This window comes from Symphalangus syndactylus, chromosome 9, assembly GCF_028878055.3.
Source record: "Symphalangus syndactylus isolate Jambi chromosome 9, NHGRI_mSymSyn1-v2.1_pri, whole genome shotgun sequence".
Taxonomy (NCBI): Eukaryota; Metazoa; Chordata; class Mammalia; order Primates; family Hylobatidae; genus Symphalangus; species Symphalangus syndactylus.
This window is the reverse complement of record NC_072431.2, coordinates 37,413,685-37,557,863: the sequence shown is the minus strand read 5'-3', so window position 1 is coordinate 37,557,863 and position 144,179 is coordinate 37,413,685. Positions and strand designations below refer to the sequence as shown.

The following is a 144,179-nucleotide window of genomic DNA, read 5'->3' as shown; positions in this document are numbered from 1 at the left end:
TTATACCTTAATATAGATACAATATTTTTATTTATCAATCAATAAAGCTGAAAAAACATTTTAAAAGATGTTGGTATATAGATCTGATATATCCTGTTCCATGCGTGAGGAGAGGGTGACCACTGTTGTCACATATATAAATTCCATATAATCCCTTCAAGTCTTTGCAGCTTTCTTTGGTTGATATTTCTTCTATCTAATAACACTCTGAGGGTAAAACAAAATGTAAAAGCATCTATGAAGTAAACTTGGACCAATCCTCTTTTACTTTTTCTTAGTATGACTGACAATTTCGGTATAATGAACCTCTTTCATTCAACCTTCTCCTCATTTCATCACCGTATACTGGGAAGGGTGGTTTTGGCACTATGGATTGGATATGGAGTGAGGTGGGAAGAAATGAGATAGTTTTGATTAAAAGTGAAATAATACGACTTATTCTTTATCCTCATGTGAGATACGTGACTCCACAACTACTAGACTTTCTTTTGTGAAGAAATGCACAGAAATAAATTCTGTCTATGTGTCTCTTGAAAAGTAAGGTCTATATATGTTTCTTACAGTTTTTGCTGCAGAGTAACCATTAACTTCTATTATATTACTGAGGAATAGAATTGTGGCAAAGGGATGGGAGCAGCTGTTAAAAGATTTTTACTTTTTACTTTGAACTGTGCAACAAAAAATGTTAAAGTAACATAAGCTCAATTTTTAGTTCATAAAAAGCTAATTTGGAAAAAATCCATATGTTCCGTTAAAGCATATTCTGTACGAGTAACAGTGCTGAGGCCATTGACTTTGCTCAATAAATATTTGCTTGATTGAGTAAATAAATGCATAAATGACTTTTTAATTCCTACAAATTATAAAGGAAAGGAACAAAAATGAAACTGTTCCATGGAATTCTGAAAAAGATTACAGTAGCTGAAAACAAAGAACGTGGCCTAGGTAAAGTGTCCCAGAGATCAGAGAAAGCCTGGACTCCTTCCAAAGTCAGACCAGGAATGCCAAAACACCTGCAGGGCAAGAACAGGTCAGAGTTTAGGCTTCAAGCCAAGAGGCTCTAGGCAGGAGCAGAGCCTTAGTTGGGCAGTGGCCATAGGCAAGACCCTGGGGCTTACAGGTAAAGTTGGAAGACCTAAGCCGGGTAGGGGCCATCAATCAAGCCTCACATATAAAAACTGGTGGCAGAATAAAGGAAAAGTGTGAAATTCCTGGATTCAAGATCTGATTATATTTAATCACTGTGGTAATTTTGAGATGAGGTATACCAAAGAATCCCTTTGTGATATTTTGGGGAATGTGTAAACTTTTAGGAAAATGTACTTTGTTGTTACTTCCAGTGTAGACTTTCTCTGCCTCAGTTAAAATCAACAAATATTTAGCCATCTGCCATATAAACATCTTTGTATTCACTGTCTTCCATTGATATAATATTACTTTTCTAGTCAACATTTCGTCATTAAAACCAGGGTGTAGATGGTGTGAGACAGCAGAGAGTCCCTTTACCTCCTGACAGTAACACACAGTAAGCTGTGCTCATAGCTTTTCATGAGGTTGTGGAAGTTCCAAAATGCCATTGAGAGCATTGCTCTTCTCTCTCATCGGGTTGACTATGAACTTCATCTTTGATTGGATGTGTAAATACCTGGGCAATCCATAAGGCAATGCTAGAGATTTTTGCTACATAGTAGCATGAAGCTCTAGCTGCTGATGCCCTGTTAGTGTTGGTGTGTTTTAGTGTGCATATGAGCGTGTATTTGTGGTAGGAATGTGGTAAGACTAATCAAGAAAACTTTCAGTTCAAACATTTGTCTTGTGGCCAATTACAGTGCAAGAAAAGGCAAAGGAATGGAATTGTTCAAACATGTAGAATTCTAGAATGATAAGAGAAATCTACCAATTAAACTAGTATTATCTCTAGTAGGTTTCCTTAGCAGGTAGAGTTTCTTGGACAGGCAGGAAAATACGGGGATGTTTCTTTTGTTTCTCCATGCCTGTAATGCTCTGTAGATCCTGTGTCATTTATGCTGTGTCTTAGGAAAGATGTTTCAGATAGTTATATAAATGGGTTTACTTGTTTGTGTGACATATGAAGAAGTCTTTTGGGAATCTGAGCAGGATTTGTTCCTAAAGCAAGACTCCTATATCCTAGAATCTCCATTTTCAACTTTGCAACTGTTTTCTACTAACTAGTTCATTCCTTGTATGTTCCAACTTCCTCACATAGACAGAACTAAGGGTCTCGCAAATGCTCAGAATCCAATGGCATCATATATAACTCGGACTAGATGATGGTACATTTAGGTGGATTTGTACAAATGGAATGCTTAAAGGATGAGAATTAATGGATTGATAACACTTATTGGAAAGATCTTGTGGTACACCATGATGACTTTTGGCAGATTTTCAGATACCATAAAGCAGAGTGAGAGCAAATATACTTCACATCAAATCAGAAACATCTCAAATCAGAGAGTCTAATATAATACATTTGAATTTATAAGGTTACATAATGCCATACATAGAAAATACAGGGACATTAAAACACCTCACAAATACAACTGTGTGTATTTATCGAAGATATATACCTATCCAAGAATTTATATCAAATAAATGTGAGTGGGTGCCTGTAGGAAAGAATGTGAATGGGAATCCCGAGATAAATGAACATTAATACAATAAACTAAACCAAAAGAATGGCATTGTAGGGTTTAATGAAGAATATAAACATCAAAACTTTTTGCACATGTGTTCCCAAGGGAAAAGAGATAGAAAAAGAAAAATAAGTGAATTTACTAGTACTTAATATTAAGCCCAAAAGGATGTCCCCTCTCATCATTCATTTTCTTCATCGTACTGGGAATTATAACTAAGATAAGACAAAAATATAGTATAAAAATAAATTGATTGGGAAGGAAGATTTAAAACTGTGTTTGTTCACAGACGACATGATTTCTATGTAGAAACTGAATATTCCTTCTTATTTCTTTTATCATTGTTGTCATTCATTTCACATACATATAAGCATATATAAGTATGTATATATATGCGTAATTTAATATATATTTTCTATTATTATTTAGCTTGGATCAATAATAGGAAAAGTAAAATTCTAATTTTATCTTTAAAAAAATCTAGCTAGTAAGTCATTCTTTTTTGGTTATGCAAATGAAAATCACTTTGGAGTTTTAGTTGTTTGTAGCTTGGGCTATCAGTGTGTGTGGCTGCCAAAAAATGCTATCTCTTGCACATGAAAGGAAGCATAATGACCAGAAGAGGAGAGACGGTAGGATACGATACTCATAAATCACAACCTGGTAATAATCATCAGTCTGGTTGCCCAAGTTTAAGGATGTTGACGGTACTTCTTCAATGAAGAAAACCATGTCACAGGAGGAAGCACAATATAACCAAAAAGACTATGAATCAATCCACAACTCAGGTGGACCAACAAAAGTACTTTCTTTTTTTTTGTTAATTTTTAATTTATGTGGGTATACAGTAGGTATATATATTTATAGGGTGCATGAGATATTTTGATCCAGGCACACAATGCATATTAATTACATCAGGGTAAATCAGGTACCTATCACCTCAAGCATTTATCCTTTCATTGTGTTACAAACAATCCAATTGTAATCTTTTAGTTATTTTAAAAGATACAATAAATTGTTGTTGAGTGTAGTCACCCCATTGTGCTATCAAATACTAGATCTTATTCATTCTATCTAACTATATTTTTGTACCCATTAACCATCTCCACCCCCCGCACTATTCTTCTGGTAACCATTGTTCTACTCTCTATCTCCAGTACTTTCTTAACCACCTGTAATAACATAATTTCTGCCTTTTAGCCTCTGCTCTATTGAGTTTCTGAAAAAAAAAAATCCAGCCCAACTAAGGATGCTGCCTCCTCCTCAAGTTATCATTCAATTCTGGAATCTTGTGCATTGCCTTTGTATTGAGGATGGGGTCTGCAGTTTTCAGTCATCAATCCCACAGGTAACTGATGACACAATCATTGTATACATGTGCTCTTTCAGCTAGGCTACACTCCATGGGGTAAGGAAACCGTGGGTGAAGCTGATCCTGGGCTTAACTCCCTGATGAACCACTCAAATATCTCTGTTTGGCATTTGGCTGCCTCACATTCAGTCTTAGTAGGAAGTGGAGTAGAGGTCCCCTCTGCTATTGGAAGCCATGAAGTTGTTGCTCTCTCTTTCTTCTTCTCCCCCAGGGTCTGGGAAATATTTTCTTACTATGGAGAAAATCTTTTTTCTCTTGTATTCTTCAATACCTTAACTTAAATTCCTCTGAAGCCTTAGACTTTTGAAAAACAAAGCCACCATGATTTCTAAGTTCTATTTTGCCATATCCCCTTCCCAAATCGATACAAATATTTCCTTGAATGAGAAAGGGAAAGACAAGAAATATAAGCCAAAACAAAGCAAAAATGACAAAACCAAAAAAAAAAAAAAAAAAGGAGAGATTTTATTTTCCAGCCAGATAGGAAAGAACTTTTTAATCACAAACCTATTCAATTATATAGTGGACTGCTGTGGGTATGAATTTATCATCAGCAGTTATGTTTCCCAGGATTCATTTTAGTGATGTTGTAGAGTTGTTTTAAGTATTAGATGGGAGATTGAATGAGATGACCTCAATGTTCCTTCTCCATGCAAGAGCCTTGGAAATGATAATCTCACATTCTACCTCTTTAAGTGTTAAAATGGTGGAACATGATAACTGAGAGGTTATAAAGTAACCAATAAAAGAAGGAAATATTTACATTCAAAATATGAAAGGTGACAGGAAAGCCTGGCACATGGTAGGTGATCAACAGATTAAGATTTACTATTTTTTTAAAAAACAATTTATCTCATTGAAAAAAATAAAATCATGTATTATCACAAATACAGATAAGTACAAAGCATGACCTCCCAAACCATAGCCTACTTTTAGGACAATGAAATTTGATGACTCCTCAACTATTCGTGTCAGATTGTAAGCTAGAAAATGAAAACCTACTACCTCTTAAAATAAAAATAAAATTTCTATCACAAATATCTTGATACATAAAATATATTAACTTTTTTTTGCTTTCTTTTCATTTTTAGCTGATATCCTTCAAAATAACCACAAATATTTTTCTCCAGATTCTTTAAATAATACATATGTGCCTATGATTCAATGCACTTTGTAAAAATAAAAAGTATACAATTGATAGCTATAATTTTTCAGTGACTACCAATTTAAGATCACCCCCAAATATGAATCCGATCTAGTTTTTCTGTTCCACCCCACTCTGCAAGGAGTGTTACTTGCCATACAGAAAAAGTAAGACAGCAAGCCAGCATGCTTGATGCTCTAACAAAAAATTTGTAAATGGCCTAATGTTTCATTTTTGAATATTATATTTGTTGCTGTTAATAGGACCCAGAGGGCAAAAGGAAAATAACTGAGGTGGTGATTGAGTGTCCAGATATCATATTTTCCAAAACTGGTAGACAATGATGGGCGTGATGCTTATTTTTTATTTATTTATTTTTTTTGAGATGAAGTCTTGCTCTTATTGCCCAGGCTGGAGTGCAAAGGCGCAATCTCAGCTCACTGCAAGCTCTGCCTCCCAGGTTCAAGCAATTCTCCTGCCTCAGCCTCCCGAGTAGCTGGGATTATAGGCACCTTCCACCACGCCTGGCTAATTTTTGTATTTTTGTAGAGATGCACCATGTTGGCCAGGCTGGTCTCGAACTCCTGACCTCAGGTGATCTGCCCACCTTGGCTTCCCTTAGTTTTGGGATTACAGGTCTGAGGCACAGCACCTGGCCTGTGATGGTTACTTTTATGTGTCAGCTTGACTGTGCCATGGGATGGCTATATATTTGGTCAAACATGATTCTGAATGTTTATGTGAGGGTGTGTTTTGATGAGATAAACTCAAGTGAGTAGACTGAGTACAGCAGATTACCCTCCCTAGTGTGGGTGGGCCTCATCCAATCAGTTGAAGGCTTGAATGGAACAAAAAAGCTGAGCCTCTCGGGAGGAAGGCTGAATTTTTTTGTGACCACCTTCAAACTAGGACATTGTTTTTTTCTGCCTTTGGACTCAATCTGAAACACAGCGCTTCTTAGGTCTTGAGCCTGTCAGCCTTTGGACTAGACCCACACCATCAGCTCTCCTGGTGCGTAGGCCTGTGGACTCTGACTAGATTTATACCATCACCATCCAGGGTCTCTAGTTTACTGACTGCAGATCTTGAGACTTGTCAGTATCCATAACCTCACAATCTAATCCCTCATAATAAACTTCTTCTGTCTATACATACTTTCTATTGGGTCTGTTTCTCTGCAGAATCCTGACTAATACAGGGAATGGGTCCCTAGGAGTCTGAACATTGCTTTATATTCTCTGAATAATAAGCTGATCATTAACTAGCTTTGTTACCCAAAGAGGTAAGCTACTGTATTTTCTCTTCAATCTTTTGTGTATGGTTTTACTTGCTGCTAAAAGAGTGATGATTTTCTCCACTGACTTCTTGTTAGAGTGGCACTAGTCTTAAGTGTGACTAGAAATGGCATTGCAGGGCATATCCAGTGTTCCTAACTTTGCCTTGCTAAGCTACATTGAATTAAGCTGTGTAAGAAAAATGAAATTAAAAAGATTTTTGAAATATCTTTTGATTGAGAAATATGAAAACCAACCTCGTAACTACTTTCTGTCATTTTTCCTCCCAAAATCTGTTCAGAAAAAACTTATGTTCTTTTCTGTTTGCTAGGGTTTTTTTTTTTTTTTTTTTTTTGAGATGGAGTCTTGCTCTGTTGCCCAGGCTGGAGTGCAGTGGAGTGATCTCGGCTCACTGCAACCTCCACTTCCCGCATTCAAGAAATTCTCCTGCTTCAGCCTCCTGGGTAGCTGAGATTACAGGCACGTGCCACCACGCACGGCTAATTTTTGTATTTTTAGTAGAGATGGGGTTTCACTATGTTGGTGAGGCTGGTCTTGAACTCCTGACCTCGTGACCCACTCACCTCGTCCTCCCAAAGTGCTGGCATTATAGGTGTGAGCCACCCGCCCGGCCCTACTGAGATAGGCTTTTCTTACAGGTCTTTTGCATCCAGAGAGTTCTTGTGAGGCAGAAAAGCTAAGGGATGTGAGTGAAATGTGCTTTGAATAACTTTATCCTGATGACAAAGGGAATACAAGATGAAGCATTACCTTTTTAAAAAGTCACTTTCCTAAATTCGTTTATTTATTCATTCATCTAACAAATATATATTGAGGACCTACTGTGTGCCAGGCAGTATTCTTAGCACGAGGGACACAACAGTGAAGAAAAAATGGCAATAATGTCTGCCCTGTGGAGCTTACATTACTGTGGGGCAAAAATGACAATTAAAAAAATCAGTTAGTTAAATATACAGTATTGAGATACAACCATCTTTACGATTGGAACATTTTCCCTTAAATTTAGCCTTGTTAGTTATTATGCATAATTTTAGCATAGCTATTTATTACAAACTTTCTTTTTCTTTCTGTCCTTAAATAATCTTGCCACTCAATTCTATTCCATCCTATTTAAACTCGCAAGAATCCATTGACTTCTCAGAGAGTTAGGTGCCATAATAGGTGTTATGAGATTTAGGAAAAAACAGAGAAAGTGATATGTTCTCTGCCTTCAGAGAATTTTCAATCAATGGGAAGTTAGGCTTTGCAGAATAGCATGTACACCAGACAAAATATTCTGAAGTAATAGGAGCTCAGAGGAGCTTGAAAGGATGAACACAAATGCCTACCATGTAAAGGAAGGTGCCATCAAAGTTTACATTGATCAGCCTTAAAATTCTAGAATGAAAGATTCTGGAATAAAGAAAGGAGACTATATCAAGCTATAAGTAAAAGAAACAACAAATGGTGTGAATTACTGATGAGCCTTAAAGTTCTAGAATGAAAGATTCTGGAATAAAGAAAGGAGACTATACCAAGATGTAAGTAAAAGAAACAACAAAAGGTGTGAATGACTATTGTATATTGGGGAGGAGGGAGAAATCTAACTAGTAATTTATAGTGCATTATCGGGGTAAGCCTGGACTAAGGAGAAATTGAACTTCTGAGAGTTTTGAATTCAAGCTGAACATGTTGAGTTTGACTCAACATATTTCCAAGAATTTATTTTGACAAAACCCTTGTGGCTCCTCTAATTGTGTGTGTGTTCACAGTGGTGTAAGTGGAAAAGACAACTTGCACACAGACTCAAAGGGCTTTTTCTATTCTCTCACTCAACAACAATCAACACAGAAGATGTCTGTGGCCAAATGCGTGGGGGTTCCTCCCCACACACCAAGCAAGCAATCAGTTCTGCAGTGGACACCAGCTGGTATCCTCCAATTCAGTTAAACTCCGAGGCTATCTACCTGAAGATCTAGCAACAGAAACCACAGGTAGAGGGCCAGTTCCGCAAGACTGGCCCCTCCTTCCTGTGCATCGCAAGTCTGGGCCTCCAGAACTTCTTACCAAATGGCTACAAGTTGGGATTCTCATGATCCCCTCTTTCGGGTTTGATTAATTTGCTATATAGGCTCATAGAACTCAGGGAAACCCTTACTTAGGTCCACCCATTTATTACCAAGATTATTTTAAAGGATATAAATAAACAGCCAGGTGAAGAGATACATAGGGCCACATTTGGAAGTATTCCTAGCACAGGAGCTTCTGTGCCCAAGGAGCTGGGATGTGCCACTCTCCTGATACGTGGATAAATTATTGTTCACCTTCCAGTAGCCTCCACGTGTTCAGCTATCCAGAGGCTCTCCAAACCCTTTTGAATTTTTATGGAGGCTTCATTACTAGGCATGATTGATGAAATAATTGGTTACTGGTGATAAATTTAACTTTAGACCCTCTACCCTCCCTAGAGGTTGGGTCATGGGGCTGAGTCCCAAGCCTCTAATCCTGCCTTGGTCATTCAGGTGACAAGCCCCAACCCGATGCCACCTAGGGGCTGCCAGCTGTCAGTCAATCATGATCATACACAAAGACATTGCTATGGAGGTTCTAAGGATTTTAGGAGTTATATGCCAGGAAATAGGGTGATAGACCAACTATATATTTCAAAATGTCACAAATGGGGAGTAAGTTGAAGGGTTCCATTAAATGTTTGTCAAGGAAAGAAAATTAGCATAAAAATTGTCTTAGAATTGGACTTCAGTTTCAAGTGAGAAAACTGATATTTATGAATTAATATGGCTTTCCCAGGTCCTCCAGACAAATTTTGAATTCAAGATCTTAATAGCAGTTCAATGGAATTGACCTAAGGGAGCAGCCTAAGGGTTCAAAGAGAATAATTCAAGGAATATGGTTTGCTCAACCAAATTTACATTCAATTCAGCAAGTATTTGTTGAGCACCTCTTCTATACTTACATTTCACTGAGTGCTATGAGATAAAAAAGATAAAATGTAACAATTGGCTCTTGCTTCATTCATTATTCAACACATATTTACTGAGCAACTTCTATGTGCTAAAGACTACTACTTTATTAGGCCTTGAAAGTATCTTGCGATATTTCCTTAATAAGTATCCTTTGCAGATAATCATACTCTGACTTCCCATTCCTATTTCAGAATTTTAGGTACCATATGAAACAGAATCAGATTTTGCCATTTATATTTATGTTGAACAAATAACATCAGAAACCAGTGCTTCTGCCAATGAAGCCAAAAGAAACTTATCTCCACTACAAATCATACCAAACTACTCCTGAGGGTCTTGCTTTGGAGAGTGATACGTCTCTGCCTTTTTCCTGAGAGGTTACTTTTCTGGCATCTCACCACTGTTCACTTTAAGTTTATTCATTGTGGACACAGAGACAGTTAAATGAATTTCACAATTCTTCCAAAAGCTGAAAAGATGTCAAATCTTAGCTTTTATGTTTAATGTTTTCCGTAAGAAATAAGGGATGTGAAGGACCTCTTCAAGGAGAACTACAAACCACTGCTCAATGAAATAAAACAGGATACAAACAAATGGAAGAACATTCCATGCTCATGGATAGGGGGAATCAATATCATGAAAATGGCCATACTGCCCAAGGTAATTTATAGATTCAATGCCATCCCCATCAAGCTACCAATGACTTTCTTCACAGAATTGGAAAAAACTACTTTAAAGTTCATATGGAACCAAAAAAGAGCCCGCATCGCCAAGATAATCCTAAGTCAAAAGAACAAAGCCAGAGGCATCATGCTACCTGACTTCAAACTATACTACAAGGCTACAGTAACCAAAACAGCATGGTACTGGTACCAAAACAGAGATATAGACCAATGAAACAGAACAGAGCCCTCAGAAATAATACCACACATCTACAACCATCTGTTCTTTGACAAACCTGACAAAAACAAGAAATGGGGAAAGGATTCCCTATTTAATAAATGGTGCTGGAAAAGCTGGCTAGCTGCACGTGGAAAGCTGAAACTGGACCCCTTCCTTACACCTAATACAAAAATTAATTCAAGATGGATTAAAGACCTAAATGTTAGACCTAAAACCATAAAAACCCTAGAAGAAAACCTAGGCAATACCATCCAGGACATAGGCATGGGCAAGGACTTCATGACTAAAACACCAAAAGCAATGGCAACAAAAGCCAAAATAGACAAATGGGATCTAATTAAACTAAAGAGCTTCTGCAGGGCAAAAGAAACTGCCATCAGAGTGAACAGGCAACCTACAGAATGGGAGAAAATTTTTGCAATCTACCCATTTGACAAAGGGATAATATCCAGAATCTACAAAGAACTTAAACAAATTTACAAGAAAAAAATCAAACAACCTCATCAAAAAGTGGGTGAAGGATATGAACAGACACTTCTCAAAAGAAGACATTTTTTCAGCCAAAAGACACATGAAAAAATGCTCATAATCACTGGCCATCAGAGAAATGCAAATCAAAACCACAATGAGATACCATCTCACACCAGTTAGAAATGGTGATCATTAAAAAGTCAGGAAAGAACAGGTGCTGGAGAGGATGTGGAGAAATAGGAACACTTTTACACTGTTGGTGGGACTGTTAACTAGTTCAACCATTGTGGAAGACAGTGTGGCGATTCCTCAAGGATCCAGGACTAGAAATACCATTTGACCCAGCCATCCCATTACTGGGTATATACCCAAAGGATTATAAATCATGCTGCTATAAAGACACATGCACACATATGTTTATTGTGGCACTACTCACAATAGCAAAGACTTGGAACCAACCCAAATGTCTATCAATGATAGTCTGGATTAAGAAAATGTGGCACATATACACCATGGAATACTATGCAGCCATAAAAAAGGATGAGTTCATGTCCTTTGTAGGGACATGGATGAAGCTGGAAACCATCATTCTGAGCAAACTATTGCAGGGACAGAAAACCAAACACTGCATGTTCTCACTCATAGGTGGGAACTGAACAATGAGAACACTTGGACACAGGGTGGGGAACATCACACACCGGGGCCAGTCATGGGGTGGGGGTAGGGGGTAGGGATAGCATTAGGAGATATACCTAATGTAAATGACAAGTTAATGGGTGCATCTCATCAACATGGCACATGTATACACATGTAACAAACCTGCACGTTGTGCACATGTACCCTAGAACTTAAAGTATAAAAAAAGAGAAAAGAAATGTCATCTTATGTATGTCAAAATTGTAATGAATATACAACCAAAGGGACAAAGGAAAGCGTTGAGAGAATCGTAGAAGACTTACAAATGCTAATTGTGAAGGTGAAAGGTAGTGGAATTGGAGAAGGAATAAGATGAATTTGACTGGTAGGTTTTCTCTATACATATTGAATATATGCTGAATTAAAACTTAATCAATGTCTACTACACTTACCATCTACTGACCATCATGTGTTAGGTACTTTCTTACATATTATCTTGTTAAATTCTTCCAGGAAACTTGTGAAGTAATTTAGTACTATATTTATTTTGTAGTTGCAGAGAAATATACATTTAAAAAGTTAACTGAGTCATACAACTAGTTACTGGCAGTAGTTTGGTGGAAAGAACACAGCTGTCCTATCACAATGATTGTAGAATGAAAATTTTAAGAAAGTAAAAACAAACCTGAGATTTCAGTATACTTCGTTATAATAAAGAAGGAATTCACAGCTGCACAAACTGTCTGAACACATTGTTTTACTGTTACCATGTATTTTAATTGAAGCTATACTGCATTAATTGAAAATTGATTCTGTGAAAACCATACGATTGATCTGCATCACCCTAAACCTAAGTGAAAAAGCCAAATAAAGCGGAATTAGCTATGTAAAATATTTATGTTGTCATAAAGAGCATTTAACATATCTGGCCCAGTACTCTGTTTCAGTTAGAGGCTGTCAAAGTATTTGCTAATGATTGACTTTGTATCAGGTAAAATAATATGGCAAGTCTCCTACTATAAAAAAAAAAATCTTGAGGCAACAGTAATTCAGTGTTTTCTTGGACTCCTTATTATTGATTGTGCAACAGTGAAAATACTTTTCTTTGCCATTCTTAGGCAGATGAGGTAAAGGTAAAAGAATTTTAAGGCTAAAACTGACTACATATGGCAAGAGCTGCTTAGCCAAATAATTTATAGGGAACATGTGATGGTTTCCAGGAGTGACATGCGTCATCTTCCCACATGAAACTATGTAGAATGTAATTTTACAGTTGGGTAAATTCTCAAGGCAGGGCACAAAGATCTGGCTGTGGGATGCCCATTAATGTCAGAAGGAGTCAAGGGGCTCTATTCCTCATGCCCCTCTTAGAGAATGCACCTGTGTCAGCCTGCTGTGAGAGGAGTCTATTCCTTTTCTGGAAATTCTGAAGGCCAGTGTTAACCAATATCATGTTGTGGATGTTTATATGACTTTACATTGGTTCTTAGGATTCTCTATGGATAATCACAATGTGAAAATGAGGAAGTCATGCATTTTCATTTAAATTTTTACATTTTTAAATTTAAATTTTAGATTTTTGTGGGTACATAGTAGTTGTATATATTTTGGGTATAGTTGTATATATTTTTGGGGTACATCATACATTTTTACTCAATATAATTCTAGACTTTTTTATTATGAAAAGGCCACTGTGAACAAATGCAATATTATGTGAAATAGAAGTCATATAATAGAAAATCTTTGCAAATCAAGAAAAAATATTACAATGTCGTGATATGTAATTATAATACTTACAAAATCACGATCAATATGGTTTCAGTCCTATAAGAGCATTATATTAATAGTTAAGAAAGCAAAGTCCATGTGATCATGGACAATCCCAGTATCTCAAGTCTTTACTTCTATCTCTTCCACGTGAGGAAAGTGGCATATAAGTACTTGCAATATTTATTAAAATGCCTAGTTTTCTTTTCTTAAAATTTATTATCCTTACATTCTTAAGCAAGCTCTAAACTGCTGCTCTCTAAATGTTCCCCACCTACTCTTGAATATTTTGTGTTGTATTTACTTTCTTTCTTTCCATTCTCCTTCAAAAAGTCTTAGAAACAGCCTGGTGAGGCTAAATCTGCATTGGAGAGATGTGTTGAGCAGGTAACTGAGGAGGCTGTGCCGTGATCCTCTTCAGAAGAAGGTATTGACTCAGAATCAATAGTGCATAATATCAGATTTTAAGAAGCACCTTTTGGATATCCATTCATTTGCTTACTTCTACAATACGTACTTTTTAATTTTTTTGTCATTATACTCTAAGTTGTAGGTTACATGTCCAACAATATGTACTTTTTAAAGTGCCCACCAAGCACAATGGATAACAGAGGATAAAAAAATAAATAATATACAGAGATACGGTTTCAGCCATCACAGAGGAGTTAAACATCTAGATGACAGAAATGTTCTATATTTCTCTGTAACATTCATTAGTATACTGTGTTATAGTAGCCACTAGCCACATGTAGTTATTGAGCACCTGAAATGTGGCCAGTGTAACTGAATAATTTAGTTTCAAATAAAGTTTAATTTTAGTTAATTTACATTTACATTTGAATAGTCATAAATTTAAATTTGAATAGCTACCATATTGGGCAGAGCAAATTTGAAAAATCCAAAAAATTCAGCTTGTGATGTTAAGTACCAAGAATTTCAAAATGGAGTGAATGCTATGAGTGCAAACAATATTCTTTAAGGCTCAGTGAGGTGAAATATCTCCACTGAGAAAAATTTAAAACACATATTTAATGTAGATTTGAAAGATGTAGGCAGTGTCATTTACGTAGAACAATTAATTTTATGGAGAAGTTTAAGGCAAACACCTGCTACATATCAGATATTTCAGACACGTGCTTTTATTTAATTCCCATAGCTGGGAAATGTTGTCACCACTGAATAATTGATGGATTTGGAGCTGCAATGTTAATGACCATACCCAGATTCACCTGGCTAGTAAATGGTGACTAGGTTTGAACCCAGGTCTTCCTGACTCCAGATCTCAGGTGTGTTCTACTTTGCTAGGCTGATGAGAGAGTGAGAAGAGAATCAAATGTGATTTAAGGGTACAAAACAGGATAACATGAAGAGTGGTGGTGCCATGAACAGAAGTGGGTTAGTCAGGCAGAGAGTTAGTTTGGAGTCGCTAAAGGGATATATAAACTAGTTAGAGGGGAAGAGAACAATGAAGACTTGAGATTTGGAAGCCAACTGCCAGCTCTGATAATTGCCATTGGAGTGGTGGTTGGGTCTTCAAAGGAGAGAATGTATCCACAAGGTAAGGGGCTTACAATAAAATTCTGGGAAACATGTCCTTTTTTCAGGCCTAGAAAGGGAAGAGGAGCCAATAAAAGGATCAGTGAAGTGGTTAGAGATGTAGGAAGAATTCTATCAAGGTGGTGGTCACTAGTGTCAAATACTACAGAAAGAACAAAGATGGTGATGAGGAAATCATTAGTTTCCTGATGGGAAGCTTAGTGACCTTGAAGAGAGACAGAACACGACAACTTAGGAACCCTCAACTTTCTTTAAAATTTGTACTTTTAAAGGCCCTTCTCTATGTTTCTGGGCCTTTGCTCTCATACATACCAGCTGTTTTTTCAAAATTCTTAGACAAGATCTGAGTCCTTTAAAAAGAAAACCTTACAGTTTTCATGAGGTTGTATAACTATTTTCCTCCTTATCTCTAAAACCCAGTTCTCTGCCTGGGACTTAGCATCCCTTAATATGCATTAGTAGGATGCATAATGAGACTAGAGATTTGGATATTTTTTCATGCCTATTTTAGTATTTTGGTTATTTTCATTAATATTAGATTAGTCATTAATTATTGAACTCCTAGGCACTAAGTATTATTGGTAATACAAAGCAAATCTAACAATGTGAGATCTTATCCTGTTCCCAAAGAATTTGTAGTCTATGTGGAGGAGAGGATGAGACAAACGCACCCAAGATTATTGAGTACTACATTGTATGAAACACAGCACTGAGAGCCATTCAGCATGCAGTGGCCAGCCAAACTAGTTTTTGAAGACATTGAGCACCTTTCCCCAATAGTGAACTTTCCTGGCACCTATCCTCTTTCTTGGGAGCCCAGGACATCCCCATATTCCAGCAATTGAATAAGAGCTGGCAAACAAGGGCCTGTAGAACCCTGTCCTTGCAGTACAGCCAGTGTTCATTCTTGATTATATGGGTTTCCTGCCATCTCAATTGCTGAATATTTTGAATATCACCCTTGGAAGTGCATATTATAAAGATTATCTGAATAAAGTCTTAGAAAATCAGGTAAAACAAATGACTCAGGAAGTAGTGGTGATGTTAATTTCTTTGGGTAAAAGTGATTATTAATTATAGATTAATGACATATTAATAACAGATATGTGAGTGCACCTAAATTTGATATTGTAATATTTGGAGTATAGCATGCAACTGCTCAGTACACAATGGATTGCTAGTCTAGCCCTGACTTTGCTGTTGTTGGGGCTCAGAAACCAATACCCCAAAATATGATGCTTTGCACATGCCAAACTGAAGAAGAGGCCTCAAGGTCTCTCTGTCGTCCCCTCTGCCCCATCACCATCTCTCCCTCAGCACAGGTAAAATTGTTCTCTGGAGTTCCCTTATCTGTCTAAAGTTCAGACTTCCCAAAGAAGAAAACAATTACCTCTGGTTTCTTCCCTGAGTTTCCATTGTTTGAACCCATATCCTAGGAAGGAAGACCGAAGTGTATCAACACACCTGGAGAGACTTTTGTCATAAACCATTACCCGCTCTATGGGCCCAACAGATATTGCTTCCGACCACTGACTTCCCTTAAACATCATTTATGATTTCCCTAAAATCATCCACACATCCCCATCTCCTCTTCCTCTAAGAAGTAGAGTATATGGGTCTCTGTACCGCACTGGAAACTGCGTAATGACTCTTTTTCTTCCTATGCACTTGGTAGTAATACATTTGCAAAGCCTTTTCTCTTACTAATCTGCCTTAGTGGGAGTCGATAATGCAGTTAACTTTCAGAGGGTGAAGGGGAAGTTCCTTTGGCCGCAACACTCTTAATTAGCTTTATGGCCTTGGTTAAGTCACTTTACCTCCTAGGTTTATTTTATTTGTTTGTGAAATAAATTGCCCGAAAAATTATATCAGTTAGAATGATTTTGGCTGCAGGTATCAGATGAATTTTATTCAACTGGCGCAGGAACTAATGGCTCATAGCATACAAAAAGAAGTCTACCGGCAGGGCACTCTTCTGGCAGGATAAATGAAGACCCTGGCTCCATTTCTTCAAAATTCTCTTGGCTCTACCCTCTCTAGGTGTGGACTTCATTCTCAGTGCTAGTGGAATAAGTGGGACATTGCTTTCTTGTGTCTTTTTCTTTTTTTTTTTGAGACGGAGTCTTGCTCTGTCGCCCAGGCTGGAGTGCAGTGGTGCCATCTCGGCTCACTGCAAGCTCCGCCTCCTGGGTTCACGCCATTCTCCTGCCTCAGCCTCCCGAGTAGCTGGGACTACAGGCACCCGCCACCACGCCCAGCTAATTTTTTGTATTTTTTTAGTAGAGACAGGGTTTCACCGTGTTAACCAGGATGATCTCCATCTCCTGACCTCGTGATCCACCATCATCGGCCTCCCAAAGTGCTGGGATTAGAGGCGTGAGCCACCGCGCCCGGCCTCTTATGTCTTTTTTAAGAATGAAGAGTACCCCTAATAGTACTAATAGTTCCAGGGATCATGAGAGCAACTTCCATATTAACTAAATTGCATTGTTCTGGTTTTTGTTTCATCAGCAACCTGCGGAGTGCTGAGAAGAGTCCCCGGTAGATAGAGCATTTAATGTGGCTGCCACCGAGGGGGTATGGTGCACATCGTGAGAAATTCAGCTGTTAGAATTCCAGACAGGTGGGCCTGTTGGCACGCACTGCAAAATAAGTGAGCTGTTCTCAGCCAGTCACACTGGCCCACTGTATTTCCAAAGAAAGACAAATTCAGAGAAGATTAGTGAAGGTGTTAAAGAAGTGAGGAAAAGAAATCAGCTGACAAGCCAATACTGTTTCCTTAGTTTCTTTCCCCTGGACATTGTGATTGTATTTGTTGGTTTGTGTCCTGACTCCTGCCTGATTTATTTCTGACCTTAACCTGTGTCTTATCATCTTAGATTTATGAAAAAGTTATCTCATTAACTCAAATACTGACTTTCCAATCAAGCATCAGATCCTCAATTATTATCTGCAGCTGGTAATGAATGCATAGGCCAGCTTAGGCTTAAATGAGCTCCTCTCATCCCTGCGGGATGAATTCAGCGGCAAGCACAAAGCAGTTGCTCAATAAAGGCTTCTTGAGCTAATACTCTCTCTCCTACCAGAATATGTCTACATCCTCTATCAGATGTGCACCCTTGTAAGTGCGCCCTGTATTCAGCTTGTTACAGACACATGGATATTTGAACAGTTTTTCACAGGATATATTTCAGTTTGAGAACAAATGTTTTACTATGCAGTAATTAAAGGTTCTTCCCATTTTTCATTATTGTCCTGAATATCTGATTATTGACTATTGACTTCACTATAGATCACAAATTTATAGTGGAAAAAAGAATTATTATATTGTAAAGTAAGGGAAAAGGGACTTCTAAACTATCCTGGAAAGAGCCAGCCTCAAATGGCCCTTGGATGGCTTTCAAATCTTGAAATATTTTTCCTCATTTTCTCCCTTGTTTTGGATTGAGGGCTTTGTTTGTTTGTTTGTTTTGTTATAATTTCATATATGTCTTGTGCTGGCTTATTAGCTATATTTCTTTTCTTTTTTTTTAAAGATTGCTTTAGTGTATATAGTATGCATCTTTAACTTATCACAATTTACCCTCAATTAATATGATACTGCGATTTCTCTCTTCCAAGGCTTTGTGCTATTGCCATACATTTTATTCCCACATATGTTATAAAAGCAAGAGTACATTGTTACTCATTTTGCTTTTAACGGTGAATTACTTTTTGTAATTTAAAAGTTAAGAAACAATCTCTTTCATATTTACCTACATATTAACCCTGTTTTTGCGCTTTCTATTTCTTAGTGCTTATCCAGATTTTCACCTGCTATCATTTTGACTCTGCCTAAGGGACTTTCTTCAATATTCCTGGTAATGCAGGCTTACTCATAATGAATTTTCTTGGCGTTCACTGTCAGAGAAAATTCCTTATTTCACCCTTATTTCTGAAAGATATTTTCATGGTATATAGAATTCTACACTGAAATGTGTCTTTTATTTTTTCAGTTCTTCAAATATACTCATTTGCTGTCTTCTGGATTGAATTGTTTTCAGCAAGAAATCTGCTGTCATTCTTATTTTTGTTCCTTTGTATATAATTTGTCTTTTTTCTTGGCGGCTTTTCAGAACTTTCTTTTTATTGCTTGTTATAAGCCATTTAATTGTGATATGTGTCAGTATAGTTTTGCCCCTGGTTCTTGTGCTTCAGGTTTGTAGAGCTTTGAGAGTCTGTAGGTCTTTACATTTTCTCAAAGTTGAAAAATTTTAGCCGTTACATTGTCAAATATTTTTTCTGTCCTCCCCTTTTGGTGGCTCCTGTTATATTTATGTCCCATGGCTCACTGCTGTTCTGTTGTTTCTCAGTATTTTATATTGAATAGTTGGTCATATGGAATAGTTTCTTTTGCCGCATGTTCATTTACTAATCTTTCCTCCTGCATTGTCTAATCTGTCGTTAATTATATCCAGTTAAATTTTTGCCAGGTATTGCATTTTCTGTCTCTAGAAATTTTGCCTTTTTGATACCATCAATATCTCTACTTAACATTCTCACTCTTTCCTCTATTATCTTGAATACATGGAATATAGTTATAATAACTGCTTTAATGTCCTTATATACGAAATGTATCATCTGTGTCATTTCTGGGTGTGTTCCTTTTGAGTGATTTTTCTCCTTACCATGAGTTGTATTTTCCTGTTTTTTTTTTTGTTTTTTTTGCATGTCAGGTCAGTTTTGATTGGATGACAGACATGAATTTTATCTTGTTGGGAGGTAGATATATTTTTATTGCTATAAATAATTGAGCTTTGCTCAGTACTTCAGTAAGTTACTTGGAAGCATCTTGATTCTTTTAAGGCTTACTTTTGAATCTTGCTAGGTGGGATCAGAGCTGCCTTTAGTCCAGGGCTAATTTTTCCCCAGTACCGGGGCTATGCCTTTCTATGTACCCCACTTATGAATTATGAGGCTTTTGCATTTTCTTCACGGGAATATGAACTAATTTCAGTCCTGTATGAATTCCAAGGATTTTCCCCTCTGCTACTTTTGCTTTGTTCCATTCCCTATGTTGGGCAGTTTCTTCACATGCCTGGGCTGATCAGTACCCAATTGAAGGCTGACGGAGGACCCTCTGCATCTCTCTCTCTCTCTCTCTCGCTCTCACTCTTTCCTTTCTGGTATTCTGTCCCGTGAACTCTAGCCTCTTTGGATTTCCATCTCCTCCATTCTGGATACTACTGGGCATCATCTGGCTCTCCTCTCTCTGTGCTGCAGCCTGCAAACTCTGTCAAGGCAGTGAACTAGAGCAATCACAGGGCTCACCTTGATTCCTGTCTCTTGGTGATCACTTTTCTGTGCTGCCTGATATCCAATGTCCCAAACTGTTGTTACCAAACAGCATCATACAGTATACCCAGGTAACAAACCTACACATGTACCCTCAAGTCTAAAATAAAAATGAAAAAAAAATCCCCAAACCAAAATCTATTGTTTCATATACATTGTTTGATTATTTTTTTTTTTTTCAGTTGGAGGGTAAATCTGGTGCCTGTACTCATCTTGGGAGAAGCATAAATTATTGAATTGTTTCTTGATATGTAAGGTCTGGCCGTAAACAGCTATTTGTTTCCATCGAAAAATCTAAATCCCAATCCCCTTGTATTCTGATAAGTGCTTCTGAATAATTTTTAAATATAAACTTGCCAAAACAGTTAGTACTTTCCATTTGCTGTTTCAAGCCTTCATGGCTCTATTCTTTTCCTCTTTATATGCTTTTTTCCTTGTTAATCGACACTGGCTAATCACACTTGGCTCTCCAGTTTAAAGCTATCTTGCTCCTTTGTGTATGTATGTGTTTTGGCTCAAGTGCTTTTTAACCACTTTCACCTCCTGCAAGTTCCTCAACAAAGCTCCACAGGCAAAGTGTTTTCAAACTTTATACCTACTACTTCCAAATGGCACTTGTCATCAGGTCATGCTTTCTTCCCACAAGATCATTTCTCTGTAAGTGTAGGTACACTCTTCCAGGAACTGTAATTTGCACATTACAATGCATTGAAACAATCCAGGACTCCTTTTCTGATTGCCTATTCAGAATTTCACTGGATCTGAGTGTGCTGTTAAGTGGGCCCCGCTATATTATGTAGCAAGTGACAAAATATCTTTAAAAATCTTCTCAGATTAATAAGCTTTCGTGGGGCAAACCCTCTTCATTATAAAGTCAGGCTTCTCTATCATAGACTAAGATTTCTTAGCAGTTTCCCTCTGATCTGAGAAGAAATAGTTCGATAAAAGTGGCATAAAATGCCACTTTTGACAAAATACATACTGCCTGTGCAATAATATTGTCCTATGTGGATCTGACTTGAGTAATCCCATTCCTTTCTATATTTCTGTCTCTTTAAAACTTGCTCTCCATGCCCCCCATTTGTCAGTTAAATTGGGTTAGGAACTTGTGCAGACTCTTCTATAGCTAGAGTAAGAAAAAAATATTTTGTTAAGATGTTAGGCAGTACTAAATATAGTTATCATTATTGTGGCCTTTATATATACATTACAATTTTGTCACAAGCTCAATGTAATATCTAGAAATTCCCTTAAAATAAAAACTAGTGAGTGTGTTATGAAATTACAGCCAGGACAGATGGCCAGATCCTGTCATTGGAAATAAAAGTAATGTTATAAGTGTATAACTCCATTGGGGAAATTGAGTACCATAATAAAGTAGACTTCCACTTTCTGCAATGAAATTCAATGACTGTTGAGGAGTTTAGGGTTTAGAAAATTGAAAAATGAAACCTTTGGTTTTTCGCCACTGTTTGATGATGTGTAGCAAGTCCCTTTATGGACTGAGGCTAACATCCAAATAGTAACAAGCTTGCAGTGAATAGAGCCCACAGAGGATAAGCTACTAAATCTTGCAATAAAAGCTGTGTGATTTACAGTAAATTCCAGAGGGCTGACAGCACCACAGCTGAGGGCATAAACACTTCTTTCATGGCTGAAGCTTCAGTCAGCTCTGTCTGCTGTGAAGTACAATCGAGCAGCGAGGCATGCTGCTTACCAGCAATGACTTTGATAAATAACTAGGAAGTCCCACTGTTGGCTTAAAACTAGAAGTTGTTCAGTTGCAATTCTGCATTTGTCCTGCTTTAATGGGTATGGAAGTGGCTTTAGCTGTAATCTGTCAGTGATTGATTAGGCCTTGCTGAATCCCCTCTGCACTCCGTTTTCAGCTCCCTGCTTTCCACAGTTAAAACAAAATTGGTACATATGTGACTGCCCTCTTATGAGGAAAGTAAACACTTTTAATTCTGCTCAAGTGAGTATGAATTAAATGGCCCCAACTGATAAATTGGTGACAGAACAACAAATCTTAACAGCCAAGAAATGGTATGCTACACGCAAAGACATTTGGGATCATATGTAGTTTTCATTTGCTGCTGGCAGAGTGGGTTGTAGTTAAAAGTTCCAATCACAGTCATTTATTTTATGCACACACAAAAAAGCCAAGGAGGAAGTAGGCCACTGTTCTAATCATAGAAGTATTGAGTTATCAGGCTTAATCCCAGACCCACTCATAATCACTCTGCCTGTCTAAATTAGGCGTGCTATTAAACAAGTGCATGAATTCCACAACACAGAAGAGAGAATATTGGAGCAGTGCTTGTAGCTATAATTAGGGCAGAGGTATTTACACATTTATTTTAGGAGGTTAATTTCCCATCACACCTGGCTGAAATATAATATGTGTGAGCCTACCAGATGAGAAGGGTGTTTTTTGTTGTTGTTTCAAATAACACTTTGAATCAATTGGTTAAGTTTTTACGTGAGCAAAGGTGCATAAAAGTGATTATAATTAAATTCAGAAATAATTCACATCATTTAATATTAGTAGGAAAAAACAAATTTCAATGCATACCAGTGTAAATCTCAGGTGCCACAGCCAAACTTCAAACTGAAACAATGTGGCCCACCATGAGATGCACAAAGTAAATGGAGGAGCAAACACCAATCAAAAGCAGACTGTGCAATACTTTCCAGGAGGTATGGAAAAGTAATACAAGTGGAAATTATTTATTTTAATTCCATGAGCTACAGGATCCTTGCAAAAATGGGCATTTCATGGAGAAGACAGCAAGAGGAGGAAGAGGAAAGGAGGATGATGTTTCTCTGTGTCATTCATTTCACAGATTTATAAGCAATTGATCAACAGTGGCTTTAGAAAGTGGCATTACTCATGGCAACCCAGTGACTTTCCATGTGCAGTAGTGCTAGGGAAGAACTCAGCAGCTCGATAGAGTCATATTGCCTAAAAACCAGAATGAACTGCATTTGTAGATGCAAATTTCTATCTCTAGTATGTTATTATTTGAACAATAGTGAGTCATGTCTAATAATAACTATAACAAGCCAGACGTACTGCAATAATGTAGCTTCCACCTTCACCAGATCCAGCAGGGGAAAAAATGGTTTGGAAATCAGGCTGCCCATCTATATATGTCATTTTATCTTTTCCTCAAGAACTGCTGAGGGCAGGAAACTTGCATTTTGACACAGGCACGTCAATGCTTACAGAAAGTGAACAACAGCTGAAAATGTATTTTTCCCTTTAACAGTTCACCTTGCATGAAGAGGAGCTTTGACTTTGTGGGGAAGTTCATGCCCTTTACTTTAGATTATTTATGGTGTCTCACTTCACTGGGTGATAATCAACATAAGGCATATTTCTCATGTTTGGAGCTCACACTCTTCAATGCAGTATGTGGGAAGATAACTTCAGACAAGAACAGTTTCCTTGTTTCCTTTTCCTGGCTGCAGTATATGACTTGATTTTAATTTAGCCATTTCAATCTTTTTAACCAATTAAGCCTGAGTCTTCATTCCAGAAACTGTCTGCTCCCTGTTGCATGCACTGAATAGTTCCAAAAGAATTATAAGGACAAATTATGGTTGCCATGAACTTCTCTTGCCATGTCAGAGAACTGAGAAATAAAGCGTGACAGAGGATAACATCAGATTAGCTTGAACATGCTGGAGAAATGATTGGTGTAAGTTTTACCCTAGATGTAGAAAGCACTATGCTTCAGCATCTAGTGAGATTTGCATACCTGAGGAACTGCAGTTCAAATAGCACAGCATGCGGTAAATCAGGAATAACTAGTTAAGAAATTCAGCTGGTAGCTATTTTCCTCATCCTTTTTTATACTTATAATTTCATCCCAGTTGATCTCAACTGCTGTTAGTAGGTACTGATATAATCAAAAGCTTAGGTCACATGTGCATATTATCCTGTTAAACACTGGTCTACTTCTTTAAGGTAAGTGTACTCATTTCTTTAAAGGGCGCAAAAGTCTTTTCTTTTCCCATTTAAAATGATAGTACAATTATTGGTTATTTATATCAGACTACATTCGAATATTTTCCACCAATCTTTATGTATAGTTACTGGGTAGCATACTATCTTGATGTTTTGCTCAATCTGTAAAAGGGTTGTTTCTGGCTCAAGGTTCTTGTCTCTAAAAGAGAATGCACAAGTAGAGATGAATGCAATGAAAACATTTTGACCTATTTGCTATTTCAGCAAGAAATAATTAATCTCTAATTCTAATACTTGCAGTTTTCTTTTTCTTTCTTCTCTTCTTTTTGTCCCTTCCGCTACCACCTCTTTTCTTCTCTTCCTTTTCCTCCTCCTCTTTATTTTCTTTTTTTTCTTTTTTTTTTTTAAACGTTTAATAGCATAACTGTGAGGTAGGGCTGCCAGCTCTGCCAGATATCAAGTCACATTTTAAAACAGTGATAATCAAAACAGCAATGGTTTTAAGTATCTCAGAAAGGACAAAGGCTTGATAGAAATCTTGTCTTTTCTCCTGATTCAAGAGAATCAGAATCTTACGGAAAATTGCCAAGTGCTATAGCCAGTGAGTAGATACTGTCCGGTATAATTCCAATCTCCACATTTTATCTCAAAGTGATCAGCTGGCAAAATTGGGAATCTGGAAACTGAAGAAAATTCTGGATATACCTAATTAGGCCGTCTAAAAAACTCATGCATTCAGACAAATGTAATTTATGTTTTTTAATTGTAACACAGGTAATTTTTCTTAAATTTACAGCCATTTTAACACACATAAGCATAGTCATGAATATAATTTTTCTTAATATTCCTTGAAGAAATTGTACATTGAGTGAACAAGTTTTTTTTTTTAATTTCATCTGTGGAAGAAGAAATAAAGTGATGCAAAAGTGAATATATTGACAGATAGCAACGCCCAACAATATTACTTATAAAGAATGTTGTAGTCAATGGCAAGATAATTGTGTTTTGGTTTGAAGTCTGTCACTAAGATTTAAAAACATTTAATTCTGGGCATCTCTAGACCTTGGGTTTCTTATCTGTAAAATGAATAAAGTGTAAATTATGAGATACATAAGATCTTCCTCACTTAAAAATTCTATGACTTCCTTGTTTGTAATTAGTAGTTTAAAAGCACATATAGTTTTGTAACATAGAAACTTTTAAATTTAAGACACTGCAATTTTAATTTTTGATCTAGAATTAGAGAAGGGTATCTGGTACTGAAAGAAAGCTTCGAGTCTCCCCTGAGATGCTTCTCCAAACACTTGATGAGCCTCATAAATGCCCCAGAACTCGACTGCCATCATTTCTCTTCTGGCTTCTGTAGCATTAAATACTCAGCTTTGTCTCATCGGGCTTAGAGAACTCTTTTAGGCCATGAAAAGGAAAAGTTTCAAGGACTCGTGATATCCTATATGACATCTTAGTATGTTTCACTTCACTCTAGGAAAAATGCAAGTTAAGCTACTGGAAATTTTGGGTTGGTGTGGCTGAAAAGTAATAACTCTCAGCACCTCAAATTATAGATGCTGAACAGTGCACAGAAATATATACCAAATGAGTGAAATAGAACATAGTATATTTAATTTACATCTGTCCAAACCCTGAGTCTGTTAGCTACCAACAGTAGTAGGTGGTAGGAAGATATCACCAATATATGGAATGACAGAACATAATTTTAATATCATATAGCAATTAAAAACATTTTTTTTTAAAAAAATGGATGACTATGACCCAATCCTGAAAAGTACTGGTGATAACTGGCACATTGTTTAATTGATTTTACTTTTCAAAAGTTAATTCCTTTACTTTTTATTATTAGTCATGTATTGCAGCATTAAAATTAACATAAAGGTGAGGATAACACATGATCTTTATATGTCATCTTATTAAAATGAAGCTATTTTTAACACTTTTGAGAGGCCTATCAGAAAACACAATTTATATCCTCAAAGTATATTTTGTCAGTTTCAAGTATAATTTTTGCATTCATATTCTTTTATGAATTTTAATGGAGACACTTAAATTGTAATTATTCCTCTCAGCTCAAATGCAGGTAACAAATGGAATTCAATCAGTGTTTGCGCATAATGACCATCATTAAGAGAGAAATAATAATGACATTCTCTCTGCATTAAACTTGCAGACTCTTTACACAATGATCTGAATCCCATTATTGATCTCCATGGAGATATGCAATTGTCACCTATTCTGCATAATATCTGAATGTTAAATACATTTGTTTGGAACAAATATTTTAATGAATACAGTCAGTTCCACTTAATTAACTATCTGGTAACTGAATATTTTTACTTAATAATTCAACTTGGAACATCAAAATTGTTCTATTTTTTATTCAAATGCACTTGAGATTAGTCAGAGATATTCATTTGAATGTTCATAAAATGTATGTGGAGTTTAAAATTCCCCTTGGCTTTCTTTAAAGTACATCCATTAGAGGGACAGTGGAGAGGTATTTTTCATCTGTTTGAAATAATTTTTCCCCTCACTGTTGTTTAAAATAACCCCTTAGAAGCTTCCTTGTAAAATGTGTTTTCTGACCAAAATCCTTCTGCCATCTAACTTCTTTTTATCGTAGGATTGCTCATAAGAATGCCACTATTCACATTTATATACATATATACATTTTTAATATGGTCATTTGGTTTAGGGAAAAATGTGAATACATTTTTAAAATGGGCATTTGGTTTAGGGAAAAATGTGAATCAAATATTGAATTCAATTATGCAGAAGCATCTAGGAAAGCCATAATTGGTGAACATCTGACCTATTGTCCTTCAAGAAAAAGAAACCACGGTAATCTTTGTAATAATAGTACTAATAAATACTACAGATGATTATTAGATTAATTTGGCCATGGGAGAAGTAACACAGGCCAGCACTGACACTGTGTCTTTAGGTACTGTTATGTCAATCAATTCCACAAATATATGCTGAGTGTCCACCCCAAGTCCAGCATTGCACTTGGCAGTGATGAAACCATAATGAGATACCAGGCCTGACCTCAAGAAGCTCACCATCTAGATGAGAAGTTACATACTTATGCAACAAGTTTTGACACAGGTGACAAATGCTAATGATTTGAAAAAAGTGCCATGGGAGCACAATTGTGGGAGTGAATAATCAGACCAAGAGAGATCATGCAGTTTTCAGAGAGATAGCAAATTTGAGCTGTGTCTTAAAAGATCAACAGAATTTTTCCAGGCTCAAAATATGGGTAAAAGGCTTCAGAATAAAGGAATTTGCATGAAAAAAATCTCAGAGTTGCATGAACAAAACATGAGATGTGGATCTTTTTGAGGACAGAAAGTGTCGGTTCAGTTCAGTCAGGAGTCTGGGTTGCATAGTAAACAGTGTGGGGCAATGAGACGACAAAGGTTACTCTGATAACTACAACTTATTAAGCATTTTCTAGGTGCTAGCAGCTTGGGGTACAACTCATGTTCTTGCTATAATCCTATACTGTATCATTTAGATAGATATTATACAAAAGTTATGTTTAGAGATCAGATAATTGCCTCACGTCAGTTAGCCAATATGTGGTGGAACTAGAATTTTAGACCAGATTTATTGATTTTTAAAGCTTGAACTCCGAGTGGAGTTGAAATGAGATTGGAAGATCCTTGAATTTCCTGCTAAGGAAATTGGAGAAACATTGAAGGATTTTCTGAAAGAGAATGGCATGATCAGATGAATAATTTAGAAAAAGAGTTTGGGTCATAATGTAGGAGGCAAATTAGAAGCAAGGAGATTTGAGGAAAACCTGCAATTATGAGGCTGTTTCACTAATTCAGGTGAATTCCTAAGTATTAATAGTAGCGTAACAATGAGAACAGAAAGAGGACACATTCAGCTGACTTCTTGGGGTAAGAGCACTAGGATTTGGTTGCAGTTTGGGTAACTGAGTAGAAAAAAACGTTGCTAGGGGAGAAAAGAAGAATTCTATCTTCTATATCCCAGGAGATGAAGTAAGGTTATACTAAAACAGTATTGGTTCCACAGATTGAAACTACGTTAATTAAAAAATACTTCAGTTTTATTTCTGGTAGGCCCTAGAACAATCCAGCAGGAGTATAGTTTTCCTTCATATTAGCTTCCATTCCGTGTTCCTTCTTTCTGGTTTCCCATTGCTCCTCAGTATCTAGACCACTCATGTGAAAGGAAGCAATCTGTTTACTTCATACATAAATACTAGTGACTCAAAGTGTTCTTCCAATGCTACTAAGAGGTTAGAAGATTGCTTCATGGAAGGCAATACTCAAAGCAAAGTTTTTTTAAAACTCACTTTTATATTAATTTCTTGAATGTCAAGAGTTCTCCAGATTCTTGGGATATAAAAATCTGTAGACACCGGGTATTTTGCGTGTGGGGCAGACTTGAATCCTTGCCAGCCAGAATGTTGACTGTGCTAGGCAGGGTAATTTTGTCCTCCTTCAAAGATGTCCATGCCTTAATCTCTGGATGCTGTGAATATGTTATGTTTAGTGGCAAAAAGAACTTTGCAGATGGAATTGAGGTTATGGACCTGAAAATGGGAAGATTATTCCGAATTGTCTGGGTGGAACTAATGTAATAACATGAGTCCTTGAAAGCGGAGAGGAAGGCAGAATAGTCAGTCAGACAGGGGCAGTGGCAAAATAGGCAGGAGAGATTCAAAACATGAGTGGGATTTAACCCACTGTTGCCAGCTTTGCATAGCGGGGAAGATGACTGGAGCCAAAGAATGAACGACCTCGATAAGCTGGCAACTGCCTTTATCCGACAGTTCAGGAAAGGGGGACCTTGGTCTTATAGCTGCAAGGAACTACTTTCTGCCAACTACGTGAATAAGCAGGGAAACAGATTCTCCCCTTCTCCATCTGACCTACAGACCTGCAACATCATGACCTTTAGTTAAGTGGATAAGCTTGTGGTAGTTTTTTATTGTAATAGTAGAAAATGAATACAAATGGGAATAAAAATAATGTTTACCTTATAAGGATATAGAGAGTACTACATACAGTCATGTGTCACTTAATGTCAGGCATACACTCTGAGAAATGTGTCCTTAGGTTATGATATGGTTTAGATCTGTGTCCTCGCTCAAATCTCATGTTGAACTGTAATCCCCAATGTTGGAGGAAGGGCCTGGAAGGAGGTGATTACATTATGAGCAGGTTTTTTTATGAATGGTTTAGTACCATCCCCTTGGTACTCTCCTTGCAATAGTGAGTGAGTTCTTGAGAGATCTGATCATTTAAAAGTCTGTGGCACCCCAAATACCCCCTTGCTCCTCCTCTGGCCATGTGATGTGCCTGCTACTCCTTTGCCTTCTGCCATGACTTTAAGTTTCCTAAGCCCTCCCCAGAAGCTGGGCAGCTGCCAGCAGCATGTTTCTTATAGAGCTCGTAGAACTGTGAACCAATTAAACCTCTTTCTCCATAAATTGCCCAGTCTCAGGTATTTCTTTAAAGCAATGTGAGAATGAACTAATACAGGGAATTTCACCCTTGTGTGAACATAATAGAGTGTACTTATAGAAACCCAGATGGTATAGCCTACTACACACCTGGGCTATATAGTATAGCCTATTGCTCACAGGCTACCAACCTGTACAACATGTTATATACCAAATACTGTAGGCAGTTGTAACACAATGACAAGTATTTGTGTATCTAAACATATCCAAATGTAAAAAAGTATAGTAAAAATATGGTGTTATAATCTTATGGGACGACATCGTATATGTGGTCCATCACTGAGAGAAACCTCGTAATGCAGTGCATGACTGTATGATAACATATGTACTTTGATGCTTAGAAAACACTAAAAACAATTAGCTATAACTTTTTTCATTAGAGGGCTGATTTTAAATTTAGTTCTTGGTCTGCAGAAGATTTTTCTATTCTACCAAGAGTGTCCTGGGGTATGCCAGTCCTCCTTTGTGTCCATGGCCTACTGCCATCAGTTTCAGAAAGATGACTCTGAACCCCAGCCTAATTTAAGGGCAGACTTTCAAGTTTTTATATCTTTTTGGGATTTACCTTCCCTATGACTAATACTGGGAATGCAATGAAGTCAAATTCCTTAAAGAAAAGGTACAAATTCTGCTCCTTACCACTCTTTCTCCCAATAAAATGCAACATCCTTAGAGATACCTCAAATATAACTCATGTCATTAAAGAGAACACTTCACACCTTAGCCAAAGAACATCTAAAGTCAGACCGATGATTCGCTCATCACTTCTCCCAAGGAAACACGGGGTTAACGTTTGCTTTATACTCTGACAAAAAAGGTCTAATTCTGGTGTTCAGAGGAGAGATGCCATGTGATTCCTCCCCTGTTATTTTGCTGCCCAGGCTTTATTCCTCTTACTGAGGCAATTACATCACATTTTTGCTTTGTAGAAGCCATCTGTGGTTGATGCGATTGGTGCCCAGCACATGACTGCTTGCATATTACCATTTCAGTGCAGGATGGCTCAACTTCTAACTGCCAGCATCTATATCTCTGCCTGAGGAGCTTCCTCTGGTTTCTAGAGTTTCTTCTGTCTGTGTATTGGTCACGGTGGAAGTGCTGAAGAATTAATTTCTTCAGGAATTTTTCTCAATCAACGACTGGTAGGAATTGGAGCATAATCTTTCAAGTTCTCTTACGTGAGATCATCAGTTTCCCCAGTAGGATTAGGTTCTAGTTAACAACAGTGGCAACTTGCTGAATTAGTTGCCACTTACTGACTGCCTTCCCTTCCTGTCTACTTTCTTCGCTCGCCCATTGGTGTTTCCTTAGATTCCCTTCCAAATTAGCTATTTGCATTTGAATCTTTGTCTCAGGATTAGCTTCCGGAGGAAACTCTAAAAAGATGCCAACCTTTCTTCACTTTTGGAAAATGTGCTTTGGTTGAAGATGACTGCATTTATGGGTCCAAGGATGGAGCATGTAACACACGTAAGACTGTCTGTGTATTCTATTCTCCATCCTCACCTGAACTCTGCCCTGTGATCGCTTTAAAGATAAGAACATGACCTTGTCAGAGCCAGTGGTTACAGACATGAATCTGTACTCCAGTGAATAAATATTTTGAAGTAGTGCTGTGTTCTAGATTCTTCAGAAATGTTAGATTGAAAACAAAATGATGTATGTAGCACTTCTTCTGCAGTCTTGCTATCCAGGAGAGAGATAGTGATTAAACCATTTCAAATAAAATATATAATTAGAATTGTGATAAGTACCCTTTCCGAAAAAGAGTACATTGTTATTTTTAAATAAGTGTATCTTTCAGCCTTTAGCAGTCTATTAAGACATTAAAAACTCGGAAGTTTTAGGTATGATAATTCATCTGGTTAATATATTATTGCTGTAATAATAAAAAAAGGATCTAGTACCAACATAATTTTCCACCATAGTTCTCATTTCTGACTGTGTAGACTAAGAAACACAGATCACAAAATATAATAGTCACATATAGTGGTAAAGTTGACTGTCAGTTATGTGAATATCCATCTGCTAAAAATTTCATTGTTAGGGCTGGGTGTGGTGGCTCACACCTGTAATCCCAGCACTTTGGGAGGCTGAGGCAGGTGGATCACGAAGTCAGGAAATCGAGACCATCTTGGCTAACACGATGAAACCCTGTCTCTACTAAAAATACAAAAAAATCAGCCAGGCATGGTGGCGGGTGCCTGTAGTCCCAGCTACTCGGGAGGCTGAGGCAGGAGAATGGCGTGAACCCGGGAGGCAGAGCTTGTAGTAAGCCGAGGTTGTGCCACTGCACTCCAGCATGGGCGACAGAGTGAGACTCCATCTCAAAAAACAAAAAATAAAAATAAAATAAAATAAATTTCATTGTCAGCCCATGCTAAGCATTGGTTATACCTGTCAGAAAACATAGGAAATGATGATGGAAACAGTTTTATTGAATATACTTTTAATCGATAATGAATAATTGATTAAATAAATGAAAATTATGAAAACTGAAGAGAAAAAGTGACCATGTCATCCTGTAGATATTGCTTTTTAAAAAAAAAAAATAAGGTGTACACATTGTCAGGTGACTATTCTAGGTTTAAGGAAGGCAGACTTTATCATTTCAGAGAAAAGGTCCCAAGACCAAAGCCTCTAAAGGGGGAGGTAATTCGGTCTGGTTGGGAAACACTCTCAAGAATAAAATTCTGACTTTATCTACAACACAAGTGGTCCCAGTGAGCAATAAACAGAGGGAACAATTGAAGAGACCAGTGGAGTCGCCTTGGGGAGTAGCTCCAAAGAACTCAGATTTTAAAAGCACATATAGAATAAGTGGAAGTTAAGACAGAGAATGAATATGAAAGAGTGGCACAAAACTGCCAGAGTAGAGTCTAGGAGGTTAAAGCCCAGAATAACTTCAAATTGTTAAAAATATTAAGAATAGCAAAACAGTTCTTTTTAAAAGTTGGTTTGGAATAAGCAAAACAAGAAACATGAGTGTATGTATTCATAGATCATTTACAATGCTTTTGCTAGGTGATGCTGCATAACAAATAATATGGTCCCCCCTCTCCCTTTTCCCAAAACATTTTATGTTGGTTGTGGATTGACTGGGGTTCTATGCCGCTCCGTATGTCTTGTCTTTGTTATCCCAGGGTCCAGGGTAAGGGAGCAGCTGCTATCCTAGTCTCCTTGCACAGCCAAAAAAAAAAAGCAAAACAAAAACATAAAACAAACAACATGCTGAATTATACTAGGATTCACCAAAAGCAGAGCTCAAGACAAATGCTTTCATGCAGGGAAATTATTTGATATCCATATCAATCCGAAATATGAAGTAAGAAATTTGATAACTAATCTCTACTCACATTTCCACACACTGTAATTAATGGCTGCTAATGCCAAAATTCTTACAAATGATACCACTTTTTCTTTCCAATACCTAAATGTTGCAGTTTCCTATCTGATTAGTCAATTTACAAACTGACCAACTTTTGTCTTGTGTCTGTGATGTTGTGCAGCATTTTACAAAAGTCTATGTCAGAAATACCTTCCGCCATAAATAATGACACGAAAATGAACAACAACCAGTATTAAAACATTTTTAAAACAATTTGTTACATATAAAGAGCTAATTAAAAGGGTACATGAAAAGGTAAATATTTACATTTTGATATTTTTTGATATTTAATATGTAAAATTATAGAGTTTCTTATTTGTTATTGTTTGTTTTTGTTTGTTTGTTTGTTGAGATGGGATCTTGCTTTGTTGCCCAGGCTGGAGTGCAATGGCATGATCATAGCTCACTGCAGCCTCAAACTCCTGGGCTCTTACCATCTTCCTGTCTCAGCCTACCGAGTACCTGGGACTTCAGGCATGTGTCCCCACACTCGGCCAATTAAAAACTTTTTTTTTTTGGTAGAGATGGCGTTTCCTGTATGTTGAGCAGGCCGCTCTTGCAATCTGCCTGCCTTAGTCTCCCAAAGTGCTGAGATTACAGACATGAACCACCATGCCTGGCCCCTAAAATAATAGTTTTTAACATTGTTTAGATTCTTTCTTTCACCTTTAATCCTTGTCATGTCGCCTCACAGCCTATGATACTACATTATCAATGTGAGACCTGATGACACTCTTTGAGAAATTTCCTTTCCTGTTGCATTCTCATTCTCTTTCTCTCTCTCTCTCTCTCTCTGTCTGTCTGATGCCTTCTGGGTTCCTTCTAACTTCTCTGGAAACTGGCTACATGAATAGGCAAGTATTTATCAGGAGCAAGTACATGCCACCAAGACCTGAACATTCCTGAACGCTTACTTATTGCTCAGGAGAAATGGGTAAATTCCCAAACCATGTTCTCAGCAGGCCAAGGCATTAGATTTGCTTAAAGTTCATTTCTATAGGTCTCTGAAGATGTTGTTTCATGCTGTCTTCTGTATGGTATTTTGAAGAAAAAAATCTAAGTCTCCTGGAAACCTAAACTTCATCAGAATATCTTAGTGTTAGTCACGTTTGCTAAATATTAGTTGGCTCCCAGAAAAGTGAACAGTCCACAAACTGAATTCCTTCAATTCAGGAATATTTTGTTGATTGTATCTTTGTATATTTGTTCCATAACAGGTGTTCTGTTATCTTTTTAAAAAATGCTTATATTTGTTTGATCTGCTTTGTGTATCCTACCATCTACTTTCTTTCTGATTGTTTATCTCTAGATTCTTTTTTCTTTTTTTTTTTTGCATTTCAGATAAACATGGGTTCAGGTTTCTGCTGTGTTTATCGTTTGTTACTACTTCTGATGTCCTTTGAAATCCTTACATTTTGACATTAGTTCTCTTTTCCTTTTAATGCATTTTCTTACCATCTCATATCCTATATATTATTTTGTAGAGTCCATATATTTTTTAAATCCTTCAAAGTGAAAAGTAGTTTCTGCTTACAATAATCTTCAATTTCAATGATGAATGATTAGAAATGACCCCAAATGAATACTATTCTATATTTTTATTGAAATATAAAACCCATACTTTATATTTTAATAAAAATTATTAAATATGTCCTTTATATCTATCTTTAGCTTATTATGTTACTCTAGTTACTTGGAAATTTTTTATTAGCCTCATACACTCCCCTCCCCTCCACTCCTCTTCCATCTTTCCTTTCCCATCTCATCCTTTAACCCAGGCTGAAGTGCAGTGGTGCAATCATGACTCAGTGCAGGCTCAACCACTTGGGCTCAAGCAATCCTCCCACCTTAGACTCCCAAGTAACTAGGACTACAGGTGTGCACCACTATGCCCAGCTAATTTTTTCCAAAAAATTTTTAATTTTTAGTAGAGATGGAGTCTCTCTATATTGTCCAGGCTGGTCTCAAACTCCTGGGCTCTAGCTATCCACTTGTCTCAGCCTCCTAAAGTGCTGGGATTATAGGTGTGAGCCATTGTGCCTTTTTTTTTGTTTTTGTTTTTTAAACTTTTCCTCTGTTCCTGTCATTGAATGCACATATATGCATGTATTATTATTATTATTTACTCAACAACTTAGTGAATCTTGTTTTTCCTCTGTCTTTAATTAACGGTGTGAACCTCCTCCTCCTTTACTGCTCTTGTATTTTAACCTGAAAGTATATTTATTCATTGAGTATCCTGAAGAAATTTCAACAATTCTGGAATAATACAAAATTAAAGTTTGAGAAATTTGTTTTAGTTTGATTATCTCTTAGAAAGCATATAGTAGAATATTGATTTAAAAATACATTTGACAATCTCTACTTTTTAATTTGAGTGGTTATGTCATTTACAATTAATGTAATTATTGATACATTGGTTTAAATTTATTTTCTTACCATTTGTTTCCTACTTCCCCCCAACTGTTTTTATTCCTTATCCCTCCTTTTCTGCCTTCTTTTGGAGTAGTATGTTTTATGATTCCATTTTTTATTTCTATTATTGGCTGGTTGTCTATGCCATTTGGACTTTGTAGGTGCTTTCTCTAGAGTTTAACTCATCACAGTCTACATTCAAGCAGTATTATTGAATGTATACTGTAAGAATTTTATAGTTGTATTATTCAATATCTGTCTCCCATCTTTTGTACTACTATTCTACATTTTACTTCTTCAAATATTAGAATCCTCAATGTGCACTGTTACTATTATCCTTTAAACATCAGGTAACTTTAAAGAAATTAAAAATTAAGATAAATTCTATTTACCCACATATTTACCATTTCTAATTTCTTTTCTGATATCATCATATTTCTGCTTAAAGAATTCCTTTTAACGTTTCCTATAGAACAGTTCATTTGGCAATGAATCTATCAGCTTTTGTTTGCCTGGAAAAAAAATCCTTTTATTTTTCCTTCATTGTTGAGAGATGTTTTTATTGAGCCTAGAATTCTGGGTTGGCATATTTTTTCATTTGACACTTTATATTTAAAGTGCCATTCCATTGTCTTCTTTCCTGTATGTTTTCTATTAAGAAGTATGCTATAATTCTTATTTTTGTTATTTATGTAATGTGCATTATTTTCCTCTGGCTGCCTTTAAGATTTTCTCTTTATCACTGATTTTCATCATGTTGATCATAACATACATTAGTGTGGGTCTATCTATCTATCTATCTATCATCATCATCATCATCCATTTACTTATTTTTCTTGGGGTTGGCTGAGAATCTTATATCTGTAGGCTTATAGTATTTGTCAAATTTGAAAAAAAAAAACTTTAGCTATTTCCTGAAAGTTTGAGCTTCATCTCTGTCCTCTGTTCTTGAGAGGTCCAATTATATATATGCTAGAGTCCTTGATATTATCACAAAACTTGTTAATGCTTTATTTTTGGCTATGTTTTTGTGCTTTTTAATTTTAATTTTAATTTTTCTATTTTTAAGAACAAGGTTTCGCTATGTTGCCCAGGCAGGTCTCAAACCTGAGCTCATGCTTTCCTCTTGTCTCTGCCTCCCTGAGAGCGAGCTGGGATTACAGGCATGAGCCGCCACGCCCGGCTACTTTTTTAGTGCTTTTTTTAAAAAATAGTTTTATTTCTATGTCTTCCAATTCACTGACCTTTTCTTTTCTAGTATCTAACCTACTCTGAAACCCATTCAGTGTATTTTTCACTTCAGATATTAATTTTTTTTCTATCTAGAGGTTACATATACTTTCCATTTTCCTTCTCAGTATGTTTATGTTGGTTTTCATGCCTTAGAGCATATTTGTAAGATGTGTAAGAGCTGTTTTCTACTATGGTCTCTTAATTCCATCATGGCTATTATTTGTAATCGGTTTGCAGTTTTTTTTTCTCCTAGTCATATTTTTCTGCTTCTTTGTATACCTAGTAATTTTGGTTTCTATGCTAAAAATGACAAAGTTTACATTGTCGTGCACTGTATCTTAAGAGTGTTGTCTTTTGTTCTGGCATACAGATAAGTAACTCTTGATTAAATCTTTATCCCTTTGAAGTTTACTTTTAAGCTTTGTTACGGCAGGTTTAGAAGAGCTTTTTGTAGAGAGCTTATTTAGCTCTACTACTTAAATGTGATCTTTCTGAAAACTACAATTTGCCTTTTGTTTTGTTCTGTTTTCAGTTTACATTTTGTATTTTAAGATTTTTCTGCTCTGGCTGTTTGGAACAAAACAATTCCTACATATGTTTGAACTCTGGAAATTGTTCATCCTACTACTTTTTACCAGTTTTCATTGGTCTCTTCCCAGACTCAGGAAATTTTTTTTCCCAAAAAATTGATAGGTCAACTAAAGCCTCAAGGAGATTTTCCTGCAGTTCTCCCAGGTTTTTTTTTGTTTATTTCCTAATGCTTTACTACTCTTCCCTATAAAATTTCAATGTCTTGAGCTCCCCGAACTCAGACTACTATCTTCCCAACTTCCTGCCTTTTCACTTTTCAGGCTTTATTTCAGTTTATTTTGGTTTTTTTCCCCCTGTGCTATAGCATGAAACCTGGCTCCAGGAAGTAAGCTGGGGCAATCATAAAGATTGTCTAATTTGTTTTCCTTCTTTAAGGAATCTCAACCCTGTGCTGCCTATTGCTTTCTGTCTCGAAGTTATACACCTATGTCTATCTATTTATCTATCTATATGTTTTCTAGTTATTTGTGGGATGGAGAAAGTGGAAGTGTGTTTATTCTCTATGTTTGTTACAACTTCTGTTCAGCAGTAATCCATGGAGTTTTTCTGTGTGTTCTAATCATATTCTTGATGTATCATGTGACTCTACCTAATCTTTTTCCTGAAATGTTTACCTTTGTTTTTATCATGGTGAACTCTTCCCACTGGCAAGAAGTCCCTTCATTCCTAGATGGCGTCTCTACTTTGGAGTGAACTGATAAAAGGTACTATTAGAGAAAATAAAAATCAAGCAAACATGAAGTTCATGGACATTTGTTTGATGGGACATATATCTCATCTCATTGTTTTTTACAACACCTGTATATACTATCACTAGGCACACAACCAGGCACTGCATACACATGGGCCACGAAGCTCTAGGTCCATACTACAAAAGGTGCTTCCAGTATATTTATGTCGTTCTTTCCTGCATTATCTCCTTACCTCTAATATTTATCCTCTGATCTCTCACCTGGTCAGATGAATAGATTTCTTCTAGCCTAGTATTAAGCCTTTGAAATTATGTAGCTTCACAAGTGTCACAGTCCTTGTTTGTCCTTGGGACATTTTGTGCCTCCAACCTTCGTTTTGCCAAGAAAACCCATTTTAGTTAATACGAACAATTTGCCAGAATCTTCTTTAGTAACTTGCATTTAAAGTACATTGCTCTTTTGTGGAACTGAGGTTGTGTCTGTTTCTAGTATAGTCCTACAGCTTGGTACAACAGTATGTTATGTGCCAAAATTTTAGATAGTCTTCGAAATTGAGTTTGCCCTCTTTACTAATATCAGAGCTAAAATTAATGGTAATTTTGTTTTTATTTCTGAGAAGTTTGCTAATTTTCTAGGAGAAATGTTACAGAGTTACTTTTGAAGATATTAAAATAACTTGCAAATGAGCTGACTAAACACCTACTCCTTAACTTCAATGGAAACTGAAAAATGTCAGAAAACTAAATAAGAGCAAAGGTTATTTTTGTTTTAAAAATTCCTGACAAAATGTTAGGTAAAGAGAAAAAGTACACTGACATTACTAAGAAAAGTTTTAGTAGAGTTGATCAAATATATTTTTATAGATGATTAGACCAATGTAAGAATTCTTACAAGAAACAATGGCTTTAAAAATGTAATTCGTGCTATCCTCATAAATTTTCTTTAAAAAGTTTATTAAATTAGAAAGCCAAGCAAATATTAAAGTGTAACACATCTAGATCAAATTTAGCAAATCTTATGATATTCCCATGGAAAAAAAAGAAAAATATGGATTTAAAATAACATATAAAGACTCATAGTGGTTTGAATGACTGTACTCAAAATTTAATGACTAAAGAGTAAATGTCAACATAGAGGAAGATAAAAAATGACATATTATAGCATTCTGTACAGGGCTTTGGTGTGTCAGTGAATTATATGAGAACATATGTAGCATATTTATTATATTTCTAGATTTTAAAAAGTTGAATATAATGGTAAATATTTTTTTGTGTCAGAATCATGGTCTATAAACATCTTGGGAACCTGGAACAACAGACTGCAAAATACAACATTCAGCAATGGAAGTGCCAGATGTGGCTACATAGCAACACACCTAATTAATGGTGTTATAGGTGACTATTAGTTCAATATTAGATAATAGTGTGAATGTTCAAAAACTTATTGTAGTTATAAATACCACTGTTTTGATAGATGTATAACAACACACAGCCTCTGAGCGTATGTCAACTGATAGTACTGCTTTGTTTTATGAAGGCATGAAGTGTTTTAGAGTACTATAGAGGTTTGAAGGATTTGGCAATGAGGGATCTGGCCAATCAAGAACAGCACAGAATGAGCAAAAAGATGAGTGGATGGAAATCTTACAAGCAACAGCTAATTAAGTAAAGAAGAAGAGAAAAACTGATCATTGAAAACCTGGCAAGGAGAAGACTCATGTATCTTCAAATTCTTAAAGAGCTATTACATAGATGGGTACTCTATGAAGATCAAGATAACAGAACTAATAATATCAAAGAGAAGTTAGACACCAAGTCTTAGGGAAAAGCTTATAAGCTTATAAACTGAGAACTTAAAAGTTTACAAACTGAGATGCTCAATGAGAGTGAATCCTGGTTCTTTCTTGTTTATTCCTGTAAACTCCTGAGCACTGGGGAATGGTGAGCTTCTACAGTGTCTCACTCCTGTAGATAGTTCAGGAATTTTAAAGTTGTATCAGATGAACTATGAGATTCCTTCAACTAAATATCCTTTTAGGGAATCTAAACTCAAAACATTTCTTCCTGCAAGACATCTCCTCACATGGCCTTTACATACTGCTCCTGTACTTAATATGATCCACACAAGGGTGTGACTCTTGAAATCTCTTATCCATTTTCTTCTATGTGTATTTTGCTTATTTTTCAAATTCAAACTCTAAATCTTCTTCCTTTATAAAGGATTCCTTTACTACTTGAGCCCCTACTGAATTCTCTTAGTCTGCCACTCTTACTGGGTGTAGCACTCCACTACTAATGACTTTCATTAACTATGCCTCTTTTCTAGGATATTTAGCTCCACAGCAATTATCACCATCCAACATACTATAGATTTTAGATATTTATTTTGCTTATTATACAGTTACACTATAATTATTTATTTATTTTAATTTTGTGGGTATATAGTGGGTATATATATTTATGGGGTACATGAGATATTTTGATACAGGCATACAGTGTGAAATAGGTACATTGTGGAGAATGGGGTTATCATCCTTCTATTCTTTCTGTCCATGAACTCAATTGTTTTGATTTTTAAAACTCACAAATAAGTGAGAACATGCAATGTTTGTCTTTCTGTATCTGGCTTATTTCACTTAACATAATGATCTCTAGTTCCATCCATGTTGTTGCAAATGAATGGATCTAATTTTTATGGCTGAGTAATACCCCATTGTGTATATATACCACATTTTCTTTATCCATTTATTTGTCTGTTGATGGACACTTAGGTTGCTTCCAAATCTTAGCTATTGTGAACAGTGCTGCAACAAACAGGATTGCAGATACCTGTTCAATATACTGATTTCCTTTCTTTTGGGTATGTACCCAAGGGTATGACTGTTGGGTCATATGGTAGCTCAAGTTTTAGTTTTTGAGGAAACTCCAAACTGTTCTTCATAGTGGTTGTACTAATTTACATTTCCACCAACAGCATACAAGAGTTCGCTTTTCCAATGGGGAAAGGACTCCCTATTTAATAAATGGTGCTGGGAAAACTGGCTAGCCATATGTAGAAAGCTGAAAGTGGATCCCTTCCTTACACCTTATACAAAAATTAATTCAAGATGGATTAAAGACTTACATGTTAGACCTAAAACCATAAAAACCCTAGAAGAAAGCCTAGGCAATACCATTCAGGACATAGGCGTGGGCAAGGACTTCATGCCTAAAACACCAAAAGCAATGGCAATAAAAGCCAAAATTGACAAATGGGATCTAATTAAACTAAAGAGCTTCTGCACAGCAAAAGAAACTACCATCAGAGTGAACAGGCAACCTACAGAATGGGAGAAAATTTTTGCAACCTACTCATCTGACAAAGGGCTAATATCCAGAATCTACAATAAACTCAAACAAATTTACAAGAAAAAAACAAACAACCCCATCAAAAAGTGGGCGAAGGACATGAACAGACACTTCTCAAAAGAAGACATTTATGCAGCCAAAAAACACATGAAAAAATGCTCATCATCACTAGCCATCAGAGAAATGCAAATCAAAACCACAGTGAGATACCATCTCACACCAGTTAGAATGGCCATCATTACAAAGTCAGGAAACAACAGGTGCTGGAGAGGATGTGGAGAAATAGGAACACTTTTACACTGTTGGTGGGACTGTAAACTGGTTCAACCATTGTGGAAGTCAGTGTGGCGATTCCTCAGGGATCTAGAACTAGAAATACCATTTGACCCAGCCATCCCATTACTGGGTATATACCCAAAGGACTATAAATCATGCTGCTATAAAGACACATGCACATGTATGTTTGTTGCGGCACTATTCACAATAGCAAAGACTTGGAACCAACCCAAATGTCCAACAACGATAGACTGGATTAAGAAAATGTGGCTCATATACACCATGGAATACTATGCAGCCATAAAAAATGATGAGTTCATGCCCTTTGTAGGGACATGGATGAAACTGGAAAACATCATTCTCAGTAAACTATCGCAAGGACAAAAAACCAAACACTGCATGTTCTCACTCATAGGTGGGAACTGAACAATGAGAACACATGGACACAGGAAGGGGAACATCACACTCTGGGGACTGTTGTGGGTTGGGGGGAGGGGCGGAGGGACAGCATTAGGAGATATACCTAATGCTAAATGACGAGTTAATGGGTGCAGCAAACCAACATGGCACATGGATACATATGTAACAAACCTGCACATTGTGCACATGTACCCTAAAACCTAAAGTATAATAATAAAAAAAAAAAAAAAGAGTTCGCTTTTCTCCACATCCTTGTCAGCATTTGTTATTGACTGTCTTTTGGATGTAAGCCATTTTAACTGGGGTGAGATGATATCACATTGTAGTTCTGATTTGCATTTCTCTGATGGTCAGTGATGTTGAGCACATTTTCATATGCCTCTTTGGCATTTGTATGTCTTCTTTTTTCAAATCTTTTGCCTATTTATTGATCAGATTACTCTGTTTTTTCTTATAGGTTGTTTGAACTCTTTATGTATTCTGGTTATTAATCCTATGTCAGATGGACAGTTTGTCAATATTTTCTCCCATTCTTTGGGTTATCTCTTTATTTTGTTGATGGTATCCTTTGCTGTGCAGAAGCTTTTTAATTCAATGTGATCCCATTTGTTTATTTTTACTTTGATTGTGGGGTTATTGCTCAAGAAATCTTTGCCAAGACCAAAGTCCTGTAGTTTTCCCCTGTTTTCTTGTAGTAGTTTTATAGTCTGAGGTCTTATATTTAAGTCTTTAATCCATTTTTTTTTTTTGCTTTTTACATATGGCAAGAGACAGGAGTCTAATTTCATTCATTCTTCTGCATATGAATATCCAGTTTTCCCAGCACCATTTATTGAAGAGACTGCCTTTTCCCCAGTGTATGTTCTTGGCACTTTTGTCAAAAATGAGTCCACTGTAAGTGTGTAGATTTGTTTCTGGGTTCTCTATTCTGTTTCAATTTTCTGTCTGTTTTTATGCCAGCACCACACTGTCATGGTTACAACAGCTCTGTAGTATAACTTGAAGTAAAGTAATGTGATTCCTCTAGTTTTGCTCTTTTTGCTTATTAGCTTTGGGTCTTTTGTGGTTCCATATGCATTTTAAGATTGTTTTTTCTATATCTGTGAAGAATGTCATTGGTATTTTGATAAAGATTGCATTGAATCTGTAGATTGCTTTTGATAGTATGGACATTTTAACAATATTGATTCTTCCAACCAGAAACATGGAATATTTTTTCATTTTTTTAGTGTCCTATTTCTTTCGTCAGTTTTTTTAGTTTTCATTGTAGAAATCTTTCACTTCTTTGGTTAAGTTATTTCCCAGGTATTTAATTTTTTTGTGTGGCTATTGTAAATTGGAATACTTTTTAAAATTTCCTTTTCACTTTGTTCACTGTTGCATATAGAAATGCTACTGATTTTTGTATGTTGATTTTGTATCCTGCAACTTTACTGAATTTGTTAATCAGTTCTAACAGTTTTTCTTGTGGAGTCTTTAAGGTTTTCCAAATATAAGATCATATCATCCGCAAACAAGGAAATTTGGCTTCTTCTTTCCAATTTGGATGCCTTTTATTTCGTTCTCATCTGATTGCTCTAGCTAAGACTTCCAGTACTATGTTGAATAATACTGATGACAGTTGGCATCCTTGTCATGTTCCAGATCTTAAAGGGAAGGCTTTCAGTTTTTCCCCATTCAGTATTATATTAGTTGTGGATCTGTCATATATTAATTTTATTATGTTGAGGTACGTTCTTTCTATATACAGTTTTCTGAGGGCTTTTGTTATGAAGGGATGTTGAATTTTATCAAATGCTTTTCAGCATCAATTTAAATGATCTTATGGTTTTAATCCTTTATTCTGCTGATACAATGTATCACGTTGGTTTGCATATGTTGAACCTTCTTGCATCCCAGGGATAAATTCCACTTGGTCCTGATGAATGATCTTTCAAATGTACTGTTTAATTCAGTTTGCTTATATTTTGTTGAGGATTTTTACATCAATGTTTATCAGAAATATTGGCCTGTAGTTTTCTTGAGTGTCTTTGTATGGTTTCGATATCAGGGTAGTCCTAGCCTTGTAGAAAGAGTTTGGAAATACTCCCTCTTCTTCTATTTTCTGGAGTAGTTTGAGTAGGATTGGTATTAGTTCTTTAAATATTTGGTAGAATTCAGGAGAGAAGCCATTAGGCCCTGAGCTTTTCTTTACTGGGAAATTTTTTATTATGGCTTCAATCTCATTACTTATTATTGGTCTTTTCAGGTTTTGGATTTCTTCCTGGTTCATTCTTGGTAGGTGGTATGATATGTGTCTAGGAATTTGTCCATTTCTTCTAGATTTTCCAATTTATTGGCATATAGTTGCTCATGGTAGCCACTAATGAGCCTTTGACTTTCTACAGTATCAGTTTGTAATGTCTCCTTTTTCATTTATGATTTTATTTTATTCTTTCTTTCTTTTTTTTTTAGAAGAAGTCTCACTCTGTTGTGCCAGGCTGGAGTGCAGTGGTGCAATCTCAGCTAACTGCAACCTATACCTCCTGGATTCAAGCAATTCTCCTGCCTCAGCCTCCCGAGTAGCTGGGACTACAGGCACACGCCACCATGCCCAGCTAATTTTTGTATTTTTAGTAGAGACAGGGTTTCACCATGTTGGCCAGGATGACCTTGATCTCTTGTCCTTATGATCTGCCGCCCTCAGCCCCACAAAGTGCTGGGATTACAGGTGTGAGTCACTGCGCCCAGCCATGTTGATTTTCTTCTACTAATTTTGGGTTCGGTTTGCTCTTGCTTTTCTTGTTCTTTAAGATGCATCACTAGACTGTTCATTTGAAGCTTTTCCTATTTTTTGATATTGGTGCTTATCATTATAAACTTCCCTGTTAGTACTGCTTTTCCTGTATTCCATAAATTTTGGAATCTTTTGTTTCTATTATCATTTGTTTCTAGAAATTTTTCAATTTCCTTCTTAATTTCTTCATTGATCCACTGGTTGTTCAAGAACATATTTATTAATTTCCACATATTTGTATAGCTTGCATAACTATACAAATAGTTTTATTCCATTGTGGTCACAGAAGATGCTTGATAATATTTCAATTTTTTGAATGTTTCAAGACTTGTTTTGTGATCTAACATATGGTCTATCATTAAGAATGATTCATGTGCTGAGGAAAATAATCTGTATTCTGTAGCTCTTGGATGAAATGTTCTATAAATATCTATTACATCCATTTGTTTTATAGTGCAGGTTAAATCTGTTTATTTTGTTGTTGTTGATTTTCTGTCTGGAAGATCTGTCCAATGCTAAAAGTGGGGTGCTGAAGTCTCCAGCTATTATTGTATTGGGGCCTATCTCTCTCTACAGCTCTAATAATATTTCTTTTATATATCTGGGTGCTCCAGTGTTGGATGCATGTATATTTAAAATTGTTATATCCTCCTGCTGAATTGACTGCTTTTTCATTATATAGTGACATTGTTTATGTCTTATCATTTTTGTCTTGAAATCTATTCTGTCCACTATAAATATAGCTACTCTTGCTCTTTTTTGGTTTCCATTGGCATGGAATATCTTTTTCCATCCCTTTATTTTCAGCCTGTATGTGTCTTTATAGGTGAAGTGCGTTTCCTGTAGGCAACAGATCAATGAGTCTTGTTTATTCATCCATTCAGCCAGGCTATGTCTTTTGATAAGATAGTTTAGTCTATTTACATTCAATGTTATTACTGATAAGTAAGGACTGACTCCTGCCATTTTGTTGTTTGTTTTCTGGTCTTCTCTTCCTTCCTTCTTTCCTTCCTGTCTTCCTCTAGTGAAGGTGGAAGGTGGAAATCATATCATCATATCATCATAAATCATATCATCTCTCACGATATGATTTAGTTTCTTGATTTTATTTTTTTGATATCCATTGTATATTTTTTGATTTGAGGTTACCATAAGGCTTGAGAGTACTACCTTATAATCCAATATCATAACTTGTTAATAACACAATGCTATTTGCATAATCAAATGAACAAGCAAAAGGAAAACTAATAAAAAGTTTTTGCCTTAAATTTGTCCCCCTGCTTTTGATATTGTTGTTGTTTCTATTTATATTTTATTGTATTGACTATGTCTTGAAAAGTTGTTGTAGTTATTACTTTTTATTGATTCATTGTTTAGTTTTTCTACTTAGAATACGAGTTGTTTACACATTACAGTTACAGTGTTATAATCTTCTGTGTTTTGCTGTGTATCTACTGTTACCAGTGAGTTTTTTACCTTTAGGTGACTACTTATTGCTCATTAATGTCCTTTTCTTTCTGATTGAAATACTGCCTTTAGAATTTCTTATATGATAAGTCTGGTATTGATAAAATGCCTCAGCTTTTCTTTGTCAGAGAAAGTATTTCTCCTTCATGTTTGAAGACTATACGGATATACTGTTCTAGGGTAAAAGACTAGAAGACTAAGAGATATACTGTTCTAGGGTAAAAGATTTTTTTTTCCTTTTTTCCCCTTCAGCAATATAAATAGGTCATGCCACTCTCTCCTAGCCTGTAATGTTTCCACTGAAAAGTCTGCTGCCAGACATATTGGCACTCCATTGTATGTTGTTTGTTTGCTTTCTCTTGATGATTTTAGGACCTTTGGGAGTTTGATTATTAAATTATTTGAGGTAGTCTTCTTTGGGTTAAATCTGTTTGGCGCTCTGTAATCCTGTTGTACTTGGACATAGATATCTTTCTCTAAGTTTGGGAAGTTCTCTGTTATTATCACTTTAAATAAACTTTCTATCTCTTTCTTTACATTCTCTTTAAGGTAAATAGCTCTTAAATTTGCCCTTTTGAGGCTATTTCCTAGATCTTGTAGGCATGATTTATTGTTTTGCATTCTTTTGTCTCCTTTGACTGTGTATTTTCTGTGTATGTGTGTGTGTGTTTGTGTCTGTATATTTTCAAATAGCCTGTCTTCAAGTTCACTAATTCTTTCTTCTGCTTGACCCATTCTATTAAAAGACTCTAAGGCATTTTTCAGTATGCCAACTGCATTTATCAGCTCCAGAATTTCTGCTCGATTCTTTTTAACTATTTCAATCTATTGATTAGAGTTATGAATTCCTTCTCTGTGTTATTTTGAATTTAAGCTTTCTCAATACAGCTATTTTGAATTCTCAGTCTGAAAGGCCACACATCTCTGTTTCTTCAGGATTAGTCCCTGTTGCCTTATTTATTTTCTTTGGTGAGGTCATGTTTTCCTGGATAGTGTTGATGCTTGTAGATGTCCTTCACTGTCTGTTCATTGAAGAGTTAGGTATTTATTGAAGTCTTCACTGTCTGGGCTTATTTGTAGCCATGCTTCTTGGGAAGGCTTTCCAGATATTTGAAAAGACTTGGTTGTATTGATTTAAGCTCTATCTGCTGTAGAGCACACCTGAAGCCCAATAATGTAGTGCTTGCAAACTCCTAGAGGTACTGCCTTGATGATCTTGGAAAAGATCCAAGAGAATTCTCTGGATTACTAGGCAGACACTCTTGTTCTCTTCCCTTACTTTCTCCCAGACATACAGAGTCTCTTTCTCTGTCTCTGTTCTGATCCACCTAAATTTGGGGTGGATTGACATAAGTCCCCCTGCAGCCACCACCACTATGACTGGGCTGGGTCAGATCTGAAGCCAGCACAGCACTAAGTCTCACCCAAGGCCTTCTATAACCACTTCCTGGCTGCTGCCAATGTTTTCTCAAGGCCCCAACTCTCTACCATCAGCAGGTGGCAAAGCCAGCTAGGCTTGTTTCTTCCCTTCAGAGTAGTGAGGTCTCCCAGGTCCCATGTGGGTCCAGAAGTACCCTCCAAGGGTCAGGAACTGGAGTAAAAAACGAAAAAAGTTTACCCAGTATTCTACTGTATTTTGGCTGAATTCACAAACAAACTACAAGATACAGTCCTTCTCACTCTTTTTCCCCTTTCCAAGGGCAGAGGAGTCTCACCCAGTATCTTCCATGACCCCAGGCCACAAGAAGTATATCTAGACTACCACGGATGTTACCTTAAGGCCCAGGGTCTCTTAAGTCAGCTTCTGGTGAATGCTGCCTAGCCTGGAACTTACCCTTCAGGAAGATGGACTCCCTTCTGACCCAGGGCAGGTCCAAAAATGCCATCCAAGAGTCACATCCTGGAATCAGGGACCCTCAAGAGCCTGCTTAGTGCTCTGTATTAGTTCATTTTCACACTGCTGATAAAGACATACCTGAGACTAGGCAATTTACAAAAGAAAGGTTTATTGGAATTATGGTTACATGTGGCTGGGGAGGCCTCACAAGCATGGTGGATGGTGAAAGGCACATCTCACATGGAGGCAGACAAGAGAAGAGAGCCTGTGAAGGGAACTCTTCTTTTTAAAACCATCAGATCTCATAAGACTTATTCACTATCATAAGAACGGCATAGAAAGACTTACCCTATGATTCAATAACCTTCCACCAGGTCCCTCCCACAACATGTGGGAATTCAAGATGAGATTTGGGTGAGGACACAGCCAAACCATATCTTTCTGCACCTGGCCCCTCTCAAATCTTATGTCCTTACATTTCAGAACCAATCATGCCTTCCCAACAGTCCCCCAATGTCTTAACTCATTTCAGCACTAACTCAAAAGTCCACAGCTCAAAGTCTCACCTGAGACAAGGCAAGTCCCTTTGACCTATGAGCCTGTAAAATCAAAAGCAAGTTAGTTACTTCCTAGATACAATGGGGGCACAGGCATTGGGTAAATACAGCCATTCCAAAAGGGAGAAGTTGGCCAAAACAAAGGGGTTACATGCCCCATGGAAGTCCAAAGTCCAGCATGGCAGTCAAATCTTAAAGTTCCAAAATGATCTCTTTGACTCCATGTCTCACATCCAGGTTATGCTAATGCAAGAGATGGGCTCCCATGGCCTTGGGAAACTCTGCCCTGGGGCTTTGCAGGTTAAAGCCTCCCTCCTGGCTACTTTCATGGGCTGGTGTTGAGTGTCTGAGGCTTTTCCAGGTGCACAGTGAAAACTGTAGGTGCATCCACAATTGTGGGGTCTGGAGGATGATGGCCCTCTTCTCACAGCTCCACTAGGTTGTGCCCCAGTAGGGACTCTCTGTGGGGGCTCCGACCACACATTTCCCTTCTGCATTGCTCTAGCAGAGGTTCCCCATGAGGGCCCCACCCCTTCAGCAAACATCTGCCTGGGCATCCAGACGTTTCCATAAATCTTCTGAAATCTAGGCAGAGGTTCTGAAACCTCAATTCTTGACTTCTGTGCATCCTCAGGCTCAACACCACATGGAAGATGTGAAGGCTTGGGGCTTCCACCCTCCGAAGCAACAGCCAGAGCTGTACTTTGGCACCTTTTGGTCATGGCTGTAGCAGCTGGGATGCAGTGCACCAAGTCTCTAGGCTGCACACAGCAGAGGGATCCTGGGCTGGGCCCAGGAAAACCATTTTTTTTCCTTCTAAACCTCCAGGCCTGTGATGGGAGGGGCTGCCACAGAGGTCTCTGACATGCCTTGGAGACATTTTCCCCATTGTGTTGGTGATTAACATTCAGCTCCTCATTACTTATGCAAATTTCTGCAGCAAGCTTGAATTTCTCCTCAGAAAATGGATTTTCTTTTCTATTGCATTGCCAGGCTGAAATTTTCCAAACTTTTGTGCTCTGTTTCCCTTTTAAAACTGAATGCCTTTAACAGCACCCAAGTCACCTCTTGAATGCTTTGCTGCTTAAAAATTTATTCCACCAGATACCCCAAGTCATCTCTCTCAAGTTCAAAGTTCCACAAAACTCTAGGGCAGGGGCAAAATGCCAGTCTCTTTGCTAAAATATAACAAGAGTCACCTTTGCTCTAGTTCCTTACAAGTTCCTCATCTCCATCTGACACCACTTCAGCCTGGATTTCATTGTCCACAACACTACATTTTGCTCAAAGCCATTCAACAAGTCTCTAGAGGTTCCAATCTTTCCCACATTTTCCTGTCTTCTTATGAGCCCTCCAAACTGTTCCAACCCCTGCCTGTTACCCAGTTCCAAACTCACTTCCACATTTTCAGGTATGTTTTCAGCAGCGCCCCACTCTACTGGTACAATTTACTATATTAGTCTGTTTTCGCACTACTGATAAAGACATACCTGATGCTGGGCAATTTACTAAACAAAGAGGTTTATAGGACTTACAGTTCCACATGGCTGGGAAGGCCTCACAGTCATGGTGGAAGGTAAAAGGCATGTCTCATATGGCGGCAGACAAGAGAAGAGAACTTGTGCAGGGAAATTCCCCTTTTTAAAACCATCATATCTCATGAGACTTATTCACTATCAGAAGAACCACATGGGAAAGACTTGCCCCCATGATTCAATTACCTCCCACTGTGTCCCTCCCACAACACATGTGAAGTCAAAATGAGATTTGGGTGGGGTCACAGCCAAACCATATCAGTGCGTCTATCCCACTGTGGCTCTGCTGGTAGCTAAACTGCAAGACAAAGTCCTGTTTACTTTTCCCTCTGCTTTTCTCAAGAAGGAAGAGTTTTGTCCTGTAGCCACTACAGCTGGTAATGTTCTGAATCTCACCTGTAGCCAGCAAGTCTCAGAGACTCACCTAAGGCCCTTGATGTAGTACTTGGGTATTGCTGCTGGTTATTCAGGAATCAAGGGATCTTTAGTTAGCAGGCGACAAATGCTGCCAGGACTGGGTCCTTTCCTTCAAGGCAATGTGCTCCCTTCTAGCCCAAGGTGTGTCTAGAAATGTTGTCTTGGAGGTAGGTCCTGGAAGGGGGGACCTTACAATTCTGACCAGTGCTCTATCCTGCTTTGGCTGAGTTGGTATTCTAGATGCAACACAAAGTAATCCCTACTCTTCCCTCTCCTCTCCTCGAGCAGAAGGAAGGGGTCTCTTTTGGACCCATGACCTGTGCAGGCTGGTGTTAGTTGAAAGGTGATGCCAGCCCTCCTTTGGCTGCCCTAGCTGGTGTCTCAGTAAGTCACATGCCCCCCAAGTCCACCATTTCTGGGCCTAGTTCAGCACTAGGGCTTGCCTAAGAGTTGCATTTCTTATGGCCTACACTGCCTTTCAAGTTTACTTGGAGACACAGAATGCTGTAGCCTTCAGTGGCAGGGCTAGTGGGCACTCAAGTTCTGACCTGTGGGGTCAATGATTGCCTTCTGGCTAGGGCTGGTTTAAATTATCCCTCCATGGGCTTGCATCAGCTGAGTTTGATCTGGTTTTCCTTTCTGCTATAACAGGACAGCACTGAGTTCACTGCCTCACAGTTGCTGTGCTCTCCCTCCCTAATTCCCAGAGACACTCTGCACATCATACCTCTGCTGGGAGTGGGCAGGGGGTTTGGCAGGGGTGGTAGGTGCCATTGGTGATTCATGACTGTCTTTTCTATCTCTTCAGAGTCTTTTCCAGTGATATGAAGTTAAAACCAGGTACTATCAGTGCTCACCTGATTTTTGGTTCCCATGAAGGTGTTTTTCTGTGTCGATAGTTGTTAACTTGGTGTCCTTGTGGGATGGATGACTAGTGGAGCTTTCTCTTCCCCCATGTTGCTCTGCCTCCCTCCATATTAGAATTTAAGCCATGCAAAAGCAAGTACATTTGTTTCCTGGGTGGCTTAAAAGAAGAGAAAGCTGTTTTCTCAGAGCTCTGCACGCCAGAAATCCAGAATCAAGGTGTGGTACAGTTGGTTTTCTCTGGAGGCTCTGAGGAGCAATTGGTTCCATGACTCTGTCATAGCTTCTGGGAGCTGCTGACAGTCTTTGGCATTCTTTGGTTTGGGGCTTTGCCTTTGTCTTCACATGGCTTTCTTGTATCTGCGTCTGTGCGTTGTCTCTTCTGTTTCTTAAAAGGACATTCTCAAGAAAGCCATAAATAATTTGATTTAAGGCTCACCCTAATCCAGGATGATCTCATCTTGAAGTCCTTATCTTATTTACATCTTCAAAGACCCTTATTACAAATAGGTCACACACTTATTCAGGGTGGACTACCTTTCACAGGTTACAATTCAACTCACTACTGAAGGTAGAATTTTCCTGTTGTGTTCACTGCTGCATCCCAAGCACCTGGACCAGAGCTTAGAATGTAGTAAATTCTCAGTAAATATTTGTTGAATGGAGGCACTGATGACCTAAAACATGCCAGACACTGAACTAGGCACCGAGAGCATTACAATTTAACTATTCCCTAAGTATAATCAATCTTTTCTTCTCAACTCACATGTAAGTTCTTTGAGAGTAAAAATTCTGTCATGGTGTTTGTATATTTTGGATTTCTTTCTTTTTTCTTTTCTTTTCTTTTTTTTTTTTTTTTTGAGATGGAGTCTCGCTCTGTCACCCAGGCTGCAGTGCAGTGGCGCGATCTCCGCTCACTGCAAGCTCCGCCTCCCGGGTTCGTGCCATTCTCCCGCCTCAGCCTCTTGAGTAGCTGGGACTACGGGCGACTGCCACCACCCCTGGCTAATTTTGTTTTTGTAGTTTTAGTAGAGATGGGGTTTCACCGTGTTAGCCAGGATGGTCGCCATCTCCTGACCTCGTGATCCGCCTGCCTCGGCCTCCCAAAGTGCTGGGATTACAGGCATGAGCCACCGCGCCCGGCCATATTTTGGATTTCTTAAATCAATTTTGTGTATGTAGCTGGTGACACACAAATAATAGATGTATGAATGGGTAAGAGATTCATTTGGGATCACTGTTGATTTGGTTTATGTTGCCTTGCAAGCATCCTATTCACCTCTCCTTCCCTGCTTGGTTTCTTCTTTTTGGAAGATTCACTCTTTCCAAAAGAGGATGGCATTTTTATGTCCCAGAAAACTATTTTTTATTCAAGAGCATATTACAAAATCTTATATATCAATGCTATTATCTTTAACTATATTATATTCATGCTTTCTGCCATTTATATGCCAAAAACTTGTAATAATTTGAATGGGCAAAATCAAAAATTAGAAAAAAAGAAGATAGGTCAGAGCCTTTTACAAATGATTTATTCCTTTTCCCCCATAAATGTTTGATTAAAATGCCAAAGACCTTAATTTGTCTATTTTAATTCACATCAAAAAAGCATTCCCCAAATTGCCTATTTCCTGTGTGATCTCCGTAAATCAGGAAAACTATTCAGGTCTTCCACTGTGAATGTTACATAGAATTGATAGAACAACTTCTTTTTTGTTATGTGGTACTCAACTCATTCACCATTTAGTTACTTAATTAAACAATAAATTTAGAGTCAAGGAATATGTTTAGAAAGAAGATTCACGCACATATTTTCAGAACAAAATTTAACATCCTACATGCTCCTGAACAAAATCTCACTGGTGAAAAAGAGGTAGGAAATGGTTTATAGAATTTGATGTCTGCTGTCTTATGTTCATTTATTTGCTTTTTAAGTTATTTTATGCCTGGAATATGCAATTGAAAGATTTTTTCGACCTTTATATACATTATAAATATTTGAAAACATATATAAAAATATACATTATAGTCCTTCTCTCTACACCACTAGCAACCACTCCCACTCACTTACTTAAACTAGAACATCATATATGACATTTTCAGATGAAAACCTTAGGTCCAGGAGAGTTAACTCTTTTGCTAGTGCCTAAACACACACACACACACACACACCCTGACACACATGCTAACTTACTGATTTAATAGCAGAAAAATTGCATCTTTATACAGAAGTGAAATTATGTAAAAATGGACTATCCAATTCTACAATGGCAACTATCATATATGAAATGGCTGTCTCATATACTAAACACTTGGTATTCAAAAACAAAACAACTAAGGAGTTTACTCAATTGAAAAAGATCTGTGAGAAAAAAAAGAACCTATTATAGACTGACTGGTTACCAGGGTCACAGGCCTGAGTTGTAGCAAAGTCTTATAGCTTCAAGAATGGCGTCCAGCTGCTTTCTTAGGTATGGGTGTCATTATTTTTAGCAAAAGAAACCTTTTCACCCTTGGTCACGTCAAAGCACAAAGAATTCCATAAATCAGTGCCAGGCTTGTTTTTAGTCCTAAATACCTGACCATATATATATGTAGGTCATGTAAATTTTATTGCCTTGTGTTCAGAGTGAATTTAGAAGATTCAAGTGGACTTTTAAATGCAAAAAAACAAAAACAAACAAAAAAACCCACTCTTTTCTGCTTTTCTCTGTCCTAAAATTTCTTTTAGCTTAGGCAATGAAATTAGACTAGTCAGTTTAATTCTTATTGCTTGTCAGTTTCTCCTCTTAGATTCCAGGGAACAAGCCCAAGCTACAAAATTTCTACTGAAAACACTGTAAGAAGTGCTTAAAACCAGACTCTAAAAAGCATATAAAAAGAAACTTTGTTATCACAAGCTTTATAAATTTAAAAAAGACTAATTATGTTTTCCTTAATTCTGAAAGCGTGTCCTTTTGTCATTGAGAAATATTTGAAATTCCTCAATAATCTTGGGTTCACAAATGGAAACATTTGGTTGTATTTGGTTCACAAGCTTACAGGAGCCTGTCTGCTTTTAGTTCTGTGTAATTAGAATGTACAGATTTGACATCAAATGTGCTATACTGTAGGTACAACAAAAAGAACTCAAAACAAGCGTGCAAAAGGTTGGATGCAATTTAGACCATAATGTTCTAGAAGTAGAGTGAGAAAAAATTAACAAGCCATGTGAAATTCCTTGCATCTATAAAACAGATAAACACGCTAACCAGCATTTAGGACTTGGCAGTGATCTCATTCTGACCAATACAGAAGGCCTGGTTAAGAGAATCAGATCCCAAACTTCACATTAATGGTAATTATTTACCCTGTTCCCAGATCAGTTTATCTGGATGATTTCCAATTTGCATGTGACTATGTCCTGTCTAGTCATATAAAATTCATACTAAATTGATGAGCTATGAATTAATTGGTGAACAAAACTGACTGAACTGACCAAACCATTTAGATATATATTAGGAGAATGTAACAAACTAACAAATAAACATACAAGGAAAAAATACTGAAAACTTTCTAAATAAGTAGCTCATGTTTCAACCTTTCTTTAACCTCAAAGTTATTCATTATGTGGGCAAAATAAAGATTTATTTTCTCATTCAACATAGCTGTTCATGGCTGACACTCCTATAACAATACACAGATTAACAAAAGAAAAATATACAAATTAATTTAATATAAGTTTAACTTGATGGAGTTCCTTTAGAAAGGAAGAGGCAAGGAAACAGAGGAACTGGTGTATTTTCATGCTAATTTTGATGAAGAAATACTTATGAAGAAATATGAGAGGAGAACAAAAGTGATATGATCACGTGATAATAAACTAAGGGAAATTGAGCAAGGCCTGTTTGTTCAGATGCTTTGTAATATCTTTGTATATGATAAAGATGTTCACTACTTAACTAAGATAATGAAAGAAGAGATTAATGTGTGGATTACAGGGACCAACAAAATAAGCATTGCCCAATGTAGAGGACTCACTAGAAAAGGAAACTAGGCATTACAAAGAAGCAAGAGGAACAGAGAGTAAAAAGTAAATTCTCCTAATTATTTTGATAATTTTGTGATATATGTCTGACAATTTGATTGCAGTTACATTCTCTTTCAGAAGTAAAAATGAATGTGTAATTATTTTACATTGATTTAACTTACTATAAAATTTAAGAACTAAAACAAAAAGAAACAAACAAAAGAAAACAACAAAAAATATGTTCACTTCTTACCAATATAGTAAGGGTGCCTCTGGAATGAAAGTTTTTTTTGTTTTTTTTTTGAGACAGAGTCTCACTCTGTCACCCCTGCTGGAGTGTAGTGGTGCTATCTCGGCTCACTGCATCCTCTGCCTCCTGGGTTCAAGCAATTCTTTTGCCTCAGCCTTCTGAGTAGCTGGGACTACAGGTACATGCCACCATGCCCGGCTAATTTTTGTATTTTTAGTAGAGATGGGTTTTCACCATATCGGTCAGGCTTGTCTCGAACCCCTAACCTTGTGATCCGCCCACCTCGGCCTCCCAAAGTGCTGGGATTACAGGTGTGAGCCACCGCACCGGACTACCTTCAGGGAAGAAGGGTGAAGAGAATGTGAGAGTGATCCTCCTGCTTCTGCTGTCTTCTCCTATGCCAAGGTGCCTTATTTTGGGGTAACTTGTCCTGAACCCCATCAGTTACATGTACAAATTACAGCTTTTTGCATAAAGCCCTAGAGACCTAATTTTTTACAAGACCCAATGTAAAAAATTATGTTATATGCAGATAAAAGAGTGACAAAGAAAGGAGAAGAAAGGAAAAATTTTAGTTTAAAAATATTTCTGAACTATTGAATGGTTTATTAACTCACATTGTAGTAAAAGCTACAATATTTGAGACTATCCTCCAAGGTAGGTTTCTTAAACAAAGTACATTTTTTTACTAAAGGATTGAGAATTTAGCTCTGGAATTGAAAGGACAATTTGAGAAAAATGTTTTCTGGTGATATTTCAGGAGAAAATATGGGTCAGAAAAATGTGGGAACTGATATTCACGGTGAAAATTATCAACACTTCAATCTAGCACCCACACGTTATTTTTCTCAGATACCCATGTGTGTTCTTTTGAAAACTCTCCATTTCATGAACAAAGTAAGAGTTGTATTTATATTTCAATGCTTTATTCCTGCTTTTATGTGTTAAATGTATATGACATCATGGTTGGGTGTGTCACATTCCAATACTTGATGACTGCCTGTGGTAACTGTGAGAATTTCATTCTTATGGAAGCCACATTGCCATCACTTTCCTAATACAGATGAGCCACATGTAAGCAGCAGGGCATTTTCTGTAAAACTTCAGTATTAGATGTTTATATACTGAGAAAGACAGAGAAAGGCAAATAAGTGGATTCTTAATTTAAACTTTAAAACTTAATACATTAGACCAGTTATCCTTAGGTAACTATATGTGTAAGTGGACATAGGATTTGAAAATGAAAAATAGACAAAAAGTAAATCAACAAAAGATAGTAAACATGGAAGAAGAAAGTATTTTGGAGAATCAGAGCAATCATGAGAGGCAGTGCAGGCACCACACAAAGAGGACTTATGCCTCCTATAGTATCAGAAGCTCAATGAAGGCTAAAGTACAAATTTAAACAGAGTTAATTCAACTGGAATCTACCTTCTTTCTGGGCTTTTCCTCTTCAATTCTGGTCTCTTTTAACAAATTGCTTTTTGGAGCTGAACTGAGCCTATGTCATTATTCTCAACACACATGGTTATGGTGCCGTTCCAGGGTCCAATAGTTATGTCTAAGGGGATACATGGGAAAATGTCCCAATTTCTGGAAACTACAGTTCTGCTGAAGAAGTTTAACTGAAATCCTGCCTAAGATGTATTGAAAAGTAATTTCACCAGTGGGAAGCAGAAAACTGCATCTGTATTAATTAGACCAGGCTGATCTGAGGCAAGATATTCTCAGTACTAACTGACATAAACAACTTAAACATGCTGGCAGAATAACTTCAGATGGGAAAGAAAAGTCCAAAAGATGAATTTTTAAAAGTTTAACAATTGATTGGGATGAATCTAATTGTTCTGTATCTTTTTTGCTTTATTATTGAGATGGTTTTTAAAGCAATCACATCTAGTATTTCTGATTATAAGAACATTAATAATCATTTTAATACCTTACAATGAAAATAGAGAAAATCACGAAGCAAAAAACTAACCACGCCACCCAAAAATTTATACCTTCAATATCTAGAGAAAAACACCATTAGTATTTTCATGTTCAGCCTTCTTTCAAATATGATGTATTTCTATACTTTAAGAAATTATTTGGGAAGTTTTATAACATGCTTTTTTACTTAATATATTTTGAACATTTTTCCATATCTTTAAGTGTTCTTATAAAGTGTGATTTTAAAATAACCACGTGCATTTACTCCTGTGGACCCAACAATTGATTTACTCAATCCATCATTGATGGGAGTTTTGGTTGTTCCATTGTTCCTTTTCTGCAATCATAAATGACATTCTTACTTAAAACTATTTACATACATGTTAGGTTAAAGTCAGATTTCTGATTTAAGGCGTGTGTAATTTTAAAGGCCTTTAAAAGGGGGCTAGTTGTTTTCCAAAAATCTTGAATGAACTTAAGTCTACACTAGAATGGTGTATACCTGTTTCTCCACCCTGATGGAAACATTGGATAATACCATATAAATATTTTTTTAAAGAAGTTTTGCTCATTTGGTAGGGAAATATGGCATTGTATAGCTGTTTTAAATTGCATTCCTTTTATTAGTAGAACAGTTTGAATATTTAAAAAATGTATTTATTAATCATTTGCATTTTTTCTTTGCAAGTTCGTATTTATTTGCCCAATTTCCTAATGAAATTTTTGCTTTCTTCTTTATTTACTTGCCTGAGATTTTGTCATACAATTGAAAATACATTTTCTTATTATTTTTATGTTTCTCTTACTTCTGTTTGTGGTATTTTTTGATGTTTGCGAGTTCATGTGTATATGTGTTAATGTAGTCAAAACTATCAATGTTTTCCTTTATTTCTTCCTCTTCCTTTATACCTAGAAAGTTTTTTTCACCCAGTTCATCAAAAGATGAATAATTATTCATCCATATTTTACTCTAAAGCCTAATGGTTTTTAATATTTAATGCTCTTATCCGTCATGAATTTATTTTGACATGTGGTAGGAAGTACAGATCTAACTTTAATCCAAACTTTTTTTTCCCAAATAATTAACCTATTCTTGAAGCATAATTTACTGAATAATCAGCCCATTCCCAACAAATCTTAAATGTCACTTCTTATCAGGTACTATAATATTAATTACATATATACATATATGTATTAAAATCTATTCTTATACTACTGCTACATTGCTTTAATTATTATGGTGTCATATATTTTCACATCTGGCAGTGAAAGTCCTTTCTTTTTATAATCCTCAAAAAATTTCTGAATTAGTTTTCCTATTTGAGTTTTCAGGTATATTTTAGAATCATTCTGTCAAGTTAAAAAAGAACTGAGTTGTAATCAATTTCTAAAATCGATTTAGAGGTTGTGGTAGGCAGAATAATAACCACCCACAAGATGCTCGTGTCCTAATCCCTAGAACCTGTGAATTTGTTACCTTACATGGTAACAGGGATTTTTCTGCTGTGATTAAATTAAATATCCCGAATCTTTTCCTGGATTATCTGGGTGAGCCAAATGTTACAGCAATTGTCACTTGCTTCTTTATAAGAAAAGCAAATGGAAAAAGCAAGTGAAGGAATTCCCCTCTGGAGCCTCAAGAAAGAAAGCAGCCCACTAACACCTTGATTTTTGTGACCCATTTTGAAACTCTGATCTCCAGAACTCTAAGAGAATACATTTGTGTGGTTTTCAACCACAAAATTCACAGTAATCTGTTACAGCAAACATAAAAAACAAATACAAAGGTAACTGACATTATTGCAATGCTGTTTTCTTTCAAGAATATGCCACAGCTTTGATTTATATCTTCTTTTATGTCCTCAAGTCAAGGTTTGTTTGTTTGCTTGTGTTTTGAGATAAAGTCTCCCTATGTCTTCCAGGCTAGAGTGCAATGGCATGATCTTGGTTCACTGTAACCTCCACTCCCCTGGTTCAAGCGATTCTCCTGTCTCAGCTTCCCGAGTAGCCACCATGCCCAGCTAACTTTTGAATTTTTAGTAGAGACACTGTTTCACCATGTTGGCCAGGCTGGTCTCGAACTCCTGACCTCAAGTGATCTGCCCACCTTGGCCTCCCAAAGTCGTGGGATTACAAGCAGGAGTTATCGTGCCCAGCCTTGCTTTTAACATGAATGTTCTATATTTCTTGTGAAGTTAGCTCTTAATAATTTAGGCACTATAGGTGCTATTCTTAATGAGGTGTCTTATCATAAGTGGTCTTTATGGTACAAAGGAAAGTCATTGCTACCTTTATTAGTCTGTTTCTATTCCTCAACTGATTTATCTTTGTTTTATTTGCATATTCTGATTTTCTGTTTTTCTTTTTAAAATTCCTGTTTTTTTCTGGATCAGTGGCACATACCTATAGTCCCAGCTACTTGGGAGGCTGAGGCAGGAGGATCACTTGAGACTAGGAGTTCAAGGCTGTCATGTTCCACGATTGTACCTCTGAATAGCCACTGTGTTCTAACTTGGGCAACATAGCAAGACCCTGTCTCATAAAACAAACAAACAAACAAAAATTCTTGTTTTTATTTGTATTAATTCCTGTTTTCCTTGGGTTTCATTGTGTTTATTCTTGAGTCGAATGCCCATGATTTCCTCATTTAGTATTGAAAATAATGGGTATTATTATTTTCTTCTCACTGCTTTTGCCATGTCTTGTGTTTGACCTGTAATTTCTTCAAAAGTTATTTTTATGTATTCCTTAGTAAATAATTTTGACACTTACTGAAGGCTTATTTAGATGAAATTTCTTTTTTGTAGGTGTTGCTTAAAATCTATTTTAGTTTTTTTTATTGTGTTTTGTTTAAAGGGGTATATATAATTTTGAATTTTTGAAAATGATTGAGGGTTGACCTGTGATCTAATACTTTATCCATTTGTATACATATTCAATGGGCCCTTGAGTAGATGATAATATTTCTAGTTTGAACAATATCAATTAAATTCACTATAGTAAGCATGCCCTAGAGTATTTCCGATTTCTTTTTGTACCTATCTGTTGGTATATATTTGCCTCTCCTTTTTTTTTCACTGTCCAACCTTGTAAGGCATGTTGTATATGTAGAGTATAACTGGACTTGTTTTTGAACAAATTTAATCATTTTTGAAGGTTAAAAAAATGAATTGAAGGAGTTACAGATGAACTTGACTAGATGTATTTGAGAGATATTTTAGAAGGCAGAATTGACATGACCTGATGACTCGAATGAGAAGAACATCATTATATAGAGTAGGCAAACAGAAATTTTGCAGGAATCTTAATGAACCTGTTTGAAGTGCCTGTATAATATGCAGATTAAGCATATCTAGTAGGCATTAGATAAAAAGATTCTGAGCTCCAGTATGTGATAAAAGCTACAGCTTTATTGACAAAAAGGCAGAATTTTTCCTTTTAATTGAAATTGGAGTAAACATGCTTGCCATTTGAGAAATGGAAACAGTAGATTGAAGATAAAAAGAAAAGAGGGATTAATTAATAGAGGATAATCCTAGATCATGGGAAGGACAGTAGATCAAAAACAGAGGTAGAAGTCTTTGTTTCAGAGGGGAGAAGCGACTTTTTCAGAATGGAAGAGGATTAGCATGAAAATAAATAATTTTTTAGGAGACCAAAAGAAGAAAAATAGAGGTGGCTTATTCTTGATTATTTGTTCAAGTCCTAAAAGTTATGGTGGGATCTCTGCTGATTATTGCTGCTTACACACTGTGAAAGAAAAACTCAGACTCTATCTGGTCATTTGAGATATTTGGGGCGTACACTGGTGGCTTGCTCCCCCTTGCCTGATGTCTTTCATTATCACAAGTGATAGTTCTGTGCTAATTTCCCGGTTCTTGGGTGTGGTGTGGGGAGGTCTTTACGAAGCTTCTATTTTGTGAAAGCAGAAGAAGCAATGGCAGTTGATGAGGGACAGAGGTGGAATGCTGTTAAGATAGTGATCTTTTGTGATAAAATTAAAGAGAGAGAGAGACAGTTTGGAGATGGGACAAGAGTTTTTGAGCACCCTCTAGCTAGGTCAGCATGGCTTGGAGGGCCGGGATTGTAATATTATCTACACAAATATGCAGAAGTCTGGGGACAGGAGCATGCACATCAGATCAGTGGCTTTATTTATATATGGTCACCTGCAGAGAAAGTATGGCAGCACTTTCCCCAACAGATGAATGGATAAAGAAAATGTGGTGTATGTGCACAATGGATTACTATTCAGCCTTCAAAAAGAGGGGAATCTTGTCATTTCCAACAACATGGGTGAACCTGGAGGACATTAAGTGAAACAATTCAGGCCAAGAAGAAGACAAATACCACATGAACTCACTTATATGTGGAATCTAAAAAAGTCAAACTCATGGAAGTGTGAACAGAATGGTAGTTACCAGGGACAGGGAGTGGGGAGAGATTGGGTCAAAGGATAAAAAATTTCAGTTATATAGGAGGAAAAAATTTCAGGAGATCATTGTACAACATGATGCTTGATAACTATGTATTTTATACCTGAAACAATGTATCATATGCTTGAAAATTGTTGAGAGATTAGATTTTTAAGGGTTCTTACCACACACACAAAAAGTATGTGGTAATGCTTATGTTAATAAGCTTGCTTTAGCCTTTCTGTCATGTATATATATTTTAATACATCATGTTGTACACAATAAATATACATGATGTTTACTTGTCAATTACAAACATAATAAAAAGAAAATAACCTACATAACAGAAGTACTCCTGACACACATATCATTCCAGAGTATATTCCCTTCAAAAGCAGTTAGTATTCTGATATCTACCATCAAGAAAGATTAGTGTGTGTGGGTGTGACTTATTTTACTTAACATTATGTTGTAGAATTCATCTTTATTGCATGTAGCAACAGGCCAGTCTTACCTATTGCTGTAGATTGTATTCATATATCCAGTACCTAATTTGTACTTTTTGGCTTTTACAAATAGTTTTCCCATGAACATCACTGGGTTGTATATGCATACATTTTTGGGATATACATGTATATCTATCTGGAACTGGAATTTTTGAGTGATAGGACACACATATGTTCAGTGTAGATGTGACCAGTTTTCTAAAGGGCATGAGAGTAGTACTACATGAGAGTTCCCATTCTTTCACATCCTCAGCAACATAAATTTTAGACATTCTGGTAAGTGTGTAGTGGTGTCTTGTTGTGATTACATTTCCCACATTGGTCACATTGTTATCCTCTATTGTGTTGTACTGGTTCAAGCATTTGCTCATTTGCCTATGAATTTTGTCTTTTCACTGATTTTTAGCTGTTTAAAAAGTATATTTTGGAGTGTTTATGTCTTGTCACTTATGTGTTTCTATAAATGTCTTTTCTCAGTCCATGACTTGCTTTTTCCCTTATTTTAATGGTGTCTTTTAAATAACACAAATTCTTAATATATATTGCAATTTATTAATATTTTTCTTTTATTGTTAGTGCTCTTGGGTCTTGTTAAGAAATTCCTGTTTATATCAAGGCTTTGAAATATTTTCCTCTGTTTTCTTCTAAAGGTTTGATATTCCACTTTTAGATCTATAATTCATCATGAATTTATTTTTGAGCATAGTGTGAGGTGGGCATTAATATATATATTTTTTTCTTTTGACCAGGGTCCATTTATTGAAAAGACCACCCTTTCCCCCATTGCACTGCAATGTAATCTTTGTCATGATTCAAATCATTCTAAGTGTGACTCTGCTTCTGAATCTATGTTGTCTTTCTTTGGTGTATTAGTCTATTAGAACGTCACTGTGATTACTGTGGCTTTTGATAAGTCTGGAAAAGTCCTCCAGCTTCACTTTCCTTATTCAAGATTATCTTGCCTATTTTTGGCCCTTTGCATTTACATTATACATTGTTAGAAAAGTCAAATGCCAACCGAAGGAAAAAAGCTATTTGCATTTTTACTGCACTTTTATTGAATATATGAGTCAATCTGGGGAGAATTAACATGTATATAGTATGGGGTTTTCTAATCCATGAATATGGTATATCTTTCCTTGTTTTATTTATTTCAGTAATGCTTTATAGATTATTGTGTAGACACTGCAAATTTTTGAGATATTCCTTTTTTTGGATTTACTATTTTAGATTGTATTTATTTAAAATTTAATTGTCTGATTATTTATTGTGGTATTAGAAAATGCAATTTTTTATATTGATTTTTTAATCCATAAGGCTTGCTAAATTTCTTATTAACTCTAATGGTTTTTCACTAGATTTAGTTATGAATATTCTAGATATAAAATCATGTTATCTTAAAAATGGAGTTTGGGGTTTCCCCCAAAGTTTATATATTTTACTTACTTGTAATTTTTAATTTCATTGGTTAGCACTACCAGTAGAATGTTGTATAGAAGTGGTGATAAGGCATTCTTATGTTAATTTGAATCTCAGGAGGAAAGCTTTCTATATTCCACCATTAAATATAAATGTGCTGAAATATTTTGTGGATACTTTATCAGAATGAGAAAGTTTCCTTTTATTTTTAGTTTACTAAGTGTTATTGTGAAAAGATACATTTATAAAAGGTATTTTCTAATTCTAATGAGTTAATTATATGAGTTTTCATCTTTATTCTGTTACTGGTGGTGAATTATAATTGAATTTAAATATTAGACCAACTCTACATTCCTAAAATAGTCACACTGACTTGTGTGTATTATCCTTTTTATATGTTGCTGCGTTAAGGTGCTAATATCTAGTATAAGATTTTTCATCTACGTTTTTTAAGAGATTTCCTGTAGTTTTTCTTCCTTGAATGTCTTTGTCAAGTTTTTAATGTAAATACTTTGTTAAACTCATAAAAATGTTGCAAAGCTTGTCCTTTTTCTCCTGAACTCTGGATGTTTATATGAAACTAGTATTTTTTATTTTCGCTCTAGAAATTTTTTTGGAAGGTGAGAGGTTTAAAATTACAAATTCTATTTCTTCCTGTGTTGTTTATGTTAGGTTGTGTTTTACTAGGAATTAAGTCATTTCATTAATGGTATAAAATTGTTCATAAAACCTAATTTTGAATTTTTAATACTTGAGTTCTACAGTGATAGTTTTAGTTTCTACTGTTAGCATTTTTTAATCCATTCTGTTAGAGATTTCCTAATTTTTATTAGTTTTTTTAAAAAACCTACTTTTAATTTTGTTAATTTTGTATATTGAATGCTTGTTTTTTAATTTTATTAATCTCTGTATTAATCTTCATACTTATTTTGGGTTTAACTTGCTGTTTGCTTGTTTTTTAAATTTATATTTCCCAAGATGGACATTTCAATTGTGGAGTTTTAGCCTTTTGTTTCATACACGTTTAAGACTATATTTCTCTCTAAGCACTGTTTTAGTTGCATTCCAAAAATTTTGATAGATACTATGTATATTAACATTCAGGTCTCAATATTTCTAATTCTTGTGATCTTTCAGTTTTTTGGCCCATAGTTTATTTCTAAATGATGTACGTGTAGTGTGTGTGTATGTGTGTGTGTGTGTGTGTGTTGGGGTGTGTGTGTGTCGGGGTGTGTGTGTGCGCATGGGGAGGTGGGGGTGTTTCTTGTTACCTTTTCTACTTTGTTTTGATGCCTAACTTAATTCCACTGTTGTCAAAACACCCTATGAACACATTCAGTTTTTAACAAATTGATATTGAAGTTTGCTTTAATATCTCAGCATATATGGTCATTTGATAAAAATACATCTTTTCTAATGTTGTTCGCAGCGTTCTATACATAAAAATTAGAACAACATTTTATATGGTTTTGTTTAGATCCTCTATATCCTTTTTGATTATTGTTCTGTTTTTTTCTGCTTATTAAAAGGAAGAAGTTAAAGGCCCCCACTGTGATTATAAATTTGTCTCTTGCTTTTTAGTTACATATTTTAACTCATACTGGTTGGGCAAACAGACATATAATTTTCATATCATCTGGCATATTGACTCTTACTATAGTATATTGATCTTGGTTACAGTTATGCTTCTTACCTATTTTTTCTGCTATTCATATAGCAACACTAGCTTTATTTTGGATAGTGCTTGTATGGTGCTCCTTTGTCCATCCTTTTTCTTTCAAAATTTCTGTGTAGACACATAGACCAATGGAAAAGAATGGAGAACCTAGAAATAAAGCTGCACACCTACAGCCATATGGTCTTTGAGAAAGTTGATAAAAGTAAGCAATAGAGAAAGGATTCTTTATTCAATCAGTGGTGCAGGGAAGGGATAGCTGGCTAGCCATGTGCAGAAGAATGAAACTGGACCCCTATCTTTTACCATACACAAAATTTAACCCAAGATGGAGTAAAGACTTAAATGTAAGACTTCAAACTATAAGAATCTTAGAAGAAAACCCAGGAAATACCATTCTGGACATTGCCTTTGGGAAATAATTTATGACTAAGCCCTCAAAAGCAACTGCAACAAGAACAAAAATTGACAAGTGGGACCTAATTAAACTAAACAGCTTCTGCAAAACAAAATAAACCATCAACAGAGTAAACAGACAATCTACAGAGTGGGAGAAAATATTCATAAATTATTCATCTGAAAAAGTCTAATATGCAGAATCTATACGGAACTTAAGCAATCTAACAAACAAAAACCAAACAACCCATTTAAAAAGTAGGCAAAATATATGAACAGATACTTCTCAAAGGAAGACACAGAAGTGCCCAACAAACATATAAAAAATACTCCATATCACTAAACATCAGAGAAATGCAAATCAAAACCACACCTCACACCAGTCAGAATGGCTATCACGAAAAAGTCATAAAACAACAGATGCCGGCAAGGCTGTGGAGAAGATGGAACACTTATATGTTAGTGGGAATATAAATTACTTTAGCCACTGTGGAAAGCAGTTTGAAGATTTCTCAAAGAATTTAAAACAGAACTACCATCGACTTAGCAATCCCATTACTGGGTATATATCTAAAGGAAAAGAAATTGTTGTACCAAAAAGACACATGGACCTGTATGTTTACTGCAGTATTGTTCATCATAACCAAGACATGGACTCAACCTTGATGCCTATTAATGGTGGATTGGATAAAGAAAATGTGGTACATATACACCATGGAATTCTATGCAGCCATAACAAAGCATAAAATTATGTCTTTTGCAGTGGTATGGATACAGCTGGAGGTCATCATTCTGAGCAAATTAACACAGGAACAGAACACCAAGTACTGCATATTCTCACTTATAAGTGGGAGCTAAGCTCTGGATACACATGGACATAAAGATGGAAACAATAGACACTGGGGACTACTAGAGTGGGGAAAGAGGGAAAGGAGAAAGGGCTGAAAACCTACCTGTTGGCTACTAAGCTCCCTACTAGGCGGTGGGATCATTTATACCCCAAACGTCAGCATCACAAAATAAACTCATGTAACAAACCTGCACACTTAACCCCTGAATCTAAAATAAAAATTAAAATTATTAAAAATAATTCTGTGTCCACATATTATTTAAATTGTGTTTATTATAAGTGGCATGTATATTGATTTTATTTTTTTAAGCATATCTATCTTAGTGGTTTAATTGGAGTATTGTAATGTTTTACATTTAATATAAGCACTAGTATATTTTTGATATACTGTTGAATTCAATTTGCTGATTTTTAAGTTGTATCCCTAATATTAGATTATAATTTTCTTTTACTGTAATGACTTGCTCAGGATTTTTCTGGTTTCATAAAGTGCATTGGGATGCTCCCTTCTCTTCTATATTCTAGAAAAGTTTGTGTAGAATTAACATTATTTCCTTTTAACATATTTGGTAGAATTTTCTAGTGATGCCATTAGTGCCTGGAGTTTTCTCTCTTGGAAGATTTCAACTATGATTAATGTCATTTATCAACAGAAATCTATACAGTTCATCTGTTTATTGTTATATAAGCTTTGGGAGTTTTTATCTTTCAGGCAATTGGTTTATCTCATTTATGTTGTTGAATTTTGAGGCATACAATTTTTCATAATAGGCTCTTATTATTCTACTCATGGCTGAAAAGTCTTTAATGATACTCTCTCTTTCATTGCTGATACTGGTAAGTCTGTCTACTTTTGTGTGTGTGCCATTTTGACTAGTGCTTTATAAAGTTTTAAAATTCTTTTCAAATAATCAGGTTTGGTTTTCTTGATTTTTCTTTAATTCTTCTTATCAATTTACTTGATTTTTACTGTACTTTTATTTTTTTTTCTGCTCACTTTGGGTTTTAGTTGTTCCTCTTTTTCTGATTTCTTCAGATGACAGCTTAGAAAATTGATTTGAGATATTTCTTCTCTAATATATGCATTTATTGATATAAAATTTCTTTTAAGCTCTGTTTTAGCTACATCCCACAATTTTGCTATATTGTTTCATTTTCCTTCAATTCAAAATATTTTCTAATTTCTTCAACAATTTCCTCTTTCACCCATATATTATTTAGAATTGTAGTTTTTATTTTCCAAATATTCAGGTATTTTCCAGATATCATTCTGTTATTGATTTCTTGTTTGATTCCCTTTGGGTGAAAAAAATGGCATCATCTTAGTCATTTTAAAATTGTTAACGTTTGTATTATGGTCCAGAAAATGGTCCAGCTTGTGAAAGCTCCAATTGTGCTTAGAAAGAATATACACTTTGTTATTTTCATGTGGAGTGTCCCATAAATATCAGTGGGATCAATTTGGTTGATAATATTGCTCAGGACTTCTGAATCCTTATTGATTTTATGTCTACTTGTTGTATTGACTACTTAGAGAGGAATGTTGAAGAACCCAATTATAAATGTGAATTTTCTATTTCTGCTTATTTTCTCTTGGTTTTGTTTCATATATTTTTGAGCTCTTATTAATACTCGTACATGCAAAATTAATATTAATAAGATTATTGATGAATGGAACATTTTTATCATTATATACTTTCCTTTTTTATCTTAATAATTTTCCACATTCTAAGATCTTATGGCTTTGTTATTGCTGAGCAGTGGTAAAGTTTTGAGACTCCACTTTGAGTCCTCTGATACCACCCCAGCTACCAGGTCAACAAATGTCAACAAAGAGATGGCATAGATGTTAGAATTATTAGACAAGGAATTTAAAACAACCAAGATAAAAAATTTTTCAGTGAGCAGTTATAAACTTGCTTGAAACAAACAATAAATAGAAAGTCTCAGCAAACAAATAGAAGATTATAAAGAACCAAGCAAATTTTTGAACTGAAAGTATGCAAAATCGAAAATAAAAGGCTTAGGGAATGGGTTCAACAACACAACAGAGAAAAAATAAGAACGAATCATTCAACTTGAAGATAGAACAATAGAAATTATCTGAATGATGTAAAGAAAATAGACTAAAGAAAATAGACTGAAGAAAATAAGCAGAGTCGTAGTGACCTATGGGATTGTAATAAGTGATCTAACGTTTCTGTCATCAAAGTTTCGGAAGGAAAGAAAAAAGAAGGTGGTCCTCTGAGTTTGTTCAATGAAATAATGGAAGAAAAATTTCCAAATCTGGCAAAAAAAAAAAAAAAAAAAAACCAACTAGAGATTTAAGAAGCTCAATGAGAAATAGGATGAACCTAAAGTAATTTACACTAAAATACCTCATTGTCAACCTTCAGAAAACTAAAGACAAGGAGAAAATATATAAAGCAGCCAGACAGAGATAAATGACACATTATCCATAGGGGAAAACAGTAGATTTCTTATAGAAATCATGAAGGCCAAAAGGAAGTGGCACAGTATTAAAAGGCAGTAAAAGAAAACAAGTGTCAAACTAAAATTCCACATCTAATGAAAATATTTTTCAGTCATGTAGCAAATCAAGACATTCTCAGATGAAGAAAAAATTAATTTGCTGCAAGGAGACCTACCTTAAGAAAATGCCTAAAGGAAGTTCCCTAAATGGAAAGAAAATTATAAAAGAAGAACGGAACGAACATGATAAAAAAAATGAGTAAATGCAATAAACTGTCCTATTTTTTCTTAAATTTTTAAAGTTATATTTTGACTATTGAGGATAAAATTTTAAGTGTCTGGCTTTCAATATCTGTAGAGAAAATATTTAGGACAACTATACTAATTTAGGACAACTATACTAATATTATAAATGGGAGAGAGAGATAGGTTTCTAAAATTCACTCTAACTGGTAAATTGCTGATGCCAGTAGACTTTGATAAGTAATATCTGTGTAATGTAATGCCTAAAACGATCACTAAAAAGATACACAAAATAGTACACTCAAAACACCCTGGATTAATCAAACGGAATTCTAAAAATGTTCAAGTAACTTGTAGAGAGGCAAGAATAAGAAGATTGATATGAAAAAGAGAAAGAACAAACAGAAAACCAAAAGTAAATGGCAGATTTCAGTTTCTACATTCTCATCTTGTTACTGGAAAGGGGCCCCAGTCCAGACCCCAAGAGAAGACTCTTGGAACTTGTGAAAGAAATAATTTGGGTTGAGTTCATAAAGTGAAAGCAAGTTTATTAAGAAAGTAAATGAATAAAGAATGGTTACTTCATAGGCAGAGCAGCAGCATGAGCTGCTAGTTGGCCACTTTTATGGTTATTTCTTGATTACATGCTAAACAACAGGTGGATTATTCATGAGTTTTCTGGGAAAGGGGTGGACAATTCCCGGAACTGATGGTTCCTCCTCTTTTTAGACCATATAGGGTAACTTCCTGATGTTGCCATGGCATTTTTAAACTGGCATGGCACTAGTGGACATGTCTTTTAGCATGCTAATACATTATAATTAGCATATAATGAGCAGTGAGAATGACTGGAGGTCACTCTCATTGCCATCTTGGTTTGGTGGATTTTAGCCAGCTTCTATACTGCAGCCTGTTTTATCAGCAAGGTATTTATGACCTGTATCTCTTCCTGACCTCCTATCTCTTCCTGTGACTTAGAATGCCTTAACCTCCTGGAAATGCAGCCCAGTAGGTTTTAACCTCATTCTACCTAGCCCCTGTTCAAGATGGAATTGCTCTGGTTCAAATGCTTCTTACAATCTCATTATTGTAAATGGTCTAAATACACTAATTAAAAGACATTTATGAAACAGTGGATAAGAAAACATGACACACCTCTATTCTGTATACAATACATTCACTTAAAAATATGTATTTTTAGAAGAGCAAAAATGTAAACTTTGAATCAAAGATTATTATTAGAGGAACATTCCATAATTATAAAAGTGTCTATACAGCAAGAAGACGTAATAATTCAGAATGTATATGTGCCATATCGACAGCAGTTTCAAAATCCATGAAGCCTAAACTGATAAAACTTAAATGAGAAATACATAAATCCACAATTATAGCTGGAAACTTCAATACCCCTTTTTCAACAATTGACATAAAAACTAGACTAAAGGCTGGGCGCAGTGGCTCGTGCCTGTAATCCCAGCACTTTGGGAGGCCGAGGTGGGCGGATCAAGAGGTCAGGAGATCGAGACATCCTGGCTAACACGGTGACACTCCGTCTCTACTAAAAATACAAAAAATTAGCCAGGCATGGTGGTGTGCGCCTGTAGTCCCAGCTACTCGGGAGGCTGAGGCAGGAGAACGGCGTGAACCCGGGAGGCGGAGCTTGCAGTGAGCCGAGATTGCACCACTGCACTCCAGCCTGGGCGACAGAGCGAGACTCCGTCTCAAAAAAAAAAAAAATTGGCAAGGCTATAGAAAAAACTCAACAGTATCATCAACCAACAGAAACAAATAAAATTTTGTTGACTATTCCCCTAAACAGCAGAATACACATGTTTTACAGACTCTCATAGAACATATATCAAGGTAGTTCATATCATGGGTCATAAAACAAACCTCAACAAATATACAAGAATTGAAAACATACAGAGTGTGTTGTCTGACCACAATGAAATCAAAATAGAAATCAATAACAACAACAACAATCAAAAAGTTTTCCTAACATTTGAAAAATGGATCATATGTTTCTAAATAATTCATGAATCAAAGAGAAAGTCTGGGGACATTTTAAAAAACACAGTAAACTAAATGAAAACAAAAACATAACATTTCAAAATTCGTGAGATGCAGCTAAAGCAATGCTGGAAAGAAAATCTGTAGCATTTAATACTTACATTAGAAAAGAGGAAAAAGAGCCTGGCAACATGGCAAAACCCCACCTCTACTGAAAATACAAAAAAATTAGCTGGGCAGCCTGGGTGACAGAGTGAGATCCTGCCTTAAGAGAAAAGAGGAAAAGTATCAAGTAGATAATATAAGCTACTGTCTCAAGAATCTAAAAACAGGGGAGCAACCTAAACCCAAAATAAGTGAAGGAAGAAAATAATAAAGAGAAGTCAATGATATTGAAAAGAGGAAATGATAGAGAAAAGAATTAAAAACAAAAGGCTAATTTTTGAAACAACCGATAAAAATGATAAAGAAAATATAGAGAAGACATTACCATACAGTATAAAATATTGAGATGACAAAAGAATTGCAAGATAATAAGAATTATAAGAGAATCAAATAATTATAAGGGAATACTACAAACAATTCTATGTACATAAATTGGACACCTTAAAGGAAATAAATATAATAATAATAAAGGAGATTTCCTTGAAAACTACATATTACCACAACTCATTCAATATGAAATAGATAATTTGAATAGTCTTATAAAACCCTACTGCCTATAATTTTGAGGGAATTGAAATTATAATTAAAAACTTTCCAAAAAAATCCAGACCCAGATACCTTCACTAAAAAGTTATACCAAAAGCTAAAGGAAGAATTTACACCAATTTTACATAAGCTCTTCCAGAAAATGAAAGAGGAGGGAACACATCCCTGTTCATTCTGTGAAGTCACTTTCTCAAACCAAACAAAATCAGTATAAAAAAGAAAACTACGCAACAAAATCCTTCATGTATAGAGATACACCAATTCTTTACAAGCCATTAGCAAAAAGAATTAAGCAATATATAAAAATATTTATACATTATGACTCGAATAACAAAAACAATTCGGAAAAAGAATAAAATGGGAGAAATCTTTTAGCCTAATTTCAGTCATTTGTAAGATATTATAATAATCAAGACTGTGTGTTATTAAGTTACAGAAAGTAATGAAACAGAATTGCGATCTTAGAAACAGCACCACACAATATGGCCAAATTATTTGAACATAAGTGTAAAAGTAATTTAGTAGAGGAAGAGTAACATTTTCAACACACAGCACTGAAGCAATTGAATAAACATAGGCAAAATAGGAAAAAAGAAAACTTAACCTAAATGTCATACCTTATGGAAAAGTTAACTCCAAGTTGATCATAGATTTAAATGTTTAAATAATTTAGCTTAAAATTTTAAATAATTTAAAAGCTTTCATAAGTTTATAATTTATTTCACCTTTTATTTTGAAACAAATATTGGCTGGATATAGAATTACAGATTGGTAGTCATTTTCTTTCAGTATTTTAAACGTGTTTTTCAAGTGTGTTTCATCTTCAGTTGTGTCATTTGAGAAGCCATGATAAAAACGCTCCTTTCAAGGTAAATGTGCTCTTTTCTCCTTTAAGTTCCTTTAAGATTGCATGTTCTTTTGTTTTCATTAGGTTTTGAATGTTTTCACTAGGTATGATTTACTTTTTGTTTACTCTGCTAGGGGTTTTGTTGTTCTTGAATCTGTGACTTATTTCATTAGTTTTGGAAAATTCTTGGCCAATATTTTCAAATACTACTTTAGCCACAATCTCTCTGTTCTTTCTTTCTGAAATACCAGTTACACATATGTATGTATTTTTGCTACATGTTTTATGTTCTTTTCTGCATATTTAATTTTCTTTTATATTCATGTCATAGTCCTTGTATTTTCTACTCAGTTATTTGCGACCTGCCTAATCCTCTTTTTATGTCTCCAATCTGGGTTTATACCCATCTACTGAGTCCTGCATTTCAGTTCTTCTCTTTTTAAGTTCTAGATTTTACTTGATATTTTGTTATAGATTCTATTTCTCAGGTGAAAATTTTCACTTTATCATGTAAAAACATACCAATAACAGTTATTTAAACATTCATCTCAGGCAATTCCTACACTTGGCTGCCTGTGTGTGTGTTGCTATCATTTTTTGTTATTGTGGTTTTGGTTTTGGATTTAAAAAATTGAGTCCTTTTCCATTGTATGGCAGGTACTTTTTGAATAGTTGCTGGATATTGTGTATTAAACATTGTACAGACTCTAGAAGATGTTATTTATGTTCCTTCAGAGAATCAACTGGAGTAGGATAGATGTGGTGGGAAATTAGAGTAGCATATATCACCACAAGCCAATCAGAGACTGAGCTGATTTAAGATGGGGGTTTCAGTCCTTGATAGTATGTTACAGATTCTATTTCTCAGGGGAAAATTGGGTTGGTTTACCTAGGGTTTATCCCCACTCCTAGGATTTTCCATTCAGGGTTCCTAACTGAGAGTCTTAATTACTTACCAGAATCTCTATCCTCTGCATGTCCTTAACTCCAGTTTTTTTTTTTTTATTTTCAGTACTATGAAACTACAAAAATTCTACATTTTTTAATTATACTTTAAGTTCTAGGGTACATGTGTACAACGTGCAGGTTTGATACATAGGTATACATGTGTCATGTTGGTTTGCTGCACCCATCAACTCATCATTTACATTAGGTATTTCTCCTAATGCTATCCCTCTCCCAGACCCCCACCACACGACAGGCCCCAGTGTGTGACGTTCCCCTCCCTGTGTGCAAGTGTTCTCATTGTTCAATTCCCACCTATGAGTGAGAACATGCGGTGTTTGGTTTTCTATTCTTGTGATAGTTTGCTGAGAGTGATGGTTTCCAGCTTCAAAAGCCAAAATAGACAAATGGGATCTAATTAAAGAGCTTCTGCATGGCAAAAGAAACTACTATCAGAGTGAACAGGCAACCTACAGAATGGGAGAAAAATTTTGCAATCTACCCATCTGACAAAGGGCTAATATCCAGAATCTACAAAGAACTCATCAAATTTACAAGAAAAAAACAAACAACCCCATCAAAAAGTGGGCAAAGGATATGAACAGACACTTCTCAAAAGAAGACATTTATGCAGCCAACAGACACATGAAAAAATGCTCATCATCACTGGTCATCAGAAAAATGCAAATCAAAACCACAATGGAATACCATCTCATGCCAGTTAGAATGGCAATCATTAAAAAGTCAGGAAACAACAGATGCTGGAGAGGATGTGGAGAAATAGGAATGCTTTTACAGTGTTGGTGGGAGTGTAAATTAGTTGAACCATTGTGGAAGACAGTGTGGCGATTCCTCAAGGATCTAGAACTAGAAATACCATTTGACCCAGCAATCCCATTACTGGGTATATACCCAAAGGACTATAAATCATGCTGCTATAAAGACACATGCACATGCATGTTTAGTGTGGCACTATCCTCAATAGCAAAGACTTGGAACCAACCCAAATGTCTATCAATGATAGACTGGATTAAGAAAATGTGGCACATACACACCATGGAAATTCTACATTTTTAAAAGATGCTTTCTGCTTGGCTTCTTAGCCTTTTGAGCTGTGAAACTTAGGAATTTGGCAAACTTCTTACTATGTAAATAATTGCCAGAAGTTAGGTTAATGTCTCTGAACTTCACTTTTCTTACAGATCTTGGTTCCTCATGTCTTGACTGCTTTGGGTTTTGTGAACTCTAATTTTTGTCTTTCTAGCTTCATGACATTATTTTCAGCCCTAGTGACTTCTTTGCCTCTTAGAAGCAAACTTCTTTTGTGGATTCTCAGCGTCTCATTCTACTCATTTCAAGACTCAGTATATGCCCCAAGAGGAAGAGAGGTATATAGATTATTGGAGTCACCTCAGTTAACATTACTTATTTATGATATTTTGGCCTTTCAAATCTTGGCTGCCTTGGAAACTCTGAAATATCTGAATTCTTTTTTTTTTAATCTTTGTGGGGACATCAGTCTGCTAAAACTATTTCATCATAACTTGAAGCAGAATTTAGGCACATTTCCTTAGGGCAATCTACCTGCCTATAGCCAAATATTGAGTCATTAAGAGCTAGGATGTGTCTGATTTTGATGTTGCAAATCCTATAGTTAATAAGTATTCATTAGGCAGTTACTGAATGCTCAGCACTGTGATGTTATAGACTCTGTAGCCAATAGAATATAATGTCAAATATAGTTCCCAATATTTAGAATGTTATATGTAGCAGGAAATATAAAACAGGAAGAAAGTTGGAGATTAAATATTAGAACTATGAAGCATTACCTGCTAATTGAAAAGGGAAAAGTGAGGTTTTTCAAAGAATAGTTTTCTCAGCCATCACCTTAAACATGATCCAAGTTAGCATCATTATTAGTCAAAAAGTCTAAAATTATGTGACTCCTCATATGATGTATGTGACAGCATTACCTATAAAATTTGTTCGCCAAAAATATTTAAGAATAATTTAATCAAACCTTTTGAGTTATTTTCCTTTTACAGAAAATTCAAGGTGTAGATAAACTTTAAATTATAGCATGAGGTACCAGTCAGACAGATTCACATTGTGGGATATTATTAAGAACTCATGGTTGAGTATCTTCAAAAGGATTTTAAAAAGTGAGTGGATGTTTCTGACCAAAGAGTGGGAAAAAGACCTAAAGAAGGAAAGAGGCATAGCAATCAAACCCTAAATGCAAAACATGATGTTAATTGGATTCTCTGGTTCAACAAAGCCAGCTATCTAAATGCTATCTGGGACAACTGTGCAAATTTTAATACAGACTCTATTTTAGATTATAGAATCATTTATTATTATTATTATTTTTGAGACAGAGTCTCATTCTGTCACCCAGGCTGGAGTGCAGTGGTGCAATCTCGGCTCACTGCAACCTCTGCCTCCTGGGCTTAAGCAAGCCTACAGAGTACTGGGACTACAGACATGCACCACCACGCCCAGCCCAGCTCTTTTTTTTTTTTTTTTTAAATTAGAGATGGGGTTTCACCATGTTGGCCAGGCTGGTCTGGAACTCCTGACCTCAGGTGATCCACCCACCTCAGCCTCCCAAAGTGCTGGGATTGCAGGTGTGAGCTACTGCACCAACCTATAGAATCATTCTTAATTTTCATAGGTATGGCAATGGTATTAGGACCATGTAGCAAAATATCTTTATTTTTAGGAAATGTATGCTGATGCACTTCGTGATGAAGTATCATTATCTCCACAGCTTATTTGGAAATAGTTTAGCAAAAAATTAAAGATAATAAAATATGCCAATTATTGAATTCGGTGTTATATGTATTCAGTTGCATATATGGGTAGTTTCTAAACTATTAATTCCCATTTTCCATATGTTCAAAAATTATAAGAAAAAGTTGGAACATACGTTAATGTTGTATACTGACCAGTTAATTAAAGGGAGCTGTCAATGTGAGCTGAACTCCTCAGTGAAGACTTCATTGAGGATTTGGGGGCATGGGTTGGACTTTCAAAACTAGGTCAAAGTTAGATAGATGAAATAAAAGAGAAAGGTCATGCCTGAAGGGGAAGAAATATAAACAAGAGCCAAGAGATTAAGATAAAAATGACATGTCACTTTCACTTGCCTCACTTCACGGTTACTCCTGGGAGCTCTTTCCTAAGGGTGGTAAAGCTGACTCTCTGAACAGAATCATACATAAAGATGTATGATTATGTTATAGTAGTATCAGTTTTCCCTAAACAAGAGGCTCCATGTTCAGTGGGAAAATTTTGGAGGAGTTTGTTTAAATGTCTTACTTTAAGTACTATGAGTCATTACACTCTTTGTCAGTTCTTTCATCAAAGTTTCCATTTTAAGGATCACTGCACTACTCCATTCAGAAGTGTGTTTCTTATTTGCAGAGTGACATGAGAAAAATACATTGCCTATATGATCATGATTGTTTTGTGACGCCCTGCAAATATTTAAGCATCAGAATGCTACTAATTGGTTCATATAATCAAAGCCTCCAGTTATTAACTCAGGGTCTGCTGTCGTACTAAAATAAATTTCATAGTGAAACTTATGTTGCTCAATCATGTTACAAATAATCATAATGATGGCTCTGTACTCAGTTTCTTACCTTCTGAATAATAGCATCACCTAGCACTTACACTATGTTTGGTTTTCCATTTTCAAAGTGCTTTGCAATCAGTGACTAGCTGAGCTCCTTTGCTCATGAAATTTATTTCTTGATGACAGAAAGAACAAGTACTTGGCATCTAGCTATGCCCACTATTGCTACCATAGAGCAAAGAGAAAATCAGTGCTGTGGACTGAGTAAGAGGTTAGGGACAAGGATATTTGTGTCCTATTTGTGACTTTGCACTTGACTTCTGCATATCCTGGTTTCAGGCGGGCAATTGCTCACTGTAAATTTCACCATCTATACTAAAAAGATAGAATACACGTGGAAAAGATGAGACGCTCATCTCTACTACAAACAGGATGCTCCGAATTTGTAGTAGGACTCTGTTTCCCAATAACGTGATCAACAGAGGAATATACGGAGACTATCCCTTTGTGATGTGGGATTTTCTATTAAAATACCTAAATTTCTGAGATTATATGATGAATGAAGCCATTCTCACTACATTTACTTTCTATAGTTTCTCTCTCTTTATAAGTCAACACTTGCAGAAAAAAAAAACCCACCAGGTTAGAGCCAGTTAGTAGTGTTGAGTAAACTATGTACTCTTTCTAGATGTCACAGTCATTGTGGCAAATTTCAATGATTATAAACAGGAATTAATGAGAATTTACAGTGACATACGTGATAAAATACCTGGTGATTCAACTGACAGTCTCCCTCATCTAATTTTTAGGAGATTTTTTTTCTGTTTTTAGTGCAAGTGGTAGGTTAAATTATACACAGATATCTATTAATAAAGAAGAAATAGAGACAGTGTAGAAGAATGATAGATAATTATTATAATAATAAAAATAATTCAGAGAAAGACAAATTTGTTAATCTGGATATCCGGTTTGACGTGCAGATTAAAATCTATTAGTTTCTTATGGCAGATGTTACTATAGTCATTAGGTTGTTACAAAAGTAATTGTGATTTTACAATTTTAATGACAAAAACCGCAATTACTTTCACACCAGCCTAATAGAACTTTTGTCTTCAAGGGAATGCTTATATGTGAATCTATCTCTTATGCAGTACAATTTCATACAGATATTTTGATTGGACATGTTCTACTGCAGAAACATAGATGACTAATATTAAGCAGGGTAATGTTTACTTCATTTCCCATAAAAATGAAAGTGATACTTTTTCTAAATTAGTAGAAGATGGTATAATCCTGATTTAAGGAATTCTTAAGAAAAATGTGGAATGATTTGTAGAACCAGAAAAGAAATCGTTCTATGGTTTCATGTTGGTGAGAAAACACAATCATATACACCCACAGAAGGTGGCTTCTGCCCTTTTCCTCTCCTCACTCAACAGAGAGAGGTTGTTTGTACTACAACAAGGGACACGGAATTCACACTGAAGTCCCAGCTGGGAGAATGATTTAAGGAGAGCCCGGAAGGCCAGTTGGTGAAATTATTAGCTTTCCAGAGAGGTACCTCCATACCTTAGGTCTTGCTGTATTTGCTTCTGCTCTGAGGTGGTAGATTATGTGAAACAGAATATTCCAATTACAGCTGAAAAATTTGGAAAGAGAGCCAAATGTTTTTATTTATCTAAATAATTGATACATTTGTAACCAACTGTATATGATTAATTTAGCCCCAAAGTAGCAAGAGTATTGAACTGGTATTCAGGTCAGATGAGGGAAAGAAAAGATCAGCTCCTTCCCTTATTCCCTTTGGTGGTTTTGTGGTTATTTAGGATATGTCTATATTGCTCAAATCAATGATATTTCAGAGAATTCCCCTCTATATTCTATCAAACATTTAGGTCCAATGTTAAGAAGAGTGCTAATCATCCCTCTCCTTGAAAATGAAAATGACAGGTTTGTTCTTCATATCTTCTGCAATATTTGTAAAAATTAGCAAATTGTACCCACTTTACAATTCCAGAAAACAAAGATTATTGACAGGCTCATCCCCACAATTCAATGGTGGAAGCTGAAATTAGGCCGTGGTTTCTGATTTTTTCTTATCACTATCTGCTAATTTTCTTGAAGAAGTATTAATAAAATATTACATAGTTGTGCTCATTTGTGTCAGAAGTGGTTTGATTTCATTGTATGTAATAAAGAAAGAAACTCTGTTAACAATGACAATAAATCCAGTACAACAGAAGACAACTTCATTTGGTACAATAATGCTTTTCACTCCAGCTTTTCTTGATTTTTCTTATTCTATAAATTTCGGGGGTACCTCTTTAAGCAGAAAGTCTTAAGCCCAAATAAATCGATGCATCTTTATTAAGTACAAATGATTGATATGGCTATTCTTCTATAAAATTATTTCATAAGCATCAAGATTATACTGCTGAAACTATTTTGAAAGCAAACAAAACACATAAGTACATCAACTTAACTTTGTCATGGTCTTTCTCTGTACTTCAGCAGCTCCTAAATACTGGGTAGTTCCTTCAATGGCTACAGCCAGGTTTCAATTTCATTTCTGTGGACCATTACCACCAATCAGTGCACCATCTTAACTATCACACTGAACTTGAACAGTTCAAGTTCATAAACAATGTGCCATAGAGGTGTGGCTCGGGTGATTATCAAACATTTTAAGCACAGGAGTTTGATCTTGTGGCCCTGAAATAAATTGCTTCTAAACACTCAACAAGCAACATTTAATATTTACTAAAACTCCAACATTCTTCCCAGAGGTTGCAAAGGACATTAACTCAGAGCCTGTTGTGGCCAAGGTCTAAGAAAGGCATACAACTTTAGAGGCAGAAGAAATCAAACCTGATGATTTATAGTTAGGTGCTATTCTTGGACCATCTACATTCAAACTGGTAAGAAGGCCATGGATCAACAAAGTGGGATGAAAAAGAATTCAGCCTATATTTTAAGACCTCCAATCTTGTGTTCATCAGTGCATTCAAGAAAAAATGAGGAAAGAAAAGTAGCAATGTAATCTCCTTTAACTTAGTACAAAGTTTTCAACTAGAAAATGGAGTAAGTTTTGATCAAGTTTTTCTAAGCAACACATCCTAGTAGAGCCTTGATAATTGGGAATAGAAAGGACTCATAAGGAATTTAAATTTTAAGTAAAAATCCACAATAACTATCATTTAACTATACTGAACTTATAAATATTTTACATGCTGGTCTGGAGATACATATATCTATATCAGAATTGTGGTATTGTAGGCAATTTTTATTTTCTTTTTTTCCTACTTTTTAGAGGGTTTATAATATAGAGTCAGAGATATATAATTGAATCCCAGCCTTGCAGCTTAGTAGCTGTGTAACTTATGTAAAAAGTGAAATTATATATCAGTTTTCTCTTTTAAAATATGTTAAATAACTATAATGGCTACCTCATAAGGTTGTTGTGAGAACTAATACAATAACATAACATTCCAAAATATACAAATCTTTAAATACATGTTATTATTACTATAGCTTTTATCATATTTTCTATAATAAGCATGCATTCATTTTATAAAACAGAAACCCCGATAAGAATTACCATTATTATTAACCCCTTAAGAAAACCCATGTGAGCATTCATTTTTGCTTTTTCTTGTTTTCTTAATTGAAAATGTCAACCACATTTGTTTCATAGTAACTTCTGTAATGAGACATCAGTATGACAAATGCACAATCAATTCTTTGTCTTTTTTACTTAGGTGGTTTTTTAGTCACATTTTACATTGTTGTTATTCTGTATATACCTATTAATACTTAAAAATTAATCTGTATTACATTAGAATACATTCTTTTAAGTATACATAGCTCAAATCTTTACTAATTAGGCTAAAAAATGCCTAAATATAGTAGAAGAAAATGAAGATTTATCCCATGATTTAAATAAAATTTAGGAATAATTTTCATTTGATCAGTTTTTCAGGTTTATATATAAAACTTTCCCACAAAACAGGCTGCTGCCATACGTATTTAAACAAAATCACCATTTGGCTGAAGCTTGCTACACAAGAAAAGCCCATTTCACAGTCTATTCACACTTGACTTTATGGCACTTCACCAAGGAAGGGAAAAACAGTTTAGACATTCACAATAAGAACCAACTTGAACCTTATTTAACTTCCAAACCTTCTAAATTTCTTTAAGGCTCAAATAATTCCCACAAAGCCTTGCCTCACTTCCTCCCTGCGCTTACCACCTGCCCTCTGGGAAATCATACCACCTACTTACTGGAAGAAACAAACACCAATTACATGTTCCTATACAATTTAGGGTTTCCCACATTTTAGGAAAACTTAAAGAGAGAAATGAGATTTTCTCTTAAAAATAGCAACTCTACCAACAATGCCTATATGAGATAAATTAGAGCATATATTTCATATTCATTTTCCATATTCTAAACTTTAAATGTCTATAAGCAAAATAAAGCATGAAGTATAATGACACAGTAATGAAGCTGATTTTAATACATGGCTTGAGACATTGTATTTTATTTACCACTTTTAAGAAAAAATATATAGCTACTAACATATTAACAAGAGCCATGTTAATGAAAAGCCATTAAAATCTTGGAAGCTGATCACTCAGTGGCTAAGTTTTACCTTCAGTGCTCTTTGGAAAAGAATGTTGAACAGATAGACACTCTCTAAATAGTAATGCTATACTTACACCTTTTATTTGTGGAGTATTTTCATTTTGTTTTATGCCCATAACTGCAGAATTCTATGCTTATTGCTAAATAAAGCAAATTTACACAAAGGTAGAATATATTTAAATATAAACCTTCAGCAATTTTGAAGGAGGGAAATGGTGAAATAAATAATTATATCATATCCAAATACCTACGTTAAAAATGAGAGGATTAGTAGTGTTTAGGAAGTTTGGAATCAGTAGTTAATCGTGATCCAAATCTCCATGCTTGCTCTCTGATCAGAAATGAAACTGATTGACGACAGGAGAAACTCCAGCAGAACGGCTATTTGGAAAGGAAATTCGTATCTATATTGATGCAGGGCTTAACCTTAAAACTACAAGATCGATGATTGCAGTGTTGTCTGCACAAGAATTGGTCTAGCCACGAAATTTATATTGGCCCTTGGAAATATTTTTGCCTTATATGGATTCATTCCCAAAAGTTTCTGTGTATTTGGATCAATAGGCAATGTCATGTCTCAGAGGACATAATTACAGGAAACAAATGAAGTAGTCAAGCATTAATATGGTAGAGTAAATAAAGAAAAATAATAATGTAATCATTTTTTCGTCATTAATATTTCTAACCTGAAAAATAAATGGATTTATGCATAGCTAAATTAAAAACATACATATATATCTTGGCCAGGCACGGTGGCTCACCCTGTAGTCCCAGCACTTTGGGAGGCTGAGGCGGGTGGATCACCTGAGGTCAGAAGTTTGAGACCTGCTTGACCAACATGGAGAAATCCCATCTCTACTAAAAATACAAAAATTATCTGGGTGTGCTGGTACACGTCTGTAATCCCAGCTACTTGTGAGGCTAAGGCACGAGAATCACTTGAACCTGGGAGGCAGAGGTTGCAGTAAGCCAAGATCCTATCACCGCACTACAGCCTGGGCAACAGAACAAGACTCTGTCGCAAAAACGAACGAACGAACGAACAAACAAACAAACAAAAACGCATATATCTCAAAGGTGACTCATAGTAAGTGAGTCATATAGATAAGTGAGACATATAGTTAAGTGACAGCTATCAGTCACTTCTAACGGTACTTATATACATCCTTTCAGTGAAATTATAGAGGGCTACTAAATTTCCAAGTATTTTGTGGAACTAGCTGCAGAGATTTGTAACTCAAATGATCAAGGATTTCTCCAATTACACAGCTCTTTTATTATACCTCAAATATTCCAGTTTAATATATGAAAACATAATAGTGACTGCTTCCTACAAGGTGATGTGTAGTAACTCTTTGCAAAAATATTGTTTCCATTTTTAAAATTCAACTTTTCATTCAACTATAATATATATATAGAAATGAACATAAGTAATAAATATATTGCTGGATGAGTTTTTTCTTAGTAAGGTAACTGCATCTATACAATCAAGACTCACATCAAGAAAAAAATCATTACCTGTGTCCAGAGGCACCAGTTGTTACCACCCTTCAGTGTCAATACTATCCTGGCTTCTAATACCATACATCATGTATGCCTGATTTTGAAATTTATATACTGTAGATAAATCATACTGTATGTACTTTTAGTGTGCTTGCTCTTTTTATTTGACATTGAACTTGTGAGATTCAATCATTTTTGTTATATGGTGTTCCATTGTTTGAACATACTGTAATTTATCCATTCTACTGCTGTATCTTTGGGTTGTTGCCCCTTTGGTTCTATTATGAATAGTGCTGCCATGAACATTCTTGACATACATGTTGGTGCACATATCCATAGAGAGAAACTACTTGACCATAGGTGATGCATATGTTCAGCACTAGTAGATATTTCCAAACTGCTGTCCAAAAGTGTGCCAATTTATACTTCCAGAAGAAGAGCATGAGAATTCTACTTGCTTTGCATCTTTATTAACCTGTCATGTTAGGGTTATTCTGGGGTGTGTGGTAGTAATCCATTTTAGTTGTAATTGACTAATGAGGTGAAGCACATTGTCATGTTTGGCAGCATTTTAGTTTTTCTCTTTCGAGCGGTGCCTAATCAGCAAGGTTTTCCATTTTTAACTGGGTTTCTACTTTCTTATTGACTTATAGAAGTTCTTTATGTATTCTGGATACAAATGCATTGTGAGATACATTTATGTCTATATCTCTCTCTCTCCTTACCACTGTCTCTCTCTCTCTCTCTCTTTCTCAATCTGATGTATTTTCCTACTCTTAGATTTGCCTGTTTACTCTTTTAATTTTTCCTATTGATTAAAAATAAACTTTTAATTATAATATAATCAGATTTAACAATTTTTAATTTATGGTTCATGTATTTGCTGTCCTGTTTACATTCTTCCGTCTAAGGAGATATTTTTTTAAACCTTTCACATTAGATTTACAAAATAGTTGGAATACTTCAGTATGAAGTAGGTGAAGACTCACTTTTTTCCATATGCACATCTAACTGATCCATCATCATTTCCTAAAAAATATAACCTTTTATGCCCTGTACTGCCATGCTACTTTTGTAATCAATGCTACTTAGTAAATCAATTCGTCATATTGGCAGGTCTGTTTCTATACTTTCTATTTTGTTTTATTGATTTTTTTGTCTATCTTTTTCAGCAATACTGTTTTAATTACTCTAGCTTGCAATGTATCTTTATATCTGGTAGTGAACATGCCCTAACATTGTACCCCTTCTTCTAATTTGTCTTGAATATTCTTGGCATTTTCATATATATTTTTGAATTGACTTTCTATGAAAACAAAAGCCTTCTGAGATTTTGATTGGAATTATATTAAATAAATAGATCAATTAGGGAAAACTGACATTTTTACAAAATTGAATCTAGTAGCACTCCAATTCATGAAGATAGTATTTTCTATTATTATCTTTTAACCTTCAATTGTACTCAATAATGTTTTCTATGTTTCAGTGTAGCATTAGTATATGCCTTTTAAGAAATTCATTCCTAGAATTTTTATGTTTTGAATGCTATTATACATAGTATCATTTTATACATTTTATTTTTAATTACTTGTTGCTAGTATGTATAAATACAATTGATTTTGTATATTGAGTTTTTATGCAATGGCATTGATAAATTAACTTAGGAGTACTAATAAGTTCTTTTTGCATTTTCCCCATTAACATGTGTATCATATGTAGTTAATAAAAGCTTTATTTTTCCCTTTCTAATTTTTACATTAAAATTGTTTTTCTTGCCTTATTGTATTAGTCAGGATTTCTAGTACAATGCTGAATTGAAGTGATAATATTAGGTCCCTATTTTTGTTTATAATCTCAGGGGAAGATTTTTCAGTCATTTACATTTCAATGTGATATTTGCTAAATGTTTATTAAAGAGTCTCATTTTTAACATAAACTTACCTTGTATAAACTACACTGAAATTATATATTTTAGTAATCCTCCCTTCTCTTTGTTTCATCTCTATGAGCCAACGCTCAGCATTGGTTCTTTAACATTTGTCTCTATAATGCAGATCTTTGACAAATTAAAATAATATTTTAATAGGGAAGACTGTTGTAGAAATTAGTTACAGCAGAGAAAGAGAAATTCTCAACTTAGCTGATGATTATTCATCTCAAAAAAATATAAAGACTCAAACACACACAAACACACTCTTGCCATCGTCGCCATTATTTATTCGTTAACAGCTTTTGTTGTGGAAAATTTTGAACAAACCTAAAGAAATACGTATAATGAATACGTTTTGTTCATAATTAATATCAGTAACTATTTAATCTTATTTCATCTATATACACCAACAAGTTGTCTTCAAGCAAATCTCAGACTGCACTTTGAAATCTAAAATCTAAGCTTCAGTATATATCTCTCAGAAATTAGGGCTTCAAAAATAATTACAGTAGCATCTTCACACTCTAAAAATGTTACATTATTAATGTCATCTAATATACAATCAGTATTTAATTTTCCCTAAATGCTATGAGTAGGTTTTTTGACTGACTTGTTTGAATCATGATAAAAAATTGCATTTGGTTTATTTATTTCTTGTTTGTTTTAATTATTTCTTAATTCTTAAGTTTGTTTCCATTGTTTCTTAATTTGTTTTACATTTGTTTAGGAGAGAGTCAAACTATCCTTGTTTGCAGATCACATGATCTAGAAAATCCCGCCATCTCAGCCCCAAAGCTTCCTAAGCTGGTAAACAACTTCAACAAAGTCTCAGGATACAAAATCAATGTGCAAAAATTACTAGCATTCCTGTACACCCAGAGTTAAGCTGACAGCCAAATCAGGAAGAAACTCCCATTCCTAACTGACAGAAAAAAGAATAAAATGCATAGGAGTACAGGTAACTAGGAAGGTTAAAAATCTCTAGAAGGAGAACTACAAACGACTGCTCAAAGAAATCAGAGATGACACAATCATATAGAAAAACATTTCATGCTCATTGATAGGAAGAATCAATATTGTTAAAATGGCCATACCACCCAAAGCAATTTATAGATTCAATGCTATTCTTATTAAACTATGAATGGCATTCTTCACTGAACTAGAAAAAACTATTTTAAAATTTGTATGGAACCAAAGAAGAGCCTGAATGGCCAACACAATCCTAAGCAAAAAGAGCAAATCTGGAGGCATCACACTACCCAACTTCAAACTATACTACAGGGCTACAGTAACCAAAACAGCATGGTACTTGTACAAAAACAGACACACAGACAAATGGAACAGAATAGAGAACCCAGAAATGAGACCACACACCTACTGTTATTTGATCTTTGACAAAGCTGACAAAAACAAGCAATGGGAAAAGGATTCCCTATTCAATAAATGGTGCAGGGCTAACTGGCTAGCTATATGCAGAAGACTGAAACTGGACCCCTTCCTTACACTATATATAAAAATTAACTTGAGATGGATTAAGTACTTAAATGTAAAACCTAAAACTATAAAAACCATGGAAGACAACCTTGGCAATACCATTCAGGACATACGCATGGGTAAAGATTTCATAAGAAAGACACTGAAAGCAATTGCAACAAAAGCAAAAATTGACATATCAGATCTAATTAAACTAAAGAGCTTCTGTACAGCAAAATAAACTATCAACAGAGTGAACAGATAACCTACAGAATGGAAAACAATTTTTGCAAACTATGCATCTGACAAAGATCTAATATCCAGAATTTATGAGGAACTTAAACAAATTTACAAGAAGAAGACAAATAACCCTATAAAAAAGGTAAGCAAACGACATGAATAGGCACTTTTCAAAAGAAGACATACATGCAGCCAACAATCAGATGAAAAAAAAGCTCAATATCACTGATTGTATTAGTCCATTCTCATGCTGCTATAAGGACATATGCAAGACCGGAAAATTTATAAAGGAAAGAGTTTTAATTGACTCACAGTTCTGCAGGGCTTGGGAGGCCTCAGGAGACTTATAATCCTGGTGGAAGGGGAAACAACATGTCCTTCTTCACATGGCAGCAGTAAGGAGAAGTGCTGAGCAAAAGGGGGAAAAGCCACTTATAAAACCATCAGATCTCGTGAGAACTCACTACTATCATGAGAATAGCATGGAGATAAACCCCCCATGATACAATTACCTCTCACCAGGTCCCTCCCAGGACATGTGGAGATTATGGGAACTATAATTCAAGATGAGATTTGAGTGGGAACACGGCCAAATCACATCACTGATCATAAGAGAAATGCAAATCAAAACCACAATGAGATAACATCTCACACTAGTCAGAATGGCTATTACTAAAAAGTTAAAAAAAAAACAACAGATACTGGAAAGGTCGTGGAGAAAATGAAACATGTTTACACTATTGGGAGTGTAAACTAGTCCAACCATTGTGAAAGACAGTGTGACAATTCCTCAAAGTCTTAAAGACAGAAATACCATTCAACCCAGCAATCCCATTACTGGGTATATACCCAAACGAATAGAGATCATTCTATTATAAAGACAAATGCATGCATCTGTTCATTGCAGTACTATTCACAATTGCAAATACATGGAATCTACCTAAATGCCCATCAGCAATAGACTGGATAAAGAAAATACACCACAAATACACCATGGGACACTATGCAGCCATAAAAAAAGAATGAGATTATGTTCTTTGTGGGGACATGGATGGAGCTGAAGGCCATTATTCTTAGCAAACTAACACAGGAATAGAAAACCAAATACAGTATGTTCTCACTTATAAGTAGGAGCTAAATCACGGGAACACATAAACCCATAGAAGGTAACACACATGGGGGCCTTATGGAGGACAGAGGGTGGGAGGAGAGAGATGATTAGGAAAAATAAATAATGGGTACTAGGCTTAATACCTAGGTGATGAAATAATCTGTACAACAAACCCCCTTAACACAAGTTTACCTATGTAACAAACCTGCACATGTACCACTGAACTTAAAATAAAAGGTAAAAAATGTTGCATTTGGTTTATTTCTTTGATTTGTTTTCATCAAGTGTCATTTCCTTTCCCTCTTTATTTTTTCTTTCAATATTTGTGTCTTATAGATGCATTCTGTATTTGTCTGACTGCATACCTGCAATGTAATTCAACATGTTTTTCTATTGCTTGATTTACTGTAAATTGGTAGTTATATCTATAGTATCAGTATGGTTCAGGTTTGAATTCTTTTGCTATCACCTTTAACTTGAAAGAATTACTTTGATGTAGAAATAATCTAGTGTAAAAGGGCAAATGATAAGCAGACTTTCATTAATGGCTCCTTTTACTGTTGGTGAGACGGTTGGAATCAATGTCAGAAGAGAACCACTCTGATTAATGATAGTATTCAAAACACTAAAGCTGAATTGTATCAGTGTTACCTGTGTATGTCTCCTTACACGTCCATTTCTGAGAGTGCCTTTCAACTTTCATTCTTTCTTATTAGATGGGCAAAGGAGCCTGGATTTCTGACACTGGGCTGAATCTAAAGAAAATGCAAAAAGAGAAGGAAAACAAGTTAGATCTAGACCATTTTGGGGATATTATCTGGGCCAGATATTGAACCTAGTCCATTTTAGAATAGTTTAAACTTTTCAAAAGAGAAAATGTAAAGCTCTTTGCTGTCACTAGTGTTCTACTAACATCTCAAGCTAATTCAGGTTCTAGTTGGCTTTGCTGATGGCTATTGTCAGAGAAAGAGAATCGGACTATCTTCTTTTTATTCCCTTTACCTTTTCAGCTTAGTCTTAACCCCTCCCACCAACCATAAATCATAACTATATCAGACTCAATCCAGGGTTAAAGCAGAGAACCACTAAATGAGGAAAACTCAGGTTGCTTGAGACAGTACATGCTCCACATGGGTTTAGGTGTAAATTTATGCCACATAAATTTCCTGGGATCTTCCTGTTCCTAATTCTACAGAGATATGTGGATAGCACTGACATATCATGGCAAAGAAGTTCTGATCATCATATATTTTCCAATGTTTACCTAATCTAAGTAGGAAAATTTTCAGTGAAAAATTTTCTTAAAGTATTAGTAATATTAGCAGATCTTTGTTTTGTTCTATTTTAAGTGCATCTTTGAATTTTCTCTGCCTAATATTCTTGAAAGGGATAACATTTTTAAGTATTTGAAACACATTATTTGAATATCTCATTTAAATTTGTCATTAGTTTTTGAAAGCATAATTGTTTGTTCTTTGAAACAAGGTTAGTTGAATAGAAATGCTGACAAAATCATTCACCATATATGCATTAATATTGTATATAAGTAGCCATTTCAATTAAGCCTCTAACTTTTTTGTTTGGTTGGAGTGAAGAAAAAACTATATTTTAAAAATACCTCTAAGCTACTTTCTAATCATTCACACTGACTCGGAGACTGTAAATTGCACTAATAGCACTTTGTTGACCACTTTATTAAAGCAGAAGGAAGGGCAAACCCATATATTGTCAAACCACATATTGTTTATTTGAAAGTGTTGAATGAAATCGGTGATTTGGAGGTGGCCCTTGTTACTTATGTTGAGTGCTGAGTATATTGAAATTTGTATAATTGCTAAACGTTATGTTGCTGGGGCTATGATGTGGCCTCACAACCAAGTGTAAATACTACCTTGCAAGCCAGGGGCTAATATTAGGGAAAAGGAAGCTTGTTTATACTGGATATTTTACCCATTTATTTTTTCATTGTTTTTATGTAGACTTTTGGTCCTTAAAACCTTTACCCTCTGCTTAGTTGGCTTCTGCGTTTTAATTTACTCCTTGTCATTATCCTTAGTTCATTAGTTATCATCATTGTATCTATTATTTCCACTATACATATTTTTACAAAGTAATGATGACACGATTGCACTTTCTGTATTTATTCCCAGGTACTTCAAAAAGTACATTTGCCATTTACCACTGTTTTTTTTTCTGGACTTTGCCTTTCATTAAATGAATTAGGTTGTATCTTATTGAGCATTTTCTCAGGATTGGATTGTGGTAAGGTCTTGTGCCATCAAAACACATAACAGCATGTGCTGTCTAATACTGTTACTATATTTTTTTATGCCCTCTCTCAGAGCATTGTTACTTGGTTTTTCTACTTTAATTAACAGTTTGACATTAAAAATAACTTTTATTTGAAATATAATTCATTTTACAGTTTTTAATACGTTTACATATTTCATTTGTAACCTATGCAAAGAAACATTGCCTGAGATATGTCTGTGTTAGTTTCTTAAAATTTTAACATAAAGGAAATTTTCAATAATAAATTTATTTTTAAAATAAGTGAGATATACAACACTTTTACTAACCAATATACCTATTGTAATCAAGATTTTTTGTCATTAAGTTTAAGGTTATGAAGGAATCAAGTGACCATAATTCGTTTAATATAAGATACATAAATAAATATATACTGGATTTAGATTATAAAGCAGCTATTTTAATACAAATTATTCAGCACTGGACACAATAGCCTAACCATATGTCCTTTTTGCAGGAAAATAACATAAAAGTAAACCCACAGTACCATGAGAAATTAATATAATTTTTTTTAATTAATTTTTTTTTGAGATGGAGTTTCCTTCTTGGGGCCCAGGCTGGAGGGCAGTGACACGATCTCGGCTCACTGCAACCTCTGCCTCCCCAAGATCAAGCAATTCTCCTGCCTCAGCCTCCCAAACACAATTTTGTGGAATGATTTTGAAATACAGTATCTACAGATATTTGGTGTTTATTTTAAGCTCTCAAACCATTTTTGGTTTTGAATAAAATACTAGGCAGAGATAAAATTTAAAACCTCTTTTTTTTGAAATGGGATGTGTAGTTCAGAGATAGTTGCTTAGATGCTCTCTGCTGTCTGGGCTCTAAGGAGTTGACTTTGTAAAACATTTAAAAACAGAATTTTGGAAAGTGTCTTAAAGTTCATCAACTTTAGTATTATCCAACAGATAGTACTACTTGGAACACTACTGTCAATAGATGCTCTCTGAAAACAGAATTCCATGGTAAATCAATAAGGAACCTCTTTATGCATAGTATGTTCTCATTTAGGAGCAACACAATGCATATTTACATATTAGTGGCTCTGAGGCATCAATACTTGATTTTCAAAAATGTTTCCCCGAATTATTTAATAACAAATTTACATATTTTGTGTAATATTAATGTCCCAAATAATTAGTGTACCCCAGGATATCAGTTTATAATAAAATAGTCATTCTTTGATCTAATTCAAGAATTGCTTCCATAATAGACAATGCTTCACTTAAGATTACACAATTTGGAAATGAGAAACTGACTCTCACTCTGGAAAAGCTATTTTTCACTTGGGAATTCTAATGATCAGAAAAATTTTTACCATAAAGATTATTTGTTCCAACAAGATATTACGAGAGTTAGCCAGTTGTATGTTTTCACTTAAAAATAATTTTTGTCACTCATCTGAACACTCCTCATCCTGTTTCAAATTTTAAATTCATGAAGATTCACAGGGATCCTTGGATGAGGTATAGTAATCATTTTAATTGTGGAAAGGATTCATTGACATCAATGATCCAATGACAATTATAAACCTGAAACAATTAAAGATAATGATCTGAATCAGCATTACATATGATTTACCCTTGCCTCAGAATTTATGTTTTGCATTTGAGGCTTCAGAAGCTGGCATTTGTTGATTTGGAGATACTGATATCAAGTGGCTTTTTGGTAATTGTGCTGAACTGGGAGCCATGTAACAGCACACAGGTGGCATGAGATCTATCCGAATTTCTATTGTGTATAATCTGTGCTTTTTATGCCTTTAAAATGTATGATGTCACATCAAAAGAGTTACATAAGATTGGCTGCTTAATTTCAAACTCATGAAGTTTGTGCATTTCTATACTAGTAATACTTCCTGAAACCTCTTTGAAAGGCACTTTTTTTAGGGTCTGCCATTCATTTACCCATTGAATTAAAGCTGTATGTCTAATATATGCTAGGCACTGTTCTTGGAATTAGGAGATAGTGAATAAAAGCATGTCATGCCCCCACCCCACCATTACAGAGTGTCTCATTGGTGACAGATAATAAACAAATAGATATATAATTGCAAGTAGTGGACAGCAAAGGTATTTCAGAGGAAGTGACATTCAAGCTGAGACTGAAATGAAGTAAGAGAGTATTGCAGATTGGGGGAACCGCAAGCAAAGAGACTGGAAATTCTGTATTGTTTGAATGGTTTGTAAGAATGCATTCATAATTATTTGTGTAGATAAATGTAAAACAATTGATATGCATTTTATTGAAAAGCTAACATTATAATGTCGAGACATTTGATACTGGATAAATGGCAAACATGTTTACTTTTTATGGAAATATTAGAAATATTTGAAAAGAAACAAAATATATTTTTTCTTCTTCAATTAGTAATAATGATGGGGGAAATGAATTTTACTAATTTTAATCCTTACCTAAATAGAGCTTACCAATGTTTTATTCAGTATATTTTATTTAAAAACAAATACCAAGTATATTGTCCATTAAAAGAAATACCAAAGCAAATAAAAGTAAAAACATCCATTAGAACATATTGATAGATACCTTTGTATCTGCACATGCACTACTGATTCTAAAGTAAAAGTTGAAAAAAAAACATATTGACAGATATCTTACACAAAATGACCCAAATGTGGAATATCGACATTAAGAGAATGGAAAATAAGTAAGGTCAGATACCTGTTAAGTCAATGTCTGACTATAGCCATAGAAATATGTGCATAAAATTGCTTATGTTTGTACTCCTTTAAGAAAATACAGTAAACATATATATAGAAGGAAAGTTTTGTGATTTTTTTCCAGAGGATTATTTGTTTTAAGCAAGATTCAACCTAAATTTCCTTGAAATACCCTGTTCATTTAGGTCACTCGGGACAGATTTTTTTCTTTATAAAAATTAAATTGTTACCAAAACTTTCATGACTACACCTGTTGCATAAGGTGAAGCAGTTTATATAAAATGGATACAATGTGATATGATATTACCAGAATTTAACTGTGACATATTTAAGTATAACTTACAGGTATTAGTCATGGAACCCAAACCTTAACATACAAGGAAAATATCCTATATTGTACTAACATGAACAGTATAATTTTTTAAAAAGGATGTAGGTATCTCTGCCTATAGATAAATTTATAAATAAAAGAATGAAATTAATCAATTAAAGCATCCTTTCTTGATAAATACCTGTGCTATGTACAATTCACCTGATTAACTTATGTAGAAAAATATTGATCCTCCTTATACAACTGTGTTTGCTTTTAGGAATATAAGGATCCAAACATCCCTTTCTGCCTCCTTGCATTTGTCTTCGACATACACAGCTCCCTTTGAAATCAGTGGGATATGAGAGAGTGCAGTGGGGGATAAAAATCTGTGAATTCAGTGGCCCTTTCTCAGGTGGAAGATTGGGAGAGCTGCCATCTAATGATGCTTCTCAGTGGGAGACCCAGTTTGATGAGGCTGAATAGGCCTGAAAGAATTGACTTCCTGATATAAAGAAACAGAATCTGAGCGCCTCACCGCTTTCAGAAGGAATATTGAAATACTGAGTGATATAGACTGCCTTTCAAATAGAATTAATTGCATTTGTATAATTTCCTTTCCCTTTTTAAGATCTCTCATCTTTTTTAAAAAAAATCACCCAGTGTGTTTCATTTCTTACTGTTGAAATTCATTCCTTTAATTGCTTTATTTTTTGAGACTGTCAATAACTACCAGTCTCTTAATTATTCTCTTTTATCATATTTAAGAACCCAATGCCTATATTTTCTTCTGAGATGCTCACATACATCTCCCACTGAATTCAATGGCTCTCTAAGCTGTTTCAGGTGAGTCTCTTAATAGTTAGACATCATCATTAGAATAGCTTTTATGTTACATGGGATTTCTTTTAAACCTATGTTATGCGGTGATTTCCTGTAATAAATCTAGAAACAAATAAAAACTTTTAAGTTATAAGAGATGCAAATTTACCAGAATGATCGTCGCTTTCTTTTCTGGGTATCTTGAAATCCTAGATGGTCTTAACACCACCTATTTCCCCACAGTGTTATAAGAAATACATTTTGTATTCTTAATATCTTCCTAGCCCTGGACACCTTATGCTGTGATACCTGTGTTATATACATAAGACCTATTATTTGAAAGCACAGAAAAAGAAATACCAATTAATAAGAAAGACTCCCATAAATGCAGGATCCGATGAAAAGTGTTACATCTATATATTTTGGGCAAATACATCAATGCAATCAATCCGTATACTGGAGCAAGGTGTAGACACTCAATTCTGTTGAATGAATTAAGAAATTAACCAGTCATCTGGTTGGAATCCCTTTGGAGTGGCTGTATGGGACGATACCGAAAGGTAGAGCAGGAAGAGTTTTGGGCTCATTTAGTAATCCTGCCTCAAACCAGCTCTCTTTCTAGATAGGAACTTACTGAAATCCCAGCAGCCAATTGTAATGCTTATCATAATCATAACGTTAAAGATTTTCAAAGATGACATCTCCCTCAGCTGTCCTTAGGAGCCTATTTTAAGTGATTAAAATTCAATGCTGTCAAGTAGTTCTTACATTATGTCAACTTAAATTTGTCTTGCAAGTTAAGCCATTTCCTGCTGTACCCTGAAGAACAGCTGGTCACCATCTTCCTTATGATCACCCTCCTTAAGCTTGAAAATAACAATAAGATCATAAAATCCTCTTTTTTCTTAGCCAAAGTCATCACAACTTAGTCATAGTTTTTCAAAGGTTCTTATTTTTTCGAATGATCTCTAATTTATTTTCAGGACCACTAAGCTTTCTGGTATCTTTGGGAGATTAGTCGATGGCAGCCACTGTTCCTTTCCATTACAGAGAGTAACTTGCCAAAATGATTTCAAATTACGGCTGCCTATCTTTTAATACACTGCCAATGACATAATGTTCCCTAAACAACACAAATATAATTGACATCTGTAATTAACATTAGGTCACACTTTTTTGTTCCACATTAAAAATGTCATCTTTGAAACATTATTTCACTGGTTATGTTTGTGCCAATGTAGATATATCCCAGATATATTAGCAGTGAACCATGCAACAGGGAAAGCTTAAATCTCCAAATGCCCTTCACACACTGACTATTTTTAAATCCTTTGAAAGATGATATGAATCATTGCCTATAATAAAGAAAATTTGTTTAAACAGGACATAGTAGGTCTGTGTCTTTACCATGCGAATTATGTGAATGAAAGGTGAATAGTTGGGTCACTTATCTTCATATGTTGTGATTGATCCCTCTGCCTCCAATTTTTCTATGTTTCTTTGAGGTTTATAGTTAGAGTCTATGTGGAGTTACATGGCTTATTAAATGATTCTGGTACAATTGATCAATGTAATTAAAAAATCAAGATAACATAGGTTCTCAGGCTTCAGTTATTTCTTCAATTATACAGTTTGCTTTCAAGAACTATAAACTTCCTTGAATATTATCCAACATATTTTCTCAGTTTTATCTATGGAGCTTGAGCAAGTTTGTCAAGTTTAAAAGAGTCAAGATTCCCTCTAAATCAGAATGAAGCAAATATGACGTATCATACTGTTGTGGATCCTCTACTAAAGATAAAGTCAGCTAGGTCTTAGTTCTGTTTACCATGGTTGGTCTAGTAAATTTTGTCATCATATTCCAAACTGGTGGTATACCAAATATTGCTGAATAAAGTAAGCAGTTTATCAAACAGGATATAGACTAAAATCCCGTATTTGTTTAATAACGGTGTGTAGGTGTGTTTATGCACAAAATCAGTCTGGGAGAACATCTACAATATAATTGAAGTGATTATTTCTGAGTGTTGGGATCATGGATTATTTATATATTCTTCTTTTTATATGCATGCTTTTCTAATTTTTCTACAGAGAACAAGTATTACTTATGTAGTAAGCCAAAAGTTAATTTTAAGCATTTTAGAAACTAAATCAGCTAAAAATGTTTGCTAAACCGAAAATAATCATTCAAATGGTGACCTAAAAATTCCAGCATATTGGCCGGGCGCGGTGGCTCACGCCTATAATCCCAGCACTTTGGGAGGCCAAGGCAGGTGGATCATGAGGTCAGGAGATCGAGACCATCCTGGCCAACATGGTGAAACCACGTCTCTACTAAAATACAAAAAAATTAGCCGAGCGTGGTGGCAAGCACCTGTATTCCCAGCTACTCAGGAGGCTGAGACGGGAATCACTTGAACCTGGGTAGTGGAGGTTGCAGTGAGCAGAGATCGTGCCACTGCACTCCAGTCTGGTGACAGAGCAAGACTCCATCTCAAAAATAAAAATAAAAATAAAAAATCCAGATTATTTGAGTTAGAGACTACATCTATTAAATAGAAACAGAACTTGCTTCATGTATTGTTTCTTCAAAACGTGCTGTGAGCACTCAAACACATTACTCTGAAACAAGTGTTAATATGTTAACTAAAAAAACTGAGTGAAGTTGTGAACCATTCTTTTTTTCCCCCACAAGCAAAATAGATTTCACTTGACATCATTATGGTTGGATAGTGGACAGTAAGAATCAACTACCAGGGGAAAAGAGCAAAGGGGAGATTTCAGGTCCCAAGAGAATATTCTGGGGCATTAGTTTCTACAAATAAACATTGAGTTATGTCAGGAATGTTATGCAGCCGTAATGCTGTCCATCCTGTATTCCCAGCTTTGTGGCTGGAAGCACTAGTTCAATGTTCTGAAATTTCACAGTCGTAAAAAATTTCCTTCTCAAAACGCCAACTTAATTGGAGTTAGTTATAAATTATCTTGGGGTGAAGAAATATGAAGAAACTACAGTAAAATAGAGGATTGGGAGCACTAAGTCCAAACTTAACCTCATGATATACTAAGTGGAATGTTTCACTGAAAGTACAGAATCTGATCACAGTTTTTGTTTTTTTTCTTCATTCCTTATTAAAGTGAAACTTTTATCATTTTGCTCCATCGTTGTGATCCTGCAAAGAGAGCTTTGGAAAGAGAATTAAAAAATGCATCTCAACAGTAAAGTACCGGAAAAATACTGAAGACTTCTAAATATGATTCTTATATATTACTTTTTTCTTATAAAGACAATAGAATGTAGTGAATAAGACTATACATTAGAGACAGACTACCTAGCTTCATATTCCAGCTCTAATATTGATATGTGAACATGGAGAAATTGTTTAAACTCTCTAATCCTCAATATCTAAACCTATAAAATAGTTAACAACAAATGTACATGTGTCATAGAATTGTTGTGACTAGGAACTAAGATAAAATATGTGAAATTATTAGCACAGTTTCTGACATGGAAAGTACTCCACAATTATTAACTATATTTAATTTGACATATTTATGAAGTTTACTATGTCCCGGGAGGTGTGTTAAATGCTAGAAAAACAACAATGAGCATTAAAGGCATGGTGTTGAGACTCACAGAGTTTTTAATCTCATGAGAGACAGGAACAGGCAGTTATAAGTCATTCAGATGAGCATGATGATAAAGATGTTTCAAGGTGCTGTGGAAGTATAGAGAACGGACAGCAACACTGCTTCAAGAAAGATTTATGCTGGTGGTGTCCACATAAAGGCCAGAGTAGAATGAATAGGAGTTAACTAGGTGAAGAAATGGGAGACGTGGCAGGTAACCCAACTCAGACAAGCGAATAATCATAAGAGTTTATTAGTTCATGTTACTAAAAAGTCTAGAGGGTTTCAGATGTAAATTTATTAGAGTTCTAATTTAATTTCCTTCTTTTTTTTGTCTCTGCTTTGAGTTTGTTCTGAGGCTGGATTTTCTTATGGTAGCAAAACAACTGTCAGTTTTAGACATTGCATTTACACACCCAAAAATAGAAAATAATTTTTTCCTAACTGTCAATCAAAAAGCATAGGATTCATTTTGATTGACCAGCTTAGTTTATGCGCATATTCCTGAACCAATACTTGGACGTTGGAGATGGAGTCACAATAAATGGTTTAGGAATTCAAAGTATTCTTCTGGAGCTGGGGTCAACAGCATCCAGAAATCAAGCTGCTACTCAATAGAAGAGAATATATCCTGGGGTGGCAAACAACAGCGCCCACTAGAGGCTACAGGATGAGAGACATGGTACGTTCCAAGAGCTGGTATAACTTCAGTGAATCTAAAGCATCGTGTATGAGGAGACTGGGAATGAAGGATGGAATTAGAAAAGCAAGCAGATGCCAGATGACACAGGTTTTGCAAAATATTTTAAGAAATTTGGACTTCTTTCAGATATAACAAGGGAAGACGTTTTTAAGCAAGAGAGTCAACAATCATGATTGTGAAATATAGTGCAAAGAGTAGATCAAAGAAAATCAAGATTGGCCACTGGAGATAATATAGGAGGCTATTAATTCAAATGTTAGTTAATGTTGGCTTTAATGGGTGATGGCAGTGGGAATATCGAAAAATGAGTATAAAGATTTATTCCAGGAACAGAATTGGGAGGACCTGGTAGTTGATAGCTTGCTAGGGCTGAGGGAGAAAGGGGAATCTAGGATAATGCCCATACTCTCGGCTTGGGCAATTAGCAGGTGTTCAGGCCATTGACTGAGATAGGAATGTCAATAAGAGGAATAGGTTTGGAAGTTAAACTAACACTCTTCCTGTGGAACATCTAAGTGGAAATATCAATACAGATGTAAAGCACGGGAATGTTATATGAGCTTGAGATATTGTAAACACCTTGGAAATGATGAGACAATCTAGGGAGCACACAGAGAAAGAGAACAAAAGGAAATTCAAGATGAAAATGGAGGTAGATGATGCTGAAAAGGAGGAGCCCACAGAAGTGACTGAGAAAAGTTAGCCAAAACTCAGTGAGCCAATAAAAGAGAGTATTTCAAAGTTAGGAATGGTTAATTCTCTAATGCAATAGAGATGAAGTAATAGAAATCCATTGGATTTAGCAACAAAAGTCAGTGGATATTTCAGGGAGACTAGTTATAGTGGAGGGGCAAAAATTAAAGCCAGACTGTGAACTGAACCATCCGTGGTAGGTGAGTAAATAGAGATGTAGATATAGATGACTCTTAATTTGGCCATAAAGGATTAGCTGACAAACAGTTGAGAGATTTGTTATTATTACTGTTTTTTAAGATTTAAAAAACCTTGAATGGTTAAGTGTCATAAGGAGGGTATGTAGATGAAGATTTATCTAACTAGCTTAGAGAACCAGGCACTGTTCTCAGTATTTGGTATAGGTTAACTTTTCCTAATACCATAAGAATCCTATGAGATAGTGCTATTGTTGTCTACATTTTACAAATGAGGAAACTGAGGCACAGAGATTCAGTATCTTTCCCAAAGTCACCAGCTAGTAAGTATATAGCTGAAATCAAACTGATGGTAGCCTGACACTGGAGTCTGTGCTCTTAACTACTATGCTATATTACCTTCCCTCAGTTAGGTTGCTTTTACTTTCCTCTGCAAGATCAAATTAATGGTAGCAGTAACATGTATAGCAGAGAAAGGAAATACATTTCTGGTGAAGCAGAAGGGAATGAGATTCAACTGTAAATGAAAGAAAACTCAGGTAACTGTCTTAAAGAAGATGAAAATTTATTTTTCTGTCATGTAGAAGTCTGGGTAAATAGTATGTACTTATGTGGTACCACTTTTAAGTAACCTGATTTTCTTCCATATTGTTGTTTCATTGTGCATGGCTAAAAGCCTCAAGGTGGAACTCTAGCTAGCCCTGTGGTAGCCAATATGGTAGCTACTGGCCAAGTGGTACTCTTGAGCACTTGAAATGTGGCTAGTACAAATGGAGGTGTGCTGTAAGTGTATAATGCACATTGAAATTTGAATACTTAATACAACAAAATGTAACAAATCTACATAATTTTTATATTAATTACATGTTGAAGTTATACTAATTTGGACATTCTGGATGAAATGAAATGAATTAGTTATTAAAAGTAATTTCAATTGTTTCTTTTTACTTTTTCAATGTGACTAATAGAAAATTTAAAATTACTTACATGGCTTGCCTTTGTGGTTTGCATTATATTTTTATTGAATATTAGTGCTCTAGACTTTACATCTAAGTTCCGTACAGCAATATGGAAAGAGGGAGAAGGTTACATCCACTACTTTTAAGGATGCTTCCCAGAAGTTATATATAAATTTCTGCTTTCATTCCATGGCCACACTTAACTGAAAGTTTAGATGGAAATTATAGTCTTGATTCTGGATGACCACATGCCCAGCTGCAATTGTGTAGTTATGTTAATTCAGAAGAAAAGAAAAGTGGATGTTGGAGGACAACAAGCTGGCTCTGACACCCTCCAAAGCACAAACAGGAGAATTAACTTTAGCCTTATGTGAGGGGGAGACATTTCCTTCATTTGAGCAGAAGAAAAAGACAGATGACATTACAGCTATTTTTGCAGGTTTGATATTGAGAAGTTGAGAGAATTTTCATCTAGTGACTTTGTGTGTGTGTGTGTGTGTGTGTGTGTAGAGGAAATGATATTAGTTTTTTGTGCATGTGGGCCAGATTGAATCAGATTTGAGAAAAGTGATGGAGCTAAAAAATGCTGTGTTGAAAATCTGGTTGATATTGGAGGCCATGAATTTATGTTGAAACCAGTCTGCAGTGTTGTACCATTTTCACAGCAGTGATCAGCAGTGCAGGTGTATCTGAAAAAAAAAAGCTAGTACTTAGTTTTATTCAAAACTGAGGTTTTACTGGGAAAATGCCAAGGAAGAAGAATGGGATGAGGAAGTTGAGGATGTTGACACAATAGCAGTTAAAAGGATGGACAGTGGAGTCTAAACTGGAAAGGACAGGATGTGAAGACAAATGGCTGCTGAGAGATAGGGATGAAGTACAGGAATTGTGAGAACGGAGGTCCTAAAGAACAGCAGCAGTCGCTAGGTGAGAGAGCTGAAAGGGGAGGATGCTGCAGTCAGAGACTGGTTCATGTTGAAATTGAGTTTTTTCAGAGATGGAATAAGTTTAGGGGATGACAAGGTCCACATTGAGTGATGAGAATTAGTGGCTGAATTAAATTGGAAGAGGTCATTGGAGGTGAAAAGGTCAAGAAATTGAGGAATTGGGGATTTACTGGGGGAACGTGGTTCTTCAGGTCTCAGTCTAGTCTGATTTTAATAACTGTAAAATGAGATGTTCACAACCAATAATTGTTTGGAGACAGTTCTTTATGAATCTCTCCTGTGTCTGCAGATTTTGCAAGCAGAAACAGGGGTTTTATTCTGGATTATCATTACAAAGATATTTGTAGGGCAAAACCTTTGCAAAAAGTGACAGTGCCTCCCTCTGGTATCAAGGTCAGGCATGCTTACTCTTTATTATAAAAATTAACATATACCCTAAATGCATAGTTGCTCTTCTGTAACACAACACACTGCATATGCAGGTGTTACCTGGTCCTCTTCACTTTGTTCTGTGGAATTGGGGTTTGGGGAACCAGCAAAAATGCTGATACTCTGGCTACTGCTATTGTTAGGAATTATGAAGTCCTTTGTTTCTGACCCAGGAGTCTTGTGTCTTCTGCCAGCATCCATAAACCTATGGCAGATGAACTTCTTAGCCTGTATGCAATATGAAACTCTAAGACTCTTCACAGTTTTTGATAATTCTTTTCAAAGTTCATTAAGCTCTAATATATTCCATGAACCTTCCTTCTCTGTTAGGGATATTTTGCCCCCTTTCCTTTGTTGCCCTGAACACCAGAGCCACACTCTTATTTCCATTTGTTTTTTTCCTCAATATGATATCCTCTTTAACACTTGTGGATCCTGTGCTATGCACATCATTTTTAAAAATGGGAATGTTCCATTTTTTATTGTTTAGGCCTTGTAATTTATTGTTATGGGTTATTTTTTCCCGAGTATATTCGATATAAAAATATTTGCTAAATATATGAGTACTTTGGAAGTTCCAAAGCTTTACTACAATAAGGTGCAATCTTTTACATCTCATATACTAACTAAAGCAGGTTGATAAAATCAATTGGATGTGTAAATTCTTTAAATAATGGCAAATGGAGCAAATTGAATTTCAAAGTGGAAAAAAAGGTGAACCTGAAAAGCAGTGGTAAGAAGGTCATCAGCAGAATTAGCAAAAAAAGTCTGGCAAAGTTACAGTTAGGCAGCCAGTAATACTCTATTGATCAGACTTTCTCAATCAATGAGGCTGTGCCTAGATTATTGATGCAAAGGTATTAAGCAAAATTTTATTTCAGCTAACTTGTTGGCTCAGATGTCAACTGAAAGTCATTTCCCCAGTCAATCAAATATACAATAAATCTAAACAGATTTAGCTCTTAAACATTTTTGTGTCTATTCTTTCCAATCGTACAATTATCTTTGAGACGTTAACAATTAAATTTTTATATAAACAAACACATGAGGAAAGCACTTTCTACAAAGCAAACCAAAGAGCATATTCCTGGGGCGAAAAGACAGATATGGAACATTATTTTTCTTTCTTGAAGATAATTTAATTGAAACTATTTGAAATGATATATGCTTAATTCACAGTTTAGTTCACAGTTTTGGTATCCTCAATTCCCAGCATTCATCAATGTATTTCGTAAGATCCATTGTGGTATCTGATATATCTAAAAGATGGAGTTAAACACAAATCATTGACAAGAATAGCAGACAAAACTTGCTGATAAAGCTAGTGGTTTTTGTTTTGTTTTGGGCAATGGGGCAGCCATTTGGTAGCGTACTGACTGATGCATTCTGGGAAAATAAATTTCCCCTTTCTCAGGGTGCCTCTTTGGTTGGCGATATTAATTTTCTTATTACTTTACTCATGTCTGAGTCTATACCTTTTCGCTATTCCCAGCATCATCTGGAAATTGTTCTAATTATTCTAATGTTTTTATAATATTAGATACTTTATAATATTGACCCTTATATCACTTCTCAGATTTTGTAATTTTGCATATTTTTCACTGCATATTTTTCTCAGATTTGGTGATATTACATATTTTTCACTGCCACCCTAAAATGGTGCCTATTTGTCTTTCTTTCTCTCCAATTCAACACCTATTCCTTTCTTCAGTGGGAAGGAAGAATATCCACGCGCCAGGCCTGCCCCTACTCACAACTCAGGCCTCCTGGTGACACTATCCTACAAAAACCTCTCCTTAAAAAAAGAAAACCTAGAGTGCAAAAATACATAACCCCCGCTGATGTTGGTTTTACATTTGTGAAATTCCAGGCTTTGTTGCATCTATGTAAATTTTAGGCTGACATGAATATATAACTGACACTGAAACTGGGAGTGTGAAAAGCCATCATTCCATACAGTTTAAGGTTCAACGTGTTCTGTTCTTTTATTTTCTAATTGTTTAATTGATCTACAATACATCATCTCTTATTAACTGGATTGTAAGCTTCTTTTTAGAGACATGAAATACATTTTCCATTTGTTTCTATTATCTGCATAACCCTAAACAAGGATGGAGACAGTAATGATCTTTATAAACACTTATTGATACGGCTTTTTTCATCGTGGGGATGAAGCACTAAGACTAAAATTTATTTTAAAAATACTTAATAGCTGGTAATTTCGAAGATTCTGTAAGTCTCTGTCCAACACCTAGAAAGCTTCTGTATTTTGCCTAACTAATCACTTCTTAACTAAACCAAGGCACAACTAAAATCATTTTTTAAAAATCTACTTCTGGGCTGGAGCGGTGACTCACGCCTGTAATCCCAGCTCTTTGGGAGGCCGAGGCGGGCCGCGATCACCTGAGGTCAAGAATTTGAGACCAGCCTGGCCAACATGGTGAAACACCGCCTCTACTAAAAATACAAAATTAGCCAGCTGTGGTGGGCATGCCTGCAATCTCAGCTACTCTGAAGGCTGAGGCAGAAGAATTGTTTGAACTCAGGAGGAGGAAGTTGAAATGAGCCGAGATCGTGCCGGTGCACTCCACCCTGGGTGACAGAGAGAGACTCTGTCTCGAAAAAAAAATAAAAAAATAAAAAATAATTCTACTTTTGGCCGGGCGCGGTGGCTCACGCTTGTAATCCCAGCACTTTGGGAGGCCGAGGCGGGCGGATCATGAGGTCAGGAGATCGAGACCATGGTGAAACCCCGTCTCTACTAAAAAATACAAAAAATTAGCCGGGCGTGGTGGCGGGCGCCTGTAGTCCCAGCTACTCGGAGAGGCTGAGGCAGGAGAATGGCGTGAACCCGGGAGGCGGAGCTTGCAGTGAGCTGTGATTGCGCCACTGCACTCCAGCCTGGGCGACAGAGCGAGACTCCGTCTCAAAAAAAAAAAAAAAAAAAAAAAAAAAAAAAAAAAAAAAAAAATTCTACTTTTACTATTGATTATGCCTCCTTTACTTTTCAAGACAAATAAATACATAATAAAAAAAAAGCATTTAACTCAAGTCACAAAACAATTCCCTCCAAAACATCATTAATATAAAAACATGCTTTCCAGATCAAGGAAGTTGTTTTTCTCTTTCTCATTTTAAATGAGAACTGGTCAAAAATCAGAAAAGAGAAAAGCAAATGCCTTAATCAACTATTATCAAATGCTTTTCTCTACCAAAGATGAAACATGTATAAATTTACAAAATGAAATTTCTTTGTGTGCATTTTTAATGAGTCTTTTCAGAAGAAAATGCATTTTTATAAATTAAAAGTAGGTTGTCAAACTCCAAACTGCTGCTAGTTTTACACCTTTAAAATGCCATGCCTCACATTTAAATCTCAGGCTGTCTTCAGTAGTACACTGGATTGAAAGCTCTTGCCCATGAATGCAGGGTGGCTGATAAGATACTGTCATAACAAGCTTTATTCAATAGTATTCACATTTTTGTTTACAACCAAGGTAATATGAAGGATACTGGTTAGGAACTATATTAATTTCTTAGAGCTGCCCTAACAAAGTACCAAAAACTGGGTGGCTTAAGAAAACCAGAATTTATTCTCTCAGATACTGGTTAGGAACTATATTAATTTCTTAGGGCTGCCCTAACAAAGTACCAAAAACTGGGTGGCTTAAGAAAACCAGAATTTATTGTCTCAGTCTGGAGGCTGGAAGTCTGAAATCAAGGTGTCAGTAGGGCCATGCTCCCTCTGAGACTCTGGGTGGAATCTTTCTTTGCCTCTTCCTGTCTTCCTATCTTCTTCTGCCAATCCTTGACATCCCTGCCCTGCAGCTACCTCTGCTGTCACATGGAGTTCACCCTATTTGTTTCATGTGACATTTTCCTCTTCTTATAAGGATACCCATCATATGTGTTAGGGCTCACCCTAATGACTGCACTTTCAGTTGATTACATCTGCAAAGGCCTTATTTCCAAAAACAGTCACATTAATAGCTCTCCAAAGTTAGGACTTCAATTATATCCTTTTAGGGAACACAATTCAATCCACAGCAGATGTAGGTGACAATGAGCTTCAACCCACAACACACGTAGGTGACAATGAGTTTAAGCTTAAGAACTAGGTATGCAAATTTATTATTAAAAATATTTTTAAGAAAAACAATTATTGTTTAGCAATCACAAAGTTTAAGCCAGAAATGTAATGGACTTTCCCACTTGCATTGCTGACACTAATGCAAACTTCCTGTTATTTTATCTTTTGTTTGTCATTTATTAGTCTAATATTTGGAAAATATATTTGAAAGCTTCAAGTTTTTAACTTCGAAGGTCATTTTGCTTCTCTATCATCCCTTTAAAACTTTTATGTCTCTTCTGTATAGCATATTTATTTTTCAATGCTATCCGTTTAAATGACCTAGATTAGATTTTACAGCATTTATATTTAGTAGCTAGGCAGTAACAGCATTTTGGAGGCAACTATAGCACCTTATTTATTAAGAATCTCAAAATGTTAAAGTTTTGACCTCCTGTTGATGAAGCACCTAAATAATTAATAAATTTTTCACATTTCGCTAAGGTTGGAGGAATACAGATTTGCCTTACGCTAGCACATTTTTAGCATCAGCAATAATTCTATTTGGTCTCTTTAAGTCTGGTTTTAATACTAATGTTACTTTGTTTTTAGAAATTGACCTCCATCTTAGGGGTTAAGTACAGAGTGATAAAAATACTAGAAGATAGTTTAGATAAATAGATATAAATAAATAATATGTATGAGAATTTATAGTTTCTCTTTCTCTGAAACTTGGCTTTGTGAGATAAATAATAAATCCGAGATAAATAGCACTTTTAATATATAAAAAGAAGAAGATTATCATGTATGTTGTGTCTACATGAGTTAAGAAGTTGAAATTTTTTTTTCCTTTTGTGTCTGAGGTTATTTTTTAACTAAGTTGACTGGATATTTTATCTCCTTATAGTCCTGGTCAGACTGATTAACTTGTTTTCAGTAGCAGATAAATGAATATATTACAATGAAATATTTTAATTTAAAAGTTTATAAAACTATGCTGCAAATTTGAGTGGTTTTGAAACTTAAACTTCCTCATTTCATATTTAATTGAAACACCAAATATTTATTAGCATGTTTATGTATAATCTTTTTATTTTACTTATTGTAAAAAGCAGAAATCATTTTAAGAATCTAATGTGTGGTATGAAACATCCAGTTGTATCTGTTTGTGATTAACCATAAAGCTTCCATATGTGGTGCCTGTCTTTGGATTCAGGCTGTCCACAGTAACTTGATCAGGGGTATAATTACACCCTGCTTGAATCAAGAAAGTCAAATAATGTCAAAAACAATCATTTTACTTGGAGATGTCTTGAAAATTAAAAGCTGAAAAAATTTAGATAGCATGATGTTAACATCTCAATGAATCAGACTGATCTCCTGGTATAACTTGGAAACTGAAAGAGTTGAAAGCTCTGTGGTAAGACAATGCTGTAGGAAAACACAGAGAAGCTCATGCATTCAAAATACATATATTTGTTGGCTTTTAGTTAATGTCTAAATTCAAGTTCCTCAATTTTTAAAAAATAGTGGCTGGCACTGGTACTGCATCTTCTGATATACTTAGTCTTCATCCACTTTCAAAGATTTTATTGCTCTTGGAATCAATAAAATGATAGTATTGACCCAAGTAATATTAAACTGAAATAATAATGTCATGAGATTTTAATAATCATATAATTCAGACTTTACATTTCAAAAAAAAAATCCAAGAAATAGAAAAGTCAGATAACTTAGCAAGGAAACACCACTAGTTTTTGGCAGAACCAAGAGCAGAATTTCTAATTTCTAGGATAGAACTTGATTTTTTATACTTCTACAGCTTTGGAAGGTCAATTACCCCAGGAAGAAAGCCAGGATGGTCAAACTGAAATGGTAAACTGTGCTGCATTACAGTATTAAGATGGAGGGGAAACCAGGTTAGGACCAAAACGGAGTTGAGTAGAACTACTACAAGAAACCCAAAGTTAACAGTCAGACAGGAAGGAGTAAAGTCAAAGCCAATTACGCAGATATGGAGACAAGCTGTGAGGTAAGCATGGATCATACAATTCACAGGACAGATATTTTTCAGAGGTCATGATGCTTCTTTCTTAGGCTGTCTGTTTTTCAATGTAAATGCCATACATCTCTTGAACATGTGTGTTGGCCAGCTTCAAGCTGCTGTCTGACATACACTCTGATCTCTTCAACTAGATTCCTATTAGTTTATTGCAGTAGCTATACTGCTATAGGTATATAGGGTGTGTGTACTTGACAATTGCTGTGAAATTCCTAAAAATAAAACTTGAGGAAACATATCAGAGTAGAGATATTCTTATACATATCACACATTACATTGTAAGCACATGTCATTTCACATTATCCCAAATTAGGTTTTATTCAATCTCTACAAAATAAATAGATAATAATATAATTTTTTATCTGTATATATAAATCAATCCTATGCCATACATGTAGCATATTGAAATTTCCTTTTGTTTCAAAAAAAAGGATAAAAGTGTATCTTGCTTAGGTTACTTCTATTTAAAAATGAATAAAATGAATAAAAATTTAAACTTTAACTTTGTAAATTAAACTGATTCATTTTGTGTATTTACAGATATTAAATTTTTATAAAATCTAATAACTTTTCTTGGCTTTCCCCATTAGCCACACAATTATAGACTATTCTGTCTCTTTCTCACTTCCTTTTTCTTTCTTTCTCTCTCTCCTGAGTGCCCAGGATCAGCTAGAGTTACAGAGTAGAAAATTCCATTTTGGACTCTTGACCAAAAATACCCTCCCAACAATGCTTACCAGGTTAAACTTGGGATAATTTATGACTGAGTGCTGTCTGAGCAAGTGGTTCATGGACCAACCTAGGTTGTAAGTTGATTCCCAAGCTATAGAGGTCCTGCCCCATTATTTGACATTCTTGATTCAAGCAGTGTGTAATTATAGGCCTAATCAAGTTTCAATAGTCAGCCTTAATAAGAATCAGAAGCTTGAATTTCATTGTCAACCATCATTTAGTTTCATAAGGAATGGAGTGCAGAGAATGATATGGCCTTTCGGAGTGAGTTTGCTGCATTTTATATTAGCTGAATTCTCCAGTGTACCCCCTCTCTACAATAGTCATAAGCAAATTGCATAGGTGCAAAGTTTGTTTTATTATAAGATGGTATAGATGATATGATTTGGGGGTACCTGTAAACATTTACTCTTAGATACCTCTCCAGCCTAATTGACTAATGCCTACATTTGATGTTATGATCTAAATACATCTGGGGCACAGTAATACCCAGAGATCTCTCAGCATAAATGTATTTATTTACTTATTTCTTGGGATGAATTTTGATAGAGGATTTGGGAAAAACAATGTAGAAAGGGGAATCTAAGAGTGAGACAATTTTGCTTTCAGCCAACTTAGGTTGTAGTCATTTTCCCTAGAAAAAAATCCTATGATGGGCTCTGGGTACCCAAATATGTGAGCTTTTATGATTGGGCATACAGTAAGGAAAACAATTTAGCTGAACATTTACCTCTAGGGATAAAAATATAAGCATCTCCTGAAGAAGGACGATCTACTGGGAGAAATCTTTATCTATCACAGATATTTACTGACCCTCTGCTGTGCACACAGCACAGTATTTTGTGTTCCAGAGTTGAAAAGACTTTAGATTTGTTACTCTTTCTAAGACTATTTGTCTGTTGTAATAACACTGCATTTTGAAAAGTGGCTGTTCTTTATTTCACATTTTGTTCTCTGCCACTCTAAGTGATTTTCTTGATGATAAAAACCCCTCTATTATAATTTTGGTTTTCTTTCCTTCATTTTAAAGCTATTTGTCATTATAAAATTTTATAAAAATTGTATGTTTTGCACAACAAAATAGGAGCAGACAGTTGTGGGTATATTGCTGTTTATGGTGTCAGAATCATGTTTTGCATAGCACAAACTTTTAGTTATTATAATATTATAAGGGAAAGATTGCTATAAAATTTACATTCTTATTGTGTAGACAGTATTGAGCAGTGGTTAAGAGCACACTATGCTTGAAGAATTGAAGACAGACTATGTGGGTTCAAATCTCAGTTCTGTCATTTATTAGTAATATGACCTTGGGCAAATTATTTAATTTCCTTATTCCTTAGTTTCTTCATCTGTGAAATAAGATGATAATAATGTATCAATCATACAGTTGCTGTGAGAATTAAATAAGTTGACCTTGGTAAGGCACTTAAAATAGTGCCAGGTACACTAAAAATATTTGTGTGTCTGCTAAATAAATAAAGATATTCAATAGTCCAAAATATATTTATTGTCTCTCATATTTTTTCTATTAATGTATAGTACACTAACTCTGAAGCACTTAGTCTTCAGAATAATCCCAATATAACAAATGCTTGGAGACTAGTGTCAACTCAAATAATTTTAGAATTTTAAGAAAATGAGCAGCCAGCCATCATGCTACCATTTTAAAATTATATCACCAAAAGTGAGACTTGCCACTTAGAAATTATTTTACCAGTATGCTTAGAAATGGATGGATATGATTGTGTGGGAGGAGCTACTCAAGGTCATATTTAGTGTGATACCCAACAGGTGCACTGTGCTGTCTTGATTTGTGATGCTGACCAGATCTTCAACTATTTTTTCTGGAGGCTTGAAGATTGGAGCATTAAAGAAAGTGATATGTGTAAAAGCTGTCTGTTGAATTGATACTGCTGCTATAAAATTAGTATGATGTAGCTTTTCAACAGTTCTAATGCAGAAGTATCATAAAAGAATAAACTCTGAAGATGTTCTCTTTGCTTGATAACTGAAATATATTCATAGCTTCTTGTCTCAACATCAGTTTTTTGCCTGTTTCACGGAACTTTGTTACTCAACAGAGCTATTCAGTAGTTCTAGATTCTGAATATAAAATACAAGGTAAACACTGAAGCACACATTCAATGTTTCCTGAATTGAATAAGAATTGTCAACATATATATACCTTCATTTTATACATTTACAAACCCTTTGGATTTATAGTTCATTAGATCATACCCAGCACGAATGAGGTCTCTCACATATCTCTTTCTTCAAATTGTTCTTATGGCCATGGCAGATCTCAAAAGTACAGCTAAAGCACTTGATCCTTTAGTTTATTAAGATATTTCAGGCAAGGCATGGTGGCATACACCTGTAATACCAGCACTTTGGGAGTCTGAGGTGGGAGGATCACTTGAGCCCAGGCATTCAAGACAAGCCTGGGCAACACAGGGAGACCCTATCTCTATAAAAAAAATCTAAAAATTAGCTGAGTGTGATGGCACACGCTTGTAGTCCCAGCTACTTGGGAGGCTAGGGTTAGAGGGTTACTTGAGCCCAGGAGGTCGAGGCTATAGCACTGTATTATTCTGCTATCATGCCGCAATGAAGAAACACCCAAGACTGGGTAATTTGAAAAGAAAAGAGGTTTAATTGACTCACACTTCTGCATGGCTGGGGAGGCCTCAGGAAACTTATATTCATGGTGGAAGACACCTCTTCACAGGGTGGTAGGAGACAGAAATGCCAAGCAAAGGGGGAAAAGCCCCTTATAAAACCATGAGATCTCATGAGAACCGACTCACTATCATGAGAACAGCAGCATAGGGGTAACAACACCCGTGATTCAATTATCTCTTACTGGATCCCTCCCACTACATGTGGGGATTATGGGAACCACGATTCAAAATGAGATTTGGGTAGGGACACACCCAAACCATATCATTCTGCCCCTGGCCCCACCCAAATCTCATGTTCTCACATTTCAAAACACAATGATGCCTTTCCAACAGTCTCTCCCAAAGTCTTAACTCATTCCAGCATTAACCCAAAAGTCCAAGTCCAAGGTCTCATCTGAGACAAGGCAAGTCCCTTCTGCCTTGAAAGGAGGCTGAAAAATAAAAAGCAAGTTAGTTACTTCCCAGATACAATGCGGGTACAGGTATTTGGCAAATGCACCTAGTCCAAATGGGAGAAACTGGTGAAAACAAAGGGGCTACAGGCCCCACACAAATCCAAAATCCAAAAGGGCAGTCGCCAAACCTTAAAGTTCCAAAATGATCTCCAGGTGATGCTGATGCAAGAGGTGGGCTTCCACAGCTTTGGGCAGCTCTGCCTCTGCAGCTTTGCAGGGTATAGCCCCCATCCTGGCTGTTTTCACAGGCAGGGATTGACTGTCGGCAGCCTTTCCAGGCACACAGTGCAAGCTGTCAGAAGATCCACCATTTAGGGGTCTGAAGGATGGTGGCCCTCCTCTCACAGCTCCACTAGGTGTGCCCCAGTGGGGATTCTGTGTGGGGGCTCAAACCTCACATCCCCTTCTGCAATGCCCTAGTGGAAGTTCTCCATTAGGGCTCTGCCCCTGCAGCAAACTTCTGGCTGGACATACAGGTGTTTCCATACATCCTCTGAAATCTAGATGGAGGGTCCCAAACCTCAATTCTTGACTTCTGTGCACCCACAGGCTCAACACTACTGTAAGCCACCAAGACTTGGGGCTTGCACCCTCTGAAGTAATGGCCCAAGCTTTACATTGGCCCCTTTTAGCCATGGCTAGAGCTGAGCTACTGGGACACATGGGACCAAGTCTGGAGGATGCACAGAGCAGAGGGGCCCTGGACCCAGCTCAGGAAGCCATTTTTCCCTCCTGGGCCTCCAGGCCTGTGATAGGAAGGGCTGCCATGTAGGTCTCTGACATGGCCTGGAGACATTTTATTCATTGTCTTGGTGATTTAACATTTGGCTCCTCATTACTTATGCAAATTTCTGCAGCCTGCTTGATTTTCTTCCCCAGAAAAATGGGTTTTTCTTTCCTATCGCATTGTCGGGCTGCAGATCTTCCAAACTTTTATGCTCTGCTTCCTCTTGAATGCTTTGCCACTTAGAAATTTCTTCCACCAGATGCCCTAAATCATCTCTCTCAATTTCAAATCTCCACAGATCTTTAGACTAGGAGCAAATGCCGCCAGTCTCTTTGCTAAAGCATAACAAGATGACATTCACTCCAGTTCCCAACAAGTTCTTCATTTCCATCCGAGACCACTTTAGCCTGGACTTCATTGTCCATATTGCTATCAGCATTTTGGTCAAAGCCATTCAACAAGTCTCTAGGAAGTTCCAAACTTTCCCACATCTTCCTGTCTTCTGAGCTCTTCAAGTCTCTAGGAAGTTCCAAACTTTCCCACATTTTCCTGTCTTCTTCTGAGCCCTCCAAACTGTTCCAATCTCTGCATGTTACCAAGTTCCAAAGTCACTTCCACATTTTTGAGTGTCCTTATAGCAGCAACCCACTCTACCAATACCAATTTACTGTATTAGTCTGCTCTCATACTGCTATGAAGAAATATCTGAGACTGGATAATTTATAAAGAAAAGAGGTTTAATTGACTCACAGTTCCACATCGCTGGGGAGGCCTCAGGAAACTTACAATCGTGGTAAAAGACACCTCTTCACAGGGCAGCAGGAGACAGAAATGCCAAGCAAACGGGGAAAAGCCCCTAATAAAACCATCAGATCTTGTGAGAACTCACTCACTGTCATGAGAACAGCAGCATGGGGGTAACAAACCCCATAATTCAATTACCTCCCCATGGGTCCTTCCCATGACATGTGGGGATTATGGGAACTACAATTCAAGATGAGATTTTGATGGGGACACAACCAAACCATACCAAGCAGTTAGCTGTGATTGCACCACTGCACTCTAGCCTGGGCAAAAGGGTGAGATCCTGTCTCAAAATAAACAAATAAATAAATAATAAAGAAAATAAAAGAAAAGGAAAAAGGAGTTTCATATAATCCAAAGGTAAAACCACAACTGTAAATCAGACACTTCTTTAAGGCCCTACCTTCACCATAGCTGGTTATATGTCCAACTGAAAATGATTTGAATATTTAACTTCTAATCCCCCATCTGCAAAACAGAAATTATGCAACCTAATGTCCTCAGGCTGCATGGCCATCAATTAGGAACTATTATCCGGCCAATCTATGTCTTATTGTACGTCTTGAAAATTCACTTGGTTCATTGAGATGTCCTGGACATATATGTTTATGTGAAAAATGGGCAGTATTATTTGGACAGCATTCATAAATGTAATGACTTCCACATAAGTCAAGGACAGGACTGGTGAACATTAGTAATAGGGAAGGAGAATTATAATGATTGGATTTATACTATAAAAAATTGCTAGACTGAACTGCCCAGCTACGATAATTCCTCGAAAGCAAAAATGTTACCCTTACTTGAGAAGCAGAAGAGAGAAAGATAAGGCATACCGCAGAATACTCCTTTGGGATCGGGTTGATTCCAGTAATGTTTATCAATGCTCTGAATGATGGAAGAGAAAGCATCCTTATTAGATTTTCCAATAACCCAGTTAGGCAGGAAAAAAGAAGAAGTTAATTCAAAGAGACTTTGACAAATAAGAAATGACCTGTCAACACAAGTTCAGAAAAGGGCAAGTACAAAACAAGTATTAGGCTCAGAGTATCAGTAATCTGATAGAAGATGGGAATGGCCAAAATGAGTGTCCAGGACTAGACCTGTGGCTCTTAGTAAGGTGAATAAGAGTCAGTAATGTAGTGCTGCCACTTTGAAATATGTACTTAGAGAATAGTAGGGCATATGCAATAGGAATGATCGACATTAGGTAATAGATGAAAAATAGATCCGATCAGGGAAGGGTAAAGAAGATGACATATCCCAAAGAAGAAAAGGTTAAGGAGAAGTTTTCCCATATAATATCTGTCTGCTACTGAGATACTCCATTTTTGCATATCCTATACCATAGGAAATCAAAAAATTGTGATGTTAACACCAAAGTCTTTCTATATATAGCAAGTCCTCAAATAACGTTGTTTTGTTCAATGTCCTTTCGTTAAAATATTGATGATAAAATTGCTTTGTGGTTGGGGTCATTGTCTGTGTGGAGTTTATACATTCTCTCTTGTCTGTGCGGGTTTTCTCTGGGCTCTCTGATTTCCTCCCACATCCCAATGTTTTGCAGGTTAGGTTAGGTTAACTGATATATCTAAATGGTCCAGTGAGAGTGAGTGGGCATGGGTGTGAGTCCACCTTGCAATGGGATGGCATCCTGGACAGGACTGGTTCCCACCTTGTACTGTGAGCTGCCGGGAGAAGCTTCAGCCATCCATGACCTTTCTAACTGGAAGTGTACAAATCACCATATATGGTTAGCTCCTTGGTCCAGTCCAATATTGACTGTCCAGTCCAATATTGAATATACCAAGGGATATTCCCCTAAACAACTTGCTTTTTTGGTGTTAGCTTCACACACAATAATGTGCTCTTTAATATATCCTGGATTATACATTTTACAGCCCGTTATGGACTTGTCAGCTATGAATTTAACTAAAATCTTTTGCAACTACCTACATTTTTAGTTTGTATTACTGCTTGCATAGTGAGTTCTATTTATGTAGCACCTGATGTGCCAAAGTATTACTTTATTTTTCTTTTATTCATCCTGAACTTACTTCTTTAAAGGTCTGTGTTCTGGCTCTAAGATTCCAGTAATTGATAAACAAGCCTATTCTCTCTTTTCAAACATTTATCACAAACATTTTTGACATTTCTTTCTCCAGATGTCAGAAGCCTATTTTTTTCAGTCTATCTTTATAAAAAGTCCTCCATTCACACTCCATCCTCTTGGTTATTTTATCTCATTTCCTTAAGCTTCCTTGGGATGTGTTAACTGTTGACATAAATAGCTATTTCCTCTTGGGTCTGCTTCCATTCCATACAGGAAAGGTGAAGCAATGCAAGAGCCAAATACACTTAATTCATTATATACACTGAAACAGCCTAACCAGTGGATATTCTACAGGCCTGCAGTACTTGAGAAATACATGATCATACATACTAAGTACAGTCTCTTTTATCTGTGATCTAAGACCATCACTATCATTTTATCCTTTGTGCACTATATATGAGCCCTTCCCTAACTTCTTTCTAGATCTTCCTTCAAGGGAGAAGTAGCTGTAACTAGAATACATCTTTTCCTATCTCTCATGGTTATTTTCCTAATTTGCATGTGATTTTTCTCATTGTATCATCAATGCAAGAACAGAGGTACATAGCTACCGCACCAAGAGTGGGCCTCTCACAGCTAGTCCTTCAACTGCATACATTACTCTACTAATCCATTTTGATAAACTATAAATATGTTCTTATTTGCTCTCACTTTTGTAGTTTCTAGAATGTACACATTCAGTCTTCTCCTGAATATGCTAGTTCTCTACATTGTCTTAAAAATCTTTAAAGTTTCTAAATTCACTGCTCTAAAGAATTCTCTATCTGGTAACTAATATGATATATCAGCCTTCTTTGATTCCTTATGTAATACTATCTCTCTCCCACATCTCTTTTTAAATTTCTTAACTTAAAAAAATCCTATATTAAAGCCCATATTTTCCTCTTCAGATTAATACTACATACAATATTCCTGGACACATATACTATTGCTATCTGCATGTTGTAATGTTATTTAAGGCATAAGCTCCTCTTTATTTTACATCTAGTCTAGTTCTATTGAAGATTAGTTTAATATTTTGTATTTAGTTTCCATTATCTTCTTCTAATGCCTAACACTATTCCATGACAGAAAAGCTTGGCTATTTTTAGGAAAATGCTTATAATGACTTCAGAGTCCTTTCAATAGAGGCTAGCTAAGAGCCACTTCTGCCAGATGTATTTTTGAAATAATGTCTTCCTAGATGCTGTGGTCCACATTTCAAGTTGTCTGCCTATTTTATTTCATCTCCCCGATTCATTCAGCCATTTATCTGTGCTTCCTTTTTACTTTCAGTTATTGAGTGCTTCTGGCACTGTGTGTTTGGTGCTGGTCACATAGCAATAAAAGATGGCATTGTTGCCCTCAAGAAGTCTATAATCTAATGCAAACAATTATTCAGATTCTGATGCTCTTCTAGTTTTTCTTCATTGGCTTAGTATTTACTACCAGAAAAACTTAGGGTTAAATGCACACTGAGAGATTTAATTACATACTTTCTGATTTAGATCATTTATTTTAAAAAGTAAAATACTTTTTTTTTCAAAATGGCTGACTGGAAGCATTTTATGCACACCTCATCCACTTAAGAAAACCAAAATAGCATGAAGACAATCATACTTTGGATTCTTTTTTCAAGAGAGAACATGAGAGTTCAATAGAAAAGTGACAGGAAACATCAAAAACCAGGAAAGAGAGGGAAAAGGGGCAGTCTGCTTGGCTGGGACCAGCAGGGAGCTAGAAGTGATTCCCCAGTACAAGGAGAGGGTGAGTGAGAGTATTTCTGTGGTCTACCTTTCCACTGGGGAAATCATACAATATTAGGGAGCTGAGAGGCTCAGAAGGAACTGCTCCAGGCAGGGAGCTTGCTCTGTGATCCACAACCTTTCTGAAACCTAAGTGGTTACACAAAGATGTCATGGCTGCCAATGCTGGAAAGCAGGCACTGTCACTGGGACTTGAGTGGGATGCGAGCTGCCATGGAGACTTGGCCCGAGTGGGTGGGTGCTCCTACAGCCCAGAGCTGAGTTATAGGCTAGGCATGGAGTAACAGATTTGATGGGCCAGCTGGGTCTGCTGTGACAGCCAGGACAGGGAAGCGAGCCCCACTAGGGATAGGGTGTGAAAGGGATGTGTTTCTCCCACTTGCTGGCCAAGGCTGTGACCTCTGCAACCAGCCCCACACTCCCCATGGCAGGATTGGCAAGGCAGCTTCTGTCCTTTACATGAGCATTCCATGAGGAGCCTGATGGTCACCTTGTCCCTGCCTATCATGGCTGGTGCCTGTACTTGCCACTGAGAAGCCTCACAGCAAGCCTTCCCAGTGTGGCTTTGCCCAATTATGCCCTCCTCCCACTAAGATAGAGACATAGTCTGGAGTCTTGGATATTGCACAACACAGCTCACCACCTGGGCACCTGAGCACTCTAACACACCAAAAAAGCTACAGACACTACAAATGCTATTTATAGCTAAAAAAATCATAGAGAGCATTTAGTGCTGCATGTATCCACAAGCAAAGCCAAAGGGCCCTCTCCAGCCAACATCACAAACATGCCTTCAGGAAAACATCTCCCTTGCAATGAAAGCTCAAAAAATAGGAAGAAGCAACTGTTACATCAGATGCCCAGGTATCAACATAAAAACACAGGAAACATGAAAAACAAGGGAATATGACATACCCAAAAGTATAATAATTCTCTAGCCACAGACCTTAACCAAAAAGAAATTCTTAAAATCCCAGATAAAGAATTCAATTCAAAATACTGATTTTCAAGCTCAGTGAAAGGTAAGAGGAGTATAAAAACCAATACAAACATCTCAGAAAAACAATTCAGGATATGAAAAAAAATTACCAAGGAGACAGATATTTTAAAAAATCTACAAGTGCATGATTCACTTTAAAAACACCAAATACATTCAAAAGCTTCAACAATAAGCTAGACCAAGCAGAGGAATTTTGGAACTTGAAAATGGGTCTTTTGAAGTGATCCATCAGACACACATAAAGAAAAGAGAATAAAAATAATGAACAACGCCTTTGGGATGTTTGGGACACCATAAAGCAATTAAGTACTCAAATTATTGGTAACTTAGAAAGCAGAGAAATCAAAAGGTTTAGAAAACCTATTTAACAAAATAATAGTTGAAAAATACTCAAGCCTAGCAGACATTTAGACATCCAGATACAGGAGGCTTAATGATTTCCAAACAAATACAATGCAAAAAGGTCTTCACCATTGCATGTTATAGTCAAGCTGTCTAAAGTTAAAGTGAAGAGCAAATTTTAAAAACAGCAAGAGAAAAATATCTAGTTACTACAAAGTAAAATTCATCAGACGAATAGCAGACTTCACTGCAGAAACTCTGTAGGCCAGACGAAAATGGAAGGAAATTGTCAAAACGCTGAAAGAAAAAGAAACCCTGGTAGCCAAGAATACTACATACAGCAAGATTAACCTTCATAAATAAAGGAGAAATAATCTTTTCCAGACAAGCAAATGCTAAAACAGTCATCTATATTTGACTAGCTCTCCAAGAAATGCCCAAAGAATTTCTAAACTTGGAAGCAACAGGATAATATTTACTATCATGAAAACACACAAAAGTACAAAACTTACTGGTAAAGCAGTCACACAAAGGAAAAAGAAAAAAATAATAAAATGGCACCACTACAGATCATATGTTAGGCCACAAAACAAGTGTCAACAAATTTTCCAAAAAATGAAATCATATTATCTCCTTAGACCACAGTGGAACACAATTAGACATTTTATTTCTAGAGGAACTTTGAACACTATACAAATACATGAAAATTAAAAAACATGCTCCTGAACGATCATTGGGTCAATAAAGAAATCAAAGTGAAAGAAATTTTTTTGAAACAAATGAAAATGGAAACACAACTTAAGAAAACCTCTAGGATACAGCAAAGGCAGTGATAACGGAATTTTATAGCATTAAATGCCTACATCTAGAAAGTAGAAAGATTACAAATTAGCAGTCTAACAATGTACATTAAGGAACTTGGAAAGCAAGAACAAACCAAACCCTACATTTGCAGATGAAAAGAAATAACAAAGATTAGAGTAGAACTAAATGACAATACAAGGGATCTTGTAAGTAGAGACTAAAAAACAATACAAGGGATCAGTGGAATGAAAAAATTGTTTCTTCAAAAAGATAAACAAAATTGATAAACCACTCACTAGACTAATAAAAAAAGAAAATCAAAATAAACAAATTAGATATAAAAAAGGATACATTACAACTGATATCACTGAAATACAAAAGATCATCAGAGACTATGATGAACAGAACTATACACCCCCAAACCAGAAAACCTAGAGGGAATGGATAAATTCAAAACTTGCAATCTCCCAAGATTAAACCAGGCACACATAGAAAACCTGAACAGACCAATAACAATAGCATGATTGAATCAGTAATAAAGAATCACCTAACAAAGAACATCCTAGGACCAGATAGATTTCACAGTTGAATTCTACCAAAAGTATAAAGAAGAACAATACTAATTCTCCTGAAACTATTACAAAAAAATCAGATCAAGGAATTTTCCCTAATTCATCCTATAAGGCCAGTATCATCCTAATACTAAACCAGACAAACACACAACAATGAAAAAAAAAATACTGTAGGCCAATATTCCTGATGGACATAAATGCAAAAATCCTCAACAAAATACTAGCAAATCAAATCTAATAGCACATTAAAAAGATAACACGCCATGAACAAATGGGTTTTATTTCAGGGATGCAAGGACAGTGCAACATACACAAATCAATAAATATTATATATTACTACATAAATAGAATCAAGGACAAAACCAGATGATTATGCCAATAGATGCAGAAAAAGCATCTGATAATGTTTGACAACGCTTCATGATAAAAATCCTCAACAAACTAGGCATAGAGGAAATATATCTCAAAATAATAAAGGCTATATATAACAAACCCACACCTAACATCATACAGAATATGGAAAATCGAAAGCATTTCCTCCAAGAGCTGGAACACAAGAATCCTCACTTTCACCATGCTTATTCAATATAGCAATGGAAGTCATAGCCAAAGCAATCAGGCAAGGGAAAGAAATAAAAGACATCCAAATTGGAAAAGAGGAAGTCAAATTTCTCCATTTGCTGATTACATGATCTTATATCTACAAAAACCTAAAGACTTCACAAAAAACTCTGAGATTTAATAAGTTAATTCAGTAAAGTTTCAGGATACAAAATCAAAGTTAAAAAATCAGTGCCATTTCTATAACCAAATAATGATTTAGCTGAGAAAGCCATCAAAAAGGCAATTCCATTTACCATAGCAATGGAAAAAAAATTAAAAAATGCAGAATACATTTAACCATGGAGGTGAAAGATCTCTACAAAGAAAACTACCACACATTGATGAAAGAAACTGAAGATGACATCAATGAATAGAAAAACTTTCATGCTCCTGGATTGGAACAAAAAAATTAAAATGACCATACTGTCCAAAGCAATGAGTAGATTCAATGCAACCCCTTTTAAAATACTGTTATTTTTCACAGAATTAGGCAAAAAAATCCTAAAATTCACATGGAACCAAAAAAAAAAAAAAAAAAAAAACCCCAAATATCCAAAGCAATCCTGAGGGGGGAAAAGCTGGAGGTGTCACATTACCTGACTGAAAATTATATTACAAGGCCATTATAACCAAAACAGCATTATAAGAGTATTAAAACAGACATATAGATCAATGGAACAGAATAGAGGACCCAGAAATAAAGCTACATATTTACAGACAACTGATATTTGACAAAGCCAACAAGAACATATATTGGGAAATGAACACCCTTTTCAATAAATAGTACTGGGAAAATTGGATAACCATATGCAGAAGAATAAATCTGAACCTCTGTCTCCCACCATACACAAAAATTAATTCAAGGTGGATTGATCAATTGACCAAACACTATAAACGATATAGAAACTATAAAAATATGAGAAGGAATCCCATGGAATCTCTTCTGGACAATAGTCTAGGCAAAGAATTTATGACTAAGACCTCAAAAGCAGAGGCAACAAAAACAAAAATAGATAAATGAGACTTACACTTAAAAGTTTCTACACAGCAAAAGAAATAATCAACAGTGCAAAGAGGCAATCTATTGAATGGAAGAAAATATTTGCAAACTATTCATCTATTAGGGAACTCTTATATAGAATATGCAAGGAACTCAAACAACTCAACAACAAGAAACAAATAATCCTATGAAAAAATGACCAAAGGACATGAACAGATATTTTCCAAAAGAAAATATACAAATGGCCAATTAGTAATGAAAAAAAGTTCAACATCACTAATTGTCAGAGAAATGCAAATCAAAACCACAATGAGTTATCATCTTACCCAAATCAGAATGGCTATTACTAAAAAGACAAAAATAACAGATGTTGGTGAGGATGTGGAGAAAAGAGAACACTTATACACTGCTGGTGGAAATGTAAATTAGTACAACCCCTATGGAAAACAGTATGGAGATTTTTCGAAGAACTAAAAATAGAACTACCATTTGAACCAGCAATCCTACTACTGGGTATCTATCCAAAGGGAAAGAAATTTTAGAAGACTTACATATATAAACATAAAAGGATGCGAAATAGACAAAACATCTTTGAAAAAGAACAAAGTTGGGAATCAAACACTGCCTGATTTCAAAGCTTATTGTAAAGCTACATCAATCAATAGAATGTAGTATTGATGTAAAGGTAGATTGGTAGACAAAAGAGAGTACAGCAACAGATCCACATATGTACAGTCAATTGTTTTATAATAAATATGCCAAGGCAATTCAATGGGGAAAATAATCTTCTTACAAATTATGCTAGGATCATTGGATAGTCCTATTTAAAAAATATGTACCTCGATCTTTACTTCACAATGTTTATAAAAATTACCTCAAATGGATCAGAGAATAAAATTTAAGAACTAAAACTACAGGCTTCTAGAAGAACTCATAAGAATAAATCTTAGTGTAAGTGCTTGGCAAGTATGTCTTAACTATAACAAAGTATGAAGTATAAAATTAGAAATAGTACATTAAATTTCAAAATTAATAGTTTTTGTGTTTCAGAAGACACTTAGGAGAATGAAAAGACACACAGACTGGTAAACAATGTTTGCAAATATATGTTAGGTAAAGAACTTGAATCTCGAAAGTATGAATAAGACAACTAAATGATAAGAAAACAAGTCTCATTCTCGTCTTCACCCAAAAAATTGGCAAAAAATTTGAGCAGAACTTTTTTAACCAAAGAAAATGTGGATGGAAAAGTAGACATGAAAATATCTTCAATATTATTTGCTACTACGAAAATGCAAATTAAAATCTCATATCTATGTGATGTAAATATTTCCCCCATTTGCCATTTAGCTTTTATAATGTTTAAAAATTTATTGTAAAAAATTTTGCTATGCCGAAGTTGATTTTTTAGGTTAATATAATCTATTAATATTTTATTGTATGGCTTCTTGTTTTAAATTATAGGTAAAATGTCAGGTAGCTGTTTCAGTACAATTTATTGAATAGTTTATTATTCCTCCTACTGGTTTAAATAATCATCTTTATCATAAATTTCAATTGCTATATATAAATTTTGTTCTGCATCTTCTCATTCTTTTTCTTTAGTTTATATATTTATATACAAATACCATACTCTTTTAATTACTAAAGCTTTATTATATGTTTTACTATGTAGTAATGATAGTTTTCTACACTTATTTTTAAACCATAAATACCGAATGCAAAAGTAACCAAGTTCTGAGAGAAAATTACAAGAGATTGATATTAAGAGCACAGTTATAGAATTGGCTGGAAGAGAGAGGGCTCACCTGAAGCAAAAAAAGAAAGGGGAGAGTGGTATGGCAAGAAAATGGGAAGTTACATCACTACAAACTTTCAGTGAAATGAGAATTAAAATCATTTGCTAAAAGAAAAGAAGGTAGAAGTTTGATAGGCAACTTAAAAACGGTGAAAGGAAATGAGAGAAGGTACCTGGTTAAATAAAAGAACCAACTAAGAACCTGCAGATCTGCAGAGATATCAACCTTAGGCATTCATTTTTCACCCTCCTGCCACCTCGAACCAAAAAAGCCTGGGGTTAACCATGGATATGATGGATTGCTGGAATGAACCTGAACTCACATACAACAGGATTAGTGCAGAAGGAAAGCAAGCGTGCTAAGGCTGCTGTGGAAATTTGTTGAAGGTATCAACAGCCGAGTACTGACTATGTTTAGAACAGAGGCCAAGAGTATACTGGCAGTCTGGGTGAAATGGAACAAATATGGAATTGGAGGTTGCTATGAGGTTGAAAATCAGGAATCTTGAGAATGAGAGAGTAAGAAGGTTGGAAGAATAAAAAGTTATGTTCTGAGAATGGGCAAGTGATTAAGATTTTAGGAATATTGCAGATTAAGACAATGCCAAAAATCCAGGAAATATCTGTAAGAATAAAGGTCATAGATGTAGGTAAAATTATTGGAGTTGGGGAAATTAAATAGTTGTAGTACCAGATGGAGTGTAGTATAAGACAGGTCACCTCTATTTATTCCGAAAACGTGTAGGTCATGGCTGGATGCAGGATACAGAGAAAAATTTTAAGTTCCATCCCAATGACTTAAATTAGAGGTATATAAATCTATGTGGAGCTACAAGACACTTGTCAGGCATTCTATGAGGTCATTTTATAATAATACAAAGATATGTGCCCCTTTAATCATGTGGATATTTGCACTAGAAAGAGTGTAAGGAGAGCTAACATTATCCTTAATGTTCAGAAACTGAATGTTTTTTCCCTAAAATAAAACAAAATGTTTGTTTTCATCACTTCTATTCAACATTGTACAGGAGGTACTAGTCAGGGCAATTAGGCAAGAAAAAGAAACAAAATGAATCCATATTGGACAGGAAGAAGTAAAACTATTTTCAAATGACCTGATCTTGTATATAGGAAATGCTAAGGAATCCACAAAAAAAACTATTAGAACTGGTAAGCAAGCTAAGCAAGGTTGCAGGGTAGAATATCAATATGCAAAAATTCAATTTTATTTCTATACACTAGTAATGAATACTCTAGAAGGGATATTTAAAAACCAATTCCATTTATAATAGGATCAAGGAGAATAAAATACTAAGGAATAAATTTAACAAAAGAGGTGTAAGACATACACTGAAAATAGTAAGACAAGGTCAACAGAAAAAGAACTAAATAAACGGAGGGACATCCCATATTCATCGATCAGAAAGCTTAATATTGAGGAGACAGTAATAGTTCCCAAATTGTCCTGCAGAGTTGATGCCATTTCTACCAAAACCTCAGCTGCCTTTTTCTAAGCATAAATTGACACAACCAATCCTAAAATTCATATAGAATTGCATGTGACCCTAAATAGCTAAAACAATCTTGAAGAGGAAAAACATAGCTGAGGCACTCACAATTCCTAATTTCAATACTTACTACAAATCTATAGTAAACATTACAGTGTGGTACTGGCATAAGCATAGATATAGAGCAATGGAATAAAATTGAGAGTCTATAAAGAAATATTTATGGTCACTTAGTTTTAGATAAGGGTGCCAAAACAATTCAATGAAGAAAGAATAGTCTTTTCAATAAATGTTTTTGCGCCCAAATGCTGCATTTTCCAAGACAACTCTGGCCCGCCACGCCCCTCCCCCACCCTTAATCCTGTGCCTTCCCCAACGCTCTATCAGACACACAAGTAGCTGGACATTGAAAGGAACACACCGGCAGAAGAACACAAGACAGACGCTGGCAGGCCATCGATGGTGGAACAACATAGATACAGGGAAATTTAGCCAAGGGCAGTTGGAAGAGAACCCAGCCACTGAGGGGCCTGATTCCAGGAAGACCATCTTTCCGCTCCATCCCTCTTCTGGCTCCCCACCCATCGGCTTAGAGCTACTTTCACCACTCAGTAAAACCTTGTACTCATTCATTCTCTAAGCCCATGTGTGATCTGATTTTTCTGGTATACTAGGGCAAGAGCCCCCCAGATACAGAAAGCTCTTTGTCCTTGTGATAAGGCAGAGGGTCTAATTGGCTGATTAACACAAACCACCTGCAGACAGCTAAGCTAAAAGAGCACACTGTAACACACAGCTACTGGGGATTCTGGAGCTGTAAACACTCAACCCTAGACAGAGCCGTGGGGTCAGGGCCCAAAAATCACTCCCCACGACCTGTTGTCTGCATCATGCTCCCCCTAGGGATTTGAACAGCCGGGCACCGAAGAAGCAAGCCACACTCCTTGCGAAGGGGATACGGGAAAACTCCTCCGGTTTCATAATGAAACCCAAAACATATTTGGATAAGTAATTTTGAAAAGGCAATATATTTTCCAAACAAAAAACAGTGAGATGAGTGACAGCATTTACATTTGTATGTACATATATATGTAAATATGTATAATATACATTTATATATGATATATATAATTAAAGCTAGAAGTAAACACCAAAACATGAACTTTTGTAATATTAATAGATAACATTTTTGATATCTTCAAATACAAGCTTTATCACTAATATTAATGATAATGAGTCGTTTGTTGATACTGAAATGTGGATGAGGACAAAACCCCAGTTATTGGAAAGAGTTTGAGAGTTATAATAATCTTACTTTTATAAGATTTGGAGTTATGGTTAACTTTTTCTTCATTCAAAATGAGCTACCGATAATATTGAGAGGTGACAGCATGCTGGCAGTCCTCACAGCCCTTTCTCCTCTCGGCGCCTCCTCTGCCTGGGCTCCCACTTCCGCGGCACTTGAGGAGCCCTTCAGCCCACCGCTGCACTGTGGAAGCCCCTCTGGTCTGGCAAAGGCCGGAGCCGGCTCCCTCAGCTTGCAGGGAGGTGTGGAGGGAGAGGCGCGAGCGGGAACCCGGGCTGCGCACCGCGCTTGCGGGCCAGCTGGAGTTCCGGGTGGGCGTGGGCTTGGCGGGCCCCGCCCTCGGAGCAGCCGGCCAGCCCTGCCGGCCCCCGGGCAATGAGGGGCTTAGCACCCGGGCCAGCGGCTGTGGAGGGTGTGCTGGGTCCCCCAGCAGTGCCGGCCCACCGGCGCTGCGCTCGATTTCTCGCCGGGCCTTAGCTGCCTTCCTGCGGGGCAGGGCTCGGGACCTGCAGCCCGCCATGCCTGAGCCTGCCCCCCACCCCCTCCGTGGGCTCCTGTGCGGCCCCAGCCTCCCCGACGAGCGCCGCCCCCTGCTCCAGGGCGCCCAGTCCCATAGACCACCCAAGGGCTGAGGAGTGCGGGCGCACGGCGCAGAACTGGCAGGCAGCTCCACCTGCAGCCCCCGTGCGGGATCCAACTGGGTGAAGCCAGCTGGGCTCCTGAGTCTGGTGGGACGTGGAGAACCTTTATGTCTAGCTCAGGGATTGCAAATACACCAATGCGCACTCTGTATCTAGCTCAAGGTTTGTAAACACACTAATCAGCACCCTGTGTCTAGCTCAGGGTTTGTAAATGCACCAATCTACACTCTGTATCTAGCTACTCTGGTGGGGACTTGGAGAACCACCTTTGTGTCCACACTCTGTGTCTAGCTAATCTGGTGGGGATGTGGAGAACCTTAGTGTCCAGCTCAGGGGTTGTAAACACACCCATCAGTGCCCTGTCAAAACAGAGCATGCAGCTCTACCAATCAGCAGGATGTGGGTGGGGCCAGATAAGAGAATAAAAGCAGGCTGCTCGAGCCAGCAGTGGCAACCTGCTCTGGTCCCCTTGCACACTGTGGAAGCTTTGTTCTTAAGCTCTTTGCAATAAATCTTGTTGCTGCTCACTCTTTGGGTCCACACTGCCTTTATGAGCTGTAACACTCACCGCGAAGGTCCGCAGCTTCACTCCTGAAGCCAGCGAGACCACAAACCCACCAGGAGGAGCGAACAACTCTAGACGCACCGCCTTAAGAGCTGTAACACTCACCGTGAGGGTCCGCAGCTTCACTCCTGAGCCCGTGAGACCACAAACCCACCAGAAGGAAGAAACTACGAACACATCCGAACACCAGAAGGAACAAACTCCGGACAGGCCGCCTTTAAGAACTGTAACACTTACCGAGAGGATCCGCGGCTTCATTCTTGAAGTCAGTGAGACCAAGAACCCACCAATTCCGGACACGATATCAAGTTTTATAATTAATTGTTAACTTTTATTTTTCACTAGCACAATCTTGTTTCTATAAACTGAACACTCAATGTAACATCACCTTGCTCTTTTTTACTCTCCTGTGTTTCTGACTGTACTGTATGTGAGCTCAATTTCAGTCATATTTCCTGTTCCATAAGAATAACATTTAAAAAAATCTCAGTTACCCTAGCAATTGGAAAAAATAAAACAAAATGAAGGCAAATTTCTATATATTGGTTCATTTTTGGAATACCATTTATAAAAATAATGTATTGTCATTCCAAAATTGTTCTATTTACTAGTTTGGATTTATGATTTATAATATCCAGTTTTCTTTTTATGCTGAGCTCTGTTTTACCTATTTTAATTTTTGATTTGATTAGGTTTAACTGCCATTTCATATCGTTTGCACATTAGAAGAAGACATTGGGACATACTGAGGCCAACCTCCATTACCAATAAATCAGAGTTTCTAATAAACTCTTATATTGTCCCTCTGATTATTACTTGTGTTCCATTTGGAAAGGAAAACATTTCAGTTTTTAATTCTCTTTCTTAAGCCTACTTTTCAGTACACTACGGCTTTGGGCTTGCTTCTTTTTACTCATAGGTGAGATAAAGGCAGTATTACATATTAGGTTAAGAGTGTTGCCTCTTAACTGATTCAGAGATAAGTTTGAGTCCCTGCTCTGCCGTTTATTGCCCAGGTAATATTGCATAAATTATTTGGCCTTGCCATGCCTCAGTGTCCTCATCTCTAAATGATGATAATACTTGCACTGTTGGTTTATAATCATGATTAAATGAGATAATAAATGCAAAGCCCTCAGCACATTGCCTGGCATATAGCAAATGCTCAACCCATGGTAGTTATAATTTGGACAATGAATTGGCTGTCTCAGGGAATTTGTGCCCTCACCTCTTGTAGCTTTCTTTTTCACTTGCTGGCTATGTAAAGCAAGAGCCCTCTTCATGAATGGAAAGAAAAAAAAATAAGATGTTTTTCCAAATGTGTAAAGGTTTATCTCTGTCTTTGTTTTTAGTATAATTAGTGAGGGATGTCAATGTATTTAAAATTTAAGGAAAGAGAAACATGATAATGTTTCAAGATAGCAATGATTGGAAGTGAAATAGCCAGACATGCAACATATTCTTCGCAACTATGAAGTTAACAGGGAAGGAAGTAAACTAATTAATTAATTAAGAGATGTATAAACTGACTCTAGAAATCAATAAAACAGTAATCCATAGTAATATCCTCAGAAAGATAAAATATTAAACTCATAATTTAAAAATGTTAGTTTTTACAAAAAGACGATTCAGCAAATCAACAAAAGTGGTTGGAAATTATTGACAGAAAAGAAATTTTAAACAGACAATAAAGGAGTGTTGATGTACAAAACAACACCAACAAAAAGATAATTGAAAAGTCTGAAGGTGCCGGGCGCAGTGGCTCACACCTGTAATCCCAGCACTTTGGGAGGCCGAGGTGGGCGGATCACCTGTGGTCAGGAGTTCGAGACCAGCCTCAACATGGAGAAACCCTGTCTCTACTAAAAATACAAAATTAGCCGGGCATGGTAGTGCATACCTGTAATCCCAGCTACTCGGGAGGCTGAGGTAGGAGAATTGCTTGAACCTGGGAGGCAGAGGTTTCAGTGAGCCGAGATCATGCCATTGCACTCCAGCCTGGGCAACAAGAGCGAAACTCCGTCTCCAAAAAAAAAAAAAAAGAAAAGAAAAGTCTGAAGGTAAAGTTAAGGAACTATTTTAGAAATTAGAAGGTAAATAGAAAAAAAGAAGTCAAGTCAGAAAACAATTTCAGGAGTTTTAACCTCTAACAAACAAGAGTCCCAGAAAGTGAGCAGGAAAAAAAAAAAAAAAAGACATTGTCAGATAAATGCTAAAAGAAAATGTCCCAAGAGTGAAAAACTCTAGTTTCCAAAACATCTCTAACAATTAGGAACTTGGTTGAATGGAAATAGGTGAGGCCCACGTCAGTTATTTCTAGTGTCTTTATTTTCCAACTTTAAAGATTCTATTGTTAATCTGACATCTATGGTCATTTCTCCTATGCCTTTTATAGTAGGCTTTTAATGGTTCTAAAATAAAGTTTGTGTCTACTCTTTCTTGTTTAATTGGAATTCTCTTAATTATCATTAAAAAAAAAATCTGTAGCCTAGTAGTAGAATGCTAGATCCACAGTAAGAACTCATTATGTGCTTGCTGAATAAAAGAACAATTTTTTTGAATAATCAAGAGTAACAGAGTCTGACCAGACAACATACTGTGTCCACTTTTTCAAAGTTACTCATTGCTAACTTAGGGATTTGGGCGTATTACTTCTTATCTCTGAGACTTAGTCTCCTCCTCTGTATAATAATGTTAATAATAAATTACTGAGACATTTTTTGAAGATAAACGAGACAGTATTCACAAATTACATATCATAGCCCTGAAACCTGGCAAGTTATTAATACCTGTTATTAACCATCCTCCTATTCTGTCTTTTGGACCCACAGCAGAGCATCACTGTGCACATGAACAAGACCTTCCTTGAGTTTCCATGCAGTAATTAATTCAAAGCCTGCTTCTAATTTAGTTATTTTAAGTGCAATCTTTTCCTGGGACCCCAAAGAAATTTGGCAACATATAAGATATTGCCAAATTGTAACTTTTATTGAGAAAGATATTATGAAATTCATGTCATATAAGATTGTTCAGTGATAAATTTCACCTATTAAATTATTTTAAAAATAACAGATGCATTCTCAAATGTGTTCAAGTTTAACTTGAATATTTGATTCCTTTTGATAACCCATTCTACTCTACATGTTTATTTCCTTAAAAATAAGAATTTAAAACAAACAAATGAAAAACCCCTTTCTGTGCATTCTTCCTCAGTCAGAAAATAATCGAGTTTCCTTTGGCTTCCAGTATGTTGTTTCAGCAAATACTGAATATGAGGGGAGTTGTACAACTATTTTTTAAAAGTAACTAGTTAGACTTTTAATCATTATTAAAATAAAAACACAAAGGATATGAATTATATTCTGGTTATTTGGCTATGCATGTTTCACTGTGTTCTGAATCCTGGAATGTTTCCTTTGTCAACAGGAGAAATAAGACTGCAAGTTCATTCTAACATTTAGATGAACTACACTAAGAAAAAAACAGCCTACGACTGGGAAATAGGAGATCGTATCTCTAATACATAGCTTTTAATAGTTATATTTAGCCAATTTATTTAGGTACAATGATTTTTAAAAATATTTGTCATATATTAAAAAAATTTGTCCATACCTTCCAAAGATTTATACTTAATAGCTTATATAATGAGTTGAAATTTCTTCTTTATATTAATAGTAGGAAAGACATTCAATGAGTAGAAAGGAAAAGGAGCATCATCTGGGCCCACATTTGCTAAAAAAATCGATGATTTTGTTTATTTGGTATGAAAGACCTGCACTCTTATGTTCTGAATTAATTGTGTATGGGAAATTACCAGAAGATAGAGGTGGTCCACACTAGGTCCAGAACTATCCAAAGAAATAAGAGTAAAAGGCCACCCACCCTAAATAATCTTTATTATTGCAGCATCTGAAATGTACACATTAGAGAGTCAATCCTTTGACCAAGCAATACTCTTATTTGTCCTTGTCTTTCCAAATGAAAAACAAAAAGACCAATATATTTACAGATGTGTTGGTGAGATAGATTGTTAAATCATTGCCCTCAGTTTCAAAAGGAATGACCACGGTAGTGCAGTCCTCAGACCCATGAAGTTTGAGTATGGGTTCATAAGGAGATACAAAATGGGACAGAAGAGAGACAATAAAGGAATCGTAAAGGGACACAGAGATGGAATGTGGCAGTCACTTGTTTTATAATTTTTGCTTAGACTCATCCAAGGAAATAACACCCTTGTGTTGCCAGAAAAAAATTAGGTTCTGAAAGTGTTCTGACTCTTCTAGGAAAAAAAAAAACCACTTCATTTCTTTAGGAATAGACGAATAAAATAAGTGACGTTTCTGTTAAGGAACTTAATCATGGTGATTAGCAGACTTTCCCAATGAGCAGACAAAAATCAATGGAGCAAGCCACCTTTATGCAAGTTCCATAAATCTGTTTCATATACTCTTTTACAAATTTGCTTTGTCTGAGGAATAACTATTACAATAATACAATAATAGTCGTGGTAACATACTCATTATTAGGAGTCTTTAATATGTGTTATCTCATTTAATACAGCAGCATAAATTAACATGTGTTACTCTCATTTAACACAGCGGCCCTATGGGTAGATAATATCTTTATCCCTTATTTTAACAGACAAGGAAACTAAGCTTAAATGAGTTGTAATATTTGCCCAAGGTTGCACAACTAATAAACATACAAACCAATATTGAAGCCCAGTTGCATCTATTGCAAGATCTTCGTCTCTCAAAAACCCATGTATACTTTTATCTTCTAAAAGAAAACTATGAAAATGCAAGATACTTAAGTTATTATCATTATCTCGAGAAGAACATTCTGGTAATGAAGCCTACAAAATGTTAGTATAGATTTCCAAAAGAGTGTGTCTACTCTTTTCTTAAAATGCTAGAAAATAGGCTGGATGATCACTATTAATTATAGTAGCTAACGTTAATGAATAGCAATTACGTTCCTGACACCATGCAAAGCATTTTCACATACAAACATGTGAGATGATTTTATTTCCATTTTACCAATTAAGAAAGACGCAGAGAAGTCAAATCCTCATCCAATAAAAGATGGAGCCAGAATTTAAGCCTGAATTGTTGTGAAATGTTGCCAACCTTTGTCCATGATACCACAGTATCACCAAAAGGCATATGCTATTCAAAATCAACTGTACAGAACATCGTTGAAGAAAACAGAATTAATCAGAGCCTCAAATTATTCTTGGATAGGAAGACTCAATATTGTATGGATGCCAATTCTCTCTAAATTAAGCTTTAAATTTAATGAAATCACAATCAATATTCCAACTGGAGGACAGAAATAGGTCAAAGAGATAACAGCTATAGGGGAGCAGTTTTCAGCTGAATATAAGAAAGCATCTTCTATGAGTTAGACTTACCCAGAAATGGAATAGAATTGTGTGATAGTCAACCTTCTGTCTTCGTAAGAATTACAATGGAGGATAAACTGACCACCTGTTGAGGGATGCTCAAACAGCATTAGAAAATGGTCACTTCCTATATGTCCATTTCCTGGGCACCAAACTATTCACTTTCATTTTTAATCTCAATTAATTTTCATACTCCCTTTATTTTATAGGCATGGAAAATCTTTAATAGTGAGTAAGAGCATGGATTGCATCATCACATGGACTCGGGCTTGAATCTCATGCCCTGTACTAGCTGCAAAACTGAGAAATATCTTTAACTCTATAGGTGTCAGTTTCTCAGTCTGTAAAATGGGCATACTAAGGCCCATCTCATTGTGTTCTTGTAGGATTAAATATAATAATACTGAAAAAGTATTAGCACATCACTGCCCACATGTTAAATTGTATTAATTGTGAGTTATTGTTGTTATTGATATGGAGAAATTGAAAAACACATGAGTTAAGCGATGTGCTTCAGGAAACAGCATATATAAGTAGTCCCTGAACTAGGTTATCTTTAAATTCTGACTTTTAAGATAATATGAATTTGTGGAACAATGTTACGATTTCACAATAACATGCTACAAAGAGATCAGAAAAGTGTTATGTAAAATCCATGTATTACCTAATTATGAATTGTCAGTTTAATTTAATGATACATATTTAAATGAATGAATTTGGCGTTTGAAAATCTATTACACAAAAGGAAACAAAAAATAAGGAACTTAAAACCAAGCAACTCATCAGGGATTGACCTATTTAATATCTAAGTTTCCTAAGGGAATGGAGAAATATATTTTTATAAGGTTGGAGAAAATAATTCTTAAATATAGATATTTCTCATGAGTGTAAAAACAGTTGCTATTTCTTTTTTGTTTCTTGATGATCAAATAAACAGAAATCTCAGAAATGTCTCTATAAATGCAGACCAGGAGACAAGCCACTATCTCTCCCCTGGGAATGCTTCAGAACCAGGGCTATTGGAAGGAGGTTGAAAAACACAGTCTGAAGAGATGTGTTTTAACCACATTGTGAAACAAGTAATATTCAATATCTTATAACCAAGTTAAGATACCCCAGTGGTAGACCTCTCTAGGACCTGAATGTTTAGTGAGCATTATTAAACTTTCCTTTTTTTATGGTTTTCCTTCATCGAACCTGGATATATGTATGCTTTATTTAACATGGATTGAAACTGATATATAACCTGAGAGACTTGTAAGCTGAGTGACAAAGGGTGATATTACCTGCCTTCATCCAATAAGGAGGAAATAAGGGAAATATATTAACAGCTAAATTGCCTGAAGGGGAATTATGTCTGGAGGACCAGGATGCAACAATTTTCTTGGCATGGACAATTTTCTGGGTAAAGATAAACAAAAATGAGCATGATGAGGACAAAGACCAAAAGCAATTTCAAGTCAAATTTTGACAAGTACTAAGGATGCAATCAAACAGCGATTGGTAGACTATGATTAGCAACAGGTAACAAATAAAAGATTTTTCCAAATTGCAGCAAGTACACAGTTATTTGTTAACAGCTAATCTTTCTACTTTTAAAAACAGTTTAATTGAGGTATAGTTGGCATGCAATAAACTGTTGCATATTTAAGGTGTAAATTTGGTAAGTTTTGATGTATGTATACACCTGTGAAGCCATCACTGTAATTAAGATAGGGAACATACTTATAACTCGCAAAGGCTTTCTCCTCTCCTTTATACTTCTATTGCTCCCAAACCTGTGTTCATCAAACCACCTATTTGATTTCTGTTACTATCAATTAGTTTGTACTTTCTAGAGTTTTAAATAAACTGAACCATAGTATAGAATCTTAATAGTCTAACATCTTTCACTCAGCATAATTATTTTGATAGTCAAACATGTTGTTGCATGTATCAACAACAGTTCTTGTTTATTGCTAAGTAGCATTCTATTATTTCAGAATACCGCAATTATTTATCCATTCACTTACTGATGAACATTCTGTTTTTTCCATTTTGGGCTACTGCAAATAAACCTGCAATGAATATTCAATGTACATGTCTTTCTTAGTCCACTTGGGCTGCTATAACAAATTATTATATATTAGGTAGCTTATAAACAAAAAAAATATATTTGTCCAAGTCCTAACACCATCACATTGGTTATTAGATTTCAACATATGAATTTGGGGAGACACAAACATTCCAATCATAGCAGTGTCTTTGTTTTGCTTTTATCTCTTGGGTCAATAACTAGTAGAATGTCCAGATATTATAGTATAATAGGTTTATGTTTGTCTTTTTTAAGAAACTGCCAAACTGTTTTCCAAAGCGGCTGTACCAGCAGTGCATGAGAATTTAGTGGCTCCATATCGTGGGAAATCCTTAGTTTGATCAGGCCTTCAGATTTTAGCCATTCTAACAGGTGGTATATAATTGTAGCTTTATTTTACGTTTCCTTAATGACTTATGATGTTAGGCAATTTTATATGTTTATTGGACATCCATATATCTCTTTTGGTGAAATATCTTTTCAAATCTTTCTCCTATTTTAAAAATTAGATTGCTTGCCTCCATATTATTGAATTTTGAGGATTCTTTATATACTGCAAATACAGATCCTTTATCAAGTATATGATTTGCAAATATTTTACCCCAATCTGTGGTTTCTCTGTGGCTTCATTGTCTTATTGTCCAAAAATATTTTTAAAATTTAAATAAATTTTAAAATTCCAATGGAAGAATGTTAGATTTTAAAATTTTATGAACTCTTAATATTTTCTGTTATAGATTGTGCATTGGTGTTATACTTAAGGAACATTTGCTTGACTTTTAAGGCCACAAGACTTTTTCCTACATGGTCTTTCAAGCTTTTTGTTATTTTAGGTTTTTCATTTAGGTCTATGATCCCTTTAAGGTTAATATTTACATATTGTATGAATTATGTATTAAAGTTCTTTTTTCTAACTTGTAGACATGCAATTTTTCTAGCACCATCTTTGGAAAATACTATAATTTTTCTACTGAATTGCTTTTGAACCACTGTCAAAATTCAGTTTTCAATGTATGTATTGATATATTTCTGAACATTCTACTTGGTTCCATTGATCTATATCTCTGCATTTGTGCCAATGCCACATTATCTTAATTAATGTAGCTTTTTAATAAATCTTGAAATCAAGTAGTACGGTAAAACAACTTTGTTTCTCTTTTTCAAATTATTCTGGATGTACTAGGGTTTTTTGCATTTCCATATGAATTTCCAGATCAGCGTATCCATTTCTACAAAAAAATGCCACATTGAATTTTGAATGTGATGATATTTATAAAGCTATAGATCAATTTGAGGAGAATTTACATATTAAGAGTATTGTATCTTTTGAATGAGGAACAGAGTACCTCTTTCCATTTATTTACATCTTCTATAATTTTTCTCAGTGATGTTTTATAGTTTTCAATGCACTGGTCTTTTACTCTTGTTCAGATTTATTCTTATTTCAATTTTTGGATGCTTTGGTTAATGACATTTTTTTTTAAATATCAATGTCCAGCGGTTCTTTGCTACTACATAGAAATCTAATTTTGTGTATTGATCTCATATCCTGTAATCTTGCTAAATTCACACACTTGTTCTGGTAGATTGTTTTTAGTTTTAATTTCATTGAATTATATACATAGACTCTTATGTTGCCTGAATAAAGACAATTTTATTTCTTCCCTACTTGGATGCCTATACTTTATTTTTTTGCTGATGCTACTGACTTAAAAACTCAAGTAGGCTGGGCGCGGTGGCTCATGCCTGTAATCCCAGCACTTTGGGAGGCCGAGGCGGGCTGATCATGAGGTCAGGAGATCTAGACCATCCTGGCTAACATGGTGAAACCCCGTCTCTAGAAAAAACACAAAAAATTAGCCGGGCGAGGTGGTGGGCATCTGTAGCCCCAGCTACTCGGGAGGCTGAGGCAGGAGAATGGCGTGAACCCCGGGGGGCAGAGCCTGCAGTGAGCGGAGATCGCGTCACTGCACCCCAGACTGGGTGAAAGAGCGAGACTCCGTCTCAAAAAAAAAAAAACTCAAGTAAAATGTTGAAGGGCATTCTTGCCTTACTCCTGATCTTAAGGAAAATGCATTCAATCTTTCTCTTATTAAGTATGATGTTCCTGTAGGTTTTTCATAGAAACCACTTATCAGTTAGAGAAAACTCCCTTTTACTCCTAGATCATTGACAGATTATATCAGAAATAGATGTTCATTTTTTTAAATACATCTACTGGTCGGATGACTTTTTAGTTATGATGAATATCTTGTGATGAATTACACTGGTTGATTTTTAAATGTTAAATCAAATTGCTTTATTGGGAAAAACCCCACTTGGTCATGATGTATTATCACTTTTATATACTGTTGGATTCCACTTGCTAAAATTTTAAAAGAATATCTAAATTTTGTTTATGTTTATGTATTACATAAATTGTTCATTACGTTTGTAAGGGACACTGCTCTGTAATTGTATTTTCTTGTAATATATTCATCTGGTTTCTGCATCCAAGTAATGCTAGCCTCATAAATAACTTGAGATTTTTCATTTTTTTTGGAAGGATTTGTGTAGAACTTTATTATTTCTTTTGTATTCATTTAGTAGAAATTACTAACCATCTTGGCCTGAAGTTTTCTTTGTAGGAAATTCTTAATTACAAATTCAACTTCTTTAATAGATATAGAGCAATTTATGTTATATCTTTTTGAAAGCCTTTTGTATTTAATTTATTTTAAACAATTTGTCTCTGTTATTTAAATTGTCAAATTTATTGGCATATTTTAATAGCACTCATTTATTCTTTAATATATCTAGAACCCTTAGTAAGACTGTCTCTTTTAATCTTGATGTTAATAATTTGTGTCTTTTAAAAATCTCCTGATTACTATAGCTAGGGTGTTTATCAATTTTGTTAATCTCCTAAAAGAAGTAACTGATGATTTCATTGGTTTCCTTTTTTTTTTTTTACTGCTTACTTAGTGTTTGATTTGTTCTTCATTTTCTGTTTTCTTAAGGATCTACCTCAGCTTAAGGTAGATTTGAGAGCTTTTTCTGTTTTAATATAGGTGTTCAGTGGTCTAATTTCCCCCCTATAGTTTGCTTTAGTGGCATCTCACAGATTTATATGTGTTTTCATTTTTATTCAGCAGAAAAATAATTTCTAATTTGCTTTCAAATTACACTAGGATTTATGGGTTTTTTGCAAATATGTTATTTAGTTCTCAAATATTTAAGATATTTAACAGATTTTTCTGCTTTTAGTATCTAATTTCATTCTATCTGGTTGTAAAACAAACTTTTAATAATTTGAATCTCTTTTAATTTATTGAAAATTATTCTGTGACCCATAATATTTCTATTTTTGTAAACGTGTGCATTAGAAAACAATCTACCTTGCTGTTTTGAGGTAGAATATTTTATAAATGTCAATTAGATCAAGTTGCTTCATAATACTACTATAGTCTTATAGATCCTTACTTGTTTTCTCTTTGCTTGTTCTGTTGATTATTGAGAGAGAATCCTAATCTCCTTCTATAATAGTGACTTATCTATTTCTCCTTGAAATTATATCAATTTTGTTTTTGCTTTACATATTTTGAAGCTCATTATTAGGTGCATAATCATTTAGTATTGTTATATATTCTTGACCCTTATTATTATGAAATGAAATATTTTATTCCTAGTGATATTCTTGTTCTAAAATTTACTTTGATATTAACAAAGGCACTTCATTTTTTTTTGATTAATATTAACACAGCATATATTTTTTCTACATTTTACAGTTAATTTGTTGGTCTTTAAATTAATAGTTAATGTAGGTGTCTTTGTTTTTTGGGGTTTTGTTTGTTTGTTTGTTTGAGACACAGTCTTGCACTGTCACCCAGGCTGGAGTGCAATGATGTGATCTCGGCTCACTGCAACCTCCACCTCCCAGGTTCAAATGACCCCAGCCTCCCGAGTAGCTGGGATTACAGATGCCCACCACTGCATCCAGCTAACGTTCATATTTTTAGTAGAGACAGGGTATCACCATTTTGGCCAGGTTGGTCTTGAACTCCTGACCTCATGATCCCCCCTCCCTTGGCCTCCCAAAGGGCTGGGATTACAGGCATCAGCCACCATGCCTGGCCCTGTAGGCTTCTTTAATAAGGATATACTTGGGTCTTGCTTTGTAATTCAATATAACCTTCTCATTCTCTTAGTTATGTGGTTAGATCATTTACATTGAATTTATTTGTTATATGGTTAAGTTAAATGTATCACCTCATTATTTGTTTTACATTTATCCCATCCATTCTTTCTTTTCTCGCTCTTATCTGCCTACTTAAGTGAGTACTTTTTCCATTCTACATTCTCCGTTGGTTTATTAGCTATAGCATTGTTTAGTTTAGTGTTTGTCCTAGGTTTTGTAATACATCTTCAATTTTTCACACTTTCCCTTCACATAGAAGAAAAAAACTTAGTATACCTCAATTTCTCTCCTCTGGGTTTTATGCATTAATTGTCAGACATTCTACTTTTATATGTATTATAAACTCCACAGTACGTTTTTTTTTTTCTAAAAGGTCAATTATAATGCAAAGAAATTATCAAATTAATAAGAAAATAATCTTATGTATTTACTCAGTGTTCCTTTGTATAGGTTCATATTTCCATCTGGAATAAATTTCTTTGCACCTGAATAACTTCTTTTAACATTTCTTGTACTGCAGGTCTTCTTTGAAGATAAATTCCTTAACCTTTTATATGTCTGAAAAAGTTTTTATCCTAACTTTATTTTTAAAAGGTATTTTTGCTGGGTATTGAACACTGTGTTAACAATTTCTTTTCTTTCAGTACTTAAAAATATTGCCCTACTTTTTTCCTGCTTGCCTTATTTCTGATTTTTAAAAATCTCATTTTATTCTCAACTTTGTTCCTCTCTCTATAATGTCTTCTTTTCTTCCTGAGTTCTGTGAACTGCTCTAGCAAATTAATAGAATCCAAGTGTGGGAACCACAATTTATAGTTAGTTGGTCAGAAGCACAGGTAAAACAACCTGAGGCTTGTGACTGGCTTTGGAAGCTGGTGGTGGGACAGTGTATTCATGAGGGACTGAGGCCTCAATTTGTGGGATATGATGCTATCTCCAGGTAGACAGTATCAGAATTAAATTGGAGGACACCCAGCTGGTGTCCACTGCAGAACTGATTACTTGCATACTGGTTGGGAGAATTCCCTACACATTTGGTCATAGAGTCTTCTGTGTTGTTTGTGGTGACAGCATAGGAAGAACAGCTTGGGCTTTTACTTCACAAAATGTTATTTTAAAATATCATTTTAAAGGGCAACTTTCTAAGAAGGAGCATGAGAGGAGAGTTCCAAACATCTCCTGATCATTCTGCCATATAACCGGAGCTTGATATTTAATCAATCATCTTAGATATGTCTATGACAAGAGGTATGTATGGTTAAATAAGATGGTCTGCTTTTCTATGCTCTGTTCCTATGAATTTCTTAAACTATGTTGACTTGAATGCAAATGGGACGTAGACAAAGACACAAAGTGTTAATTTTTGTATTAATTTTTAAAGAGCTTCTGCACAGCAAAAGAAACTATTTTAAAAAGTAAACAGAAAACGTACAGAATAGGAGAAAATATTTGCGAACTATGCATCTGACAAAGGTCTAATATTCAGAACCCATAAGGAACTTAAACAAATCAACCAGCAAACAATCACATTAAAGAATGGGCAGAGGCCACGAACCAACTCTTAAAAGAAGACATACATGTGGTCGACAAGCATATATAAAAATTGTCAACATTACTAATCATGAGAAAAGTGCAAATTAAAACAAAATGAGGTACCATCTCACACCAGTCAGAATGGCTATTATTAAAAAGTCAGAAAATAACAGATGTTGGTGAAGTTGTGGAGAAAAGGGAATGTTTATACACTGCTGATGGGAATATAAATTAGTTCAGCCACTGTTGAAAGCAGTTTGCAGATTTCTCAAATAACTTAAAACAAACTATCATTTGACCTAACAATTCTTTTACTGGGCATATACCCAGAGGAATATAAGTTCTTCTACCAAAAAGACACATGTGCTCATAAATCCACTACAGCACTATTGACAATAGAAACGTCATGGAATCAACCTAGAAGCCATCAACAGTGGACTAGAAAAAGAAAATATGGTACATATACAGCACAGAATACTATGTAGCCATGAAAAGAATGAAATCATGTCCTTTTCAGAAACATGGAGGGAGTTCAAGGCCATTACCCTAAGTGAAGTAATGCCACAACAGAAAACCAAATACCACATGTTCTCACTTAAAAGTGGGAGCTAAACATTGAGTACACATGGACACAAAGAGGGCAACAACAGATAGGGATGTACTTAAGGGCAGAGTGGGTGGAGGATGAAGGTAAAAGAAAATACCTATCGAATACTATGCTCACTACCTGAGTGACAAAATTATTTATACACCAAACCCCAGCGACATGCAATTTACCCAATTTACCTATGTAACAGACCTGCCCATGTACCCCCTGAACCTAAAATAAGAGTTGAAAAAGAAGAAAAACAAATGAAGAATTGAATGGTTTGAGCCATTAGTTAGTTCTTGGACTGCCTATTGGTCATTCCAGTCTAGTTTATGTGACTAAAAGTGGAGCATCTGATGAAATCTGAAGAATTATTGGTAGTCTACAGACATGCTACTCTGAACACACGTGATCTCCTCTGAAGAATTATCAGAAGTTATATTTTAGTGAAGGCCCAAACAATTCTGAGCATGAATCATTCTTCTCCCTTCATTTTCAAAGAAGGACACAAAGTTTCACGTTTGTGTTTAGTTGTTTTCTTAACAGCGGTAAATTTACTTGAGTGTATTTCCCTATTGATGTCTTTATCTACTCCTTCCTTGTCAAATCCCAGACCATAAATACCTATATAAAATCCCCTAACATCCAGACTAACCAGTAACTATTCTAAGGACCTTCCTGTCTATATTCTAACTCCTCTCATCTGGTATCATCAGGATCTCTCTGGAATGCCTCTCACTCTCTGCCACTGAGGATTTATACATTCCTTGATGATATGCTTCAATTTTTATCAGACCTACTCCCCAAGATGCTACCTCCCAGAATATGACCACAGACTCTGTGACTCTCCATTTTTCTTCTCTCATACCGGAGGATAAAGGCGAATGAAACACTGGATGAAGGATAAAGCTGAATGGAACACTGGATGAAGTCAAAACTTTAAATACTCTTTATCTATCATATCTATCTTTTATTTTTGGTCGTTAATGTAAATCAACAGATTAGCATAAGATTAATCTTTTAAAATATACTAGCTTATGTAGTTTCTCAAGCATGATCAGCTTACAGGGTTGTTTTTCTATTGTTTCTAAAGCAAAATAATCTATTGTCAGGGAGTCCATTCTCAACGCAAAGTAAAACATTTCAGAATGTCTATGTACCAGAAAACCTATCCCAACTGCACTTGTTACTGATTCCATTTGACAAGCGGCTGCTTCTTGATAATTACTGTACAAACCATTACTTCCAAAATAAATTAAACTCTCATCACTTTATCTTGCTCTTCTACATTCATTAATAAGAATCTTGTAAAAGAGGTGGCTGCACCTGCATTAGTAAGTGCAGAAGCTCATGTTAAAAGATTGTGCTTTCGTATATCTTTTGTCTGAGAGCTATGTTTAGCTCATCTACAATAAAAGTCCTGGTATTTTTAAGGGGAAGGGGTGGATGGAGCCAAACTCTAAATTCATAGGGGATTTCTAATTCATTTTAATTTAATCATGAATTTAGTCTATATATATTTAGTCTCTTTATAAGTTTAATTTCAGCCACTAAAGAATCAGTTTCTGTAGATATATTCAATGCTGTACATTCCATTGATTTTCACTAAGTGGAGATTCTGCTTGTATCTGAGATGCAGCCTATTCTTACAGCTGCATAAAGGAAACAAATATGGCAAAACTGGGCAGAATTTTCTTGTTTTGAATCCTGGTCATAAATCATATTTATAATATTTGACATTTGTCAAATTCCATTCCCAGAGAGTTAAGTTGAACATACCTCCGATTTCCTTTCTTAAAAGATTTTCTGATGGCCCCAAACTGAGATCAACATTATACAGTAAATACCTACTAGAAATATGGTTTCTCTGTATGATAATAACCTTCTTTTGTCTTATAGCTTTTTCTGATGATAAAACGTACATTTTTTTACTTTGATGAAAACAATAAGCATTTCTGGTCACCAAAGAAACATTTTCAAACACTCTGTTCACCATTCTCAACTAATTAGAACATTTTTAAAATTCTAACATTGATCTCTTTATTGATTATTGGTATGATTGACTGATTGAGACCTTCATTCAACAAATATTTATGAAGTACCGATGAATACTTGGCTTTGTGCTAGGTGTTGTATTAAAGGTGACATTTTTACATTTTTAACTTCTGAGTTCAAGGTACATACCAAGTCAAAGCTTCAATATCTTTAGAATGTTAGTGTTGAGAGATTTTCCCTGCTTCTTATTTCACATAGCAATTAACTCTTGATAATATGAGTACAAAATTTAATGGCAGCCTCTGATGTTGATCGACTCTGCATTTAATAGCAAATACTAGTGTTTACCAAAAGTTACTTGAAGATACTGTCTTTGTTTTCAGCCGTGTCCCAAATTTTCTCACCTTATTCTGTAAATAACCTTGCCTACAGAGATTTTAGAATTACTGCCATAATACCCCAAAGCAAACAATTATTCTCCAAGACAGTTTTGATATGAGATATAATGTCTCAAAAGATTCCCTGACAAATAGCCAAACCATCCTGACAGTGTAAAATGAAGCACTTGTAGAAAAACCTAGGTTCTCTTTCTTAAAAAAAAAAAGAAACCCTTTCTTTCCACAAAAAATATTATT

The 144,179-nt window shown here is 35.6% G+C and overlaps 1 long non-coding RNA gene across 1 annotated transcript; it reads left to right on the top strand.

Moving 5' to 3' along the window:
* The first annotated feature begins 23,872 nt into the window (after positions 1-23,872).
* On the top strand, positions 23,873-88,816 carry LOC134731428 (uncharacterized). Its single transcript, XR_010113668.1, has 2 exons — positions 23,873-24,069; positions 86,471-88,816. It is a non-coding gene; the product is annotated as an uncharacterized lncRNA (long non-coding RNA).
* The last annotated feature ends 55,363 nt before the right edge of the window (positions 88,817-144,179 follow it).